The following is a 109,099-nucleotide window of genomic DNA, read 5'->3' as shown; positions in this document are numbered from 1 at the left end:
ACTTATAACTTTTGATTAAGGTATCGGATCGGGCTGAAACTTTGGCATCTGGTTGTGACCTCTAGCTCTACCTTTGGGCGGAGAATGAGCGTTCGGCGATGCCTAGTGTATTTTTGCGGTGAAAAAGACCATGTAAATTTTCTTTTGTGACACCCTGTATATTTATTTATTCTCCCAAGACTATCTTGAGAGCCAGCAGAAAATAAAAAGCGACAGTTTTATTTTTTTTTAAATGCCGGTCGTGAAGGCTTCTCAAGGTGGTTCACTGAAAATTCATAAAGTGGCAGCGATACAGCTGAAAAATTTCAATTACTGGCTAGAAATTGCCGGGTTAAAAACAGTCCAGCAAATGCATTCATCCATTAACCCAGTGCGAATGGAGTCTTCTTCACGTAAACGCTGAACACGTTAATCAGAAAATGCATCAGGTTCTGGACGTTTGCACATTCCCAAGCATAAGGAATATTGTGGTGACGTCCAAGTGATGCTTCAAACTTGTGAACTTGGGCGACTAAATAAGCTACGCTGCAGAGCATGAAGGTAGAAAGAAGGGGAGACGACATACCAGCTCAAGCTAACCGAGCGAAAAAATCCATAGTAGAGCCGGAAGTAGATGTCGCGGCAGGTTGGAAACTTCCAAAAGTGTTTGGAGGGCGTTCCCTCCAAACCGGAAGTCTCCCCCGTCTTCCCCTTTTCGTGGCGTCATGTCGCCTGCAGAAGGTTCCTACCTCCGTGCTTCCGAGTAACGAACAATTCAGTCATCTTCGTACTTAAAAACAGGGTGGCCAGTTACCCGAAGCTTTGCCTAAAATCGCAGACAAGCGCTTTTCCGTCCTCTGGTTGTCTTAAAACAGCATCGGACAGATAAAGACGACAACGCTCTATCTTCCTGAGATCGTATCTCAAGCTCAGGAAGTCGAATTTTCAAGTCGGAACTTCCGCCGATTGTGGCCGCTCTTCACGAGGTCCCGAAATAACGGCGCCCTCTGGATAATCGAGGTATGCTGTGCCAACACTCCAGGCTAGATTATGTAGTGTTTCCCCAGCGAAGACTTACCCAAGACTGCAGGCAGTACGAGAAAAAAGAGAGCGCGTCACATCTCGCGGAGAGCGAGACTTTCCTAAACACTGAAACGCTGCAACGCTTCCCTCCAGTTGTCGATCTTCACTCTTTCCCTCTTGTTTTTCCTCCCCTTAAACTTTTCTTTCTCAGTATATATATAAAAAATGTTCTACCAATAAAGCAATATTTAATCTTGTAATAAAACTTATTGTTTATTTAAAAAAAAAAAGAAAAACGTCGTATTTTTTAAATTTCCGTATAAACTACACAGATTGCGATTTTTTCGTCTGACCAGAAGACCCTTTTTCGGAAGTCCATCCAGCAACATTGGCGGTCAACATTGCTTGGTCACGAGGCGCCTGATTGGATCCGAATCCTCGCCAAACACTGACGTCACACTCGTGTCCAATTTCGTGCTCAGATTACTATGTGAGCAAGCAATGGCGGACAGCCGTTGGCGCAAACCTTTGAGAAGGGACGGAGGTCACGTGATTTTACACCGCGCAACTTCCTTTTTGAGGTGTTCTTCAAATCAAATCCCGCGTCTATTGACAACCACGCTGTTCACATACGAGCCTGCGTTTGCCCACACAGGGTGCGTGTGCAGTGCGCGCGTGCAGATACCATGGTTCAACTGAGGCGAAGCATCTGCGCATGCGCAATTCCGACTGCAGCGCCACCGCAGTGGCGTGACGTAAGAAACTTAAGTTGGGTCTATGGACCTTCCCAGCCCTTATCGCCCATACTTAAAAAGCGCCGAGTGTTGGACTGTGGACGCACGCGCACCGTCTGCAACTGAGCGAAATAAAGCTACCGCGCGTGATCAAAACGCGTGCCTCAGCCAAGTAGACGACAGATGGCGGCACGCAAAGGACGAATATTGGAAGGGTCATTAGGCGAAAGAACCCCACAACCAATTCCTGAACTCAAGGTGGAGATTCGACACGCTTTTTTTGGCGACATTGAGCAGCAATCCTCCGAAAATGTCACCGATAATTTTGTGAAAAAAAAACAAAAAAACCTAAATAAGAAACGAAGTGTATGCCAGCACAGTTGTGAAGTTCATTTGTTGCATAATGTTTCACATTGAATGGCAGTGTGTGTAATTTATAATGAAAATAAAAAATAACCTTGTTTTAAATAAATTATGCGTTTTCTTACAAAACAACATTAAAAAAAATTGCTGTCTTGTTGGCATACCCTATAGTTCACAACCGGAAGCTAAGAAATACAAGTCACAAAAGCTTTTAAACGCAAAATCTAAAGCCTGAATCAGCGTCAAAATATCTAACAAAAAATTGCTACCATCTGGACAAAACAATTAAAAAGCAGTCTCCGTGTCCGGTAGCCGATGCTGGGCGCTTAAGTCTTTTATATATTATACATAAAACGTACCAGGAAACACCAGAATGCAGACAAATTGAGCCGGATTTTCGCTCTAACATTGGTTTACCAACGTCCTCAGTATGGGTAAAAATTCTTCTTATCAAATTAAGCCCCCCCCTCCTTTTTTTCTACTAACAAATGACCAGAAAATAAAAAGGTCTTAACAAGCTTCACGTTGTTTGCTTCCACCACCATTCCTGTAACCCTACAACGAAAGAAACAAAAACAGACATTTAAGCCTATATTACCCGCGGAAACTGAACACCAGTGGTAACTTTTTTACAAAATATTTACGCCATGCAAATCACTGGAATGAATGTGCAGAATTAACTTTTGTAAACAAAGCGAACAGTTTTAACAACCTAGCTATATTTACTTGGTTCGCAAATATCTTGAATGATCCAGATATTGCCCAAACTAAAACAATCGCAGCGTTGCATCGGAAGTTTACAACAAGAAACCTCTTCTTTTTTTCTTTTTCATCGACTCTGGATATTAAAAGCGTATCAAATAAGTTTGGCTGGAGCCTTCATGAGTGCGAGCACGCGCATCATACACGCGAAGGAAACTTTGGTAAGTTTATAATCGCCGATCCACACGAGCACCGTACGCGAAAGGGTGCGGAACAACCCTTTGCTTTTAATTGCATTATAATCATAACTATAGAGTCCACCCTGTGTGCGATTGTGTGCTGACGATCGCAAGCAGGGCGTCTGTACAGCTACCACAATTCTGCCTTTGAAGAAATCGTGCTCGGATACAGGCTTGCCAAAGGTACCTTCGCGTGCATGTTGTACAGCCGCGTATTCTTGCATGAGAACGCCATTTTCGCACTTCTGTATCGGTCTGAGAGACAAGCTTGTTTCTACGGCAGCACCACTCGACAAAAAATGGCCGCGGTCGAAGATGAATAACCTTTATTGTCTCCAATAACAGAACAGCATAACACCTGCACGCTGAAGATCAAAGACAGATGCCGAGGACACCAACTTAGTTATGCGGGCAGAAAGTGTGGGAGAGGAGCAGACTAGAGGGTACGTAAGAATGCCGAGCTGTGCTAGGAATGCTTAGTGGGTAGACCTAAAGCTAGCTGCCTTTGTCTCCACTTAGGCCCACCCACTAATCCTTCCTACCACAGCTCGGCATTCTTACGTACCCTCTAGCCTCCTCCTCTCCCACAGTTTTGGCCCGCATTGAGACACGCGATCGCAGCAAACGGGAAGATGGGTGTCCCTACAACTCAATGTGCGTGATACACATTCTTACGAAACACGACCCTGCTCCTTGGTGAATCGCGACACAAACAAATTGTCGACATAATGTTTAAGCATGTCATGTTCATCATCTGCGACACTGACGACCCGCGACAAACACCCAAATGACGGGAAGTTCGATGAGATCAAGCACACGGAATGCGACTGGTCGCCGAAGCTCCTGTATAGAATACAGTCTATACAGCCATTCGGCGACACTTTAAGCTGTGATGCCGTAGTGTAGATTTGTCGCGCAAGTTTCATACCCAAACGCACACCCACACATACGAACGCATGCACGCACACGCACGCACAAACTCACACGGATGCCCACGCTCGCCCAAGACACACATACAGACAAACAAAAGCCCATAAACGAAAGGTCTCGCTGGCGATAAATTGAGGCTATCTGGACGAGCATTTCTGTCCATGCTGCACAGGTGTGGCATGTAATTCTGTTTAGAGTAAGTCCGATGCCGTCTCTAAGCTGACTCATGCGACCATTGAGACCCACCAAAGGCACAACTGAAGGATGACTGTACCGTCGCTGAGCCTTCGTTTGATAGAAAGGGGACGTGGAATTATTTCACGATGTCGCTCGCTGACGCAGCTTGTTTAATGAAAGGCATGAGTTTGTTTCGCCGAGGATATACGGTTCACCGCCAGCTTCACTTGTACGTTGTTCACGAGGTGACCAGATGATGGTGCCACTAACTGTCGTCTTTGTTCGTCTCCTCCTGATCACAGATCATTGCCCGAAGCCCCGCGTGCTGGGAAGGACATGTCGATGCCCGAAAAGAGGCTGAGCAGGCTCCTGGTTTGATGCCTTCCACATGTCGGTGCCTGGGGCGTTCTTGTTTGTAACCAAGACAGTTCGAGGTACCTAGACAATCTTTGGTTGTTCAACGTTATTTTGTATCAGTGTTTCAGGCCTGGCGATCCAACACGCGACCGGGGTGTTCGAAGAGCTCCCGTGGCTTTTCACCAAAAGCCCCACGTTCTCCCCTGGACTGCTGTCTATACGGTCCAAGCTTCGCTGGGACTTGAATTCGATCCGGCCGTACTCCGCTGAAAGAAAGATGAGAGATACAAATGCTCAGCGAGTCTGCACATCCATGGTTCATACCCTATTTATAGAAGTAGGAATTGCGTAAATTGGGAGAAGATTGAAACACTGCTTGGGCTGAAAATATCTAGGACGGCTAAAATATATTCCTTTCCATTGCAAAAACGCATGCTGTCCAATTTTTAGGACAATCTTGGTAATAGTCCTGTTTGCCTGCTCAAATTGGCTTTCCTCTACAGCAAAATGAGAAAATGAGCACGATAACAATTCACCAAATTCACAGGCAAGCGAATGCCTGCATTCTAGAAGCCATGACACAGTGCTTACATTCTGGCGTGGTAACGTCGTCGTCGGAGTCGAGAAGCTGCTTGAGCGAACCGGTTGGAAGGTTCAGGTTGTAGTAGGACCGCTGTTGCGCCACATTCAGGTCCAGGTAAGACTGAAACCAACGGAAACAATTTCTATGGCGTCTATCCAGTCGGAACATTTTGTTTTTCCCAATACGTTGCCGAGGTATTTCCAACAGGCACGTTGCCAGAATTTTGTTTCGGGAGGGTGGGGAGGGGGGGGGGGGGAGGGGGGAGGGGGGGCATGACAAAAGGTTGTATGAGGGGAAGGGGAGAGGAGGTCCCAGCAAAATGAAAGATTTCGGGGGGGGGGGGGGGGGGGGCAATGCCCCCCCCCCCCCTAGCTACGTGCCTGATTTCCAACATAGCCAGCCCGGCTTATTTACGATCACTTACAAATAATTTAGAAAAAGGCTGATGTAACGGGGACCCCTAAAAACAACTTCACGATCACTAATTCAAACTTACGGCTAACAATGAACATCTCTGGACGTTGCGCAAATAACCCTCAAAGGGGACTGAGATCCCAATAAGGTCGCTTATTCTTTTCTTTTCGGCCGGCGTTTGGTGATACTATTTTTTTTTTTCAATTTGTTTTTTCGAGCCAAGTTTACAAGGTCAGTGTGGCTGCTGCGAAACAGAGGCCGTGCAAAAACATTCCCATTCCATCATTAAATTACTTGTTGACAATTTTTCTCCGGCTCAGACAATCTCCTTTAAGCGCATCATAACCGACATCTGAGGTCATCACCACTGCGGCGCCCTCCCTCAGAGCTGAAGGGCAACTCCAGTTAAAGAAATCGGTGTCGTGGCATGTCCGGAAGGCGCGCAACGCACGTGTGCCATACTTCCTTCCTTTTTACTAGGGAGGCGAGGCGGTAGCTTCGGGGGCGGCTTCGGCCACGGGGAGGCAGGGCCGCCCCAATGGGAGACCGAAGCCGAAAAACACGTCCACATAAAGCGTTCTTTTTAGCGTTGTAAATTTTTGTACCTTCCTCATATATTTCTAAGATAAGTTGATTTAGTAGTTTTTAATGATGCTCCCGAAGTTTATATTTGGTATCATATGTTTGCTTTCACTAATTAAAAGTTCATTAGTAAAATTAAGTACATTATATGACTAATTATTATGTATTTTGCAATTCCTGACGTGCTCCGTGGCTGCTAGCTTGTTCCCGGCAAGAGTTTCTTTAAGGCTATATATAGCGTTTAGCAGCTCCTGTCGCAGAAAATCCGGCGTCGGCGTCGGTGGGACCAAAAAACCTTATTGTGCAACGCGCGCAGCCACGCGTGACATCACGCGACTTCACACGTAACTGCGCGTTGTACTGTAAAATTTACCGGCTAAATTTGGAGGGTGAAAATTTCCCCGCCAAATTTAGCGGAACATTTTCACGCCAAGTGTAGCGGAAAAATTTCCCGACAAAATTAGCGAAATATTTTCCCGCCAAATATAGCGGAACATTTTCCCGCCAAATTTAGCTAGTAAGTTTCGTATTTAGCTAGTAAGTTTCGCTCGTTCCCAAGCTTGCGCGGATTGGGAATGAGCACGGGTTTATATGAGAAGGCTTTGCGAACGGGGCTGGATAACGCTATCGCGTTCCACTCTTCAAGGCGAAGCTTAGGCGTCCCCCAAATTTTTTCTCACCTTTTCTATTTTTAACGATTTTTGAAAATCTTCGCTGAAACACTCGGGTGTAGCAAAATTTCGACCGAGTTCCCCTGTATGTTGCATATAACATAAATACATACACTGAAAAGTCTGCCTGCAATTAAAAGTGATTGAAAGGTGTCCTTTTTTTAATATAGCCGGAGAACTGATATCCCAATCAAACGGTACTCCACTGATTTCGGCATCACTTTGTTCAACAAGGTTCACGCTACAGGTGCTTTTTTTTCACATTACGTTCAATTACGTTACAAGAGGAAGAAGAAAAAAAAAACTTAGGCCTACTGAAAATTATTTAGAATGGCTAAGAAACATCACATAATGCTCGTTTTTAATTGGAATGACCCTCACCGCTGCGGCACTTCCCAATCCTTTCTTTTGTGGTGCACGCAATGATATTTTGTTTAGGTGTTACATCATCGAATGTATCAAAGCCAGGCGTATTTAAAACCATTCTGCCATGTACTTTGCGAGCTCACACACAAATGCCTTATATTAATCCTCTAACTATAATGTGAGGACATAAAGGTTCAAAAGGACGGGAACCTTACCGCTGAGTCTTGAAGAATGCTTTCAAGTTTTTGCGTAAGCTCCTTAAATGAAGGCCGCTCTTGGGGTCTGCTCTGCCAACAGCACTGCATCATGCGGTAACTGCAATCGTCACGATAAAGAAAGGGTGCAGAGACATTTTAATAAAGACAAGTTGAAATTTATCATTTTTAGTTCCATAAAGACATTCATGATTGTAGCACATATGCACGAGATTTATATGGATTTTACAGTATAGTAGTAATGGTTCCTAAAATCATACAGCTGAAATACAACTATATATATTTTTGGAGAATGAATTTCGGAAGTGGCTATCTGGTACATGAATAAACATATTCCCAAGTGTGAATACCTGTACATCCTCCATCGTTGGAAACAAGTATGAAGCCCGTGCAAAGTAAACGTTGTGCAGTAAACGTTTTTTGGAATGTAGGCTTGACAGTGGCGCTTGCGCGCGACATTAGATACAACTTCCTACGGGCAAGATTATTAGGGGCGAAGCTCCTTAGGGGCTAGCCATGTCCGTATGTCCGTCCGATGTCCGGTGTCGGGTGCTCGTGCTCACGAGCACGTCAGAACGTGCTCCCGTGCTCGTGTAGGGAAAAAAAAGAAAAAAAAAAGAAACGCATCTCCACGTGGTGAATGATGTTGATTGGGGCGAAGCTCTGGTGACGCTTGTCTGCGTAGACGGTGAGCCGCAGCATGCCGAGCCTTTCGCTCCTTTTCATCCATGTCAGAAAGAGAATGTGTGGTATTGAACGTGGTTATATATGTATTTGAGCATTTGCCCGCAGTGTGACATGGATGACAACGAACGAAAGGCTCGGCATGCTGCGGCTCAGCGTCTACGCAGTCAAGCACCACCAGAGCTTCGCCCTAATCAACATCATTCACCACGTGGAGATGCGGTTGTTTTTTATTTTTACTTTTACAAACAAGAGTGTTCTGATGATATATTTTGGCGATTGTCTTCTAATGGCACTACACACAACTTGGGAGATCAATCAGTAAATGCACGTTCAGACAAAGGAAGTTGGTCTGCATGAAGTGATGTCAGATGATTCCGCTGTCGATGCAAAGAATTTATTGTAAAGTGACCGCTTCATCTTCCGGCTCGTGTTGACAAATCTGCGATAGGTCAAGCTTATAAAACCTAAACGGGCGTGATCACCCGTGTTCACACGTAGAAAATATTGACTAGAGCGCTCTACTTGCAAAGGAAATGTTTTGGTTTAGTTTTGAGCAAAACGAAAAGCTAAGGGCGCAAAGTCGAAACCGAGAAAATTACTGCTGTTTCGCCGTATGGCTTTGGCACGACAGGAACTCTAGTGCCAAGACTTCGTGTCCCTTATTTTTCCCGCTTTTTTTTATTGGTAGTGTGGGTGCCTTGCCACCTTTGGAACCACTGTGAGTAGGTGCATGTAATAACAAATAAATCGCCAAAATAGCTCGTAAAAAAAGAAAAAAAAATTACGTTTACCAAAGAATGCTTGTCCATATTTTCAAAAGTATTCACTAGACGTTAAATTTGAGTGCGCTGCTCACTGAGCATGCTCAGAACGAGCTCACACTTATAGGCTCCAAAGACCAGCAATCTTGGTGGTGCAAAATGCACATTGCAAAAGCTCTGTGGATGCTCACCTTCAGCGCACGTTGAGCAGCTACACACTCAGAGGATACACCCTATTGTGTAGCAAGAACACGATAGCTCAAAATTTACATGGGAAACCTAATCATTCGTTTAATGGTGAGGGTAAGCTTGAACAAAGCTTCCTACAAATATAAGCTTCGGTGTGCCTGTCAAATGGGAGCACTCGCCATACGAAGGGGCCGGGCAAAAAGGGCTTCCGGTGTCCGTGTGGAGGCGCTAGTGAAGTAGCTCAGCGGTGAATACTATGCTCCGTTTCGCAGGAACCAGAGCAAAGGTGGTCAGAGCTTTGCTCCGATCTGACAACGTGCACACACGTTTTTATGAGACACTATGAAGACAAAACACCACGACAACCCCCATGTGATGGCCCATTCCTCATTTCACTTCCGGGCACCAATAGGTTCACCTTGCTTGTCGGTAATCGCAAATAAATCGGATCCATCGATCGTGTCGAGCCCGCCCACTTGGACTAAGCCTCAAAACAACGTCTTCCACCGGCTCCTCTTCAACACCGAAGAGCAGTTTCCTGATTCAATTCCTGGTATCCAACTAAAGAAATCACCTGCTCTCTCTAAGCCGTGGTTTCCTTTTTTTGTTTAATTATTAATATTTCCTTTTCCAGACTAAAACAGAGAACCATCGCTTACTAGCTTCACTTCCTAGCTATACTGGGCGTCAACATCTTATGCAACTTTGTCAAGGTTAACGTAGCTTCCGTAGTGCTCCATCTGTCAAAGTACGCGAGTGCATGCGAATGAAACACAACTCGAAGCCACGTGCTCAGCAGTGCGAGGCTGCAGCACTATGGAGGCTACGCTAGCCTCGACAGTCCATCATCAAATAGTTGACGCCCAGTATAGACCCTTTCCTTTGCGAACACCACCAGGCGGTACTCCAGTCGTTGACGTCCCAACAAACTTCCGGTTCACAAAAATAATGAACTAAGCTCCCCTCAACACCACTGCTTGAAACGTCAATGAAACATTTAAGCACCGATTCTCCAGGTGAAGGCCAAAAAAACGAAAAAGCGCGAGATCTGTTCAATTTTTTTTAATATTCTTGTAAACCAACTTGTCTCTTCCAAGACGTTAAATCGTGCGGCCGAAGACACTCACTTAATCTCCAAGTTTGTTTTTTGTGTAGCATTTATGCTTTCTAGCACTGGTGAGATAAGCAAGCTCAAGAGGCTTGCAAAGACGGAGCAACCGGAAGTCGATCGGGACGCAAGCAGCAGTTTATGAACATGAACCGCCGCTTGCGTCCCTGTCGTAAGCGGCGGTTCAAGAGCTCAGATGAAAAGGTACAAGAAAATCTAAACCAGGTGAAATACATCGCACATAGAATTCCGTCGAACATTCACGCGAAGACCAGGACGGCGCTCACATGTGTGGAGAGCACCCCTCCGGGCGGTGCATCCTGTATCCGGACTTGAGGAGTTGGAACAGGTACTCGGGACCTACTCCGGGGTAGGGTGTGGCCCCTGGAGTGGCACGCAGAAACGATAATGTTTAGAGATTGCGCGGAGCAAGCTTCAGGTGAACTCACCTAACGTGACGATCTCCCACAAGACGACGCCAAAGGACCACCTGGAGCGAGGGAGGAACGTTAATCGAAGCACAAACGCGAATTTAGATGCTAAAGCATGGTAATCTTACACGTCACTCTTGCTTGTATAGATGTGGTCTTCTAAAGATTCCAGAGCCATCCACTTCACTGGAACTCGGCCCTGCAGCGTTCAGTGTGTTCGAGTAGTTAGTACAGTGCCCAACGCACAGACAAACACACAGACATACACAAACACACACACGCAGATACACACGCACACACAGACGCACAGTTCGTACCGGACGGCCTATCGTAGCGTATTGGATGTGGAAAAAAAAAACGGTTCCCTAAAACTCCCTATGACATCATACAAAAGACCCTCTGCAGACACCGTCTGAGACGTGGTTCTTCCTTACAGCAAGGCGCTCCTGTTACACTGGTCACACAAAAACTGCCTGCAGACGGTTTCAAACCACATATGTAGGATGCAAACGTGCTTCGGCAAATGCTCGAGTTCTGTCATATGCAGCGAACACCTTGTCTTCTCTGCGAGGATGTATAAGCAGTGGGAATGCGGCTCTGATGCATCCTCCACGCACCGAAAAGATTTTATACACTCCGCTCCCCTGTGCCTCCTGCCAAGCGCGTGTAATCGAGCACCAAAATACGCAGAGCGCGCAGTGAAGGCCCCGGTAGGCGCGCTAATTTCACAAAACCTTGATGCGCGTGGCGACCAGAGGCTAAGGAGGAGTCTGACCGCCATTACTGGGTTGTTTGCTATTTTTAATAGCGCTCGCAGCGGCCTTCCACGCTTTTAGGCACATCGCACCGGCCAGCTTCACGGTGTTCCAAGCTGGCAAGGAGGAGGCTGGTACGTGTCGACACAATAAAAAACAACACCAAAAGATCAAAAGTGGACTTGCTCAAAAAAAATGTGACATAAACAACCCTTAACTCCGCACAAAAAAAAAAAATTGATTTAGGATTTTTTTTTTTTTTTTGCAAGGAGGTTGACTTGTACGCGAGAGCGCGTTGATTTCCTCACAGATAAGCTGCCTATCATCCTGAGCTTTTTACTGATCTTTACTGATTCGGCTGATAGCAAAACCATTCGATCAAGTGTCGCAAGCAAACGATCAACGCCGGTCCGCGCGGCAGATGTTGGCACATGGTGGCGCGGCGTGTGACGCGCCCAACTTAAAAGAACTCTAAAAAAACATACGCAAAAAAATGTCTGTGTGCGCAGGCTACGTCGAACTGCCATAGATGGTTGATGTTTCACTTATGAAAGCCATGTATTCCGCTGATTATATTGGGACGAACCTCGTTTCCTCACTCAGCCCATGGTCGTAACAGATCGAGCCCAGTTTGCTTCTCTCTCCCTAGCAAACCCATGTTCTTTTCTTCTTTGTTTTTTTGGCGTGTCATTGGCACTAAAAAATAACTGTCGCATTTATTATTGCATTTAAAAAAAGGAGAGCACGTCACACTACAACGTTTGGGAATACTTGAGGCAGACGTCATGACCCCGAGCCCGACGTACGATGGTTCGAGTACGTTTCTCCGAGCGTATTTATTTTGCTCTCAACTTGCGATTTATTAAACGTATTTTTTTACAACAAACTTGACAGGCAGTTAAATCGCGGGCTCGACATTTGTGTTTTTACGCATACATATATTTATGGGCATCCCTGTAACGCACTGTTTTACTGCTGAAGTTAGCACACCACGTAAGCACAATTTAGCGCGCTAGTAGCCACGATGTCCGCCTCCCATCTCTAGGATACAAAATGTAGAATGATTGTAATCCCCAATTGGTGGTGACTGTGATGCACTCCGCACTTAAAACCCTCAGGTAAATGGTATTATAAAATCTTGTTCATCATAAAAACTTTCAAACGGTTCCAGAACGAAACAGCTTGTAACTAAGAAGCGCACTGATCAATTCAGCACCTATTAAATGCTCACAGCCTCAAGCGGGTGGACCAAGCGGGTGGACCAAGCAGTACTTAGTAGACGCTTGCGAAAGTAACAACTTCGCGAAACGTTAGGGATTCATTTCACTCCTTAACTCATTTTCAATGTGTTTACTGCGCTTCATCTCACGAAGGAGGTGCAGTGCCGACAAAGGCTTTAAAAACTGTCGTCCACAAGCCAATGCTCGTATACAACCTAAGCATACTGACGTGCTATAGGCATCCGTGCCTTCCTCTGCACCGTAACAACTAGTGATGTAGATCACAGCAAAGGAGTTGTGCCGGTAGTTTTAGCTGCGTTGTTCGCTATGCATGAAACAATGTGTGTCTTTTAGTGCTATTCAATGCCGAGAGCAAGTCCGTCTGCATCTTTTGCACGGTTTGTGGTGACGTTAGAACGTCGAGCTCTGATTCGCTCTGATTGAAGGATAGTGGGTAGACCTCAAGGCACCTAGCATTGAGGTCTACACACTATGCTTTCAATAAAAGCTTATCAGAGCTCGGCGTCGTTCTGACATCTCCGCAACGCCTGTGCAAGAAGCAGACGACTTGCTCTTCGCATTGGGACGCGTCAGCCTGTAAAAGCCAGCCTCCCTAGAACCGCGGTTCTACCGCTGATGATCATACAAAGGACAGTTTGGAGACAGCGTCTTTGGCGCGTTCCTTCCTTGTCTGACGATTTTGTGACACTGGCCGTACAAAAACTTTCCTTAAAAATGTTCGAAGGATACATATGTATGGAGCAAACATGATTCAAATTTGCTCGAGGCTTGAGCGCAGATATTTCTGTCTGCAACGAACAGCCTGTTTTTTTTGTTGTTTTTTTTTTGTACAATTCGTGAGCAATCTGACTACGGCCAGAGCCGTATATGTAGAGAGTTTGGCCATTCGTTGGGAAGTATAGGAGACAAATGAAGCGGCGCCATTGGCCGAAAGCGGGCTGGGCGTGTTCCAGGGCGTCTTCAGAAATTCGAATGTGACCAACCAGAAGCCGGAAATAATACCCTGGCGGTGGTCGCGAGAAACAAACCTGATAACTGCATTGGAGTAACTCTCGATGGCTGAAAATATGGTACACGTGATGTTTTAATCACGCTCATCAGAAATGATGGTGGAAGAGTGCGACTAGCGGAACGATCGACATAATCTGTACGCCAAACGCCGAGGGCCGGGAATCTGCCGTCCGAGCGGTCACACTCTGTCCGCGCAAAACAGAGTTGAGCGGCGCATTCGTTTCTTACATCTTTCTGCATGATCATGATGAAACAACACGTGAACCCTATTTTCAACCACAAAGAGTTACTACACTTCACTCTTACGCACTTATTTAAACCATATACGAACATAGACCTTCGATGATCGATCGGCTCAGAACTGTTTCTCGCTACCACCGCTAGGGGATTCTTTTCGGCTTCTGGTTGGTCAAGAGAGCATGCCAAGCCCACTTTCCGAGTCTGCCGCACGCCCTGGCTCTGCCCGCGCCTCCCATTGACCAAACTCTCTACATATACGGCTCTGACTACGGCTTAATAGTGCACGCCCACGCTGTAGGCGTGCCCTATTTTGAAAACACGGGTTTGTAAGATGAGAACTTAGTGTCGTACCCTTAGTTTCAGCGCGTTTATTTCGTAAAAGGACTGACCCTGCTCTTTTTGAGATACGTGTCTCCCTCGTACACGTCCCGGCTCAGCCCGAAATCGGAGATCTTGATGACGTTGCCGGCAGCAAGCAGGATGTTTCGGGCTGCTAAGTCACGGTGCACCATCTGCGAGGAAGCAAACAACAATGCTTTCCGTTGAAACCCAAGCTTCGGGTTGGTTTAAACGCGGAAGAAAAGGAATGAAAGCCCCACTTTATATATAGATAAAAGAGCTCTAACGAGAACCGGCAACATTATGAAACCAATATAAAACAGGGTCTTGTCTTAAACTGATGGAATCAGAAAGCCTCGGGAACATCGGTGTTTGAGCAGCTCTTGTAACGTGTTGTTTCTGGGTGGCATTCGTCTTTCTGCTGACTGTGACCAATACAATTTATTGAACGCGTGGGATGTGGATTTTATTGCTTATTTTAGAAATTGGTGTGGGCGCCAAAGCAATCTCACGTAGCCTTTCTCCTCTCTTAAGAGTAAGTCATATAATTATTTAGCCAAAGGGAGAAAAAAAAAGGCAAAGTCATAGTAGGCCGTATTTTATGACCCTAAGGTTCTGCTGTTTTTAGGGTTGCATAACGTTGTTTTTGTTGAGGACGTAAGCGTAACTGCGTTATTTTTGGCGTTTTTTGTGTTTTTTTTTTTGTGCAAAATAATGGTAAGATTTTTTTCTGACTGATAACTGCTGCTCTCAATCTCACCTGAGCTCAGAAGCTAGCAAAACGGACAATATTTTACAAACTTTTGCGTTCCGAATTTTTTTTTATTAAATATTTGAGCAGTAACATCAAAAACCTGCTTTCTTAATGGTAAAAAAGAAGAACGATTGTTAAATGTAAAAAAAACATAATTTGATTCGCATTGCCATTAGACAACCCAGGGAAACTTCTGAGTGACGTTCTCGCGTCTTGAAGGACCTTTTGAAGGCATATCACCGCACCCGAGGAATTCTTCCTGACCAAGACTCGTCACCCTCCCTACCCGAGCCAACGGTGGACATGCCGTAGAACAAGTATTTGTCCTCCCTCAGACTATCAAGCAGACGGTATCCTCCACCTTGCAAGGCACTCAGCAAGGAAGAGGAGTTTGTGCTATACGAAGACTACAGACCAACATGTTAACAACGCCCGACAAGCTCAACTTGTAGTACCCAGCGATACATCCCCCCACAGAGTGCACCTTTTGCGGCTATAGGTAAAAGCAGACGCATACCACCTGGCATGGGCCTGCAAGAAGATTCCCGGGTTACTCCCCATCAAGGACCCAAGGGAAGAGAAATGGACAGCCGAGCTGCGAAGCGAGGACTCGAGCAGGCAGAAGACGCTTGTCAAGAGAGCCATGACAGCACTCAAAGCAACTGGAGCCCCAGACTAGAAGCACCCACTCAACTCCTCTAATTCTTTGTAGCCTCATCCCTCCTCCCCTCCTCTCCTTTTTCTTCAATAAATATTTTTACAACAACAACAACCTTAACGGGCGTATCGGCAATGAACAATAATAAAAATTCATTTTATAATTTATCATGTAAAGCATGCAACATTTGGAGAACTAAAGCCGACGTCACACTGCTCATATATAATATCAAAAACGGTCTGCAAAGAAGAGTCACCGTAATATCCGTGCTTCGAATGCCGCGTGCAAGTTTCCTCCTTGAGCTCATTGCCATGCGGCACTCGAAGCACTGATCTCGCGGTGACTCGCGTTCGAATCTGTACGCAGACTGTCTTTTGTAGGATGTATAAAGGGCCACCCACACTAGCGAGAAAACGCGCGTGGCACGCCGATCGCGGCAAGTAACAAAATGTCGCCGAAGCACAGTCAGCGCCAGGAGCGCGTGCAGAGACACGCCCTTTATCTTCTCGCTTAACCGATTTATCGGCGCGCCGGGCGCGTTTTCTCGCTAGTGTGGGCGGCCCTTAAGAAGTGAGACCCCGGCTTAAGAAAGCACACGACTAATGTATTACACGTTTTTTTTTCTCATGATATACTACCGGCTCCTTCGTCATTTTAGTACGTTCATTCGTTATATTTTCAATATTATTTTTATTATTAATAAAACAACAAACTGCAACTAACATGGCGTCACAAACGAAATGCTACAACGAGGCAGGTGACAAAAGGAGCACTCTCTGACTACTTGAAGTTTTGAACTCGTTGCACCAAATAAATTGAAATATCAGGGCATGGCCCTTCGATGGAAAATCGCACTTCACCAGGCTTGGTTGTTTTTCACAAAGCACCTCAATCTACTCAGATAAGCCTAATAAGTCTAAACATTTTGTTTCGCAGTGGTACGAAAATCACTGATATTATCAGTGATACTGATCTTCAATAAGTCAAGGTGCCTAATAACAATACACACTGAGTACACCTCGCATCAACGAGTGATAGGAGCACTCTCATTGGAACACTGGAGAACCAAGGTGCACCAATAAACTATTCTAATATCTACAAACGTATAACCCAGCAGGCGCTTGTTCGTCAGTTTGAAATAAACGTAAATCAAGTTCCACACAGGCGAACGCTGGGAATAGCACCCACCAGAAGCCCCGAATATCCGACTCAATCCCTCGGCATTGAGTCGTGCTTTCCGCCTCGTCATCCATCATTCCACTTTCTCTTCCACAACACGGTTCTAAGTTAACTTATTCTCCAAAGCACGTAGTTGTTCGTAATATATATATATATAAATATCTATAATTTCCGTGGCGATCGCTCTCGCCACTCACACACAATTCCCAAGCAACAGGATTCTTGGCGCATTCCAAAACAGACGCGAACGATCCCGCTAAGTGGTGTACCGGCGGCTCCACGTTCTAACGGGCAGCAGCCCTCTTTGCCGACAGATGCGCGGGACGCAGCGAGCCGTGTCGCCGGACGCACCTTGACGTCGGCCAAGTAGGCCATGCCCTTGGCGATCTGCCAGGCGTAGCAGAGCAGGTCCCCGTGGCTGAGGAGTCCGGCCCCGTCCGAGGCCCCTTCGTCCGAGGCCCCCTCGGCGGTCGAGGCCCCCTGGGACATGTAGGTCGGGTTGCACACCACCGTTGCCCTGTCGGCGGCGAGCTGCCGGCTCCTTCGCAGCACGCTCAGCAGAGAGCCCAGTTCGGCGTACTCCACGATCACGTACAGTGGACCCCCTGCAACGAGCAGATCGTCATAGTCAGGAGCCAACTCGCCCAGCAACGCCACTATAGTCCGTCGCGTAGGTCACGCTGCTAAAGACGCAAACATACTGGTACATCGCGCAGGCGGTTTTCTCAAGACATGATGACATATTAATCTCCACCCCAAGCATGTTTCAAGCAAGTTTGCTTCGTACATGATTCAAACATGTCTGCAGACTGTATATTGTACGATGTAATAGCCGCGTGACGCGGCTCGAAACATTATACAAAAGGCAGTCAGACATTGCCTGAGGCAGGTTTTTCTTGTATGACTGTAATTCACCTTGGTCATACCGAAAATAACTGCACACGTGTTGAAGAATATACATGTATGAAACGAACATTCTTCAAACATGATTAAGCCGTGTCCCCAGGTAATTCTGTCATCATGTCTGTGGCGAACAACGTGTCTTTTGTATGATTTATAAGCAGTGCGCTAAAATGGAACGAACGTGCGGCGAACAATCAACGATCTTCGCCCGGCGACAGATTTTCTCTGAGCGCGGCGCAGCAGCCACAGTCCCAAAGCCACGCGCGCCAGGCGAACGTCGAGCGGTAAAATTCGTCGTTTCCTTCGCTCTATAGAATCCAGACTTCACAAAAGCGAACCGTTCTTTCAAGGTTCACGTTTCCCGGCAGCTCCTCATCATAGGGACCACGAATGATTTTCCAGCTTCACTGAGATGCCACGCCACTCTAAACTGAACCCGAAGGCAGCCTGCAACGGCGGCACGAGCACATTTGCGTCGAAAGTGATAATCAGCTATACTCAGCTCAGCGCTAAGTTGACACGGACGGGCACAACATATCATTCAATCGCGCGCTTTTTTTTTTTTTTTTTTTTTTCTTTTTTTTTGAGTTTGGACGCCGGACGCTGGCGATCTGCGTTTGAACTTGTCCGAACAGAGAGCGGAGACAAAAGGGAGTTTTAGTAGACCGTGTTTCCCCCTTTGCTAACCCTCCGCTACGAAGAAAGAAACCGCTACTGCGCCTGCGTGCCGATGGCCTTGACTGTAGACTTTCGGGAAGCGGAGGGGCTTAGCGGAGGGGGAAATACGGTCTACTAAAACTCGCTAAAGTCAACTAGCTTTCCCGTCTACTCACTATCCTTTCAAACTGAGCTCGGCGCTCCGACGGACTCTTCGCACGCTTTCGTCTCCTACTTTGCCTCAGTTGCTCACCAAATAGGATTGTTGCCGTGCTTCGCTTCGTACGAGTGCCTTTCAAATGCTATTCGTACGGGTGGAAAGGAATGCTACGCGCTCCGAGCACTGTGCGGTGTAACAGGGGACCCACCTTTGCTCGTGCAGCCACCCAGTAGCCGGATGACGTTGGGATGGTTCACTTCCTTGAGCATGCAGAACTCGGACAACAGGTCTTGTTCTTCGGCTGGTGTGCTGTTGCCTTCATAGGAGACAGACGAGGACGTTATTAGAAACGTCGAACTTGTTACCGATGACCCGAATTATTTCTGCTTCCACTTTAAGCTACGGTACAGCAAAACGGTTCAGTGTCATTCTAGCGGGGGAAAAAAAAAACACTTTAAAAACCAGCTGCCTTTTATCACTCAGGCTTCCTCGAACGTTTAAGGTGAATTTTGAAGGCGTTTAAATAAATTAATTAAATCCCGACAACCTGGTATTTTCGCATAAACTTATCTCCACATGAAACGTTTTTCTTTTAAATTTGATGATGTAAGTAGATGGAAGTATACTTGTAACCTCACTTCGAAACTACCTGAAATTGATGAAGTTGCACACCTTAACTTACGCGAGTCGCGGGACGGGTACCAATGAGAAGACGCTGTAGTCTGTTTTGACGTGTCTTATACGTTACAGGAAATTTACACGTCCTCTTTAAGCCGGCTGAATAACCAACAACCATTTTTACTCGGGAATAAGCCTAAAGGAGGATGCCACTTTTGTTTCATCATCAGCCGCTTTCTTCCCGCAAAGGCCGGTTCACAAGGTTACGTTTGAATGCTATCGACTGCGCTGCAAGAGCTTGTAACACTTTCACACTGGTGCCACCTATACTGGGTGGCCTTGTAACGCATTCTTTCTGTACAATACTAGACTGAAGGTCTTACGGTATTTTCCATACTAAATCTACGCACTCTCTACCAGAAGTGGTCGCCTGTAACATTCCCAAACTTATTTCAAGCACACGGCAAAAGAATAACACGTAAAATATACGCTGTTCGGAAGTGTTCCAGGGATACCCATATATGGATGGCGCCATTTTTTTATCTTTTTTTTTTGTAAAGAGATTATTACTGAGAGTGTCCAACGAACGCGTAGGTCGTCTGCGAACGTCTCCGCCTTTCCGCCTGCTTTCGTCCTCGCCAAGCGAAAACGCAGCGCATGCGCAGTTCGGAACATTCTCCGCCGGCGGCGTCCGCCATTAAATTGCAAGCGCTCCCCATGGTTCGAGGTGGGCCCTTTCTTCAATCTAAGCTCTCTATTTTTTTTTTCGCTGGACGCGGTCGCAGTGGTTGCAACGCAGTCAATTACGATTCCAGTCCGCGTGATGTGTGCGAGCGAGTCGCGCTGAGCTTGCTCGTGGAATTGTTGTTTTGTGATGGAGAGAACATATCTAAATCTTGAGTTTAAAAATTCCGGGGAAGTGTTTCTCACCCTTGAGCATCTTGACGGCGACGGTACTGTATCCCCGGACTCCCGCGATGTCTCTGGCCCGTGCGCGAACCACCTTGCCGAACTCGCCTTCGCCCAGGCTTTGCTCCAGGAAGAGGTTCTCGCGCGGGAACTCCCACTGGGAATCCACCTGGGCGGAGGCCGAGGGCCACGGATAGCTCCGCATCACGGAAGGCAGGCTTCTCCGTGTCACGTTAATGAGCTAATATCATCCGACTCGTCAGCTTCTTGGGAAAGAAGTCGCGCCGCTTGTTTATATGCTGCACTCCTAAGCTGCTTTATTACCTATATGTATGTATATATATATATATATATATATATATATATATATATATATATATATATATATATATATATATATATCTGAGGCACCCCTGATTTATCCGGGAATGTTGGTCTTCTCATACACAACTGCCTCGTGAGTTTCAGTGAGTGTTTTAAGGTCTTCTGTAAATATTCTGCTGGGGAGCCTTCTATCGTTGCAGATTGCTAAAACGCTTGAATCAATAAGAAATATTTGTCAATGAAGTCCGAGACAAGAAAGAACATCGACCTGACTTAAATGGCGTGGATTCACTGTGATGACGTTAAGAGAGAAAACGCATGCCTTTTCTTCAATGATCGCTGACAATGTGAGAATGGCACGGAAAAGCTTAAGTTGTCCCGCCTCTAGCGCTAGCTTCTTACATTCGACAGTGCTTCGGCGCCTCGTGCACCCCGAGCGGGCGCGCGTAGCCCAAGCACGACGGAAGGCGTTAAGTACGTGCTGGAGACACGCCCCGCCGTTTTCGCTCTGTTATCGACTATAGACCAACGCGCTCTTTCCAAACAAGCCCACACTATACTTTGTTTCACCTTAGGTTCGAGCGTGGCCAACGTTATGAGCCGAAGGGCCAATCTAGCGGCGAAAAAGGCACACCGTCATGGCGTGCTCTCCGCAGGTGATAGGACCAGCGGTGTTCGCCGTCTTTCAGGGCGTGCTCCTCCACCGGCTCGTCCTATCAAGTGCGAAGAACGCTATGACGTTGCGCTTTTTGCGCTGTTTGATTGGACCTTCGGCTCATAACAACGGCCACGCACGGACCTAAGCTGAAACCAAGAATAGGGTGCCTCGATGCATGTTTCTGATTAGGGTGATGACATCTTTTGTTAGCATCTAATGCCAACAGCACGCGCGCACACGGAAAATACAAAAGAAATGTCGTCCCAGCAGATTTCACGCCAAGAGCGCGTTAAAAAAAAAAAAAAAAACGCTCTTCCAAGTGCTTAAAAAAAAAAGACGAATGAGCGTTTGGAACAAAATTGCCGAATGTCATCACCCCGCAAAGCACGTATGAAGGCACCCTAGCCCAAACGAGGTGTGGGCAAACGCGCAGTTCCCACATAAAATGTTGGCACTGCGCACCTGCAGGAACCAGATGCGCGTGAATTCGCGCGCATGGGAACTAGATTCTCATGTGCCCTGCCAATAGAAGCGGCAACGCCTGACGTTAGGGCCGCGTACTCTCGTGTCGGTGTTATCCGCATAGGCCGCGTGAGATCTTCGAATGCAATCTCACCACGAGCTTGGCTAGCGGAGACGCCGAGACCAGCGGCGCCGACGCCTGCGTGCCGGCGTCGGCGGATTCCTGCTGGGGGTGTTGCGGGTGTCTCCGGCCGTCCACGTAGTCCGACGGAACGGACAGCGAGGCCCTCGAGCCCAGGTACTTGTGCTTGGCGGCGGCGCGTCTTCTCCGGGCGAACAGGAGTCCCGCCAGTGTGGCGCCGAACAGGGCCAGCCCGCACAGACAGAGCGACGCCAGGCAGACCACCCCGCAGGATGGAGACGACACAGCGCTCGACGACGCCTCTGCGGGCACATCGCGTCCGAGAGAGAGCTCAGTGACACTGGTCGCTCGAACCACACCAAGTGTTTTTTTTTTTGTTTTTTTTAGCGTGAAAACGCACGCATTATAGCTACCTCGTGAAACCGCCGCGAAGCTTTGCTCTTATAAGTAAAAAGACTGGCTCGTTCCTTCCCTGAAAAACGAATACACCGTTCTGCGCCGACACGGGGTTTTGAACAACCTTGGTCAAACACCACTGCTGTACGGCTCGGTGGCGCCTTGTGCGTCCACGTTTTAAACATTTTCATAAGAGGTAACAGATGCGCTGAAACCAGCCAGGTTTTTCACAATCGTTGAACCGATAATATATTTGTGTCTGGAAACGCAATAGTTCGCGGTGAACGTGCCTTTTATAACATAACCTGTCTCAATTTCAAACTTTACTTACCATGTACACTACAGACACTGCTAATTGTATTTTTTTCTTTTCATTTTCGTCCTTTGGCAGCAGGAATAATTGTGTGACAGTGATTATTCATAAAGCGTCAGGGAGACAATAGGGAGTTTCTGAGGGACGATAACCGTGTTTTTAAGCCAGGGTAAATAAACTTTGCATCACAGAATGCTCAAACTCCGTGAGAATGTGACGCTACCGGTTGGGAGACAACGCAATAGTTTAAGAACATGACGTTACCTAGATTAAAAGATAATTGGGAAAAATAAAATTTCTCAATGAGCCGACGTCAACCTAAGCCTAATATCGCCAAAACAAGAAATGACACTGTGGGTGCCAGTAGCCTATTTCAGTGAAAACATTTGTCGGCGAGAAAGAAATCAATGTCCACTTTCTTGCTGACAAGTGTTTTCCACAGATATCAATCACACAAGCGTCCGCAATGCCGAGTTCTGTTTCGACGATATTAGGCTTAGGTGGAAGTCCGCTTATGGAGAAATTTTGTTTTTTCGCAATTATCTTTTGATCCAGGCAACGTCATGTACTCAACCTTTTCCGTTCTTTCCCAACCGTTAGCGTCACATTCTCATGTAGTTTAAGCATTTCGTGATGCGTAGTTTATTAACCATGGCTGTTTTTAAAAACACAATTATCGTTGCTCAAAAAATCCCTATACTTCAATTTACCTTACTTTAGTTCCATAACTCAGAAGTGTCATATTAAAAATATTCCGTTTGGCGAAGCAGAAAGGGATGAAAAACTGGTACGCACCCAATGTAAGTGTGGACATGAGCCAACTCGCGGCAATGCATCAAGTATAATCAGCAGATGGCTATTGGGGGTATGCACTGGACGCCATATTTGAGGGCGATGTTTAGAGCGCATGCTCAGAAAGAGCTCCCATTAATAGCCTGCTAAGATCGGCGATCTTGATTGTGCGGGATGCATGTTGCAAAAAAACTGCTGAAGCTCGCCGAAAGCTCGCTCTCAGCAGTCGCGCACATAGCTCTGGCCTCCAGTGAATGCACGTGACGTCGATCCGCCATTTTGTATTTTGTTGTCAGCGCTATAAAACTACAGTGTACTAGAATACTTGGGTAGTGTTGGGACCGGAGCGGCTCGGCAACGGGAGCTCGTGAGGACGCGTGTATTGACAGTTCGTGGCGGCGCTGTAGTCGAGTTATCCGGCTCGCGCAGCCCGCCTTTTTTTTTCTTTTTTCTCTTTGAGCGGTGCATGTAGCGAAAGCTAGGAGCGCGAGCTCATAGCGTTGGCAGCTGCCCTTGGTGCACGGGAGCTCGTGCCGCCGAGATGTGCCCTAGAGCAAGGAGCTCGCGCTTGTAGCCTTTCCTGCGGTACAACACAAGGTGAAACAGAGTATAGGGCACGTAAAAAAATCGGTATTTTCAAATCTTTTTTTTTTTTTTTAATTTTTGCGGTAGGCAAAGGTTTAGTGAAATGTTTGATGGGCCATGTTGCAATTACAGCTTTAAAGGGAGCCATCATTAAATGCCAACTTAATTTAAAAAGTTCGCGAACAAACAACGAGCTTTGAGCGAAAGTAACAAGGCGTTCGTTTTTGTTGTGTTTGTCCGTCCATTTTCGTTTCTTCCTCAAGCTTAATTATCTCTACCAACCCGCTCGTTCTGTCCTGAGATATTCATCGCTAGACTTTTGCCTTTCTTCACTTAATTAAAAAAACTGCGCGCTGAAAGCGCGAATGAGGTTGTGCTGATATTGACGCGTAGAATGACGCAGGTTGTTTCTGTCCCCTCGTCACTAACTCGACAGCGTTTCTTCGGTGGACTCGCCGGCGCCACACATCAAGACGACTAAGTTACTATTCTACGTATTATTTTCATAACGCGGTTTCTGAATCAAGCGAAGAAAGGCAAACGTTTACGATTAACTTCGCGAACGTCGTTGCCTTTTCGCGAATTGTCGAAATTGTATTTGCCTTTAATAATGACTCCTTTTAAAACTGCAATTGCACCATGGCCAATTAAGCCGTTAATAAACAAGTTAACTAACAGATCTTGGTTCATTATTAAACATTGCAACGGTTATTCGCCCATTCATTGTCCACCTAGCCCTACAGATATAACGAAAGACGGCATCCACATATCTGCCACATCGTTTTTCTATTTGTAAAATATGTTAAGTTCTGTCAAGAATAAAACAAAAAAACCCTGAATGTCTGCGAGAACCAGATACGCCCCCTGTGGAACCATCAGTGTTCCCCTTCGAATACCCAGCTCAGGCGAGACTTACCTGGTTGTCAGAAAGCAGCTGTCGGTTAAATGTATTGTTGTGAGCGTGTAGGTTTCAGATGGTTTACCTTCGAGAGGATAATGCGCTGCATATTGTAACCATGTATGCGCTGCACATTGCAGCCATTATTTCAATGCCGTGCTGTAAACTATTACAACTTTTTCCTTGCCTGATCTACGTGTGCTCATGTTTCTGCTCAAAATGATGTGAAATAGTTTCTTGTTTTCTTTGAATCTTATAAAGCATTACTTGTTCAACCCACATTGTCTCAGTTTTCGGACTTAAGTTAAATGTTAAAAGGCGTGATAAAAATTGTCACGGCTTATAAGCCATTTCTTACAAGTGAACGTCGGGTGATTCTCGGATGGTCGTGGCAGCCATGAAAAAATATAAGATTCTCACCCCTTTGCGACCGTCGCTTAAGTGGTTCGTCGCATAAATGGACACAAGAATGAGTGACAAGTGAAGCGAGCTGATTAAGGTCAAGAAAAAGAAGACGGGCAGAAAAGAAGACAGAGAAGTTAACCTGGGGTATTAAAAACATACTAAAGCAATCTCGAACTTTAGTATGTGCCGTTTCGTTCCGTTATAAAATAAGATGGGAAAAAAAAAAAAAAAAAAACGCTTCCGAGTTTTAGATATCCCTTTCAAATATCTAATGTTCGGCATTTACGACCAAGGAAATGGGCATTTAATTTAAAATGCTCACCATCCGACAAACCGAAACCGCTTCTTTAAAGTCGCAATTGTTTTTATGTGAAGGAAGGGTAATGTAGCTTGTACCGTCCAATACATTGAAGCATCATGTTGCTAACGATCGTGCCGCAGCGTAATTGATGCCGCGGTACGACCGCTGGCAGGTCGTAGCTGTATCAGAAATCCTACGTGCACTCCACCAAAGCGGCACCAAAGATTCATGTTTTCGCGCGTGCAGCCGCGCATGCGCACACATTCCGGATAAGGCGCCGGACGCGACACCTGTCGCGATCAATACCACGCGCTTCAGGCGAGCCCCTTCGGTCCCAACACTACCCAAGTATTCTAGTACACTATAATAAAACCCATGAGCCTCTGTGCACTACATAAGAAATGGTGTCAGATGAATCCTTGGATTGCTTGCCTCCGTCACGCGCCAGACAGCTTATAACAACAAAAGTCTAGCCATAATGGGAGGGCGCCTTTAGAGCGCGCGACACGAGGGCGCTGCGACAGTAGCGCGCTTGACATTAGAGCGCACGTCACGAGAGCGCATGACCAGTTGAGCGCGCGACACGAGAGCGCACGACCAGTTGAGCGCGCGACACGAGAGCGCACAACCAGTGAGCGCGCGACGCGAGGGCGCACCCCAGTTGAGCGAACACCGCAAAATGTGTGATGTACCCGCGGCTCCACAGACAAAACAAAATTGTGCGACTCATCGGATTGAAGCATTGGTGATTTTTGATTGATTGAATGTGCCTTTAATAAATAATAAAAATAAAACGGGTATGACTCAAAAATTTCTAACCAATTGTTTACTGAGATCGGAGAGAAAAGGGGGCAGGGGAGTGGGCTGGGGCATATAGGTACCGGCAAAGTTTGCAGTTGAGGGGAGCAGCGACACTAAGATTTCTTCAGAGTGCTGCGGTGCGCCTCTCGGATATACTATAGACGATTGCAAGCTGGGCGACTGGCCGCCGCCAAGTCTCTGCTCGAGCAGGCACGCCCGTGCGATTACGAGCTTGCCAAAGCTACGTTCACCCGCGCGTTGCACGCGCTTGCACGCATGGGGCACCACTTGTGGCGCCATGCTTGCAATTGTCTATAAATAGTTTACTTTTTGCTATATTTGGTCGATTCTTGACAGACATTTCGGCTCCGATCTATTTGGTGGCTATTTAGACGTCCCTTGCATAAGTTTAAATGGTATTCTGACGTCCATGTCCCTAAAGAAGAAAGCTCACCGCTAAAAATGTATCAGTAAAACACTCGTCGAAGGAAAGCTCAGCGCAATTTTATCGGATGCAGATCTTTCGTCTTTTGACGGATACAGGAAAACCTCCCCTGCAAATCTGTGATATACAAACTCAAAGAACTAATGAAGCTAGGTCAGCTGCATGGTTTTTTTCTGCGAAAATGCACGCTACAGATATGCTTTTTTTTTCTTCTCTCAGCTTTTGTAACACTTCTTGGTTTGTCACACGCAAAAATTTCGTCGACTCATTTTGCAGTGTCATTGCTGAATTCCGCGGCATAAATCCCTGCCAATTTTACATAAAACACTCGATGCCAGAACAAGTGGTCGGTCCGGTGGGGCCACTCGCGCTGGACTGGCTGTGCGCTATCGTGACGGGCGCTCCCCTCCGCTAAGGCCCTCCGCCACCCCGAACTCTACAGCGAAAGCCATCGGCATGCAGGCGCAGTGGCGGTTTCTTCGTAGCGGAGGTGGAAACACGGTCTACTAAAACTCCCTAATGTCGCTACGCACTAGAGTCGCGCGCGCTAACGTCGCAGCGCTCTTGAGTCGCGCGCGCTAACGTCGCCGCGCTCTCGAGTCGCGCGCTCTAACGTCGCGGCGCTCTAGTCTCGTGCGCTCTAACGTCGCGGCGCTCTAGTGGCGCGCGCTCTAACGTCGCGGCGCTCTAGTGGCGCGCGCTCTAACGTCGCGGCGCTCTACTGTCGGCGCTCTTGTGTCATGCGCTCTAGTGTCGTGCGCTCTAGTGTGGTGCGCTCTAGTGTTATACAGCCAGTCATAATCACGTCAATACAAACGCCCTATACCATCTGCTGACGTATGCTCCCAAAATACGACGGGATAAAACATATTGTAGTATTTATTTTATACACTCTGACTCATACAATCTAAACTTGAAATATCCACACAGAAACGCAGCGGTCACACGCATCTGTACACTTTTAACTAAATCAGAGAAAATAATCAATTCATTTACCATGTGGCGAATAGACCGATCTCAACAGCCAGTTCCTTTTCTTTTCTCGCTCAAATCAAACATACCCAGCCTACAACGTTACTAAAACACTCATTTGGGAAAGTCGCCCTTGAAACCTGGACCGCTGGCATCCACCGAGACCAAACTAAATACGATAACAGCGCCACCCATTAGAGACGAGTGAAAACATGAAAATAGCATTATATAGCTACTGCGAGATGACCCTGCGAGCTAGCCATCCGAGATGGTCCCACCGGCCCTTGCGCGACTCGACCTGAACCAATACCTGCAGTCGTGCAGTTCCCGGAGTGGCCGCTGCGGGAGAAATGGCGGCGTTGCGATCGCCATTAGTTCGGTGCTCGAGTACGGATCGGAGCCACTTTTTGAAAGCAGGCTGCTATGGCAGTTTCCCAACTGCCATAGTTCTAGTTACGTCACCAGCCTTTATTGTCTTGTTTTTCGTTTTTCTCTCCTCCTTTGCTTTTACGCGGGGTTAATTTCTGACGCTTTCTTTTTCGCATCTTTCAAAATAAATCAGTCGGGAGTCAGCTCTTTTTCGTTCAACCTGTCCTTTCTCTTCCTCCGTGCTCTCTGCGCTGTTTTAACGTTATGGCGCATGCGTGAGCCGCTCAGTAAGATCGGTCTATTCCGTCCTTCGTTCTAAATCAATACACGCTTTACACACGCGCCAAATTACAGCCGCCATTGCTGACCTTCTCTTGTCTTACCGAGATGCCGAGCAACTGAAACAGTAGTTAACGATCCTCTACAAAGGCCGATGCTTTAGAAAAGGACACAGTTGAGTCTAATATGGCAATAACCTGGCCTGCTATGGTAATGATGAAGTGAAATAAACGAAATAAGAGGAAACAAAAACTGAAGGTCAGTTATGGCGGCGTCCATGCACAGCTGCTGCAAAGCGCCTATAGGCTCGTCCGATGAACCTGTGCAGAAAAAAGTCGGGCGGTGTACTTCCGGAATATGTATTGAGATACAACCGGAGTTACACCGCTCTACACTTTTCTGCACCGGTGCAGAGGGTGCAGGTATATCAAACGAGCCTAGTATATTCTGCTCTTCAGTAGGACGCAGTATTCAGTGGCGGCCATAGATGTTGTTTGTGCGACTGTTGAGCTCGTAATGACTACAAGCTTCATTTTTTTTTTCAGGATACCATATACAGCATTAAGTTTGGTGGTTTTAGCAGCCTATGATTAGGTGCTCGTTTTGACCATGCGTTATAAAGAGCCCACTGAAATATGGTGTCCGGTAGATACCCCCTATCCTTCTTCCTTTCCCTTTTAGAGCGCAGCTCTTAGGGGCGCGTTTCCGGCTGGAGCGGCGTCGCCGTCGCCGTCGCCGTCGGCGTAACCGCGCGGTGCATCATGGGAAATGTCCCATAATGCACCGCGCGAGCGCCCCACCGGGGTCACGTGACCTCGTGGATGGCACGTGACCCCCCCGAGGTCACGTGACCCCCCCCAGGTCACGTGACCCCCCCCGAGGTCACGTGACCCCCCAGGTCACGTGACTCCCCTGAGGTCACGTGACCCCCTCCTCGAGGTCACGTGACCCCCTCCTCGAGGTCACGTGACCCCCGCCGATGTCGCGTGACCTCCCGATGACGTCATCGTCACTGATGACGTCACCGGCATCGTCATCGTCATCATCACTGATGACGTCATCATCACTGATGACGTCACCGGCATCCACATCGTCATCATCACTGATGACGTCACCGGCATCCACATCGTCATCGTCATCACTGATGACGTCACCGGCATCCGCATCGTCATCATCACTGATGACGTCATCAGTGTCGTCACTGATGTCGTCACCGGCATCCACATCGTCATCGTCATCATCACTGATGACGTCACCGGCATCCACATAGTCATCGTCATCATCACTGATGACGTCACCGGCATCCACATCGTCATCGTCATCATCACTGATGACGTCATCGGCATCCACATCGTCATCGTCATCATCACTGATGACGTCACCGGCATCCGCATCGTCACCATCACTGATGACGTTACCGACATCCACATCGTCATCATCACTGATGGCGTCATCAGTGATGACGTCATCAGTGACGTCACTGATGTCGTCACCGGCATCCGCATCGTCATCGTCATCATCACTGATGACGTCATCAGCGACGTCACTGATGACGTCACCGACATTCGCATCGTCATCGTCATCATCACTGGTGAAGTCATCAGTGACGTCACTAATGACGTCATCGGTACCCGCATCGTCATCGTCACTGATGACGTCATCAGTGACGTCAGTGATGACATCATCGGCATTGGGGTCACGTGACCTCCCAAGGTCACGTGACCCCCCTGGTTAGTTTAACCCCCCCCCCCCCCCAGTGCCCTTCCTTCCTCCTCAAGAGCTGCGCTCTAATTCGGCGTTACAGGGAGTTGTAAGCGGCTTTCACTTTTTTCCTTCTCGATTTCTCCTTTCTTAAATTCTCGTGCGTTTATGCTTTCTACAAAGCAAACGTCTGGACAGTAACGTTGAGCTGGACAGAAATATGGTGTCCTTGGCTTTCTTTCACGAACGGTTTGAGAAGCTTTACGTATGGTACCTGCGGCCTCGGCGGTGTCCGGGCCCGCCGAGTGGAGCGTCCCCGGATTCTTGGGCTCTTCGTGCCCGCCGACGACGCTGTCTCTCGACTCCGGCCTCGACACCAGTTTGGTGCAGGTGCAGCTGTCGGCCGAGGCGCACGAGCAGATGCCCTGCGCAGCCTTGATGCCCCGGCCAGGCTGACGAAGCAGTGCCTCGCCCACCACGTGCTCTACAAATGTCAAGACAGGCTACGAATGTACAAAACTCAATATACAAAACCTTGCGTTGAGTGCATCGTGGATCCAATGTACTTACTTCAGCATTTATGCCAAGCTACAAGTTTGAAACTCCTGTTGACTTCGAGATTTCGAGTAGAAAATTTCGAGTCAGGGACTATGTTATACCACATCGAAGCACTCAACAGCAGGAACAGCTGCTGAGTGCTTCACATCGTCGTTAGAGGGTGTCAGAACGACGGCTAGAAAACGAGTAACTTCCTTGGTCAGTTCAAGAACGATGCTAGTTTACTACGTATGTAAACAAAAATGGTGCAAAACAATGCGAGCGTGGTGTCGCACTTGGCAAGAGTTGTAAATCATACAAGAAAAACAGCAGTCGCTATCAACCCAATCGTAAAAAAAATGAAACTAATAACAATAAGTCCACACAAAAGTAAAACTAAAAGTAACTAAGATATTTAAAACCACAATGTCAATGAAGCGAAATATTGAATAAACTGTAGTTATAAATTAGTGATTATGTATTTGCGTAAAGTCCTCCTTTTTGCTAAATATTCGCGTTCCGAGTTATCACTATTATGCTTTACTCGAGGACAACTTTTTGTGTCTATGCAATCAAAGGTGCGGAAGCGCGTGCTTAGGCAACATTACCTGGATAAGCAGAAGGCCTCCTTACCGTCATCGCACTCAGATCGATCGAGGCCTGAGATTAGGCACGACTGCTGCGTCAGTGTTCGGCCGGGGCTCGTGTTCAATCAGCGCGTCGAAGGTCGGACTTGGGTCCAATAGCCGAGTTAGCGCGATCCGTCTCTGATGACGTTTCATGAAGAGAGAGGAGGCGATCCGGAGGCTTTGCTTATTCTAGGTGGTGTTGGCTTAGGTGCCAATCAAAGCTGGAAACGCGCTCTCCTATACGGGCAGAAACTGAGGGAGAGGATGAGCCGAGAGCGTGCGGGGACGTCAGAGCGTAGAGCTCTGCTTTGGAATACACCGATCTCACTAAGCGTTCGGTGCACGCGTGACGCCGCCATAACTTTAGTTCACAGAAAGCAGACGGCCGTGCTTGGGAGGGCTCGTGCCGTGTCGTCGGTCTTAGCAGCCTATTAATGTGGGCTCGTTCTGAGCGTGCGCTGTAGACAGCACCCACAAATATGGCGCCTAGTGAATACTCCTTATAGACTATTGCAAGCAAGGTCACTGACCGCCGCCATGACTTTGCTGGTACGGACAAGCCCGAGCAATTTCAAGCTCACCAAAGTTATGTGGACGCGCAAGCTGCACCTGCTTGCACTCTTGGGGCACCAGGCGGGACGCGATGCTTAGTGTTTATAAAGCCCCTCGATGTGTTAGCGTTTGTCTTGCAAGTAGCGTCAAATGCGCGACTGCACGAGGCCCATGTCTCGAGCGGCCCTTGGAAGGAAATGGCGGCACAGCACTGAAATGAGCGGTCCTTGGAAGCGAATGGCGGCGGAGCACCCGCTCATGGCACGTGTCTCGCGCGCTTCCACAACAATGGTTGGCGGTACTTGTAAAAAACGCTTTTATCAAGGGGCTTTAAGTGTTTAGAAGGATGACATCCTTTGTAGTACCCGATGCCAAGAGCACGCGCTCACAGGAAAAATACGAGGATATTGCAGAAAACAAAATGCCACCGTAGTACAGTCAACGCCAAGAGCGCGTGCAGGAAGACGCTCTTTCACGAGCTCCAGAGCAAAACAAGAAAAATAGGCGTTCGGAAAAAAAATGGCGCGATGTCATCACCCCAAGCGAAGCGCAAATGTAGGCACTCTAGTTGGAAGGATTAGTGGCTAGATGCAAAGCTGCTTTTGACTCCGCTCACTGTTCCACCCCGTTCGAATGCCGAACGATGGCGTCCAGAGTTACATGTTCGCGTGAGAACGCGTTCGAACACTGAATGGAGACAAGGCAGCAAGCTTAGCGTTTACCCACTAATCATCGCAGCCAGAGCTCGGTGTGTTAAGGTCCCGGTGCGCTCTCGTGTCCTCCTCTCTCCTGGGGCCCTATGTTGCACGTTTTGGACTCCCACGGCGACTACGGAGAAGGAAGTGACGTCAACAACGCAGCAAATGCAGATTGAATGTTGACTGATCTCTCATCAATCAACATCCAATCTACATTTGCTGCGTTGTTGACGTCACTTCCTTCCCGGTAGTTGCCGTGGGAGCCCAAACCGTGCAACATGGGGCCCCTGGTGTCCACCAGTATACACTGCGTAGTGATCGCAGGGGGATCCTCACGTGTGCAGTCCTGTGGGCAGAGCTCCGGCCGCAGTGTCTCGAGTTCGTCGCACGTGCCGTCTGGGCATGTGGCCCGGTCTCCTGTGCAAGTGCTGTAGCCAGACGACAGGTAGCGCCCCTCGGGTCCCTCCCGCCAACGGCAGCGGCCATCGGGGGCCCCAGGACCGCAAGAGGACAGACACTGGCTCTTGCTCAGCTGCTGGACGCACAAGCGGCCCTCTGAAAATGACGTAGAGTCGAATGTCAGATCGTTGATGCTCTATTCAGGTGCAGTGCTTCCTAAACGTATACGGACCGCGCGAGCGGCATCTTGTCTAAATGCAGTGTTATTCTAGCGGCAGCCGTACGACTGTTCCATCACATGGCGCTCATTGAAATAGCCCGAGCAGAGGAGGTCACTCGTTGAAGGCTGAAACTCTGGCCGGACCGGGAACAACGCAGCAATTATGCCTGTCGGGCGAACTAGTGGACCACTAAGGAGGTGTTAAGCCGTTGCTGGGTCACTCAAAATGAAAACAGAACAAAACAAACTTTTAATGCGAAAGCATTAACTGTCCCATGGAGCGAACCGGCGTTATCAGCTTTTGAAGTGCATCAACTGCATCATCGAAGGCCGCAACCTCAGCACTAGCGAAACCTGCCCGTCCACGCAAGTACACCACAGACAAACTAATGGAGCGGAAAAACGCTCCCTTAGTTGTCTGCGGTTGTATCGGGTGGCCGCGGCACTACTTTTGGGCCTTGGACATGAATGCGTCGGGTGTGGCATCGGGGGTCTGCCCACAGTGGCCCGCCCCCTGGAGTCGCTGCCTTCACTGAAGCGAGCGGCCGCGTCGTCAACCGCCAGGGCTTTGCCATTGAGAACGTGCATCGAATGGCCCGCCGAGGGTCGCCTCGGCTCGTTGGCCTGCTTGCCTGATCCGCCACCGAACCTTCAAGACTCGCGCGGCGGTTCAGAAGAGCAGGTCGTCCTCATCAGGAATGTCGTCTTCATCACCACCGGGCCGCCGGGGCTTTCCCAACCCCAGCGCACGGTGAAGCCTACGAACACCGCCCTTGAGAGCTTGCCAAGACGCTTCTGCCAGCTGGACGTAGAACCGGCCCTGCGAGCAGCCCACTGAAGGGCACTGGGCCCTGATCGCCCTCAACATCGGCCCGCACCCTCGCCCGCGGGCTCCATTTCAGCATCGTCGGCGCCTCTCTATCATCTATGCGTCGTCGTCCTTCCCTTGTACATATCATGATCCTCTCATAAACATCATCACTAGACATGGCACCGCGGGCCTCCATGGTACGGGCTGTCTCCTTTCCGCGGTACTGTGGCTCTCCTGAGCCAAAAACGATCACGATTACGATTACGAACGCAGCACAACGAGCAAGAAGGCAGGCAGCGAAATCTACCATCATTGTCAAATCTTCGAATACACGGCGGGCGGAACGAGCAGCGGCGCAACGCGCCAGGAGACAGAACAGCGCCTTTCGAAAGCGTGACGCTCAAGCAAGTTGCGATTCAAAGCGCCTCAGGCGGCAAAAAGACGAGGCCCTTCGACAACGCGAGGCGGAACCAATACGTCGAAGGCGGCCGGAATGCTTCCGCATTCACAACTCATGAGCTGTGCTTAGGTGTCCTCGGACCTTTCTTTTCACCATCTGATGGCACCACTGTGCATATAAGTACTGCCAAATTCGTAACTTATTGGGTGGCTCATTCAATATAAACACGAAATATACTTCCGAGCCATCCAAGCACTGGTAATTTATTCAGTTTAGTGTCACTGAGCGCTTAAAAAAGCGTGACTTGGTTTATTATGGTCTTGTTTCTGGCTTCGTGGTTTATTCTTCGATCTTCTTATGGGTCATTGCTGCAGTAAAGCGGTAACTGTGGAGGGACACACCACTTGTGTTCATTTTTCTGCGGATATAAAGCCAAAGCTATGAGCACACCTGCGTTTGCGTATTTTGACTCCTTGAGCATCCATAAAGCTGTTCACGCGCGCACTGTTCAGTTCTGAAACATCACAGAAAGTTGTCCGCGAGTGTAAGATGCTCGAGAGTGACCAAGCTCCGTGTTTCTTAAATTGAAGGTGGCTGTACCCATGCACCTTCATGTGAGTGAAATTGTCCGTCCAGCTAAATTGCTGCAGCACCTGTGGTCCAGCCGCGATCTAAACCTTCAGCGATCGACCTCTGTTTGCATGCTAAGGGTTGCTCCATCGAGTGATATGACCATTGAACAGTTCTTGGGCTGGCGATAGGATGCCGGTCCTACATAATATATCAGGCTTCGCATGTTCCGCCTTAAAAGTGCGGGCACCTTGCATTCTGCGCATATTTAAATCAATATAGGTAGTTTGCAGGGTTGTAAAGTACCTAGGTACAAGTAACTGAAAATCGGTATCGAAGTACTTTTGTCTACCTAAGGTACAGACTTAGGCACTTTCATTCCTCGGTATCTGTATCTGTATCTTAGGTACATTTTCCAGTAACTTGTAACTCAGTGAAGTTACTTTTTACAGATACTTTTCTATTCACTTCGTCGAAATGGAAGAAACTATACATCTTGAAGAATTAACACACTACCATGTGCCGTGATTACCGTTGAGTTGGGTACGACCTGGGAGACACTGACTTGATCGAACGACGTTTTAGTCATCCAGTAGAGCTGATGCTATAACTCTGAAGACTCAGACAGGTCAGGTTTCTGACTCATTCAGTGTGTGCAATCTCTTTGCAAAACACTTCTCATCAATAGGAAACCTTAATGTCCCCAGTCCAACAACGCAATCCTGTGTTCTGAAAATCCCCTTTTGATGTCAATTCTTGTATTCAAAATTGATGACATGGACTCGGCCATAAAAGAACTTGCCCCCAAAGCGTCCTTTGGGGAAGAGAGAATGCTGGCCTTTATTGTTAAAGGGTGCTCTGATATCTTGGCTCCTGTACTCCATCACGTTTTTAGCATGTCCTTAATAACAAGTGAATTTCTTTCAGCCTGGAAAACTGCTTTGGTTGTGCGACTACACAAATCTGGAAGCTCCACGTGTATCGATAACTACAGACCAATTGCGTTGCTTTCTACATTTTCAAAGGTTCTTGAAAAATACATTTTTAAGCGTGTGAGTTTCATTTAAAGCAGACGCTCAGTCCAAATCAGCACGGTTTTTGTCGTGGACGATCTGTTGAAACAAATCTTTTAACCTTTTTGGAGTTCGCGAAACCTATAGTTCGGTCCCGCGGTGAAGTTAATGTTATTTATTTTGACTGTTCGAAGGTGATTGACCTCGTAGATCACAATTTATTTCTGTCGAAGCTGTTACGTATGGGTCTTTTTTCGGGTTTCTGCGACTGGTTTGCTAGTTATCATGGTGAACGCTCAAATATGGTCTCCTGAATGACGCTTCAGTATGCTGATGACGTGAAAATTTATCGTAGTATCCACGTGACTGTGGACCGTGAATTGTTACAAAAAGATATTGATGCAATTCATTTGTGGTGCTCTGCGAAGTCGCTGGTTTTATACCCCACCAAAACTAAGCTTGTTTCTTTTCCCCCTAAGTTAAATGCTGTTGTTCATCCTTACTAGAGCACTGCACGGGCCGGAATTTCTAGGCCCGGCCCGACCCGGCCCGGTAGAGACACGACCCGGGCCCGGCCCGAGCCCGACAGAATTTTAAATTTCTAGGCCCGGCCCGACCCGGCCCGGAAGAGACACGGCCCGGGCCCGGCCCGAGCCCGACAGAATTTTTAATTTCTAGGCCCCGCCCGACCCGGCCCGATGGCTGTAGCCCGAAACAACCCATTCCCGTTTGAACCCGTCCCGTTTCGACCCGTTCCCGAAACGAGCTCCCCATTTGAACCTCGTCCTGTTTCGACCCATTCTTTATACGCCCTTCCCATATGAACCCGTCCCGTTTCGACCAGTTCCCTAAACGCCCTTCTCGTTTGAATTTGTCCTGTTTCGACCCATTCCCTAAACGTCCTTCTTATTTGAACCAGTTTCCGAAACACCCTTTGCGTTTCAACGCGTCCCGTTTCAACCTACTTTTATAAGGCCCTGCACATCGCAACCTCTTCGCAAAAAGTCTCCATCGTTCTAAGCCTGGTCTGCGCACCTTTTTTGTTTAAGAATATGTTCTGAAGTAGCTCTACATGTCAACGCGTTCTTAAAATATACAACCCTTTCAGGCAAGCTTGTTTAATATATTCCTACTTAACCCCTTAAAACGTTTTTTTTTTTTTTTCAAGATGGTTCCCAAAACGTGCAAGCGCGGAACGGACTATGTACACTGCGCGACACTGATACCGCGAACACGACGTTGGCTCTTTTTTTCGAATTTCACTTCGAAATGGTGTTAGTAGGCACCAAAGTATACCGCTTAGGTCTGTGGCCCAGATGAACACTTCTAAAGACACTAATAGTTTTGAAAACAGCGTTTTGATTCTATGAGATAAACATAAAAACACGACGATCGCTTGTTCGCGCTAATATATAATGTCGTGCTTTGTGCAATAAGGGAGTTTTAGAATAACGTACTCAAACACTTTGGGCAAGCTAAAATTAGCACCGCCATAGGTTTTACATCGCAACGCTATTTTTACGGTACCCAAAGCGCTTGCGTACGTTTTTCTAAACCTCCCTAATAGTGAACTAGATATTTTTGAGAGCGATGAATCAGACAGGTTGACAAGCGTATGACTGGGACTTTATTTTGTTTACAATTTATAACACTGAACCCTCGCTCACACGGAAAAAGCTTGAAGGCTTTCTAGCTTGAAGACGTCTTTTAGTTATTATTTTTAACGACGCTGTAGTGAATTTGCACTTCGCTTTTTTTTTGTATTTAATGAACCTAAAAGATTAATGAGCAAACTTCTTGCTATCAACAACAATTTATGATTTACGGCACAAGATTGCCCAGGCACGGCCCGGGCCGACCCGGGCCGGCGCGGCCCGAGAACTTTTTTGTTCAAGCCCGAGCCCGGCCCGGGCCCGAGAAAATACGTGCTACCCGGCCCGAGCCCGTGCAGTGCTCTAATCCTTACACATTAGACGGCTCTGAAATTTCAAGAGCTTCTGTTGCGCGTGACCTTGGTATTTTGGTCGATTCACGCCTGAACTTTAACTATCATGTTTCAAAGGTTATTAATGTTTCCTTGCGCATCCTGGGCATAATTGCACGCAATAACCGTGACTTCCGGAATTACACCTGTATACTGAACCTTTTTCGGGCTTTGGTTCTATCACGGTTGGACTCTTGTTCTACGGTATGGAACTCTTTGGGTGTCAGGCGCTCAGGTTGGAGTGCATACAGAGAAGAATTGTGAGAATCGTCTACGATCGCCAAATTGGACTTTCGCCTCTTTCGACTAGGCGACATGGTGTTTTTATAGAAGTTTTTTTTTTTTTATTCTACAATGTTATCGAGTAGAATCTCAATTCATGCCCCCGAGCGACAAAATACGTCTACTCCATTTTTCACCCATCTTATCTAGAGTCCGGTCCTCCACTGACATGGATGATGCTCGTGTACAATAAGTTTTTTAACCTTCACGTGGACTTTTTTATACCTTTTAAAAAGTTCAAGAATGGTATAGTGGTCAGGATTGCCGTGTAGTTTGTTTATTTCAGTGCTGTTTTATTATGTAGATTATGTTTTATTACTCCCATGATGTTTCATCGAAGGACACTTTAGCGAAAGGCGGTGTTCATTTCAGCGAACGGTGGAATAGCGATGCCGTTCTAACGACACTAATTTATCGAATCGCTTCGGAACTACGTTTAGGGAAAATAGCGACCTGCTTCTTTCATCTCAAACCCGAAACTGAAAAAGATAACGTCTTTTGAAATGTTTATGTGAATGCGGTCTTCCTTATTTCTCGGGTCGACACCAATAAAGCACATTTATTGAATTCGTTTTTGTGCTTATCCTTAGTATAAAAAGCTTTACTTCCAATATATTCTGACAAAATTTGGGAAAATAAATAAAGTATCCTTGAAGTAACTGTACCTGTACCTAGGTATAATTTTAAGTGAGCACCTAGGTACGTACCTAGGTACCTTTTCGTATGGTAACTGTATTTTAAATACATTTTTGAAGTAACTTTTACAAACCTGGTAGTTTGTATAATAACGGTAAATAAATATCAAATAAAACGAAAGGGGTGCTAGGTTTACGATTCGTTTCTTGCCTGGTTTTTCTGTTCTATATCTTCTTTATACCTGTACTACCTCATCCATCTCGTTATATCGTTTAGAAGAATCCTGATGTCTACTTATCGTCCAGAAATGACAGATGTTGAATTTGAAGACTACGTGTAAATCACAAATATGGTTGAGTTAAAAGCGTGCCTACTACTTCCGTGCAACAAAACCCTACGCGTGGCGCGTTAAAAAGAAAAAAAGAATGACGTGGAACTATTTGTATGTTTTACAATTTTTGTGCTATTTTCCGTTAGTTTTCCTCACCTATATTCGAGCCTGACCTGTTATGATAAACAAATATTTTGTCCAGACTTACCACATTCTTCCAGAGGAACAGCATCTGGAAGCGAAATGAACACGCATTAAAATTACAAGTAGAAAAAAAACAGTTGGCTATTGTCTCCACGAGAAACTCGAGCAGTTCATTATAAGATGCACAACACCCCCTCCCCCCCCCCCCCCCCCCAAAAAAAAAAATACAAATTACAGTGTGTATTTTTAACGCAAAAAATAAACTTCGCATCACCGAACACTCATTTTTTGCCTAAATCTAGCGCTAGCGGTTCGAACCAGATGAAAACGTTTCAGAAGCAAGCGTTATCCCATGTAAAATATATTACTTTTTTTCTAGTTTTAATTGTAACATGAGGCTTATTTATGCCCGTTTTCGGTAACTGACGCCATTCCGCTCCATGTAATTGAGAGCTCCATCGGCCGCCATTTTCCAATTGAAATGTTTAGAAAATCATTTACAACTGTTCAATAAGATGGCGGTTAGTTCTGAAAGTTTGTATGTGGTTCGGACCGCTAGGCTACATTTGGACGAAGAATGAGCGATCGGCGGTAAGCACTTCGTTTTTGCGGTAAACGCCAGCGCTGACCCCTTCACTTTTCTCTCCTGGCTTTCTCTTTCGCCTCCTCTGTTCTTTGCTGCCTAATTTGGTCTCGTTACAGGGTCAGTGTTTGCGTTTCCCAAAGGGGGACTTGTGTAGCGTCTGCCAGGGGTCATGCAAACCCATTCCCTAAAAAAAAAAAAAAACAATGGATCTTCCTATACTTTTCTCACCCCTTTTCTCTGCTCTGCTTGCCTGAGCACGTCGACGACCTTGGATACGGTCATCCATTTCACTCGTGAAAAAGAACCACAACCGTATCACTAGTGAAAGGAACCGCATCTATATCACTCGTGGAGGGAACCGCATCCATCGTTTTGACCACACACATACATCTCAGCCCACGCACCGTGACTACGGAAACCCAGAGCGAAGAACATCCGGCAACGCCAGAGCGGCAACTGAAGCAGGCCCGCATTTCACCGCGCCGCAGCGCCTCCCCCTCATTGACTCCGCGGCGCGTCGCCCTTTCTGGCTCCGCGCCAGCTGTGCGAAGCTCTATTGACGAAAACGAAAACGCTCGTTTTAACGAAAACCCGACGGTGTATGTTGGTTTGTCAGAACCGGGGAAAGAGGGAAAGGGTGACGCGTCCTGACGCCAGCCCTTCGTACCAATGGGAGCGTCGCTCGCGTCACTCTCTTCCTCTCTCTCCCCGGTGCTGACAAACTGACAGACACCCCCGGGTGTTCGTCAAAACAAGCGTTATAATGCTAACGCATAAAAATAACTTGGTAATTTTGGGGGGCTTCAGAGGGAGGGGAGGGGGGCACTTTGTACACTCACCGCCACACAAATTACGCTTCCACGCCAAAAGCAAGGGAATTACCTTCGTGGTCTGTCAGATACACGTGGATGGCGCACTTCTGACTGTGTATTCGGCCGCTGTCGTTCCAGGTCGCTTCGAGGACGACGTTGTAGTGCGGGGTCGCTCCTTGGTGGCGCAGCCTCCGCGCGTCTCCCACGTACAAGATGCCCGTGCGTGGAGTTACGGCCAGCCAAGAATCCGCGGCCGAGTCAGCGGCTGTTCTAGAACCGTTGTCTTTGTCCGCGCCTGGAGTGAGCAGCCGGAAAGAGTGTCCCCAGCTGCGATTCGCCAGGGGAGGCCACACCTAAAATAGGACCGGAGACGTCAAACGCGTCTGTGTAGCCTTCGTATTGTCCCGACTAAATAGTCAGCGAGCTGTAAATGTTGGAAAAGTTTAAATCGTTTTACCTGGAGCGGACAATCTACAGGTACAGTCGGGGACAAAAGTCCCCGCGACGCGCGAACTGCCACTGAAATGCATTGCTCTGCCATCTGCTGGCGGGTCACCTGGTTTTGAGATCACACAAAAGCGCATGCACGTCCTACTGTGACTGCAAGCATGTGTGTTTTTCCGCTTTTCTGCTGCGCGGCGCCTAACTCGGAATCGGGCGCGTAGTACCGCCTCGGTGATAGCGCTTGCGGCTGACGAGCTTCTGCTACACATTCCGAAACTGGAGATATTGCCTGCGGCATTGCGCCGCATTTCGCCGTGTCAGCGCATCCGCTTATCGCTCAGTTGAGCTGCCGTGTACTCCTTGCTTTATAGCTGCCATGTCAGTAAGCGCTATCTCCGAGGTGGTACCACCCGCCCGATTCATAGTTGGGCGCCCCGTGCAGAAGAGCGGGAAAACACACATGTTCGCAGGCAGTGTAGGACGCGCATGCGCATTTGTGTGATCTCGAAACCAGGCGACCCGCCGGCAGATGGCAGAGCAATGCGTTTCAGTCGCAGCTCGCGCGTCCTGGGGACTTTTGCCCCCACTGTACATAAGGATTGTACGAGGTTTTTTTTTTTGCTAAATTGTTTATTATGACGAGGTGTCACGAATTTTGCGAATGGCAAAAGTGTATGGTCATTATTATTTATAAATGATACGAGGTTCTTTTGTGAGCTAAAAAAACATCCCATGGTTCGTTAAGCAATATGTATTAACGCGCACCCTTTATTTCTTCTGAAAGACAACAAAAAGTCGCCCTCAAAGTGGAGTACCATTCCGTTCCGATAGAACTTAAATTACTTCCACGGTCTCTGGTATCTGCGCTGTAGTTCCTCCTCTCGCATAAGAACTAGAAATCTTTTTAAAGCTAGATGATATTTTATGATACACCATGCAGGCTGCCCAGCCCAAAATTATGTAATTGCTCTCTCCTCAAATCAAAAACGCTTACAGTTCAAAGACCGAATATGGAGCTTCGACATTATTTTTGACAACCTAATTAAAACTAATTTTCTCGAATGAGATATCAGACGGACCATAATGGACTCTAACGATCGATGTAAGAAACTTGAGAAGCCGCCATCGAAAGTATTCTCCCTTTGTTCATTCTCTCAAAACTGAGTTTTCTTTTTCACCTAGTTTGTAATTAACGAGTCAGGGCTGACGATCCGCTAGAAAGTCAGTGGTTTGTCACTCCTGACTCGGTATTAATTTAACACTGACTTTGTAAAAAGAATGTTTTTTTCGGGCTTTTGGATACAACGTGATAAGCAAAGCATTCGTTACGAAGGCGGGTCGGATGTTAAACACTTACCCTGGCTAGAGCAGCGGCACTTCGGGACATGGATATATTGTAGATTTCCTGGAGTTGCAGAGGCACCCTCTGGACGCTGCTATTGGCGATGATCACTGTGAATATGACCTGGAACCCAAGGTATTGACACTTGGCCACGCGCAGCAATAACACCCAACTGTTTTCTCTTCAACAGAATTCTCTTTCTCCGGAAATAAATTACGAACTGATTTGTCCCGTCATAGCTCATTCCTTGACATTTACAGATTGTGGGGAAAGAGAGATACACCCGTCGATTATGCAGAAAATATTCAAATGCAAAAAAAGACAATATAGATACAAACATTGCGGACCAACAAGAGCGAGTTCACAAATTCAAGAAGGTGAGTAAAGCATGTATTAAATGCGCTAACGACTGAAACAACTTCTGAATATAAATAGTCAAATAAAGCAGCGCAAAGCAGAGCAGCTGGCAGCAATTCTAAACTGCTAAAAGAAAACGCTATTTTGAGGTGCTATATCCAGCTGTGCAGGATACGTCTTTGAGTTTTCCTGTTTCCCTTCCAACTTCTTCGAGTGAATTATCGTTCAATAATGATTTCGCGTCGCTTGAGCCGTGAGCGTACAAAACCATAGTAAAGACGCTACACAAAAGGAGTCGGGCTCGAGCTAGAAGCATTTCATAAAATTCGCACTCCGAGTTTTCTTAGAAGTACCGACAACGATTGTTGTGTGAACGTGTAAGACATTTGCCCCGAGCGAGTGCTACGCCGCCATCTGCTTCTAAGAGCTGCTTATTTAAATGCTACGCCACCATTTGTTTTCAAAGGCCGCCTGGGGTACGTGCCTCGAGCATTGACGCATATTTCTACTACAATAGAGATTCCTCTGGTCGTTGTAGAGCAATGTCCGAAATCCGCAATGGAGCATATAATCTTGGTGGAACCAGTGCGTCCCCAATCTAGTAGTGGAATACAATACTTTCTCAAAGATCGAAGTGTTGGTTAGGTGGCTGAGAGCGCCAAAACGACCAGCGAAATTCCCCACAAGACAAACATATAAATCGAATTTATGAGAGGAGACGACAGAGAGATTGGTATTGGTGTTCTCATGTGAAGACTCTTAGTCTTCAGCGCCAAACAATCTAGAAACAAGTTTTTAAATTTAAACAACTTATGGTTTGACGTAGGTATGGTATCAAAACACTCTTGTTTCTTTGGATTCTATTTGCTTAATTTTCAAATGTTTTGTGCACCAACATAGTTGTCTGCAGAAGGTTGGAAAGGAACAGCAAATTGGCAGAAGGGCAGTCTTTTTTATATAACTTACATCCAGCACGAATGTGACGACAGTGCTAAAACATCCAGAGAAGTACATTATGAGTATTAAGTTCACGCAACGCCAAAGCATGTGGCTTAGAAAGCAGAGAGATAGCGCAAAAAATAAAGAAATTTGTGAACGATAATTCGTCTTACAGCCTGCGAGTACTTGCAGCCTGCGCGTCAACGTAGCTTTGGCAAGCTTGCAATTGCACGTATATGCCCGCACGAGCAAAGACATGGCGGCCGCCAGGTGCCCTGCACGCAATCGTCTACATGGTGCAGGTTAAGTGGGCAGAACGAGCTCCTTCTGCAAGGCCCTCCTCTCTTTTCACTCTAACAGAGTGAACACTGGAGAGGAGGAGAGTCGCTCCTCGCCTCAGCCGCCTCGGTGGCTCCGAGGCGAGAGCGCCGGCCTACGGATCCCCAGATGGCGGGTTCGAATCCCGACCGAGGTGCCCGCAATCTGACGGAGGCTTATTGCGGAAAAGGCGCCGTGTAACCGAGCTTTCGGTTGCACGTCAAAAGATCCCCAGGTGGTCCAAATTAATCCTCAGTCCTCCGCTGGGGCGTGCCAGATGCCCGTCGTAGGTTTGGCACGTAAAACCCCCAAATTTTTTCCCTCCTCGCCTCCTCTTCCGTGTTTGCTAGTGGAAAGAGTAAAGGGCTTTGCGTTTGTAGCTTGTCCTACACTCCTAACCAAAATACTCTATGAGGTTTAACCTGCCGTCACCGACAATAGTTGAAACTAAATTCAGTGACATCAGACTGGTACTCTCCTCTCCCCCAGGCCGGCATGCCAACAGAGTAGCCAACCGGGACAATTATTCGAATTAAGTTCTCTTCCCCCTGTTCTGTCGTTTCTTCTTTGTTGAAGGGACCTGGCAGGGCATTTTTAGAGATTCTTCTGGCTTAGCGAGTAGTCAAAGGTGACGAAGCTTAAATCGGAGCAACATGAGAAGAAGCAGGAATCATTCTTAAAAGTTGTCGCTTGCTTGATAATGAATTAATTCTAAAATTATGCGCTAACTTGTTTGGTGGACCTCAAATTACAGCGCAATAACTTGTGAAAAAAAAAAAATTATCAGGCGGATTAGGTCATCTAAATACATATTTCACAGTGTTGGACGTTTCACACCCTTTCAGCACTGCATTTTTAATCGGAATAGTTGTTCTTCTCGCTGTACCGTTGCGCCGGTGGGGCAGGGTCTGTATGCACAAATTCCGCAACCTCACGGCCGTGACCCTTGCGGCAAGTAGAAGAAGATATAACAAACACAAAGACTGAGACATCCGCCAGACGACCAATGTGACGCCAACTGGGGAAGCGGAGCACCTCAAGGAAATCTTCGACCAGACTTCATGAAATCGGAAGGTCTCGCCCCCTTCATCTAGCCCTCCCTGCCCTACCCCATCCCACCATCTCCCAACCCAGACGACTGAGGTCAAAGGGGGTCTGTGCAACTTTCTATATTAAACATTTATTCGTTCATGTAAGGAAGACGCCCTCCCGATTTCATCTTATACAGTGACTATAGAAGGGCAGATCGTCTCCTTCTAGCTGGCCTGTGTTTGCGACCAACGACCCGAAGCAAGATGGCAAAATGCGCATGGGAAAGAGAACACATATACCTTGTTGCTCAGGTCGGCACGCACAAGGTCGACGTCTTCAACGATGACTTTGAACGTGTACTCCTGTCCAGGGAATGAGAGGCCCGACTTGCGAGGGTACAGCGCTGCATAAAACAAACAACTATCTTTTACAAGCTACGTCTCTGACGAACTATGCTAACCGACAGCTTAGAAAAACGCAAGCCGTGACAAGTCCCGACCCTCAAATTATCGCCACATGGCGATAATTGCGACTTGAGTCATGTGCGCTGTTTTAATATTATGTCAATATAGCTCGACTCACTGCCACAGATCACAAAGCGAGAAGGTACATTGTATTGTTGTGCGGGCATGTTCTTCCCTTGTGAGATTTTTGAGGCGCCTACAATTTAGCGTACACTGCGGATTGTACACGTTTAAATTTAGCGTTGAAATGCCGGCAGCGGTGGAAGTGCTGCTGAGGGCCAGGCTGCAGAACAGGCTACTCTCGTGTGAAAGGTGAGCGGAAAGCGTCAATCTTTGTCACTCCAAAGGACAAAGCCGCAAGAGAAGTCTGGACAAAAAATTATGTAAGCCGCGCCAAGTAATGCTGCAGCTTTTAGCTTGTGTAAACACTACCAAAGTGACACCAATATTTCGCATTCTCCGCGTATCGCAGCGCACGGGCGCACCACGCGTGATCTGTAAAGATGGATTCGATGCGCCTCACGGGAGCCAAGCAGGTCCTAACACTACCCCCCATTTCTAGCACACTGTAGCTCTAGTACTGAGGGAGGACATCGAACAGTCACGCCTCTAGCAATACGCTTCAGATATGGGGACAACAAACCAAATTTTAGTGGTTCGTTTTGAGCAGAGAAATCAAAGATGACGATTCGAAGGCAGATCCTCGTGCGACCAAGGCACTGGACAGAACAAAGCGCTTACGCCCAGGCCGTGCTAGGCGAGGTTCAATTTCTCTGTTATGCTGTGTAAAGGCTCGTTCACAGAGACCCGTTTTCTTACGTTACGTTACGAAAAGTCATCGGGAAATCTGTGCTTCGTATTAAGCGTGGCTACTAATTAAAGGAGATAGCCTGGCACGCGACATTCGAGACACGAATGTTTCGGTGACTTAAAGGTAACGCAAGAAAACGGAGCTGTGTGAAAAGTTGAACCGAGCTCAACTCCTTACGTTACGTTACGACGAGCCTTGTGTCCTTGGTTGCAAGGTAACTCATCGCCCTAGCTCGTCGTCACTCAAACATTCGTGTCTCGCATGTCGCGTGCCACGCTATCTTCTTGAATTGTTAGCAATTGTTAGCCACGCTTGATACAAACCAGAGACTTCCAGGTGACTTTTCGTAACGTAACATAAAAAACGGGTCTTTGTGAACGAGCCTTTAGTCAACACCGGGCTGAGGGGACAAAATGACCGATAAAGCGCCCCTTATGGACGCTTTACACTTGCGACAGATTAAAGCCGCCATTCCTGACCTTCACTTGTCTTATCGAGATACCAAGCCACTGAAGTGGACCTTGACGAGCCTCCAGAAAGGTCAATGTTGGGGAGAAGGACACAGTCGAATCTAAAATGGCAATAACCTGTCCGGCGGTGGTAATGATGAAGCAAAGTGATCAAAATAAGACGAAACACAAAATGAAAGCCAGTTATGGCGGCACCCATGCACAGCTGCTGCAAAATGTCTATAGGGAGTATTCACCGGCACTCATAGCTGCGTGCGCTACTGCTGAGCGCGTGCTGACGGCGAGCTTCCACAGTTCTTTTGCAACGGGCATTCCGCACCGTCAAGAATGCCGTTCTTAGCAGCCTATTAATCTGAGCTCGTTCCGGGCATGCGCTCTATAGATTGCCCTCAAGTATGGCGCCTAGTGAATAGTTTGATCTCCTGCCCATATATAGTTAACGGCCGCCAGGAATACAGAGGGGTCATTTTGTCGACTACGTGTGCACATATTGGGAAAGGCTGCTGATTTTGTCGACTATAACGTAGGGAAGATTGTGATGTCCCCACGGTTCGGAACAAGTATCTCGGAAGCTGAAAAGCTGGCCGGACGTTCGCGAGATGCCGTCGTCAGTAAGTTCGTCTGCTTCTTGCACAGGGGTTGCGATGATGTCAGAACGCCGAGCTCTTATTGGCTGATTGAAAACAAAAAAATAGTGGGTAGACCTCAAGGCATTTAGGTCTACGCACTATCCGTTCAATCAAAACGAATCAGAGCTCGGCGTCGTCGTTCTGACGTCACCACAACCCCTGCGCTAGAAGCAGACGACTTGCTCTCCACTTAGACGCCGAGGCGTTGCACGTCCACACGTCATCAGAGAATGTGGACGATGGAGGATTTTCCGCCTGGTGAAGCAAAACAGGAAGCTTTCTGTGGCTCAAGTGGCAGCTAGATACAATGCAGGTTAAGGTACAAGTTGTTTCTGAGCACACAGTTCATTGGACTTGGTAAGATATAGGACTCTTCAGCAGACAACACTTGCAAGTGTTAGGCATGCCGAAATATTAGGTAGGTGGTCATAACACGGTATTCGATAGGTGGTCATAATGTGTTGGCTTATCGGTGTATATATGAAAAAAAAAAAAAGATAAGACACCCTTCAATACATGGCTCGCACATGACGCCATCGCACTGCTGGTATTTCTACTTGTCCGATCGAGAAAAAAAATTTGCGATATTAAACCCACGCTACGGAAGGTACGCGCCTAGCAGCACGATCGCAACAATGCCGGCTAATGGGACGCCGAACGTCGATACAAGCCGTTTATTGTAAATTGTGCCGCCAAAGTCAATTTCGAAGTTCGGGCTGATTCGGGTGATGCTGTTTGTTAATCGATTCCACGGGACTAGTGCTGCCCTCTGTGAGTTGCGGTGCCAACTACACCGCGTGTTACCCGCTTGCTTCTTTCTGGAGGCCCACACCTCTCCTGACCTTCCCCTTTCCCTTCACGGCTACAACAACGATCGTATTTTAATTGAAAATCCTCTTTCGGAATTACATTAAAGAACCACTAGAAAAGGTGCCAGAGTAAGCCTTTTCAGTGGAAAGGTGACCCTTTCCGGTGAAAAATCAGAAAGGTTTACCTTTTAGAGGAAACTTTTCTCGTTGAAAAGTGGAAAGGAAAATAGTTCACATGGTCATGACGACAATGAAGTGCCTCCGTCAAACACCATTTTCGGAGTTTTTTTTTTTCTTTTTTCGTATAGTGTGGCTCACTTTTGGAAGACGAACACGCGCGAAGCGGTCTGCAGATGGAGCATTGGCTTTGGATTTGTAAACATTTCAAGGGTGCATATATCCATAGGCGTAGACTATAAGGGGAAGGGGGGGGGGGGGGGGCATCGGGGCTCGTGCCCTTTCCCCTGGTGAAATCCAGGGGGGGCAGAACCCCCCCCCCCCTCCCCCTTGGGCCATGATCCTTACCGAGACGCTGTTTACGTGACATGGTACGAGCTTCCTAGTAGCGGCATGTAAACAAAATAACGCCCACGTTGCCTTTATTGGCACAATACATGGGAAATGGAATACCAGCGTGTTTTCGTTACCTTCAATCTCCAGTTCTGTCGAGAAGGTAGCGCGCAGCACCCCCCCTCCCCCACCCCATCGGGAGAACTCAGCCTGCCTCCCCCCCCCCCCCCCCCCCCCCCCCCCCGGGAAAATGGAAATGCATATATCCCCGAGTAGAAAGGGTAGCTTTGCTAAGTAACTTGTGCATAAGCATTGCAAACAAACTGTTGGCAGTGCATTGCATCAAAAAACTTGGCGAACCAAACCTGTGTACGATATTTCTTTAGATCCCTTTGATGGTGTAAAAAATGGTGACACATCTGCAGTGCACAACTTATCTCAAGTGACTGAATTAGCCTCTATCATCTCTCTTCCGCTTCTGATCTATTTTGCCTTGGGCTGGTTATGTGAGACGAGTCAAGAAAGTAAAACTCGTGCCTAAACTCGCGTTATTTGATTAATACAATATCTCTGGGTGGCATGCGGAATATAATAAGAAACTTAGCCGCCACCAATCGCATATTCAGGTAGTTTATCAAACAGAAAAAAGGGGTTCGGGAACTAACCGACATTCACGAAGGTCTCCTTCCGTTCCCCGAGGAAGTACTCGTCGAGTGGTGTCTTTGCCCTGAACAGCTCAAGTTCGTCTCCCTCGAGGCGCACTCGGAACTTGTTAGCGTCCAGCGAGTCTCCGTCCAGGATTGACAGCGGGCAGTCCAGCTTGGTGTGCTGTCGAAGGAGAAGCGTCCGCGGACATTGTCAACATGCTTCGATGGGCTAGTTAGGTAGTCATTGAAAACGTGACAGTCCAAAGGAGAAGACCTAGAAGTACACTCTTGGAGCACCCGAGAGTATAGTAAGTATCGTTTTACTCTAAACTCTGGTCGTTCGACGTTTTTAATTAGCTGAAAAGTTGAGAAAAATGTTCGGTACCATGCTCCAATGACCTCACCTTCACAGTGGCACTAGGGGGTCACCTTCCGGGCACTAAGTCTGCTTTGACCAAATGAAAGATAACGCGAATGATCCAAATGACAAGGACAAGTAGAAGCAGTAGCACAACCACTTGTCCTAGATATTTGTGATACTCAAACGCATAAATGAGTCCCTTGTCTTTTTTTTTAAAATTTATTTATACAAAGTAGGCATGGTAGGTGAACACAAGACATACCAAAGGCCAAACTCAATGAAAGTTTTTTGAGCTTACAAAATGAGGGTAGTGTTAATCACTTCTTTCCCTACATCTGAAGGGAACACTTTGGCTCGCTTGGGATCTATAGTTCACGCAATACCAATACACGAGAGGCGTACCATATTGATTTACAATCACTATTAGTTTTGCTGCAGATATCAGTCATTTAAACGTCGGCACATATGTCCACCTTCTCAACAGGCTCCCTCTGGAGCCAAATGCTCTTGCACCACCATTGTGACAGTCTCTGTGTGTTCTACTGGAACCATTTTTTGGGGAGTGCCTTACATACACACCTGAAAAACTGGTTTCAGCGTATTAATGACCATTAAATGATGTCCTCGCAGGGGTTGTTTCATGCACCGATCATATGATAACCTCTGGAGGCCTGGCCGGGCCATACGACCAGACGACTTTTCTTACGACGTGCCAGAAAGACGGCTGAACCCGATCAGACACCGGCCATCACGTCCTCACGTGAATGCACACGATGCAGTAAGAGAGCTGCAGATGATGGGGTTCGGCTGTGATTCTGACATGTTGTAGTATCAGTCGGATGTTTGGTCGTGCTTGGGTTTTATACGACCTGTCTCCCAGTGTTAATCATCTCTAACGTGGCATTAAAAAAAAAAACATTTGAGGAACATTATTTTGTGGTCATTTATAAAATGGAAGCAGCTGTACAGCCGTGGGTGTGAGCCACTCCCAAAAAGTAGTTACAGCGGGGCATGTGGACGCTGCCACACAGGAGGTGCAGAGGCATTCGACTCCCGGAGAGCTTGTCGAGACGGTAAACATATGTGTCTACTTCAAGTGACAAGTATTTGTAGTAAAAAAAACGTGTAAATCAATATGGTACGCCCCTTACGCCTCATTGCTAAAAAGGCCTGCATCTTTTTTTTTTTTTTTTTTTTTTTGTGGAAACTGGATGATGACGTATTAAGGCCTGTCCACGCACACAGCACAGCGCGCGCTGAAAAAGACGCCGACCCGGCGCCCATGCTTTACCGAGTTGTCGGTTTAGCAGCAATGCATCGGTGCTATATCACCACTCCCCACTGCGGAATAGCACGTGGGCAATAAGTAACGTGCACCACTGTGGAACCACATTGGCGATAAGTCACGTGCAAGGCAGAGCTGAATCAGCGCCGTTTTCTAACGCCGATTCGGCGCGGCCCTGTATGAGTGGACCAGCCTTTAGAGCACGATGTCCGTCGTCGTCCTAACTGTCTAGGCAAAAACCACAATAATTAATTTTCTAAGCGCGTCTCTGAACTGCTTACATGCAGCTTAGAGAAATCGTTCAAGACGCATAATGTTCAAATATCAGTGACGCAGGTGCAGGGTTCTGCATCGTGCATTGTATTCTCTCCTTGGGTACTACCACGGGTACTGCGGCATAAAAATATTAGAATTTTGGAAGGAACTGTTAATTTCACCTCATCACTGGCAGAGCTGTTTGGTTAAACTAAACACGATTGGCTACTTGCCAGTTCGCTTGGGAGCCTTATGCACATATATCTCGTAAATTTGTTCGCAATCACCGCGCTCCAGAAGGCTTCATGCGCGGAGGAAAAAATTGCGGTGGCTTAGCTTGGCTATGCCAGGATGTACGTAGCGTGAGCTTATGCTCACAAAATGAGAGGCGCTATCAAGCGGCTCCGGTGCAGCGTCAGACTTGGCTACTGCGCTACGGAGGCGCACAGCTGGGCACGCGGCGGCGCCAGAGCGTCTGCCGCGGCTATGACGTCGCTCCTCTGGAATGCGCAGACCGGCGAGGCGCGCGGCGGCGGCGGCTCCGGCGCGCCAGCTGTGCGCCGTGTGACGTCACTGCTCCTCGCGCATACGCAGCACAGAGTACGGCTCATTATGCGAGCCACGCGAAACTGCTCAACCTCGGCCAGTGTAGCTCATGCTACAAAAACACTCACAGCTTCTAGCTTGTCCAGCGTGATCCTACACTCAAGGCTGGCCTTGGCGGGAAGCCTCGGTGGGTGATCGTCCAAATCCCAGACAAAGACGCTGACGTCGGTCTCCGCAGCAGGTCCCTCTCCTGTAAAGCAGCGCACCCTGGCCAACACGGGCGGGTCGTTCCAGTGCAGTCCCTTGGACAGTGAGAGCAGACCGGATGCCGAGTCGACGGAGAGAGGACTGCTGCGTTCTGCACCGTGTGAGGTGTACCGAGAGCGTGAAAAGAGACAACGTGTTGAGTCAGCCAAGATATGAGATATGTACAAAGGAAGCGTTCGCCCGTGTCGAGCGTGCAAATGAATGTTGCCGTGGCGTACATATAGATTATGTCTATGGCCGAGTTGTGTCGAACAGGTGGGTCGGGGCAACACCACCTAGCAGACAAAGCTCGTGCGCGACGTCCCCGCCTCTAGCGGCAACACGCCGAAGTTCAACGAGAACCACGGCCGGTGTGCGTTACGCTATGGTATGGTGCCTGGAACGCGTCTCCGACTGGTGTATTTAGCGCGCCCAAAAAAGTGGTCACTCGATTTCCGCCGGGTGACGTCACACAAGTGTCATGCTGTCGCCGGTCGCGATCCTGGCGGTGTTCCAACAGCGGTGGTGTTTGTAGGAGATGCCTGAGGTGCTCCAAGTCGCTCTTAATTGTGGCGGACCACGGAAGTTTCGGCAGCCGGAAGTTGGGACGCCATGACGACAGCGACACTCGTGTTCGGTTGCGCTACTCGCAGCCTTCTCCTTAGCATTCCTACGACCAGCCGCCAGTATCGTGACATGCAACAGCATGACACTTCGGCTTCTGTGACGTCATTCGTTGCCACTCTGGGACCACTTTTGATGTATGGGTGGGATACGACGCTAAACACACCAGTCGAAGACGCGATTAAGGCACCACAGTTACGCTGCATGCTATAAGGGAGTTTTCGTAGACCACGTTTCCTACCCCGCTAAGCCCTCCGCAACGAAGAAGCCGCTACTGCGCCTGCGCGCCGACGGCCTTGACTGTAGAGTTCCGGGCAGGGGCGGCTCTACAGGGGGGCAAGGGTGGGCAGCCGCCCCCCTTAAATTCCTGCCTGCCCCCCCCAAAAATGCTGTCGGGGGGGGGGGGGGGGGGTTCAGTCCGCAAAGCAAAGGTTGTGGTTTCCTAAAAGGAAAGTTAACGTCGCACATTACGGGCACTAGCAATGGACGAGAAGCATCCGTCCTTTCAAGCCAGCCATCCGTCCTTGGAAGCCAAAGCAGGCAAATAAAATATAAGAATAGAGAAGCGCGACACTATTTTTAGAAGAAACAGCTTTACAAGAGACATACCACTCCCGTCTAGCGTACTTTTCTTACTTTGATTGACTTCTTTCGGTGGAAGCGGGCCCTTCAGGACCACTTCGTCGAGAATAAGCTTCCTGGTTTTTGTGAACAATTCCCGAAATCCGGACGCGTCTCTCTCTTCTGGGTGCGTGCCATAGCCGCTTGATCTTCAGCAGCGGCACGGCGCTGATGTTGCTCGCGGATTACACCGCCCCGCGGCGGCCCCATGTGCAGGACTGAGCCGAAAGAAAGGTGGAAAAAGGTAAGAGAGACCTCGCTTGGTAGACGATGCCGGTTCGGCTGTTCGTCTGGAAGGATTTTACTAATGCCTTGGCTGATCCACACTCAATAACGCGGCTGCGAGATCCACGAGTTCAACCTTGTAGGTATCATCTTACCGCCCAGCGTAATTTCCTTCCTTCAATTGGATTGTCTTGGTGTAAGTGGGCCCTCGATTTTTCTGCTCACTTCCTGGGGAATGTAATCTGTTCTAGGAAACGTGAAGGTTCTTCCTCTTTTGGATGTGTGCCATTGCCGCGCGACCTATCGGAGGCGACACGGCGGCCATAGTGCTCGCGGAACGCACCGCTTGGCCTGCGGCGGCATCGAGTGCACTGCTGCTCAAAACACGAAAGGACAAAAGCAAGGGGAAAGGAGGTGAGCGGGACTCTAAGCGAGGGCGTAGGAAACAACGCCGGTTTGTCTATTTGCCTGTTGGGATTCCCCAGTAGAATCTTTGGAGAGTATTCAGAAGGATACAAAGACAGTCCCAGGGGCGGGGCCATAAACTATCACCTGGACCAAACTGGCCCTGCCGGTCTCAACATAACAAGCCATTCTCAAGGGCCATTCCGCTCTGCTACGCTTTTAGCCTCGGTGCCAAATGTTACCAGGATGACGGACACGAAAAAGTGCCCCAACAATTATGCTGCTGAACCGAACATGTGCAGCTGAGCCCGATTTCAAGACTCCGAAAGAGACACAAAATCGCAAAAGAGATCAACCGCAGACTTTTTTCGTCTTCCAACAAGCGCGTCAAGAAGCAGGACGGCGACCCTTCCAAACCGCCCTCTTCAGGTTCAGAAAACCTGGGGATCGAGCAGCAGCGGAAGGATCATCCCCAGCCGTACAGTCTTCCTGATGGCCTTCCCAGCGCTTCTAGCGACGTCCATCATCCTTCGTCGGAACAAGGAACAGTGAAAGCGACAAGTTTTCTTCTTCGTGCGTGAGACGAGACGAACTTGCACCGTATCGGAGGGAAACGACGATCTTTCAGGTTAGTTGGACATTTCCAAGTATAAGACAAAGTCGCCGCGGCAGCCCATAGTGAACTCTTTCCCACCGAAAAAAGTAAAGAAAAAAAGACTGTAAGCTTTCAGTCTGACTGGTATAGGTTATTTTCTTGGCTAGAATACATCACCCAAGTTGATTCCGTTTTTTGATATCCCAGTAGAATGTTCTCTACCAAAGCGAATGAGAAATCCACGTTTGGCAGCTGTGGCTGGACAAAGAATCTGGCTTTAGAAAGCACGAAACCTCAGTCACGCATAAGTCATGTCAAGATTCGTGGGTTTCCTACATAGAAATGAAGTCGAGAGGACCAGGCGAGTGAAGCGAACAAGTTTGAGTTTTGAAAATGCAGTGCGACCCTCCTCGTGGTTTTTCCGCTGACGAACTTGCGCACGTCCGAGATAACATTTTTTTTTTTAATGACACATTCGTTTAGAATTTGCAATGTTTTTAAAATAATCTGGATATTCACTGCGACAAACTAAATGTCATAAAAATAATGAGGTTCCTATTATACTCAATGGGATTAATTACAGAAGAAACAAAAGAGGGGCATTTTAAGTACACAAGAGAGAGAATATGGATTAAATGATACCTAATGAAAACGTCTGATCTAAGTTCTATTGGATGATGCCTATATTCAGCGCTAAGCCCTCCACGATTGCGTAAGTATACTTTAGGTGAGATTTCTGCTCGTCAGCAGAAAGATTATTTATGAAGGTAAACATAACTAACGAAAACAAGACCCCCCCCCCCCCCCCCACTCCCCGAATTCAGTATATTCATGCAGCGCCCCCCCCCCCCCCCCCCCCCCCCTGCCTAGAAAAAAATTCTGGAGCCGCCCCTGGTTCCGGGTATCGTAGCGGGTTGCGGAGAGCGTTGCGGGACAGCGGAAACGATCTACGAAAGCTGCCTATTGTAAGTGTCGCTGTGAGGCGCTGTAAGACGCGCTGGCAGCGCCTGGTACGCGGGCTAGGTGGCGCTGCGTGGATACATTCGTGATGACGTTTGAGGGGCAAAGGCCTTTGTTTGAGGTGCTATCATCTGGGCATGAAAGAATGCTAAGAACCGAGCAGCGCGAAGATTCATGCTTCGATTTAAGGAAACGCTGGACAAGAAACTTCTTTTCTATACTCAAAAACCCATTTCCGTTTTTTTTTTTAATTGTTTACATTTTGAGAGCTAACATAAAAAAGAAAGCGTATAGTGAGTTTGATGTTTTGATTGACATTGTTTTTATTCGCTTTCTAGCAGCGCCATCGTGGACGTTTTAAGCTTATCATTCCTGTTCCTTAGAATTGTTCGGTACTTTATTTTCGTACGAGCAAAAACCGCGTTGACATTATGGCTAACCTCTCGACATCGTCTCACATCCAATCTTCCGCCACGAGTATCAAAACATACCTGAACCTTGATTTCATATGGCCGTTCACTTTACGAACCAAGAATAACGGAAGAAATGCGAATAGACTGAATGACGATTGTAAAGTTGACGCATCGGGAATTGGGTCTCCGAGGCGACAATGGGCTGCGCGACAATCCTTGAACTACGCAGTACGCAAAACAATATAAACTGCGAGCAGCGAAACTATGCGGGTGAGCTAATAAAAAAAAAAAAATTATATCGTTAAACTTTGACACACATACACACACACAAAGAAAACTAATAATGGGCAGCACAACATATTAGCGTGGGAGATATTACTCTGAAAGGTGATCTGGATTTTGATGCCGGTATCGCAATTCTCAGAGTACTACTCTATTCATTTAAATGCTAGCTATTACATACTAAATACGAGCCTTGCCTCAAGCCGCGGTCGCACCGCTAATACATCGTACAAAAGGCAGTCTGCAGAGAGTAGAGAGTTTTAGGGAACCGTTTTTGCATATCCGAAACGGTACGATGGGCACTCCGGTACGCACTGCGCATGCGCTGCCGCGGAAGACTCGCACAAGCGCAGTTCGTACCAGAGGCCCCATTGTACCGTATCTGGACGTGCAAAAACGGTTCCCTAAAACGCTCCACTCTCTGAGGCGTGTTTCCTACGCTCCTGTAAAATTGGTCGTACAAAAACTGTCTACAGACGTGTTAGAAGTGTTACACATGTATGAGGTGAACGTGCTTCAAACATGCACCAGGCAAGTCCGCAGTTAGTTTGGTCATCAAGTCTGAAGCGAACACACTGTATTTGTGTGATGCAGGCACGTAGCCAGGGGGTGGAGGGGAGGGGGGGGCATAGGGCCGGGCCTTCCCCCCCCCCCCCCAAAATCTGCCATTTTGTTGGGACCTCCTCTCCCTCTTCCCCCTCATACAGCATTCTGTCATGTGCACCCCCCCCCCCCCCCCCCTTTCCCCGAAACAAAATCCTTGCTACGTGCCTGGTGTGTTGTATGCGCAGTGACTTTAACGGTGCCCTGAAGATGTTTCCGAGATCTTCTAAATAGGGCGATGACTCACTTTGCCGGCTCAAAGCATTCTAGAAATCCCTAAATCATGGCGATACGCGGCCGCTTTTCTTATTAAAACAGCAATCAGAAATCGCAACACACCGAGGTCATCTATAGACGCTTTACACACGTGCAAGATTACAGCCGCCATTGCTGACCGGTTCTTGTCTTATCGAGATACCGAACCACTGAAACGGTCGTTGACAAACCTCCAGAAACGCTAATGCCGGGGAGAAGGACAAAGTAGAATCTAAAACGGAAATAACCTGGCCTCCTATGGTAATGATGAAGTGACGTGAACGGAATAAGCGGAAACAAAAACTGATGGTTGGTTATGGCGGCGCACATGCAGAGCGGCTGCAAAGCGTCTATTTATAACTCCGGCGATGGAAGGAGCATGTTCCGAAACCAGGACCACTGTCAGCCAACAGCAAGCGAAGGATCCTCGTGCGTCTGACCGGTGGAACCTCGGAGTGATATCTTGAATGCGCGCGGCTCGCATACCCATACTGTCCAGACTACCATTTAACCGAGCGAGCGCCCGCTCGAGAGCTGACGACCAGACACATCACTCCCGCAAACTAAAAAAAAAAAAAAAATCATTGTGCGTTGTTTTTTTTAGGGGGGAATTGTGCGTTGTTTTTATCAGGGGGGATCGGTGGCCGAGTGGGCTAGCGCACACCAGCTCGGAGCACGTCCGAGCAGGTGTGTGGTGTTTCGAGCTTCATTAAGCTCGCGCTGCAGAACCCAGGGATCCTGGGTTCAGTCCCCACCCCTGCCCGTTTCGATCTGGATGAGCATCGTACCGGCGTGCGGTCGTGTATCACTACTGCGTGGTGCACGTTAAAGACCCCAGGCTAGCGGTTGTACTGCACTGGCTAAATTGCTCATCTACAGCTGGGAGACTCGTCGCCCGTGTGAGGCAGACCAGGTTCTAGGCTGTATAAACATACCACACAACCCAATTTTTTTTAAACGATTATTGCAGTAGTATGTTCCCTCTCCGCGGAAATATCAATATTTTCTATTACTCTTGTTTGCTTTTATCATCTACAAAATCATACACACTTTGGCAATAGCAGTGTTTGCAATCTCACCGAAATGTCGCGTTTTCATTGGTCACATGTCGTCCTGGCTGCCGGAACGATGCTCCTCTCAACGTCGGAGATGACCTCGGTGTGTGAGATCTTTGATTGATTTTTTAATCGGGAAATCTACCACGCATCGTTATGATTTATGGATTTCTAGGATGCCTAGAGGCCGCAGGGTGAGTTATCGCCATGGCGATCTAAGAAACCTCCTGGGCGCCTTAGAGATTATTTGAACCTTTTGGGTAGCCACGATCACACCTTGTATGAGGGTGTAGCGCGGCTTGAGCGTCGGGCACAGGACAGCCATGGCCTGTGGCCGCAGGACGTCCACCACCGTCCCAGAAGACACGCCCTCGGAGTACGCGTACTCCGGGTTCCGAAGTCCGGGCGGGAAGCAGACACGGCGGGAGTTTTCGCACAGGGCCGACCGAGACGAGCTTTTAATCTGCCGGACCCGGACTGGGAATTTGCTGCTGCAGTTTCTGCAATTCCATTGGACTCGAGCCTCCAGTACCAGGTTCCATGTGGGCAGATTCTGCTGCTTGTTACCTGCGTGGAGAACGTCTGGGATGCGGCAGTTGTACAGAACGGAGCTAATGGGGCCCGATCGTGCTTCGATTCGGAGATAAACGGAGGGAGAGCAGGACCTGAGAGCGTGCGGTGTCATCAGATCACCGAGCTTTGATTGGAAGGATTAGTGGGAGGAGGAAAAGGCTAGCTGCCTTTGCCTCTATACTCACTGTCTCCCTCCAATCATAGCGAACAACAGCGTCGTCTGCTTCTCACTCAGGATGTGGCGTTCCAAAATATGCCGAGAGGATAAAATAATGTAAAAAAAAGCCTGTTTTAAAATTTCCACGCGAGTAAATAATGTAGATGGAAAACTCGTGCAGCCTTTGCCTATTTCTTAAGAACTCCAAGCCTGAAATATTGTTCAACCTTTTGTTTTTTTTATGTCGATTTCTCTTACCGATTACGGGCGCGCGCGCCTGTCAGGCGGTCAATCTGCACCTAGTTTGCTCGAAATTATGAAAGCGTAAAAAAAGAACGAAGAAAAATAAAAACAGGGACGACACAGGTTAGAAACCTTTGCTAGATACTTTGCTGCATTTTTATTCTCGTCAGCGAGGCACGTATATTGCATTATGTAAATTAACGCAGTTTTCGAGCGTCATTAAGCTGAGGGAGATTGTGTAAATACCTGGGTTGATACATTTATGCCAATTAGAATGTCCGAATGCCACATGCACAGATTGCTAAATAAAGTTTATTTGTATTGCATATTCATGACACATAAAGGGGAATATTTCCGGCACCCTTATTTCTCAAGATAATGCGGTAATTCTACAAATGTACGAGAGGATCAAAGAGTTTCAAAATATGTAAATCCAGTCATTATGCCAATGAAAGCGTGAAGACAACAGCTCAATTTTCGTAATTGTTTAATTTAAACCGCGTGATTTAAAAATGCTGTACGGCTGAAATGAAATTTTGTGCCTCTGCCGTATAGTTTTTGGCCCTTGAAGTGCACCACGCTGCATGGTCACTCGATTTTGACCCTGGTGCAGGAATGGCATGTCAAGTGGCATCTCGCACTGCAAAAAACGTTCAGAGCGGCCGCAGTGAGTGGCATTGAGCTCGGTGACGCTGCCCAGCAGCCACAATTAAATACCGCGATCCGTGCGGAGTCGCGGCGCCTCCGACTCTGAAAGGCGACCTCCCATCAGGAAGACGCCGGTGATGGCCTGGTCGCGTACTGCTGCTTCCTCACGGAGTAAAACCATGGAGCAAATCCAGGGCCCTGATTGGCCTATTTAAACGTCCCACTCTTCCGCACGCAGGAGACGACTATGACCCTTTCGCGCTCGTTGTTTCAGATAAGACGACTCGTGACAGTAGACCGAGCAGAAGCATTGACGGCGATTTATCAAGGGGCCGTAAGCGAGCAAATTTCTGAACCGCCGCCGCCGTCTCCGCCTCGGCGTGCGCGCATTTGTGACGTTCCCGGGGGTCAAGTTGGTCTCCGTGGGAAATTTAGTTCTCGACTTAGCCACTAGAGTCGCGACGGCTGAATCTCGTCCCTAGAGAGCCTAGATTTAATAGAGGGAGCCACTCGAACCTTGGAGAGCGTTTGCATTTTAATGGCGGACGAAACGGTTCCAATACCGGACTCTCGAGGAGCTAGGGATCTCGTAACGGTCTCACCTTTTGCCGCTTTTTTTATTTTTTTTCCGCATTTAATATATGGCCCCTCTGAACCAGAGGGAAAGACTGGTGGAATGCAATAAGCGTCCTCGTGGCGCCTGTCTTGTTACATATGCTTGTTCTTGCGTCGTTTGTGTTGCATAATATCGTCACCAATGTCGCCATTTAGGCGTGAGCAAGTGAACTCTGTTTAGTCACGACCCTTTCATAAGTTTACGTAAAGAAATGAGGAACACGTTTCTGCAACTGTAGACCAAAGTAGAGACTGATACTTTCGACAAAATTTCAATATTACTCTGAAACCCTTTTTGAAGATTAATTAGAAGTGTTCAAGCAGCGATGTATAGATCTGCAGGTTGCAAGCTTTTGTTTTCCACCGCTTTCCTACAAAGCATATACGCCCGTTTAAATATGCAGCTTTTAAGAAATTCGCGCTTTCAAGTTTCTCATTCTGCGTTGAATGCTACATATGCCATACTTTCTTAAATCAGGCAGATTATTTTAGCGGAGTGGCTGGAACAGATGTACCAAAAAGCCAAACAAGCCAGAAATTGAACAGGAATCGAAACTCGCGCAAATCAGAATGGGGGATAAAAAAGATAAATAACGGCATCTGCGACTCTTTTATTTGCGGTTCGTGAAAGAGATGCTATGTAGACGCTTTTCTTTTTCCTTTTATTTTCTTATGTACACCAACCGGTACCAAGAGTTGAGCTTGCCAAATCATCCAAGTATTTCGAGGCAAGAGCAACATGACCCATTTTACCATATGGAAGTCACATATAAGATTGCGCTAAAAGTTAAAACCCTAGTTTCGATCTCCTTTCAACAAATCCGCGCCCGCTGTTTAGGTTTTCGAAAAAATGGGGCTGAAAATTTTTTTGGAATTGTTCAATTTTTCATCCCACTGCCTTTTCTTCTCTTTTTTGGACATATGTTTCAGCGTAGAGGAGGTGACGTTATTCTGCGATTGCGGGTGACGGTTGACACATCAGCGTTTGAGTGTGGTAGACTGCGTCCTAACCGCTTGTAGCAGCTTCCGACAAGAAGTGGTCAACGTCTTGTCGGAAAGACAAGTGCAAAAAATGATCCTGACTTATATTATAAGGGACCATTTCTCAAAGACAGTGCGTAAATTTGATCTCACCAATACTGTAAAGCATTTAGTCTAGTTACACGCAGATCGAAATCGTTCCAGGGATGCTCGACAGATTACGCTACTGTATTCTATATGTAATTACGAGCGCTTACAAGAGCGAGAAGTGCTTGCAACGCCGCTGTTCGCACCCAAATGCAAATGCGTGAACCAGCCTCCTCACGCAGGTAGACAGCGCCTGGACACAACTACTGCTCATCGGCGTGTCTTATGCTAGGTAAAATACGTGTCGTGAAACCCGCATTTCAGTTCCAACCCTGAGCGAGTTAGTTACCTTCGGTCGAAAAGGCCACGTTCGGGAGCGGTTTCCACGGTTTCTAACTCATCGCCTATGGCAGGATTGGAGTTAGCGCCGCGACCCCGATATAAAACTGCAAGTCATGCTTTACAGAAAATTTGGCGTATGCGTGAAACCACCTCTCTTCTGGCACCAATATCGGTGTTTACGAGAACTTAACTGTCAATTAAGACTCTCATAAAGATGTCAGCGTTTGATAATTCTTCAGTGAATAATAACCGCGGAGTTGGACCGGGGTATGTAATACCAGGGGGGGGGGGGGGGGGGGGGGGTTCAGGACCGTTGGGACGCAATCGACTAATTTTAATACAACGGAAAGCAGAGGCACCTTTTTTATTTTACTTGAAAGGCAGTATATGACTGTGTACGCCGCCCAAAAATATTAGAATGCAGAAAACATTTTAGTGTAATTATGTTGAACCTTCGTGAACAAGTAGAGGCAGGCACTCACACGCTATTGACTGAGCCATCCCGTGGCACGCCAATTTTTTTATCAATTTTAAAACACCCTATTTCATGTTTAGAGGCAACGCGTAAAATTACGGCTCAAATTATATTGATTCCCAAACTCAATTTCTTGTCTCTATATTGTCTACATTTCAAACCGAATGGTGCAGTGCCATCCCAACTTCAAAGCATCCGCGCGAGCGCCCAACTTTGCCGGAGAGGCGCTACCGTGAAGGGGATCCTTTCAATTGCCCGTCACGTGACATGTCAAATCTCCAGAGAAGTATGAGGACAGACAGACAAGCTAGTTAGAACGCTCAGACGCGGCGGTCGAATTCCTCGCCGACATTTTCGCCAAGTGTCCAGAGTAGGGCGCCAGACTAAAGCCCCCCCCCCCCCACACACACACACAGGCACGCACGCACGCACGCACACACACACACACGCACACACACACGCACACTTACACACGCACGCACACGCACACGCATACGCACACGCACACACACGCACGCACGCACGCACGCACGCACGCGCACACACACACACACACAAACAAACAAACAAACAAATCAGAAAAACTTTCGGCAAACGGCAGGCCGTGTGATTTCTCCGATTTCTTCTCATCCTGCCTCACGGGTTGGGTATACTTAACATCCCGTGACGGGCAGTCCAAAGCGCGAAAACGAATGCTTTGTCAGCGTTTGGCTGGAACTGGTGTTCTGGCTGATTGGAAGCGATTCCAAGTTTAATGCTGACGTAACACTCGTGTATAGTGTGTGTTCCTCCGTGCTGAACCACAGTAGATGACGCATTAGATCCAGCCCTCTTCTAGTTCGTTTCGCATTAAATCCGACCGGAGCCAACAGCATCCGATCCAATCGAACCGATCAAGCAGTGCTAAAAGTACATTGTCACGGAGCTAGGCGTCTTTTAGCGTCTGCTACCATCAGCTCTACTTTTCAAGCATAGAAAAAAAATTAAAAAAGAAACCTAGGATAAAGGAGAATTCACTATGTGATAGGCAGTGATAGCAAGCGCACAAAGACGACTAAGCGACATGATGTCATACATATCTTGACTCTTGATTGGCTCTATCCAATTGCAGCGTTGGCTGCGGTGGAACCTAATGTAAAAACGGAGTGTAACACTACGGCCTTCTCTATACGTGACGTTGGTCGAGCTTGGGGAGCACCGTAAATCAATTTACGACGAATCGTCACTGTCAAGTCCGCTCACGTCCTCGGATGAAACTGATCGGAACAAATGAAACGTACGAACCTCTGGAAATTGGAAAGGGCCTGGTCAAGCTCAGCTGTCCAGAGCGGGAGTCGATGGTGAAAATGCCCTCCGATTGAGCATCTGAGGCCCCGGTCGTGTCGAGGGCGTAGCTCAGGACCGGAAGTTCGGGCGTGTGACCCTTCGGGTCACCGTGGACTTGGGGAGGACCGAGGAACACGACCGCGGCGTGGGCCTCGAAGAAGGGCAGCCCCGCCGGCTGGTCCGACAGGACGTCCACCGTCCGCACGGAAGGCACCCGCTGCGGCCACTCCACCAGGACCGGCGCTGCGAAGACAGGGGTGTTGGTCTCAATGGGAGTAGGGAATACTCTGATCGATTGATCGGTGATGACCAATGATGACCTTTGACTTAGCCAGTTACCCTTCTCGGGGAGTTAAGAGAGGGGGCAAAGAAATATAGCGACGAGAGAGTACGATGAGATAATCGTAATGATGACGAAAGAAATAATGGAAATAATGCTCTCAATTATTTCAACAGCTGCACAAATGCACATTAAGGCATGGTGACACTTCCCTAATTTCCAAGAGCCTAAGAAACGTAGGTTGGGGCATCTTATTATTGCTCCGCAGGTTATGAGTTTACGGCATTACGAACGCTGAGGATTGAATACTTAGCAAAAAGCGTAAACACATTTTTATCATCTCCTAAACGTAAGTGACTGTAGTAGGAAACAGTATCGAAACATTGGATGTCTGTGTAGATAGGTTTATTGAATTCTCTAGAGCTGCTACGGAGGCAGCCGCAATATTGAGCCATCTTCGATGCAGCCTCGGCACAGAGTATGTGACTACGACAAAAAAAAAATGGGACTTCACTTCTTTTTTTTTTTTTAGTTTAGGCAAGTAATTAAAAGCAATTGGGGCAACTTCCAAGCACTCTATGCTCATATCTTTCGTATAGCTTGCTTATTGTTTTAAATTTCACGGCCAACCAACGATAAAAACAACGGAGCCACAAAAACCTACGGCATCATCGCCAGCTTTACAATGACGTTAATAAAAACTACAAGATGAAAACAATCTTTTTTTATTAACGAGAGAGAGAGAGAGAGAAAGAGAAAGAGAGAGGAAACGTTGTTCTTGATTCATTTGCACCCGTTCATGCGTAAGAAAATGAGGAGTTCTAGTAAATGCAGCGTCGCTACTCCACTCCTATCACTGAAACTTCATGAGCGGAAACATTTTCTGAACAATGCCCCCTATCGAATTCGTTCAGAAGCACTCGGTTGCCACGGCGACCCGCGTTGTCTGGAATCGCTGCTGTGTACGCAGCCAATATACTTACATTCCAGACCTAGTCGTTATGAAACGCAAAACTAAGGAATGAATAAAATTAATTTGGGATATCCGGGAGAGGAAACCGCGTTTAAATCCACGACGTATGAATATGGTCAACGCCGCTGCTTCGAGCAAGATCTTCCCTAACGGCCACAATCACCGAGCGAACGAGCGTTTCTTGTTGCAACACGCGATCGTGACCGGCGGTCTCCGAAGAGGCGACTGGAAAAACGGCGAGGACGGACAAACAGGGTTGGCACGTCTTTGTTGACACTGTGCAGGTTCCTTGCGGCAGCGATTCGGTCCTTCAATTCCCTAGAGCAAACTCTGTCCAGAGAAGGGAAACACTGAAGGGATATAACCGTCGACGAGAATGTATGCCAGCGTCGATAACGAACCGTTCGCGTGTCGCCGCACACACTGTGAAGATTTCGGCGAGGGCCGGCCGATGAGGTTTGGGGGTCCGCTGAATAATGTATGCCGTACTTTTCGCGTGATGTATCCGGGATGATGCAGAGATCTCGGCATCTGCTTCGAGTCATGTGATCCAATCACGCGTCGTAAGCGCGATGTTTCGCTGAGTTTTTTTCGTTCAAACGAAACGCTTGTCATGTAGGGACGCACCTCCACCTCGCGAAACTAATGGCGAATGCAAACGCGTTAGGCGAACATTTGTGGAATATTTCGAGTGCTCCAATTCAGAGTTTTTCGCGCGCCTTTTGATCAGTCTGAATATAAGATCCGCGGCTGCATTCGCAACTTTCACGACCTATAGGGAGCGCACTGGCGCCTATCGAAATGGTTGTCACCTGGATGATCGCCGTAGAACAGGATGCTGGGTCCGCGACGGGTACGTAATTCTAGTTTTTCTATATACGGGCAGTATTAGATCCTTACTTTATATTTTCTTACGAAAGGAAGCTGTAAGCCTGTAAAGTAAAGTCGATCATGCAGGAACCAGGGAGAACGATACTCACGCCGTGTGGGAACCTAATGCATCACCGTCGGAAGTTTTGGGATGAATATAACACCGCGACTTACTCGGTTTCACTGGCTATTGCTTTTTTTTTTCCAATTGTATTTTTGAGGGGGACGGCCAATGCCATGCTTCGATGTCAATGCGGTATTATCGCCAAAAGTAGTTTTTTTAATGTTTTTTTTTTTTTTACTTTGTCTGCATGGAAATTGAGGTATGATAGCGATTTAACTTCTTTTTGGCTCAACTTATTTAGACAAGACAGATTATTAGTGCTGCGAGAGCGTCATTGGATACCATTCGTGCAAGAGCTTCTGACAGTATAGTTAGAATTATACGCTGATGTAGTTTTAACGGAATTCATTTGTTGACTGAGGCTGTGATTCTGAACAAAGATGAACCTACATCACAGTAGGATGTAAGTAACACCACGGACAGATGTAGCGTCACGAATGTGGAACGTTGGATTCTCCATTCACCGGAGCTTGGCGAGAGATTCAATGCGTACTGCAGCATTTTCTTCGTGGTCCTAATTTGCCTCAAAATTGACCAACCACACCAACAAACATCACTAAACTTAATAACCCAAATATTTAAAAAAAAACTTTTGTGTGTGTGTGTGTGAAAGGGGGGGGGGGATTGAGGAATGTACAATTTTAGTTATAACGGCTTTTTTTTTTTTTATGCTGAAAACGTTCACTGCCAAAAATTAAAAAAAAAAAACTGACGACTGCGGCAGTTTTTTTGTTCCCAACTTTGTTCCCAACTAATTACAAGAAGTTTCACGGTGTCGAAAGAATGCTCTGGAAGCTCGCTCTAGCACTCGCGCAGCAACACGGAACAGAGTCATTGTTGTCCGTCCCCCCTTTCTGTGTATCTTCCTCGTGTTTAATACTCGGCGTGCTTGTTTTTTTTTTTTCGAATGCCTGCTCGGCCTGTAAGCCTGCCTGTTAGTGACGTCACGGCACTGAAAAGTGCGGGTATATTTGAATGATGGTTTAGGCGGCCCCTTTATTTGCCTCTTTCACAATAAGTATTCTGACTTTCGCGATATCGGAAACGGTGAAGACTGAGGATTCAGAAAAACTATCGTAATATCCCAAGAGATGCCCGATCCCCCGAAAGATAGCCCACCCCTATTTCTTTTGCATGAAAATTTGTTGTTGTTGTTGTTGTTGTTGTTGGTTTTTTAACAGCGAAAGATTGCTTAGTTTTAGTAATTGCAGGACCCTGTCCAACAGTGACCTCAACAAAAACGGTGTTACTTAACCACGGTGGGAGATAAAGCGAACATTGCTGACTGGGAAGGACAGTCTTCCATGGTTCATCAACTCCTGCGATCGCAAGTTTTCGAGGTTCACAAAATCTCAAACTAGCATTCTTTCAACTTTTGTTTTTATGGAACACAGAAAATTGGTTCATCCCTTAGTTTCATCCGATTTGCTATCGATTTTAGGTGGGCTATCTCTCGGTATATAATAATATTAAAAATAGTAAAATGAATGAGAATAATAAGAATAGCTTTATTTCCAACAGTGAGGTACAGCGTTGGTGGAAGCTTGGGGAAAAAAGCTGTTAAAACAGCTTGACTGCTCCCGAGCCTCCAGAAGTGTATCATTAGCGGAAAAAGTTCCCTGTTTTGAACAAGATGTTCAAAACAGGAAAGTCACAGTAGGGATAGTTTAGAAATAACGAAAAATTAACATATGAACATGCCACTCAAATTTGATAGGTTTGGCTAAGAATTATTATGTTCCTTAGGTTACCTGGCCGACATATTTTCAAGCTCTATGTGTTGCGCACAAAAATAGCTGAGGCTGGTCTGGGGAGTGAACGCCGCAGTTTGAAGGCCGTAATTAGTTATAAAAAAATTGGACTTCCCAAGGTTCTGTGGCTCTCGTTGGATTAGCATAGACTTTTCCTTTTAAGTCAGCTAATCTCACATTATGCCGTACAATCATACTCATTTAAGCTTTATATTTAACACACAGGTTATATCGATGCAAGTGAAAAAAATTTACTTCATCTAGATGGCTAAATAATTTTCCCATTCGAAACTCCGGCGAAACATTGCAAATGGTTCGTAATATCTTTTTTTCGTAACAAAAATATCTTTTGTAGATTTGTATTAGTGGTTGCTCCCCAAATTAAATGGCCGTAATTATTTTGTGAATAAAAGAGTGAGTTATATAATAGCAATTTTATTCTAAAAGGCAAAACAATGTTTGTGACGATATGCCAGGTTAACCATGCTAGACAGTTTTGGTGTAACATAATTTACATGAGCATCCCATGACATGTTCTCTGAAAAAGGGCACCTAAAGTTTTGAATGTCGGTATCATTTCAGTCTTAGAACAAATAAACATAATATCTTCGTCTATGTTCACCCTTTTACCCTTTGGACGAAACAAAACAACCTTGATTTTATTCATATTTATTTTTTACACATTATACCTACTCCATGTATTTAGCTTTTCTAGCGTGACGTTTGCGTTTTAAATGAATTTTGTTGGGCTATCTCCATTAAACAGCATGCTCGTGTCGTCTGCCTAGACAATAAACTTCGCTGAATTGCTTATATTTACGATATCATCTATATAAATATTAAATAAAAAAGAACCCAAAATGCTTCCTTGAGGAACATCTGATTTAATTGGCATTACATCGGACAATAGACCAGTGATGTTGACATACTGTTGACGAAAAGACTAATATGATTGAATAAGAAGCGAAACCTGACCCCGACAACCATATATTTCGAGTTTTTTTTTAATTAGAAGGTTGTGATCGAGAAAATCAAAGGCCTTTGTGAAGTCAATGAATAAGCCGAGAATTAGGCTCTTATTTTCAAAACTTTTCAGAATGTGTTCTTTTTGAGTGAGAAAAGCGAACTCAGTGGATCGTTGTTTGCGGAAACCGAACTGAGATGCGGCGATTAAATTATAACTATCTCCAAATATTGACATTCTAAGGAGCAGCATTTTTTCCAGACTTTTAGAGAACACTGGAAAAATTGAAATCGGTCTATAACTACCAAGATCGTTTTTATCGCCATTTTTATATATGACTGCAGGGCCGTAACCAGGGTGGGGGTTAGGGGGTTCTGACCCCCCCCCTCCCCCCCCCCCCCCCGAAATTTTTTTCTGGGTACGGCCCTGGTCGGTGCACTGGCAGCCAGCCGATTTTAATCTCCACCTCTGCGCACGCGCAGTGGCGCCGGTCGGCTACCGGGTACCAAACCGGGTACCGGTTCTCCGGTTTGCTGTAACTCTCCATTATATACTAAAATACTAAAATGTATTCAAGCATCATCTTATCAAAACTGTTTACCCAATCACTTGAACAACAGATACTACCTAGAGACTGGAAAGTGGGGAGGGTGATTCCTCTCCACAAAGGCGGTGATAAACATAATCCTTCGAATTTCCGTCCTATCTCCTTAACAAGCATCCCATGCAAAATACTTGAGCACGTAATATATTCCAATCTTATTAACTTTCTAGACTCGAACTCTTTTTTTCACCCAGCACAGCATGGTTTTCGAAAATTCTATTCATGTGAAATACAACTCCTAACTTTTACCCATGACCTTCACGTCGTTCTCGACCGGGGTTCCAGGACAGATTGCATATTCCTTGACTTCTCCAAAGCCTTCGATAAAGTACCCCATGTACTCCTTCTCCATAAACTTCGTAACTTAAACATAGATAACAACATACTCAATTGGATAGAATCGTTTTTAACAAATCGTTTTCAATTTGTTTGCGCCAACGGAACTAACTCATCATTATCAAGTGTTAACTCTGGTGTTCCTCAAGGTTCTGTGCTCGGTCCACTACTATTTCTTATTTATATTAACGATCTTCCTATGCATGTTTCCTCTTCCATCAGCTTGTACGCTGACGACTGTGTCATTTATAAGGAAATTATTAACGACTCTGACATTTCTGTTCTTCAAACTGATATAAACAACGTCACACAATGGTGCTCAGAATGGCATATGGAACTCAACACATCTAAATGTAGATCTCTGAGAGTGTCCAGGCATAATAACACTTTTCCATCCTACAACATCATTAACTCCCCTCTACTTTCTGTTACTTCCTATAAATATCTTGGTGTGCATCTAACCAATGACCTTTCCTGGAATTTACATGTTGAATATGTCACTAACAGCGCTAATCGCTTACTAGGTTACCTCAAAAGAAACCTTTCGCTTACTCCTGTTTCATTAAAGCTTCTAATCTATAAGACTTTAGTCCGTACTAAACTGGAATACGCAGCCTCTATCTGGGACCCCGGTATCACCCTTTCATCCGCTGTTGAGTCCATACAAAATCGTTCCGCTCGTTTCATTCTCTCGAACTATCATCGCACATCCAGCGTCACATATATGAAAGCATCCCTTTCCTTGCCTAACCTCTCTCTTCGCAGGAAAATATCCCGGCTTTGTCTTTTTCAGAAGATTTTTCACTCAAATCCAACACTTCGTCAAACATTATTCTTAGAACCATCTTACATTTCGCTACGAACTAATCACCATCTAAAAGTGGGCGTCCCCCAGTGTAACACCTCATCTTTCAATTCCTCCTTTCTCCCTCAGACCTCAATAGATTGGAATCGCCTTCCTGCACCCATATTCTCGATAACTGATGCTACTGATTTTAAAATTGCCATTACTAAGTTTTTTGATGTTCAATAACTTTTGTTTTATGTCTTGCCTTATCTATCGTTATACTCATATGTTTCCGTTCAAAAAAAAAAAAACCCACTCCTCTCTGTAATGCCTTCGGGCCCTGAGAGAACAATAAATGAAATGAAATGAAATGAAATATGCCACCGATGTACATGATTCATAGGCGAAAATAAGACAATAGACACTTTCAAAATGGCCGCCGTTGTCCCCGAAACCCCCCCCCCCCCCCCTCCCCCGAAATTTTTTTCTGGGTACGGCCCTGTATGACTGATACTCTTGCGAACTGCATTCATTTTGGAAATATGCCGTTTTGCAAGCAAAGGTTGAAGATATGTGTCAGGCGAGCGGAGATAAGATCAATGACGTGTTTAACGGGCTTTATCTGTATACGGTAGCTAGTTAGGGCAGCTAAATATAATCGCCAGTTTAAACTCTTACCTAAACACCTTAAAAAAAGATTTTTTTTTCTGTTTTCTTTTAAGCATTTGTTTCCTTCTGCCTATTTTGTCGTGCAAATTCGATCGAACAAAAAAGGGTTTTCGGGGTTGGTTACGTTTTCAATCATTCATACAAAAAACAAAAATCTAGAAGCCAAGAAATTCGCGTCGCCTTAGGCGGGCTCTGTTGTGAAAAGCTCAGATCGTTCCATAAACAAGCCTGGCATGGCGCACCTTGCACAAGCCGCCGATCCAATTCAGGCAGCTGCAGGATGCACGTTCTGCCCGTGGGACGCCACAGGTGCAGGCTCTTGTGTGCGGCCAGCGAGCCTCTGTGTTGTTGTGCCCCGTGAGTTACTACACGTCTGGCAGAGTCTCGTCGTGAAAGGGCCGAGAGAGCGCGTGGGCTTTGTGCGCCAAGTGTATTACAGTAGGGTCCAGTGCGCGTTGGATAGTCTCGAAACCGCGACGGAGTTTAATAACAACCTGTACTGGTCACCCGCGAGCTCCGTAAAGTTATAGAAGGTTGAGTTGACCGGTAAATTGCCAACACGCTATGAAACGGCGCGAAAAATGAGACGTACTTTGAGTTAAGACAGAGCAGCAACATACGCATATTCACACGCGTGCCTGCGTTCAGTGCCAGTAGTGTGCTGGCGATTGCGCGTATCTGTGAAAGCATGCGTGCGCTTGTGTGTGTCTGCACCTTGGGTGCGTACACGGTATGAACGGCTTTGTGCGTTTGTACGTATGCTAGCGTGTGCCCGTGTTTGCAAATAGGTTTAAGTTCGATCACTCGATCGCCAACCCTGCCCGTTTCAATTATGATGACAAAAGTTCCGGCGTGTGTCGGTATAATCCCAACAACGTGACCCCCGTTAGACTTCAGGTTGACAGTCGTACAGCAATGGCCAAATCGTTCATCTGTATGAACATCTGTTCATCAGATATGAATCGACCCTTGAGCCAATCTAGCATCCAGCTTTCCAAACGTACAGTAAACACAAGTATTCTTATGTTCGCTTCCTTCGTCGTTTTCAGTGAACGCTGGCTATGAGGTTTCGGCTGGCAGGCACTGGTAGAGCTGTCTCCATAACAGAAGCAGGCAACACTCAGGTCTCGTGACGTCACGAAAAGCTGTCAGCGAATAATGAGTCGTGGCCGCTTCCCTCTCTTTCTCTCTCTCTCTCTTTATCTGGACTCGCGGGATATATTCCGTAACATAATCAACTCGCCATGTGTGAAGTCTGCCAGCATTCACAATGGGTACCATTTTGGCGGCCCATCTGTCACAAATGTCAACCCTTATCTTTGTGCTAATTAAATTGATATAAGTTAGCGCAAACTCACAACAACAGAAACAAGAAAAAAAAAAGAAGCTGTTTCGGTGTGTAACGTTGTTCAAATTACCCAGATAATACCTCACGACTGCAAATTTAATTCTAAGTGTACTTCAAAACATACGATGCTCCCCATCCATACGACAGGCGTCGTGTGAGGACTCGTCGCGTCTCATCAAACATATGTACATTCCACCGCGAGGATAGTGATGAGAGATGGGCTTTTTCCCGCACTCTAAGGCTGCACTCACACTGGCGTTCAAATCGCAGCCCCGAAGCGGATCCGCCTATTTTCATCATCAACTGCGCGTGAATTTTTATTGCATCTCCGCGTTCGCAACCGCTTCGCCGATGCGGTTGAGGGTCCAGTGGGAATGGGGCGTAAAGATCTATCTGAAATGCCAGGAATTCAGGGACAATGAACACTGAATTTCAGACATTCATTGCTCCTGCTCAAAACTTCTTTTTTTCAACCCATGTTTTTATTTTTTATTGGGTGTGTTTGCTTTGGGGGGGAGGGGGTACTTGTTGTTGTAGACCAACACTCTGTTCACAAACAAGCCCACTTTTTCCCAGGCGTGGGCTCTGCGCGTGCGCAGGAACCCGATTCGCGTGTAGTGGGGCATCTGCACATGCGCCGCACCGACAGCAGCGCCACCGCAGCGGCATGACGTCAGAACCGCACGTTGGTGTATGGGAAGCGCAAGTTCGTCTGCTTCTTTTACGTGGGGTTGTGGTGACGTCAGAAGGCCGAGCTCGGACTGGCCCTGATTGGCTCTGATTGAAGGACAGTGGTAGACTTCAAATCAAGCTGCCTTGAGGTATACCCACTATCCCTCAACCAGAGCCAATCAGAGCCAATCAGAGCCAATCGGAGCCCGGTGTTCTGACGTCACCATGACCCCTGAGAGAAAAGCAGGCGAACTTGCGCGTCGCACAGGCTGATCCTGCTTCGTAGATTTCAGTGACGGTCTGCTGCCCTCCACTAGCTGTGTGCGGAGCCGTCTTACCGGCTGCGTGGGAAAACAAGCTCTCGGGGAATATCTTGAGTGTATTCCTCACTCGTGAACACTGCAGGTCTTCTGGTGCGTTTTAAACCACTAATTCTCAGAAAACTGTACATGGACGTATCATCGTCGTCTGAATAGAAGATGTGTCGCACACTGGAAACAAATTTTGGTAAATATTACTCGGAGTGGCGATGCTAACTGATGTCTCGTCAAGTTCCATATGTGCCGCGTTCACCCTCTGTCTCCTTCGGTAATGCACGCAATGGAAAATGAGCATCAACTATTATTACAATCATGAGTTGTTGGGAAACCAACACGCCGCCATAGCCAGGTACCAAAGAGTCTTAATTGTAATGTTTTATTTCAGTGAAATTTCAGGATAAAGTGGGTGGAACAAAGTGATACTCCTAAAATAAACATGCTTTCCGGATTTTCCACAAATACTCGCCTCCTTCTTTAGAAAAAAAAAAAAAAACTCTAACGCTTACTTTTCGTTATCCCCAGCATCACTCCCTAATGACCAATCGGATTTTTTGAGAGGATGACGCTAAGAAGATTATCTTCAATGAAAAAAACAACAGCATAGGTTGTGCGTCGGTCTTTAAGATCGATGCGATCCAAAGCATTTTCGCGATCGTTATTTTGCAAAATGAGGATCAAAGGTAAACATAATTTTTCTTTCCCAGGTTGTGTTTTCTGAGGAGCGTGTCACAGTCACATTGTCGGTCTTGTTAAACTGAATTTCAGTTACTTCACAAGATATTCTGAAGCAACTGAAACTATGTTTCTCAACAAACGGAAACTATGTTTCTTTTTGCGCTTGTAATATTTTCCGAACAAATTGTTTAGTTTGTCAGTACCGATTGCCGAACCAAATGATTGAGGCAATATATAAAGCATTAAGGTAGGCAATGCATTTGTCATAAAGTTTCCGCGCCGTACGTCAATCAAAGGTCAATCAGAAAAGGAGGTTACCTGCTGGCTCAACCTACAAATAACCTAATGTATATTGGTCATACTAATAAAGTGTTTGGAACTGAGCTGGGTTGGTTTTAGCTATGGTTACATGATCGCTTACACGAACCAAAGGAAGTGAGGCGTCACCCGCGAGAATGCCGTCTCACTGCTATTGGCAGTGATATTGTGTCAATAACGTCACGTCACGTTATAGTCATATTGCGTCACGTGACCATAACATCACGGGACATCACTGTCACCGTGATGAACGTAATGTCGTCCAATAAGATGACGTCACTCTCATAGACCGGCGTCATGGTCACGTGATATCATCCCACTGGATAACGTCACGTCACTACATGACGCCTAAGACGTGACAACCGTCATTCTGATAACCTTACCTGACAACCGCCCCCTGAATTTGGCGGGGGATGTCTCGCTCGCTAAATTTAGCGGATTGTTGTTCGCGTGGCGGTTATACGCTCCTCCTATGAAAACAAATCATATTAGTTTAAAAAAAAACAATATTGGTCATAGGGCAGCCAAGAAATCGGGTAGTAAGACATAAGCCAACCCGGCATATTCCAATGCCGAAATCTCCAGGGCCCATTTGCTCGAAGCACTAACCGCGGCTAAAGTTAGCCGCAGTACCTAGTAGAGGGATTTTGAGATCACGTGACTGGCTCGGTAGGGATGCGGGGAAACATAGCGGTGCCCCAGTGAGTGAGCGCCGCTCGCTTTGGAACTAATATGTCGTTGTGGTTGCAATATCGGGCGCGTTAGTTAGCAACGAATGGTGCAGGAATCTTTCGCTTTGCCTTGCCTCACTTAAACCGCAAACCTTGGGCAATGACATCGCCGCATTTTTTTAGATGGTGTTTCGATTCTGGGCACTCCTAAGCCTAAATGAACGCGATAATTGTCGGCATAGCAACGTCTTTGGAAAGCGGATTGTTGATAGCACACATAAGCAGACGGCGTACCAACAGACCTTTTTCTAAATTATCCAAGCACCGAGGTGCATGCTACGACAGTAGTTGCACGCGTCGCACGTGCTGGCGTCTGCAGTAGTACACTGTAGCAGTAGTAACCGTTTGAAAGCAAAAAGTATAAAACAAATTTTGCCTTGCACGCGCGTTCGTTAAAGCCTTATTATGATTTTTTACTTCTAATCTTTTATAAGAGGAAGGCCAGCGCGCGTGAACCGTAGAATTACACTTCCAGCGTTCTCCTCGCGATGCTTGGATAATTTAGAAAAAAGTCTGTCAGGACGCTGTCTGCTTTTGTGTGCTATCAACAATCCGCTTTCCAAAGACGTTGTTATGCCGACAATTATCGCGTTCATTTAGGCTTAGGGATGCCCAGAATCGAAACACTATCTAAAAAATGCGGCGATGTCATTGCCCATGCTTTGCGGTTTAAGTGAGGTAAGGCAAAGCGAAAGCCTCCTGCATTATTTGTTGCTGACTAACGCGCCCGATATTGCAGCTACAACGACATATTAGTTCCAAAGCAACTGGCACTCACTCACTGGGGCACTGCCATGTTTCCCCGCATCCCTAGCGAGCCAGTCACGTGATCTCAAAATCCCTCTCCTAGGTACTGCGGCTAACTTTAGCCGCGGTTAGCGCTTCGAGCAAACGGGCCCTGGTGTCCTACTATGACACAGGGTGATAATCCGTAAAGACAGAGGTTCGGGCGAGTTGGATTGCTCATGATGTACACTGGGGGCTCTTGTATCTGCTTTCCCCCTCTATTTTGTCTTAGAACCCTGAGGTTCTCTCTTCTGACCTATCATGGAAAACTCACACCGAATATATCGTTAATAACAGTAACCGCATGCTTGGATGTTTAAGACGTAACTTTTCTCTAGCTCCATCATCATTAGAATTACTACTTTATAAAACACTGGTGCGACCAAAGCTTGAATATGCATGCTCGGTCTGGGATCCCGGTGCAGAAAGCCTCATATCAGCGCTTGAAGCCATCCAAAACCGGTCAGCACGTTTTATATTATCAAACTACCATCGTACATCAAGCGTCACATCCATGAAAGCTAGTCTATCTCTGTCCCTTCTTTCCACTCGTCGCACTATCTCCCATCTCTGTTTATTTCATAAAATTTACTATGCCAATTCACTCTTGAAAGAGCAACTAATCAGTGACCACATCTACGTATCATCTCGCCTCGATCACTGCTGCAAAGTTGGTATACCCACTTCCATATCAAATTCTTTTTTCAAATCTTTCATCCCAAAACATCTCGTGAATGGAACAGCCTTCCCTCACCCATTGCGACCATTGGCGATTTTGTTCTCTTTAAGGAAGCACTAACAATTAAGTTACTATTCATGGTCTGTGCCGGGCTAACCATTTTCAGCGTTTTTGTACTTCTGTTGCCCACCCCCTCTGTAATGCTTCGGCCCTGAGGGTATAATAAATAAATAAATATGTTCAATAAATAAATACAAATTTGACATGTCGCCGGCGTCGGTGTGTCACACCGAAAAAGCCGCTCGAACACAAACAACAAACTTGAGATTCCGTTCGTAGTTCACAAATTGTCATCGGACTCCAGTTTTGTGACCACAATAATCGTCTCATCACGTTCTTCGTAGGAAACTCGACCCGCCTAACTTTGGTTCGTCGATGATAAGAACGCTGGCGATCGGAACCACAAGCGACAAACATTGTCTCCGTCCTTCTGTCGTGTCTTCGGCCTTCACTTGACCGTTCAGAAAGACCTGGATGAGGCGGAGGTGTTATGCAAGGACGTCCCCTGCGTACGGGGCCGCCCTGCCGGCGCTTCGTGCTCGTAAAGAGTTACGAGGGCCCGACCGATGTCCGCGAGGTTCTCGTAAAGCGGGGCAACATGCCCGCGCGATCGTATGCACCTCTCGCTAACGATGTGGGCGGGGTCCCCTTTCCGCGTGCCCCGAACAGCTCTCCGAGTGCGGCTTGGCCGCAACAATTGGGTCCCACGGACGAGCATTATGGTGCTCCATCGCTCGTCCACCAAAAGTAGTTTCATTAGCATTTCGGTGGGCCCTCTGTTTTTACTCGCGCCGACGTCCACAACGGCCTGCGTGGAGACCCAAAGAGCGGCGAGAATATTCGTTGAGCGCAGCGACGCAACAGCACCCATTTTTCTTGTCCGCGTGTAATACAACAGGCGTAAAAGGAGCCACGAAATACCGCTTTTGCGACGTGGAGAACGACGTATGACCTGCCTAACGTATTCCGGGATATTTGAAATGAGTCCCGCAATGGTCCTGTTTTTCCCAAAGCAGAAATTACTAAATTAATTTCGAATAAGAAACTAAGATGGTTGAAGTTAATAGAAATAATTTAGAAAAGCAAAATCGTGTTTGAAACTTTAAAATGGCAGGTGAAGTTTTTTGTTTGTTTGTTTTTGTTGTTGTTCTTTTTATTTATTTATTTTGTCTATACGGCGTTTAAAATACCGCGGCTCGATCTAAAATTGGCCGTAAAAATTGGCGCACGTGGCAATCCAAACCTTTCGTCAAAGGTGTATCTCACAGGTGGACTTTATTTTGCAAAATTACAAGGCGAAGTTTCCTTTCTGTAAAAAATACAACCAAAACACTTGCCGGGGCCAACGGCGGATGGCGACGCAGACGATTGAGTCAAGTGGCGGGGCGCGTTTCGCGCAAGCTTTGATAGATGGCGTCGGGAGGAACGTCGGAACGCGTAGCCGACCACTTAAGAAAGCAGACGATGGTGGCAGCAAGAACGCCGTCGTCATGTAACCGCGTTTTCTCTTATTAATGCGAAAGCGTTAACTGCCCCATGAAGCGAGCAAACGTCATTAGCCGCGCCAAATGGCAGAAAAATTCCCGAAGCCACGATCTGAGGCATCCCAGCTTTGAAACCACGCAGATAGCCACGCGAAGCTACAATGATATGAAGCCGCCGCGTATCAGTTTCAATTAGCACCACTCCATGGCGCTGCATGCCCGCGCCTAGAGGATCAGATGCAGCCGCGGCGCCGATAATATCAGAAGCGGCCACGGCGAGAAGAACGACATTCATCTTAGTAAAACATATAAAATAGCGCAACAGAAACAAGGACAAGAAGTAAACAGGACAGGCGCTATACTTCTTGTCCTTGTTTCTGTTGCGCTATTTTATGTGTTTTACTAAGATGAACCAACTAGCCCAACAACGTACCTTACTAAACGACATTCATGCTTTCGCATTCACAACTCATAAGAAGTGCTCAGGTGTACCTCGAGCCTTTTTTTTTTTACTTCAAATTTTGCTGTCATTGTTTGCGTTTCTTTTTAAACCAAAGGTGCATTATAAAAATATTATGTTCCTTTTAATAGACCATGGTCGTCGCGGGAAGCTCGATATTTTTTGAAAAGCAAACAGTAACTAAAGCGAAATACACCTCTAACGAAAAGTTTAGATTGCTACGTGGAGGCACCGAATTTACGGTTCATTTTAGATCCAGCCTCGGCAAATCACAGCCCCCTAAACATATATATTATTATACATATACATATATATATTTTTTTTGTGGTTTAAAGAAACTATGATTTTTTAGAAAAAAAAATTGGCAACCACTCTAAAGCTTCCAATAGATTTCTTTTCAAACATTATCAAGGAGAAAATGAGTCTTCAAGCGCCCCAGCCACAGTGAGATGGCGGTTCATTTCAGTAACACATACGTTCCAGTTCGACAATATGAATACTGCCCCCCAACCCCCCCCCCCCTTTTTTTGTCATTATTTGCCAGGCGATTTATTATGGTGTCGGAATACTACCGAATTAATATTTTGCTACAGAGTCATGTATTTTTTTTAATAAAGCCAAAAAAACGCAACTGCTCGAAACCAAAACCGAAACCCCCGCACCGCACGGAGAAGTGGAGAGGAGAGAGTGGAGTGGCGGAAGTCACGTGGCTACACCCGACCGTGCAATTGACCCGTAAGTGATGACGTCACAACATGGCGTCTAGGGCTAAACAAGCCGTTGAACGGACTCATGACGTCACACTTACAAAGTCAATTGTTTTTTTTTGTTTTTTTTTCGCACTCAGCAGACAACGTGCGTGAGTTGTTTTGTTGGAAGTGAGTAGTAGTGAGTGCCCGTGTTGGAATTCCCGTGATCGGCTCCGAAAAGAATACTCCCAAGATGTTGCGTGAAGAGCTGCCTCACATCTGAAAGTGGCATTGTGCGGCAGAGTGCACAAGTTTCCCAAAGATCGACGGGTCGGGATCAGTGTCTGGCTGGAATTCCTGCAGAACAGTTACACGAAGCTCGGAAAGGGGACGCTACCCGATTCATATGCTCCTTGCATTTTATGAAAAGTGACTACATTGAGTTTCCAGGTGTCAAAAATGGAATCCCATTCCATTTACTTCAGCAACGTATCGGCCACAAAAATTGTTTTTTTTTTATTTTTAAGTGATAATTGTAAAAAAAAGGAATGTAAAGAGCGCAAAATGTTTGGCAACAAAATTTAAAAAACAAAAACAAACAAACAGTACTTCCAGACTAGGGATCGAACCCGTGCCCACTGCGTATGAAGCGGACGTCCTTCCACTGAGGACGACGGCTCGGCGACGTCTTCGTGCAATCGGCTTGCTGGTCGGGCGTGTCGTACGGGATGAATATCAATTTTTGTGATCGGACCAAAATTTCTCTTTGGAAGGAAGACAGAATTCGCCGGTACCGTGAACGGCAGTTCTGAAGTAGAGGTCCCACGCCCGTCGTCCGCTGCCATCCGCGAGCCCCACGTTACGCGAAACGACGCCATGTTGAGAATTAGGCAGTGAACGCACTGAATGCTTCCGGTTGGTTGTGCAAACTTTTTTTTTTCAATCAACGTATTTGCAGATTTTCGGAAACACACAAAAAAAAATGGGTTTCATGTTTTTTTTTTTTTTTTCTATTTTTAATATTGACTGCGTGCCTTCAATGACCCACTCAAACCGGCCAGTTCTCGATCGGCGGTTTTCGGGCGGAAAGAAACCGAATTTCGAGCCGCAAATTCTGTTCTGGGTAGTTGAGCTCTCATAAGTCACGTACAACTAAAAACCTCGGCGAGCATAAATACCCTGTCAGTGTCCATTTAATGACACCGCGTTTCTGCTATTCATTTTAAAGACGTTTTCTGCCACTTAATAGCCGCCAAAGGACACTGCAGTCGCAAAATGCTGAAGCACACTACCCCATGCCAGTCTGCACGCTTACGGTGATAAAATCAGGGAAAGGAGGAGGCGAGAGCGCACTGGAGCGACAGAGCGTCGACTTCAAGAACAGTGAGACAAGGCCCAGCCTAGCTTTTTCTCTCTCCACTCCCAACTCCCATCAGAACTTGGCGCTCCCAAGTCCACGCGCTTTCGCATCTCCTCCTCTCCCTCGACTTCTCACCGCATACGGAATACGTTTCGTCCCTCGAAGGTGTCGCAAGGCGTCTCGCGTGCACCGGCATTAACCCCTAGACACCAGATAATGCAGGGCCTGCGCTGAAACTCCAAGGAACATGATCCTGGGCGCAGACCCGTCCACTAAAGAGGCATCGAATTCTAGACAGCCGTGGCTGTTAACAATGGCGTTTGGTTTCGTACGCAGCCGAATCAAAGCTGGTAGCGAAAGAGGTGCGTGCGACCCCTCCGGGATCTAGTTTACGGCTACACGTGGTCACAAAGGCCGACATCCGGGGTACCTTCCGGGCTTGCATCAAGGGCCCTCCGTCTGAGACCCTAACCCCCGGGCTGGGGTTCATTGGAGCCGTAAGCCCGCTCGCCGACGACGTCGTTTGCGCGTATCCGATTCTCTTTTCAACGTTTCCTTCGAAGGTCTACGGCCCAGATAAACAGAAGGTAGAGGGAGCTCTCTCCTTTGTTGTCACGCGAAACACGAACATCTCTTCTTTGTGCCGTTTTTCTCCGAGTCGGGCGCTTAAAAATGAGATATGAAGAGCCTCAGGTTGCGCTTAAAGTGTAGTCGTGGCGCTACCTTCGCGACAAATGTTTGTGCGTGTGTGACTAACCATGGGAGAATCGAGAACCCCGACTTACGTGATCGAAAGTACGTGTCACGAATTCTGTTACCTGGTTAACTGCCGTCCCCCTCACCAGCCGTCGACATTGGTTAGATTTTCATCAGAATTTCAAAAAGACCGTATTTAACTTGCTCTTTTTTTAATTTTTAGTGCAGAAAAACACGAGATACAGGTGTTGCTGGTAATCTCAAGACTACAAATTAAAACATGATTCCTGCAGACTGTCATATCTAATCGATGGAAAAGGCTTATTAAATCCAGAGTATTCCACCGTTTACAAAAGGTGACACTTCAGTTTTCGATGAGAAGAATCCAGAGGAGTAAACTTGCTATTTCGGTAAGGGAGGGAGGCCTGCTTGCTCCAGAGGTACACAGTACTATAGAGTGGCATATGCAACAAGTACTCTTGTAGTACAGTGTATTCACGATTTTAGCGTTTACGAATGAACTTCTTTCATCAGCCGAGCTCTTTTTTTCCCCTAGCCGACTTCCTATCACTCTGATACGGTATCCTTGTGGGAGAGAAAGAGAGAGTGAATAATCTTTATTACACTACTCAAATCCGAGACGTATGCCTTCTATGAATGTCGTCTAATATATTTATATATATATATATATATTAAGATTTATCAGGCTAAGCCATTTAACAGATTAAAAGGAAAACTGCTGGAGAATTGATCATTAACTCATCATCAACTATTTCTACGCTCGACGATTCTACTGCCGGTGGTCACTCACTAGCAGAAACTTCAAAAGCCCTCACACCAACGTTACTAGAACACTCAGTTGGGAAACTCGCCGTCGAAAATTGGGCCGCTGGCGTCCACCGAGACCGAGCTAAATACGACAACAGCGCCACTCTTTATCATTTGTCTGTACTGTGGTCACCTTGAGCTTTTAGAAAGCATGTTCTTGCGTAAAAACAAACGGAAAAGACTCTTTTTGTTTGAAATTTATTGGAGTTTAGTACAATATGATGGGCACGTGATGTTTTTAAAATCTTCAGTTTGCAGGGTTTTGCGGTACAATTAACATTGTTTTTATACAACCACGCTTCAGCGGTGCTTTCAGGTAGCGCGTCTCGACCTAGGTGCATTTTACCTTCGGTAGTAAGTCGCGGCGCGTCTGCCGGGGAGACGGGGGTGCCACCCCTGTAACCTCTTCCGCTGTATCCGTTTCGGCGCCAAAATGGCCGATTAAAGCCAAAATAGACGTCACGTGCAGTTCCTCGAGTGGCCGCTGCGGGAGAAATGGCGGCGTTGTGTTCGCCTTTAGCTCGGTGCTCGAGGACAGATCGGGGACACTTTTTCAGAGCAATCTCTATGGCAGTTTCCCAACTGAGTGTTTTAGTAACGTTGCCTCACACCTAAGATAATTTGCATTCGGCGGATCAGCTCCAATCCCAACTCGCCACTGCCACAAAAAAAAATTTTTGTTTTTTTTACAAGACGGGGAATGATTTTGTTTTTCTACATTCCTATGCATGAATCCAGGATGGCTGCTTATGGGAACTGCTCGTGTCTTGCGGGGCCCACCATTCGGGATTATGACTGAAGAATATTCTATATCTAGGAATAGGGTGTGCATAAAGGTTCGCCGGAATCATTTTTAAACATTCAGACTCGTACGAAACTTTTTTGACCAATATCTGATGGTTAACTTTTTCTACCAACAACTTGACCCAACGAGAACCTACAAAAGCTGTGCAAAGACTATTATGGTGGTGCATGAAAGCTAACACGAGTGAAGCTTTTGCCTACCGGGAATACCCACCAGGTCTACCGTGAACACGAACACCACCCTGTATATATTCCCCTCATCCCCTATTTGTTTCTACTTTTCTATAAAGGGGTATGTACTTAGGCTCTTCGGCGATTTTTCGCCAAAGATAAAAATGCTAGAAACGACCGAACACGCACAACAACGACGAACCTCATAAACGCGCTCATTCTTCACTCTTGTACCGGTTCGTCGTTTCTTAGCGCCTTTATCATCCACAACTTTCTTCCGCCCGTTCTCCCTCCTTCCAGTACAATCTCAATCCCGTTTATGAGAAACCAGTTTCTTTATTTTCCCCTTTCCTTCCACGCTATTGCCGCACAAGATTCTTCATTTCCCCATCGGGAGCGACGAGAATGTCGGGTAACCATCGTCTGCTGCCTGCGAGTACTATATTTTCTGCTTTCTTATAGCCACCCAATTCCGCTTCTCCCCACATTCCTCTGTCAACCTTTTTCCCCCATTTTTTTATTTTTATTTTCTTCTTTTTTTTCACTTTTTCGCGACTGTTAACGGGTTTTCGCGGACTCTAAGATTATATCCGTGTCCCGATTCGTACGGTAGTTCGCGGCCATTTCGTAGGTATGAAGCTCTATAAGGTCGCTGACAACTTAAGAGACGCAGGACGTCGTTGATTATGTTTACGGTTATTGCTTCGTGATGTAATGTTCCGCGTCTTTTTTTCTTTCTTAATTTTTTTTCTTCTTTTCTGTAAAAGCGGCAATCTAATTGGCTGCGAAGCGACGGAGAGGTGTTCAAGGCTTGCCACACCTTGTGGTTGTTAGGCTTACTATATACTCTAAAACTAAGTCTGCAAGTGCTTTTTTTTTCTGCACAACAGAGTAAAACGGTGTCCCTGCGAGCGTAAAATTCTGGATTTGGTCATTCGCTGGCGTCCTGTTATCCACCGGGATCAGCTAGCTCTCCACGTGTTCTGCCAAAAATAAAATCACAGACGATGCTTTTTTTTTTTTTCTTCTAGTGTAGTCGGTTTGCATTGCGACCTCCCCAACGCAAGTTTAAAATTCCAAACGAAAAGAAACAAAAAAAAAACAATTTTAATAGTCTGAAAGTACTGAAGACAAAAAGCTTCCATTTTCAACAGGAAGAGTTTTGACGACCGGCATCGTTTTGCCTGCTATCTGTCCTTTTTTTTTTTTTTTATCGGCAAAATGATGCGCTTACGAAATCCTTTTCTTTTTCCTTCAATGGATCTCCGGTAGAGCTCTCGAGAAGAGAACCTCGATTAAATCCTCGCTAAGAAAAGTGCTCGAACGTGATAAAACTTCCATTTCTTTTCCTTTATTTTTTTTTTTTCGTCGGCACTTCTTGTATTGTGCAAATTCGCTCGCACTCCTTGTTCAGATGTCGTTGAAATCGTCGCCACTTCTCGAAATGCCTAGAGTGCGCACGGTTCATCGATTCCTTGGAAGCGGAGCATTCGGGAAAGCCCTTTGGATCACGAAGGTCTTTTAAAGGCATAGCACCTTTAAATTTTAGTGTTTTTTTTTTTTTTTGGCCTCGTTGAATTTGAAAAATCAATTTTTCAGACAGAAACCAGACACCCCTCCCCCCCCCCCCCAACCCCCCTCCCACCCCTCAAAAAGAAAAAACGTACACGTTTGAAAAAATAATTTTATGATGGAGTCGAAAGGCTCGACTGTATGTAGCTACAACGGAAAAAGATTAGCACGCGTGACCGACGACTGGAGCGGCAAAATGACGACAAGCGGCGCTATTGTTCCCTAGCGCGCCGACAACGAGAGTGCCAGTCACTTTCCATGTCTCCACGCAGGGGTGACCAGCAGAAAGAAGCTCATCCCTAAAGCCCGCATTTCCAAAGCTATCCTATCCCTCAACTTTCTGCCTGCCACCCCCGCGTTGAGACACGCAACGTGATTGGCACCCTCGCTATCGATGATCTCAGGAACAACAGCGCCACGTATAGCGATTTTGCCACTCCGGTCATCGGTCACTTGTGCTAATCTTTTTCCGTTGCAAGTGTATACAAATAGACCTTTTGCAAAAATCTCCTTCTACGCACTGTCATCTTTGTCAGATGGGCTGGGGAGATGCACTGTAGCTCCGTTGTGCTGTACATCAGACGCTGCGCATACGTCCACAGCTCAATGACTCAGCATTTTTTGCCCGGGTGATAAGCGATGCAAAGGTCTATAAACACGACGCTGGTACGGCCACAATTTCGGTTTTACGTATTAAGGTGCAACCCCACCGTGAATGCCACTTCTACAATTATAAAACTAATGTCAAGTTTAAAAAAAATTATCTATAATTTAATGTTTTAGTATTACGATTATTTTTTTTTGTTATATTATAGTAAGGGTGCAGGCGAGGCGATGAATGTTAACCATGTTGGATGAACCTGAGACTGGGGCAGAAATGAACATACAAGTTGAAGGAACAGACAAGAACAGGACGACGTCTCAAACTTTGCCAACCTCTCGCCCCCCTCCCTCCTCGACAAGCTGCTCAAAGGCTAACTAAAAGCATGCTAAAAAATTAAAAGAAAAATATTTTGGAAGGAAAAAACGGAGAATGTCGAGTTTTTTTGTTTTCGTGCGTCTTTTTTTCTCCAGCCATTGTCGTGTATTTTAATGGGCGTGACTAGAAGCTACTCAACAAGTTACGCTTCAGACTAGCGACACTTTAGCCGTCAAGACATGCTTAAAGGGAAGCTGAAGAGGTTCTATATCTGAGTAAAAAATGAACATTTTAATAGTCTTTAATTGGCCTCCACGATCACAAATATTGAGATATTTCTTCTTCTTTTTTAAATTCAGTGAACGAAGGTTGCAGAAAATTATTTTCCAGGTTGCGCAGAAGCCCTTCCTTCTCGGAATGTTACAAAGAAGAAAAATAATGTCTCCGGTATCTCCCTTTTTACGCATCTTCAGCGCATCTCAAAGTTATGCATGTGATATTTAAATTCACAAGGTACAAATAGTCGCCTGCAAGTCAAGAAGGTAGGAGAAGCTCCTCCCATAAGCGTGATGCGCCCGTTTCAAATCCATCCGCAATCGAAAGAATAATTCCCTGGAAACGCCCCTTGTTCCGCTTCAATGAATAGCTAATGGCTACAGAGTGACGCCCCAACTTGTCTCCGACCCCCAAGTTTTTAAGAAAGCGACCTTTGTATTCATCGGAGAAGGAACCGAGCTTCTGAAAGTGGCCTTTGCATCCATCAAAGCGGGATCCTAACCCCCCCCCCCCCCCCCCCAAAGTCGTTTTTGTTTCCATTGGAGGGGGAAAATTCTAATCTCCCTCTCGTGGCTTCCACAGCGCTAAGTCAAAGTCGAAAGATAAAGCAAATATTCACAGGAAGGCAAAACCCTCTCCCGCGTTGGCCACGACGTCACGGAAACGATGGGACGCTATTGGCTGCGGAGGTGGCGGAGGGATATATGAATGCCTTTGAGGGACATTTGCCGCTACCTTCTTGACCTGTAACTTACTATAAAATTCACATGTTTTTTTGTTTATTTTGTTATAACCTCTTTAGCTTTTTTTTTTAAATTATTTCCGATGGCTTTTTTGTTTTCCAGAAATGTTAGCACAGTGTGCAACCAAGGCGACGAACGTTGCCCGACAATTCCTAACACAGTATCCAGATTTGTGCGGTACTCACTAGAAGTAATCAAATCACTTTTAATCGATTACTTCTTGGAGCAATTTTGTAACCCTTTGATTACATTTGTCAAAAGGTAATCGCGGGAGTACTTTGATTCATTTTGGAAGTACCAGGATCACTTGTAACCATTGCTTTTTTTAAACTACCGTTTCTGACAGCGCCCCTTTTCCTTACAAGTTTCCCAGTAAGAAATCATCTTACTATGTCTCCGACAAAAGGATGCTTTACCAAGATGGGTGGATTAAGAAGGTAAGTAGTGCATAATTCGACTATTCTAATCCAATATTGGAGAGATAGGATAGACCCGCTTTCAAACCGGAAGTAAAACTCTTGTTTTTTTGAAAATCTGAAGTAACCAGAGAATTCTCGAGGGTTACATTTTCAAGTCGAGGCCAATTACTTAAAGTATCGAGTGATCAGGTAATCTAATGGCATGTTGTTTTTTTTTTAAGCCAGTAATTGTAATTTTAATCGTTTACATTTTTTCCGAGTAACGCTTGCAAGACTGACGTTATCTAACTCTCAGGAAGTCGAGTTTTTTAATCGTACCTATCGCCAATTGCGCAAACTTTGCTGCATTAAGCACCAAAATGGCTGCGCCCAGTAGACATTCGAAGAATAGTGTGTTTAGTGACTGTGGGCGTTATTTTTTAATCTCCGTCTTGCACGCTTTCCGATGGATGACGCCCACAACCATAGTCGAGGTATTAGAAAATTCCGGCGTTTACGAAGAAAGACGGTGAGTTCTGCACACGCGTCTTTATCCCTTCGGTAGCCCAGAAACGTTTCGTCAAACGCGCGAGGTCAAAGGTGTAAGCGGAACTTCCTGTTATCACCGGGCGTCCTATGTACCATTGCGACCTATCACCAAGCCACAGGGACCGAATTGGTACAATTCGATCATGCTTCGGTAGTAATTCTACAGGTCACTAATTGAACTACCACTATGTAATGACTTATTTTTTTTATAATCCTTAGTCGTAATTCTTTGATTTTGATTAGAAAGAGATGTAAATGTATATTTAATGCGTTTTCCTTTTACGTGGGTGAAATTGCAAGCTTTGGGTTACGATGGCATTTCTTGTGACTTTTTCTTTCATACTGTAACTCGCTCCTCGTTGCCCCTTATAGAATATAAAACACAAAACAAGGACTCATTGGGCTAATTTGGGCATCCGCCAGTACGTAAACGTTGGTTTTTGTTAGAATTTACGTTCAACTTCTTAATTTTACTTTTAATTTTAATTGTTGCGGTAAAAAAAGATACGGCATAACGATTTTGGTGATGAAGGTGTACTTAACAAAAATAAATAAATAAGTTTTATGGAAGTGAAAAAATTTACCCCTATCATTTAATTGAAAACACCTGTGGAAACAAGGTCACCAAACGAGATGAAAATAAAATGTGCCATAACATCTCCCCCCCCTCCTCCCAAAAAAAAAAGAAAGAAATAATTACATTTTATTTTGAGAAAAATCTGTGAAATCAGTCTCGCTCAGGTCAGAGAGATAAAGCAATAGTAAAGCCATCCCGTTACTTTCCTAAAGCAATACAAAATTATGTCTTAATTATTTTTGTACAGTAGTAATTATAACTGTAATCAACTGCTTTTGGAGGTAGGTAATTGCAATACAAATATACATGACAGATCAGCTGTAATGTAACCAGTTAATGAACTCTATTTGGCTTATGGCCTGAATGTTCTCGTCCTTTCTTCACATTCTGCGCATAATATTCTGCCACCAAATATAAAACAGTGAGACGCAAATCAGCAAACTCACCGACCATCAGAGATCTGTTTCGGCTACCACCATTTTGCTCCCAGGTTGCTCACCCACATTCATGAAAGCAAAAACAATACGTTGCATGAAGACTGCCGCCTGATGTTTTTCCCAATAAGAATCCAATTATTGAACTCGTAGCTAATAATAATTAAAAAAATCTCACAGATGGTTACATATTGTTTAAGAACTGCCGGGCGTAGGGAGTTCCGAAGCATATCATTATCGGTTCGCAGACAGTAAGGAATTTTAGGGAACCGTTTCTGCACGTCCGATACGGTATACGATGGGCCCTCCGGTACGAACTGCGCATGTGCGAACCTTCTGCGGTAGCGCCTGCGCAGTTCGTTCCGGACGCCCCTTCGTATCGTATCGAATGTGTAAAAACGGTTCCCTAAAACACCCTAGTAATATTGCCGCACTGGCCGATAGGAATTCCGAAGAAGAAATCGCGAAGCGAGAAACATCACCATGATGAGCCACGCCTCGCATTAGAAGCCACAGCAGCACTGCATACAAAAACTGTTTGCAGAAATGATCCCGAGCATATATAAACGTATGAAGGAAAATATGCTCGGAATATGCTTGAGGTGTGCCGCCGATAATGGCGTCCTACATGTCTGCAGTGAACGCCGCGTGTCTTCTGTATGATGTCGTATAGGCAGCGTGACTGTATGCGGAACGCAAGTCGTCTGCTTCTTGCTCAGAAGTCGTGGTGACGTCAGAACGACGCCGAGCTCTGATTGGCTTTGATTGAAGGAATAGTGGATAGACCTCGATTCTAGATGCCTCGAAGTCTACCCACTATTTTGTTTTCAATCACCCAATAAGAGCTCGGCGTTTTGACATCATCGCAACCCATGTGCAAGAAGCAGACGACTTGTTGACCGCATAAACACTTCGCGGAATCTTGCTGTCTTCATTCCGTTGCAGGCACGAAAGAGTAAACATCCTTTTTGCTGCGTCACGAAACCTGCTTTATTCTTTAGACTACTCATTTCGCATCCAGTCCTGTATTTTATATATCGAACCAACGCCGCGACGGTTGCTTGTTGTTTAGTTGAACCCCGCCGTAATTAGCTCAGAGTTGGAGAGACGCCGTCTTGTCCGAGCCGTACACGGATCAGGGCGTCTCTCCAAATCTCCAAATCCTCGGCGTGGATTGGGCACCGAAGCGTAAACACTCGAGGATTTTCTTTTCTCCTTCCATCGCCCCAAAACATGAGAAAAGATGAACAAGCATCGAAGCGCGTGCCCGAGCGAAGACCTAGGAGGAATGGGTTTTTCGTTGATGGGCGATGCTGTCGCAATGTTTAATTGTTGTTAAAAAAATGTTGTGATTTTTTAAAATTAAAACAATGACGTCACCAGTGCTTCACTGGGTTCCCGAGTCTGCACGTCCAGTCCGGTTGTTGTTGAGTTTTCACCACACCCTTTCTTAGGCACGGAGAGTTTAAAAAATGTTTCTTACCTCGTGATTCATCTTCCTCCAGTGTACTCAGTGTCGCCTAATGCCGCAATCACGTTTGGTGCGGAACGATAATGATATAATCAAGAGTAGGCAAGTTCTGCGTTTCTTCAATTGTCGTCGAAAAAGCCCTCTTAATGTCTCAGGGCGGAAGCCGACGTTTTTCTTAAAAACCTAGCTTCACCTGTTTAGTTTTTTTCCGTCGCTTCGAAGAGAAGCGTCTTATCGAAGTGTTGGCCGTCATTTTAAGCATCATTTTGTGTATATTTGTTTCGCAAGTTTGAAACACCACTTGTGTTTTTTTTGTTTTTTTTGTTGTTGTTGTTGTTGTTTTTTTTTTGAGGGGGGGGGGGAGGAGACTAATGCGACTTGTGAATTGGGCACGAGAACTGTGCAATTGTTAGTCTTGCACTCGAGTATGGTCGCGATGCTGGCTATAACTATACTCGGATTCGTGAACGTGACCAAACGGCGTATTGGCTAAAACTTCCAAACGCTGGCAATAATCGAAAGCACAGCCCCGTTCGGAGAATTACCGACGCAGGCGCTTAGCTGTAATGATTCCAACGTCGTCGATTTAAAGCTACGACAGGACACTTGACTGCTGCTTTTTCTTCGATTACCTCGGCATCCTCTGGTAAGTGGAGAAAAAAATTAATGAGCGTCTTCTGTATGTTTCCGAATTAAAAGGCTCATTTGAAACAGTACAAAAGCTCAATCAAAACGTTCGCTTCTGTTCTTCGCAGACGTCTAAAGCATGGGCATCACGTGGGTCAGGACAACCACCCACACGTTCTGTTGGCTGTCAGTCAATCGCCCAAGGCCTCCGCACTCTTCAAGTCCTGAAAACCGGAAAGGGAAGGGGCGCGGAAGAACTGGTGGACACGCACACCATTGATGGGTCGCGCGTGACGACAAGCTTGACGAGCACTGACGTCACAAAAAAGCAGGGGAGGCGAGGATTTGATGTTTTCCTGGTGGATGTCCAAAGAGAAGACAGACAGACGGACTTCGACTTTCATCTCATAGGGCGGTGAAGTGTCGCTTCACGCGTTCTGAAGTATCCTGTCTGGACACCCCTTTACCCGCAATTACGTCGTAGATGTTTACGCCTCAGGTAATATGTACTATATCTCAATGATCCGACACGCACTTCTCAACAACAGGACGAGTACACCTTTTTGGAGTTTGACCGTCCCGAGCAAAGGCAACATCATCAACAACAACAATAACAACAACAACATTAACAACAACAACAAAACGTATATATGTTCCTGTTTTTGTAAAGAAACTGCTTTTCCTAAGATTGCTCAGTTAGCCAAAGAAGCTACTGTTTTTCTGTCGGTAAGCAGGGTCCGTTCGCCTTGTGAGACGAGGTAATTAAAAGCCAGCTCTTTCACCCCCGATAACTGACAATTTAATAACTACCTTTTGCAATCTTCGAGCTGGCAATTTCATTTTTCTACCTCTGAGAAGCATGGCGTCACTTAAAAATGTAAACAAACAGGACACCATCACCATTTTGTTTTTGCCTTCATACGAGGGTGTACCTTTCACTGTGCTTTCCCAGCTTTAACTGTCTTCTCTCAAGTATCATTACGTCTGCGTTAAAAATAAAATATCCATCAGTTATTACCTTAATGCCGTTCCGGTTGATAGCTTCTTTGAAAGCGTTTCTCTCCGGTTAGCGCTAGAGCCTTTTACCGGCTAATCGGCTCTCCTATCGTGGGCGTAAAAGACCTTTTTGATGTGTTCTGGGCCTTAGTATTTTTTTACCTCCTGTGCCCGAACTGCAACCGTAGTGAGGAGTGCTTTTAAGAGTCTTAACCTAAAGATATACACAAGCGCTTCTTTGCGGAGGAGTGTTTTCTTCTCCACGACCTGCCGACTCCCAACGGGGGGTACGGCAGCCTCAGAAGTGTAAACCCTCGGTTTCGTAAACACATGTGTAAAAAAAAAAAAAAAAAAAAAAAAAAAAAAAAAAAAGAAACGCAGCTGTAATCTCCTGTGCGAAAGCAATTGCAGCGACAATGAAATCAATCACCTGGACCCCAACTCGGATGCCAAAGAACCATAGCTCGAAAACAATCTGTCCGTTATATTTCTTTTCACCTGTTCGTTTTTTGTTTTTTTTTATATGAGAGGAGGTGGGAGGTGGGGGTTGTTGAGGGCATGTGTATCTTGGGTCGATACCACCTTATCGTAAGGTTGGATTGACACAAACACCCGCCGGCGTTCGTCGACGTCGTGGCTTTGACTGCAGTGATGTTCTGCGTTTCGCCTTATAGTGAACCGCAGCGAAGGCAACGAGCCATATCCCAGCCAATCCGACGCTGAGAACGTGTCACGTGACTGCATACGCGCCCTGTTTGACGCTGGGCACCGAATGTCACGTGACACTCGCACGGCATTGCATTGGCTCCGACGGCACGGTACCGTACTCTGTGGTTCGTCGTATGCTGAAACGAACTACGCGGAGTGCAAGTGGCCTGCTCCTTGTGCCGGAGTGGCGGTGACGTCAGAACGACGCCGAGCTTTGATTGGTTCTAATTAGAAGGATAGTGGGTGGGCCTACAAGTAGCTAGCCATTGAGGTCTACCCACTATCTTTCTATCAGAGCCAATCAGAGGTCGGCGTTCTGACGTCCCTTATCGTCTCCTCCTCTCCCTCAGTTTCTCGGGCCCATGCGCTTCTGTAGCACAATAGACCTTTTCCACAGGGGCGCCGCCATCTTGAATTGTCGTCACTTCCAGTATGGGCGACGACAAAATAGTAAAACGTTTCAACCTGTAACCAGTGAAAAAATAGAGCGGAGCGAAAACGAGAATGTTTGACGGTTAGGCTTATATCCTAAATGTGTTCTATTGGCGTGGCGACGGAAAAGTAATGTTTTCGCCCATACTGGAAGTGACGACAATTCAAGATGGCGGCGCCCTTGTGGAAAAGGTCTATAGAGGTCCAGTACATAAACCAACGTACGAAATCGGCGTTAAGAATTTGCATTTATTACGGCCCGTTGTCGTTCCCGATACGAGGCATTTCTAACAATATCTGAGGAATAAGTTATTTCATTATTTCGAGAGGTTTCCGGTTTCTGATATTTATTTTTGACGATATGTGGCGCACTGTATTGTAATTCATTCAACTGAGAAATAACTGCGGGTTTGGTGCCGGCTTTATTTACGCACCATTTGCACCAGTTAAGAAAAAAAAAATACTATGGAAATGATAAAATAAATTGCTGGCTGCTGTTCACAACTAGAAGCTGCTAAACTACACCAACATAACAACGTGATAATTGTACTCTTCCTTGTTTAGTTTTTTGAAATCTTTATGAACGAATCTCCTCGAAGAATCTTCTGATACAACCGCCATGATTGTCCTGATTCAATGCTCTTACACGACACACAAATCGGATCGTTGAAATAAATGGCAATCGTATGTTCGATGCCTATTTTACTCAACCACTCAATTAATAATTATGTCGAGAGCAGGTCTCGGCGTTTCTTTCCTTTTTCACGAACAAAAAAACATAATCTAGATTTGTTATATAGCAATAGAAATATATATATATATATATATATAATTTTCCCAGCATCGTAGAGTGGGTGTTTTATTTTTTCCCCTAATGAAGTGGCATTTACTTTCAGCATTTCCGATGGTATAATATAGTCTCGTACTAATATCTCGTAATCCCTTTGCCAATTAGTTCCATGCATTCGCTGACCCGTGTCAAGAATATATATTAAGTCCAAAAATATTATAGTTAAAATGAAGATACTTTTAAAACCCAATCTGCAGAGTGTCATAATTTGTTTTGTTTTCTTTTTGAAGTCCAGACGCCATTTCGACACATGTAATCTCGCACGCAGCGTCGGCGCACTTTGATCAAGTTTTCGATTTCAGCACTTTTATCATTTGCCTTACCGGCAAACGGAGAACGCTTACCTAAGTGATTAAAACGTACAGCGTACAAAGACAGGACAGAAGAAGGAGGCCACGCAATGGCTCAACTTAGAACTGAAGTTACATTTCAATGTGGTACAAGAGGTGCTTTGGTTCCTTCATGCGTATCCAGCTAAATATGTGCCATATTGCAAGCGGCGTAGACATAAGTGTCCGTCGTCTCAGATTTAACCTGGCACCTTCGAACCTCGAGGCATACCGTGTCTACTCGACTATTTTGCGCGCCACTCAGAAGCTACGAACATACCATGAGTGGTAACTTTTTTTCATAAATTGCCCGTATGACCACTCTCCGTAATAGATGGAAGACGCGTATAGGAAAACAGTGACTGGTAGGTATTCATTGAATGGAAGAAGCCTATCCGAAGACACTAGTGACTGGAAGGTATTTATTGATGTAAAAACAAGCCATCTAAGCTCGATTTTAGTGGCAAGAGCTGCCTTTTCAGTCATGCTGTTTACAAGTAGAGGTGACAGGTTTCTCGGGTGTAGATTATAAAAAGAAGTTGATTTTGCAGAAGAGGTTGCTTGTGTAAATAAGTCTTTTTTTTTTTTTACTCGAAATAGTCAGCACACAATGTCTGCTCGCCTATTTGAAATGTTGGTAATGAGGTTTTAGTATACACCGCATCGTGGATGGGATCAAAGAGACCCGCATTCGAACTTTCGTTCAGGCCGAAGGCAATTTTCCGCCGCTATAAGGAAGGTAAATGCGACTGAAAATTCACCCCAGCTTGAAATTCTGCGAATCTGTTGAAAGAGACGGAAAAAGCGTCAGTTATTCAGCCGAGTGTCGTCTGTAATTTAGGCTATTCCAGGATCCACGCAGGGTTTTTCAAAACGTGAGCAAACAATATCTCGTTTGAATTTCCACTACCGACAAAAAACAAAAATATGATTCGTTCTTGTTTTCTTGGGAATAAAACTGTTTGTTTTAGGCGGCAGAAAGGTATATTAAACCGTATTCTGACCTATTGTCCGGGAAATAGTGCCCTAAATTTCGCTTGTATAGAATATTAGTTAATAGTTTTTACAGTCAACACAATAAACCTAAAAAAATGGAACTGATTTCGGTATATGTGCGATATAATATTAATAATAATAATATTGTTTAGTTTTCAATCAAATAAATAATGAAGGGGGACCAAGGTAAATATCTGAATCATGCAGCTTGACGAGTCCCCTGCCCCCCTGTAACACAAACAGCAGTGGTACAAGAAAAAAGAAACAGGACGCAATAGTAATCAGACGTAATCACGCGGCAATATTCACGTTTTTCGCAGTAACAAATGATACATATATACATTGAGAGTTCTATGTAACTATCTATCGATGTAACGCATGATACATCGATACATTGAGAGGATACATATACAGAAAATATCATATTTATATACATTTATATATATACACAGAAAACACGAAGTAATAGACATCTCAAATCTCTGAAATCTCTGGAATCTCGAGAAGATATATATAGCGTTCCTTATTATAGCGACTGAATGCGGCATCAATGCGACTTTGTGGGACAGAGCAAAAAGCATGTTTTGAGCTCCCTACTAAGCGTATACGATATGTATGACGAGAGGTTACTATTTTTTTTTAGTCCCCACTTATCCCGTTCCTTTTATATTGTGTTCATTTGACTTAGAGAGGAAAGGGGCTGACAAATTCCACTCAACGTGGTCTCACGAACTGCGCGCAGCTCCATTGCAGGCACCGAAGCGGGAGCCTCCGACGCCAAAGTTTCATTTGTATGCGAACACTGCAAAGGCAACGTACTTTGTGATGTACAGCGCTGCACAAATCTATTTGAATAAAATTATGGTTTATATCTGATGCCAAAGACAGAATATAACGGGCATGTTTTCAGTAGTCGAGGACAGCTCAAGTTGTTCCGAGAGCGGAAAAGAGGACATGCCTACGCGCCTTGTTAGTCCCCGTGTGCCGGGACAAAACTCACGTTGACTGGGGAAAAAAATAAAAAGAGAAGAGAGGTGGGTGGTTTAAAATTTTGGTTTAAGTTTCAGTCGAATTTATGTACTGTTGACTCGAGGGGATTGAGGCATGTGGTATTTGGGTATATTGACTACACAGTTGATAAAAGTGATAGCGCAGGGATTGAAAAGATTATTAGTACAAGCGTTACCGGCGTGGCATGAGGCCTGAGGGTCGTAAAAAACAAAAACAAAATCCAAAAGAAAACGGTACACAATAAATTTCTATTATTCATTGAGCGGACAGGCATAGAATTCAGCGGAGTCGTATATGGAGAGAGTTTGGCCATGCACGGGAAAGTATAGGAGGCGAATGAGGAGGCGCCATAGGCCGAAAACGGGCTGGTCATGTTTCAGGGCGTCTGCACAAATTCGAATGTGGCCAACCTGATGGCGAAAATAATACCCTGGCGGTGGTTGCGAAAAACGAAATTATTAAGTGCGGCTAACTAATTTTTGGTGACTGAAAATATAGGGCACGTTATGTTTCAATCCCGGTCATCCAAAATCATAATGCAAAAGCGCGACTTGCGGAACGATCGACATGTGCCACACGCCATGCGCCGAGGGTCGGGAATCTGCCGTCCAAGCGGTCACACTCTGTCCGAGCAAAACAGATTTTGACGGCACATTTGTTTCTTACAGATTTTTGCACGATCATAGTCGAAACATCACGTGCACCGTATTTTCAGCCACGAAGAGTTACTACATTCAACCCTTATGCTCTTATTAAAACTGTTTCTCGCTACCACCGCTAGGGGGTTCTTTTCGGCTTTTGATTGGCCAAGGGAGCACGCCAAGCCCCCTATCTGCGTCTGATGCACGCCCTGGCTCTGGCCGCTCCTCCCATTGACCAAACTCTCTCTATAGAAGGCTCTGGAATTCAGTAGACGTGCCGCCTCTAGCGCGATATTTTTTCGCATTTGATAACACTTCAGCGCACGTTTAGCCAAAGCGCGAAAAAAAAAAAAAAACGAGCATCTGCTGGAGGCAGGGCCTCTACTCGGAATAACCTGTCACCGATTTTAGTTTGTAGGTGTGCAGCGAATAGGCCTCCTGCGCTGTCCAGGAGACGGTGTGAAAAAGGACGTATTAGGACTTGTTTCGGGTCGTACAAACTTCAGGGTCTCAAACTGGCACACATGTGAAAGCGTGCGTGCTCTGGGTCGAAACGCGATAACAAGTAAAATACAAAGAAACAAAGAAGTTCTAACGGCATCGAAGCACAGGTCAAAGCTAAGAGCGTGAACCAAGGAACGCCGCATCACCCGTTAAAAAAAGAAGAAAAAAAAACAAAAAAAAAACGTGAGGACGCCAGATGTTTTGACGTTACCACCCAGACGTAAGATACCCTGTAGGTGGTAATATGGATCTGAAACTTTCGTTTGTTTGGCGACGTTGAATCTAGCCGATTTTGAACGTCGAAGATGTGTTTTTTCCGTTATTCAGGACTACACAGAAAGCAACAAGCTCAGCGAAGGCGCCGCAAGTTTAGAGGGAGGTTAAATCAGGTGAGCTTGTATTACCCAAAATGAGGGCGCCACAGTTTACTCAAAGCTTCAGCGCAGGAGGCGTATTGAAGTGCTTCGCGACAGCCTAACAAACCTCCGACATGCCTTTCCTTTGAACCTATGCTCCGTGTCACTTTATTTCCGATCAGAGGTAGTCGACGCTAGAACCAATGGAGCTAACCAAGCAGCGCCAAAAGTGCACCGGAACGCGCCCATCGCCCTCGTACGCTTTTTATCACCGTCTAAAGTACTCACGCACAGTAAAAAAAAAAGCCGTAATCTCGCGGTTTTTTTTATTCTTTTGTTTTTTGTGCGAAGAGCCGGTAATATTGTAAGGGGTGAGGGCGACGAGAGGGTGAACAGGGAGCTGAAAATAAAGGTTTAATCGGCGAACTTGTGCCAAACTAAACAAGGATCGAGCGTCGAGAAAGCGAAAAAGCGGGCGGCGACTTGGCGGCGTAACAGCGAGCAAGAGCGAGACTGACTCGACGAGGTCCCGCGCAGCTCCTTATCTAGTGTGCGGCACCATCTCGAAAATTCGGCCGAAAGGTTCGAGCGTCGCGCGTTCGGGGTGAGAATGAACAGGCACTTTCGAGAGGAAGAAGGCAGAACGAAATGGTAAAAGTTACGTCCCAAGTATAAACGAGAGTCTTCTGGAAGTGCGTGACCAAGCGTTGCTTGCTTGGCCCTGCGCGGGGCAATATTAAACCCAGAAAGAAAGCGAGTGCCGTGACACTGCGCTTTGGTCGTTGATTGATTGACCCTACTGGACTATAGACCTTTGCATCGCTTATCACCCGAGCGAAAAATGCTGAGTCACTGAGCTGTGGACGCATGCGCAGCGCCCGATATACCGCACAGCAGATCAACCGCGCATGCTCAGAAGGTGCTCCACAGCCCAGCAGACAAAGATGGCAGTGCGCACAAGGAGATTTTTGCAAAGGTCTATAGACCTCTTCTGCAAGTGCGCCGCCATCTTGAATTGACGTCACTTCCAGTATGGCGAAAACATTGTTTTGCATTTGCCACGCCAATAGAAGGCATTTAGGATATAAGCGTAACCGTCACACTTTCTCGTTTTGCCTCCCCTTTATTTTTTTACTATTTGCAGGTTGAAACGTTTTAGTATTTTTTCGTCGCCCATATCGGATACGCCTATTAGGTGGCTGGGGACGAGAGTACACAGAAAAGGTCTATAGCGTCGTCTGAGGTCGGGCTTAAAGTGAAACGGAGTATTGGCAACGAGATGTTTTGGTGGTGCTTAAAGTCCCTAGATAAAAGCTTCTTACAAGTAGCGACATTCTTTGAAGCGCCGACTGCTGACGGTGCAGATTTTAGGAAGCAAATAGCGGCGAACAGCATAGGTTTGAACTGAATGGTGCCATTTTGTTCCAGCAGAATGTGCTTTGTCGTTTGTATTGGTTTTCGTTACTTGTAAAGGAAGTATCAAGGGTTCTTAGTTGTGCTTAGAGTTCCTCAATAAGATCCCTGGAGGAAGGGGCAGAGTTGCGCTTTTGTTTTCCTCGCGTCGCCACGCCGCTATTCGCCGAGACCGATCACGTGAGGAGAAAAGCATCCAGCGCCGTGCAGGAAAGCCACCGCTACGGTCGCTCCGCCGACGTTGCACGCGCCCCGGCGTATGTTAAATTAATCTGCTTCCGCTTCCTTCTCCTCCTTATCTGTTTTCCATGCGCGGCGCCGCTATTCGCCGAATTCAGTCACGGGACGAGCAAAGCATCCAGGGCCGTGCAGGAAAGCAGGCGCCACTGCCACCCGCCGAGGCTAAATGCGCGACTATGCTATCGTAGGTGGGTATATAGAGGAACTCTAGTGGTGCTACCTCGCTGGCGCCCTCCTGTGACGGAACTAAGAAGATGCAAGCAGACAACGCGCTATGCCAAAGCACATGAAGTGGCTATGTTAGTTCCCATCTATAGCGATTAAAAACGCATTATTTATAGTAAACACGGGTATGACGTTTTGGCAGTCATCTCTCTAATGAATAACAGCGCCTCGAAGTTGCTTTTTATATTAAAAGAAACACTTTAAAGTTTTAAAATAACAAGCCTGGAGTTTCACATTACAGCTTGCGCGGCGTGCTTCAGAGCTATTCACAGTCTCTCTGATTTTTTTTTTATCTGTAGAAAAAAGGTTTTGCATTCACAAGAGTAATGACGTGCTGCCTTCTTAGCTGTGCAGGCGCTCACAGTTGTGTTGCAAAGCTCCATTGAACTTGCCGATACCGACGCTTCTATCCAAGTGTACCTCGACAGTTGCTGACGAGCAAATGCTCGTCAGCAACTGACGAAAGACCAGCACTCACAGAACACATGGAATGAACGGGATTCACGGAGTCGCTTTCACTGATGTGTTTACTAGACACGCCAGAGGTTCTCGAATTTCGCTTACCTATTTTTAATTTGATGAAACATTTCTTTCTCAGTTGTATTTTGTCCCAATCATAACAAACAAAATACATCCTATTCGCCATATTAGATGTTGCAGTGAGGCATAAAGCGCTGAATATTCTATTTTCATCGTCCAGCTTTCTGCACTGTGGGGTAGAGAATAGTACACCACCATCCGAGCACTTCGACACCTCAGCGCCCAAAGTATTTGTTAGCACGACTACGCGTGCCACGGTTTCAAGCTTTAGTAAAATGTCCTATTACAAACGTCACTTCACCAAATAAACACCACACGTGAAACAGGTTTGCTGCGTGTTACCGAAACAGCGCTCTGAAAGCGAGCTAACGAGCCGATCCAAGATCTGCGCGGTCTGTCCTAGTCTGTCCTACCCGTGACGTCACGAACAATGATGGTGATAGCTACAGAAGCGTCCCCTGTAGTTGGCGCATGCCTCCAATACCGTGAGCAAGTGTTCTCAAATGCGTCTTTGGCGCATCGAAACGCAAAGAGGGGCAGGCTGATAAAAGAGCGATATATAGAGAACGCGCGATGACGCGCCAATATCACGTCATCACGCCAATGACGCGTTCTCTATGCGCCAATGAAGGCGCGTAGAGAACGCGCCGACATTGGTTGAGGTCTGAGAGAAATAAACGCACGTGTGCGCATATGAGAGATAAACAAACATACAAGGTGCACAACGAACAGGCAAACTTGCACACCGTATAGTTGTTTTTCTCTCACAAAAACTTGCGAGGTTTTTGGAAAACAACGTTTTTTTGTTTTTTTTATTGTGTGTGCGTTTTGACGCGACTGTTAGGATAATTCGGGACATATCTCTCTCAAGGTCACTGCGATGATCCGCAGTGTCCCTTTGTTAAGTCCTCGTCTCATGTGTGGGTTGTTTTGTATCTTTTGTATCCATCCGGTTCGAAATGTCTGCAACAAAGGAGTTTATGTGTAGAGTGTGGTTGGGAAAAAGTTCCGAGGGTACTTAAAGGCTGTTTGAGAAATAAACCAGTTAGCTGAGTTTGAGACGTTCTCTGTGTCTGTTCCTTCTACTGAAAGTTCTTCCGATTTCTTCCACCGCAGTCTCAGGTGTAATACGACATGATTAACGTTAGGTCCACCTCCATGCAGGCTGAACGACGGGAACAGCAAGGTTGCATCCTCTCTATGTTAAAATAAACGCGATCTTGTTCTTTTTTTTGTGTGTGTGTGTGTGTGTGTTGTCGGGAACGCGACAGAACAGCACACGAGAAAACAGCACAGTCAAAACAGCAAGCGTCGAAACAGCACAGCGTCAAAACAGCACGGCGACAAAACAGCACGCGTCAAAATAGCACGCGACAAAACAGCATAGCGTCAAAACGGCACAGCGACAGAAGAGCACGTGCCAAAACAGCACGGCGTCAAAACAGCATAGCGACAAAACAGCACTCACGTAGCAACTTCGCGCACGCTCTTCACCTCTCTCTACTCGATAATTATCTTGATCCATCAGTTCTGAGCGTTCAAAAGGCTATATTTAGGGTTCAGCGTTTTTGCCTTAAACTGAATGAAACCTATAAAAGTGCTTCGAATTCATTTTTTTCAAATGCGGATTTAACTGAAAAAGGTGAGTATTTTCGAGGGCGTCTGGAGGAATATGTGTGTGTGTGTGGGGGGGGGGGGGGGGAGGGGGGGGGACTCAATATTGACTATATAACTACTTCCTTGAGCAGTTTTCATCTTGACTCCCAGATGGGTTCAACTTTCAACAAAAGTTCTGGCGCAAGGGTTTTCAGGCCAAAATCTTGGTTTTTCACCTGATAGGGATTTGTATGCCGAATTCTTTGCTCACAGAAGAGAGTTTAATCTTGAACTGAACAATGAAAATCAAGGGCGTCCGTAAATGCCGCACATTTTTTGACACCCCCAGCTTTCGTCTACTGCAGGAGGGCATAAATACGATTGTTTTATTGTCGTTTCTGTGGTCGGCGCGAACTTACCACATTCGTAAAAAGGGAAAAAAGAACGCATTGAGTACAATCCTTGCAAATTTTTGGATTTTGATATTTGCCTTTCCGACCGAAGTGTTAGTGAAGTTTATGTTCGACCTGTGTACAAATACGAGCACACGACAATAAAGTCAAATCACGATAGGGCCACAGTGAGTCTTGCAGAACAGGTCGCGTCGGCTGCCAGACAGCAACAAATAAGAAAACCAGTACCTGGTTTACTCACTATACATTTTCCACGAACGCTTTTAATTATTACATTTTCGTCAGCATACTGGTTATCGTCAATAAACCGAAAAGAACCGAGAAGTTTGTGAGTCTACAAATATGCACCGCATTAAACCGAAAACTTCTGTTTAGAATGAAGAAAAACGAAAAAAAGTACGCCGAATTTCAAATTTATAAAAACCGAAAACGTCAAACCCAAGCTATGTTGTCAATGTCCTGCTTTGACTCTGTGCTGTTTTGTCGCTGCGCTGTTTTGACGCTGTGCTGTCTTGACGCCATGCTGTTTTCGCACCTGCTCTTCTGTCGCTGTGCTGTTTTGACGCTGTGTTGTTTTGTCGCGTGCTATTTTGGCACGTCCTGTTTTGTCGGCGCGCTATTTTGACGCTGTGCTGTTTTTACGCGTGCTGTTTTAACCGTGCTGTATTGTCGCGTGCTGTTTTGTCGTGTGCTGTTCTGTCATGGTGCCTGTGTTGTCGCAGAGTTAGCAGAACGGTCACATCACGACGATATGCGCACCAGAGACGCGACGCGTTCTGCAGTGCTGCCGAAGAAGTCGCTACTGCATTGTGGAGAGACGTCGAGGGCACGGACTCCGTGAAGGACCTCTGGATGCCGTCCAAGATCCGCAGCCGAGTCTCGGTGAGCTGTTCGGGTCGCAGACGCGCTGTCTGCGCAGTCGACTCAGCTAGACTGCCAAGTGGGCGACGGGCGTCCCCGCCACAACAACGTCCGAAGCGCCCTCACAGCAACCGTTGCCTCCCGAGAGTCGTTGCCCGCTTTCGCCCGCACTGCGAATCCAATTCCGCGCCACTCGTTTCGCTCTTCAAGTGCGAGATTTCTTCGACAACTAAAAGCACCGCGCATCGAAGAAACTTCAAATCCAATGAGGTATGCGCATCGTGAAACTGAGGCGATCACTGACGGAATCCTGTATATGTGCATTTTTAACGGAAAGTCGAACGGCAAATTACTGGTGACAAATGATAAAAATAGCAAGAGAAAGAGAGGAAGAGATCGGTAGCTTAGTGAAAAATGGATGCCTTTGCCTCTCGGCCATACTCTAAAGAAAAACAACCTGTGAGTTCACTTTACTGTAGAACATGGAGACAGCCAGTCACGACGAACACGTAGAATAAGCCCAGCGAATGACAAAGCTCAGAATACGATTCGACTAAAAAGTCCAATATTGGCAGAAGCAGTAAGCATGACGTTTCATTTCCCCATTGACCCTGCACACATCACATTTTGAGCAGCTTCAAGAGGGATAGCTAGTGATCAAATATCACTAGCTTTCAGACCAGCCAATATCAGCAGCTGGAACATTCACGCGACTGCATACAACGAATTGAGTACAACCTCATGAGGATACGTAAATTATTGCGAACTGACCTTTAGTAAATTGTATATGACGCACAAAGGGTAATTACATTCTATTTTTTTGTGATCTTATTCCTTTTTCTTAATGAAAAGTAGAAATAATTAGAAAAGTTAATTCAGTGTAAGGCTGAACACGTGCGCTTTACTGTCGGGTATTCAATCAGGTCGCGGTTGAGATTCATGTCAGTACTTCTCCTCCTTTAGTTGTGCGGTACGTATTCATTTCTATTCCGTCGGCTTTCATTAGTTAAGCTAAAACATACTGAGTAGTGTTTTTTTTTTGTGTGTGTTTTTTGTTAAGAACGCGAGTCAGTTGCAGAAAAACTTGTGCAGCAGCAACAAGTATCAAAGCAATGAGCTCGTTACTAGGATCTTCGCATTTTTTCTCAGATTTATTAATCACACGACTCTGGAATGAGCCAATCAGTCCCATTTAATTAATATTTTCAGATGTGGAAAAAAAACAATATTTTTGCCGCTGCAAAAAAATAAATTAAGGGTTCGAATAAATGTTTAGTTTTTAACAAACATTCTATGTTCATGAGTAAGGAGAAGTGGATTGCAATCTTCTCTTTCAAATTATTATAACTTAAAATATCATAATTTGTTTGTATCGTGAGCTAGACGATCTGAACGTTTCACATAAAAAACACGCGGAGCACGTTTATTAAATCCGCAGAGAATTGTGTCCTCAAACCATTTTTTCTCGGATGGATAACAGATTCCACCAATTAACATTTAATGGCGCTTCAAAGAAACGATGAACCAGCCAACGTTAGTACGTGGCTACTTGAGTACGTATACACATTTTTAATGCTTACAAAATCCAGCCTAATACCTCCCCCCCCCCCCCCCAACCCCCTGCCTAAAACAACATGTTCGTCGCTTCAAAAAGCGAGCTAGACACGGGCCATGCGCACGAATGCTGAAAATGGCACCAAACTAGAAAATTCTTTCCTGGAATGCTCTATAAAACGAGAGAAAGAATTTAGATAGGGACGTGAAAAGAAATGCTAAAAAAAATAGTACACCGGGCAAGATTTTTTCTAGTCACACCGTACATGTTTCGTGGAAAACAAGCAACGAAGCTCGCTTCCGATATTGGCCATTCCACGAGGTTCCTCACGTTTTCGCCAGAAACGTCGAATATACGTCCAGACACGACGCGTCTCATATTTCTACCACTTTCACACCCCACTAGCTCCCACGACTCAAAAAAAAACAAAAAAAAATTCAGCAGAGTTTATTTATTTCTTTTCGATGCAGGCACGATGTCGTCGAACGCCTTCGCTGAAGTCGCCAGGCGGCCGACTGTAGTCCGTTCACCCCGAAAGCTGACAGTGCTGTGGAAGCTACGCTCGGTTGCATCAGTCAGGCGTCTATCTTTTCACCACGTGATCTAGCTCCCGCCCCACGTATACCGACGCAAAGAGAGTGAGGTCAGCTGATGAAAGGAAGGCAGCTGATTGGTCAGGCAAGTGCGTAGCCCCCACCGCACTGTCAGCTTAGGGGTGAACAGGGTAAGACCCCCCCGGGTTGCTGGAACAGTAAGCTGGAACGTGCCTCCCGGCATGTCGACGCAGCTTCGACGTCGTCCCAACGGCGTCCCGCGGGTCGTCGCTGTCGGATCACCTCGGAGGGATTAAGCGTTGCACGCGCAGCGATCGCTCAAGCTACACGTCGCCTCTGTCGCTCCCTTCCCTCCACGGCTCTCTTGCTACCGAGACAGCTTCTCCTGGGTCGGAGTCCCTCCCGCGGCCCCGTTTCCAGAGCAACAAGTCAAGCCTCGCGACGATGCTATAGACTTCGGTCCACCTAACCATGGACCCCGGCGACGGGCGTTACGTGTCGTCGGAACCAATTTAGTTCCATTTGAGCGCCACGTGGCTTTAGGATGTAGCGCCACGACGACGTACGGGAAGCATAGTCACGTGACATGGTCGCAGTACTGAATTGGCTAAGATGGCCCGTAACCTCCCCTGCGGTTCATCTCAACTTGAAACGGAGAATGGCTGCCCCAAGACGTCCCTCCATTGGGGCCTTTTTTTTTATTATGTTTTCGGCGTTGTTGTTGTACTTGTCCTTTTGCGTATACGCCTTCAATCGTTTCGCCGCAATGCGTTCCTTCGGCTTTTGGAACCTTAGTCAAAGGCCGAAACTGAATCGCAAGCCGTCTTTCCCATGTTTCGAGCGTTTCTCGTCGGCCTCACGTTCGTTATCTCCCAATTTCATAGAAACACAGTAGCTGTCGGACGCTTCGTTCGGATTTAACGTTGTCGCGCGCTGATTACGGATGGGGCTTTAGGGAATCGCTCGTTTTGTTTAAGCACGCTTTCTTTCTATAACGTTCATACAACGCCATTCGACCGTTTTCCACGTTCTGGTTGTTTACTTGCTGTCACTTGTCCGCGCGCGTCTCGCGGCGTTTTAATTTCGATCTTCTTGGCGCTACCGTCTTTTTTACCCGTTAATTATTTTTGCGCCGGCGGCCGTTTTGGAGCGAAGCGACGTTTCCGACAGTTACGGGCCCGGCTTTAGAAAGTGTACGTTTTCCCAGAACCTTTCGCGTTCCTCGAAGCCCGCATGTGCATAGGCGCGTGATCCGGCATGTTCGTATACGAGGAAACGCGTGAGCGAAGCGCGGCTTCGCTTTATCGATCAAAGCAGGCAAAACTTTGTTTACGAAACGAAGACACGTCCGCAATGAGGAAATCCACCTCACTTAACTCTGTGCCATTTGCTTCGTTTCAAAAGACCCTGGAGTTATCAAAGTTCGCCATTGTTTGTCACGCACTCTGAATATGTAGCAGACGCGAGGGTGCCGTGTTAAGCGCCGTTCACACTCTTGCGACCGAGTAAGACCGAGAGAGACCGGACCAGTTTTTAAGCCTTTTGCGACTTCTTAGGACCGGAGGCGCCGCAGCGGAGCTGGTCCTAAGAGATCGTAAGAGGCTTAAAAACCGGTCCGGTCTCTCTCGGTCGTACTCGGTTGCAAGAGTGTGAACGGGCCTTTAGTGTTCCTTCTGAACTCGGCTCGGCTCTTATAAAGAAGGTGGGCTGCGTGAGCGTCAGGCGAGGACTTCGATGCAATCACACGCTTCGCCCCCGGGAAATGACGACCGCCGATGTACGTAGCTCGATGGGCCGGCTCCACGAGTGGTAAATTTAGCGCACTACTACGCTTCTCACGCACTCAAAGTCTTTCTGATAATTGCTGAATTAGTGGTTTTGGATGACGCTCAGCAAGTTTCTCATTGGAACCATATGCCTATATTCACTAATTAAAAAGTTCATCAGCCATTTTAATTAATCAGCGTACTAATTAGTAAGCATCGCAGTTTTTTTACGTCCGCCACCACGAGTAATGCCGTCCTAAAATAATTATTCTTTTACCTCGAATACACTAATTTTAGGATTTTTTTTTCAGTCTTCGCTGCAACACCACATATGCAACGTATATACCGACAATCCCATGGCCAAACAAAACAAAGCAAAAAAATCCTTATATATCTTTTTGTACTTTTTTTTTTTTGTTCTTGATAGGAGGAATAACACAATCCACCAAAAGAAAAAAGAAGTTTTTTTGAAAAACTTAAGTGCGCCACACATACAATTTTTAAAAGCACACGCGATTTTTTACGCGCACTGCATCCTTGAATATTGCAAGACTAGCCCTCGTTTACTTTCAAAGTAACTGTATCCCGAGGAGGAACCAGAAGACTCCTACGGCCTTTCGAAACAGTAGCGTCATAACGGACAAAAAATCACAACACTGCAGTGTGCGTTTCCTTTTCTTTTTTTCTTTTTGTAGCAATAACGCGGTATGTTCATATAATAGGCTCGTTTTAATTTAATTTCTCTCTTCCAGCGTGGCGTGTAAACAGTGTTCGTAAAAAAAAAAAAGAACATAAAAATGATTTTTTTTTTTTACCCGGAAATAAGTTAGGCATCGCAGAACGCCCGGTCTTCACTCAGGTGCTTATCGATAGTGGACCGGACCAAATGTCGAAGTTTGCGAGCTAACCATCATCTTATTCACAAGTTATATTTGATTTACTGGCACTTTAAAGGGGAAAACGGAGGCCCGTTCTCCCTAGCTAACGTATTTCATCCCCCGTATATTTGTGAGCCTCGTCAACCCCCATTTTGTCATCGATAATTTTAAGGTAACGATAAACTCCGCAACTTTAGCATCTGGTCCGGGCTGCAAGTGCTGTGGACGGCGGTGTTCGGCGATGCGTTGTTTATTTTTACGGTCAAAAAATAAAAATAGAACACACTGAGCTTTTTACCCTGTACAGCGCTGGCACGCAAAATAAAATGTACATACAAAGATTTTCTCTTTCCAGCCTCTACCGGGCGTCGATTGCGGAGGAGCATCCCTCACACTATTATCGTTTTTTTTTTATTATTTATATTTTTCTTTTGCGAAGAGAGCCTGGATTTCTCGCTGCCACCTGCATTGCGCGCTGCCGCAGTTGGTCCCTCAGTCCCGGTGACAGCAGCCTGTGCGACGCCACTCACGCCGTCGTTGCCGTCGCAGGACGAGTGGGACTTTCGCCACCGACCCGACAAACCGACGCGAGCTCTCGCGTCACGAACGTTCGCGCTCTTTTTGGACGTACATCGATTGCGAGCCCACTCGATCGGAGGATATATGAGCTGCCGACGTCATTTTTGTTCGCGGAATCGCTTGCCACTGTTCAATCCCGAATTAGGGCGCATAGAACGCGTCCCTGACTCGACCTAGAAGAGAAGGCCTGCGCGTGACGTCATCCTTAGTTGGTCCCCGACCCGCCCCAAGCTGCAATCGCGCTGAAACTCTACGACAGCACGCCGCAAAACGGCAGGGGCGTGCGTCTGCCGTCGTCTCATGCCCATGTCAGCATTGCGCTTGTTGTGAGATGCTTCCAAAGTTATCCTAAACATCTGGGTCAGACGTTGTTTGGAATACAGGGCGAGAGGAGGAGACAAATACAGGATGTCCGCGAGAAAACCGAACACTGTTTTTCGCACCGCAAAAATAAACGACACATCGCGGAGAACTCAAACCCCATCAGAACGTAGTCCCAGCCGTTCGAGCAAGATGACGAAGTTTCAACACTTACCATTGCCGGAATAAAAAGTTAGGAGTGGAAAAGAAGTATTCGTCCTTGAGAGGATGCCGTCCGTGAGAAGCAGCAGACGGAATGCCGCTGTTTGCGACTGCATCTCAAAGATGGCGCCACTTGTCTCGAGGCTTCCCGCGCTCCCTCGCTTGCCTAACCCAAACGGCTGGCGGTAAAGTTACAATATCTGACAAAAGTATCGTATCCTTGTTCCCAACTTTGTCGGTTGTTAATAGAAGGAAACAAAACTAAATAAAGAATCTAAATATGCAGTAACTCGGAGGAGGGGGGGGGGGGGGGGGGGAGGGGGAGAATGAAAAAGCATCCCGATAAATACCGAAGCAGACGTCGTCTGCTTCTATCTTCACGAACGCCGACATTCATCAAAGCGCACCTGCATTGAGTGTTTATGTTCAGTTTTATTTTATATACCGACTGGTGTTCCTTATGCGGCAGTTAACTCGAAAACAACGCAGTCATGTCGTACTGCGGTACGCCGAGCTGGGAAGCTTTAAAAAGATCAAGCGCAATTTTTTCTTGGAGTTCGGCTTACGGCCACCTCCCAAGTTGATTATCTGGACGTGGGCCCGGCGCTTTGCAGGAGAAAGTAGCGTCAAGAACAAAACGCGCGTCTTGCCCCTGCCCAAGAAGGTTAACATTACGTGCAGGCATTACATCTTTCCGTGTATAACACCACTCAACAACAACAACAACAACAATGCGCGTCTTCCATGTTCCTCATCAAAAGGAAGAAATCCGCTTCGCCATCGTCGGTGCCTTCGAG

At 46.5% G+C, this 109,099-nt stretch overlaps 1 protein-coding gene across 1 annotated transcript; it reads right to left on the bottom strand.

Annotated features, from left to right (window-relative positions):
- Positions 1-4,290: 4,290 nt before the first annotated feature.
- On the bottom strand, positions 4,291-63,363 carry LOC8029396 (proto-oncogene tyrosine-protein kinase receptor Ret). Its single transcript, XM_042292598.1, has 21 exons — positions 63,291-63,363; positions 58,162-58,452; positions 51,730-51,959; positions 49,173-49,335; positions 45,114-45,217; positions 42,184-42,291; positions 40,453-40,735; positions 39,049-39,072; positions 32,531-32,749; positions 30,053-30,262; positions 21,534-21,823; positions 19,957-20,104; positions 18,617-18,724; positions 17,040-17,293; positions 14,148-14,270; positions 10,640-10,710; positions 10,530-10,570; positions 10,368-10,464; positions 7,336-7,435; positions 5,096-5,207; positions 4,291-4,770 (listed from the first exon to the last, which is right to left on the bottom strand). Exons 2-21 carry the CDS (start codon positions 58,208-58,210, stop codon positions 4,586-4,588), a joined length of 2,919 nt encoding a protein of 972 aa, XP_042148532.1. The 5' UTR covers positions 58,211-58,452; positions 63,291-63,363; the 3' UTR covers positions 4,291-4,585.
- Between the last annotated feature and the right edge of the window lie 45,736 nt (positions 63,364-109,099).

The sequence above is a fragment of the Ixodes scapularis genome, unplaced genomic scaffold (assembly GCF_016920785.2).
Source record: "Ixodes scapularis isolate PalLabHiFi unplaced genomic scaffold, ASM1692078v2 PGA_scaffold3__209_contigs__length_174095766, whole genome shotgun sequence".
Lineage (NCBI taxonomy): Eukaryota > Metazoa > Arthropoda > Arachnida > Ixodida > Ixodidae > Ixodes > Ixodes scapularis.
Note: the sequence above shows the minus strand (reverse complement) of the source record. Positions and strands in the feature narration are given on the sequence as shown.

Excerpts from the sequence above, each read along its gene's own strand:
- LOC8029396 (XM_042292598.1), bottom strand. The coding sequence starts at position 58,210 with ATGGCTGTCCTGTGCCCGACGCTCAAGCCGCGCTACACCCTCATACAA. Across the intron at positions 49,336-51,729 it reads CGCTGGACAAGCTAGAAGCT|CACACCAAGCTGGACTGCCC; the intron begins GTGAGTGTTTTT and ends CTCCTTCGACAG. Across the intron at positions 20,105-21,533 it reads CTCCGCTAGCCAAGCTCGTG|GTGGATTCCCAGTGGGAGTT; the intron begins GTGAGATTGCAT and ends GCCTCCGCCCAG.